Source organism: Metarhizium acridum (assembly GCF_019434415.1).
Source record: "Metarhizium acridum strain ARSEF 324 chromosome Unknown scaffold_13, whole genome shotgun sequence".
Lineage (NCBI taxonomy): Eukaryota > Fungi > Ascomycota > Sordariomycetes > Hypocreales > Clavicipitaceae > Metarhizium > Metarhizium acridum.
In genome coordinates, this window is record NW_027094016.1 from 3,659,046 (window position 1) to 3,790,463 (window position 131,418).

Sequence of the window (131,418 nt, forward strand, 5' to 3'; positions counted from 1 at the left end):
ACTTATAAATTAAGCTAAAGTTAAAGAAGTAAATAAGTAATATTATATTATAGTTTATTAGAGCTTTAATTATTATTAAACCTTTAAAGAAAAATAAGAAGATAATAAATTACGTTATATAATTCGCCGCTTAAAATAAGCAGGTAAATAATATATATATATAACTCTTTATAAAGATATATAATAGAGATTATCTTTAAGTTTTTTCTTTTTATATTAAAATTAATTATACCTTTATATTTAAACTACTTAAATCTCTCTTATATAAGTAGCTTAATAAGAAAGTATTTTACGCTTACTAGAAGATAATTAAATATATTTTATTAGCCTAAACGTAACACACACACACACCTGTAACTCTATACGCGATATTACGATTTAGTTACTTTCTAATTCCTATAACTTACTTCTTAAGAATAGTAAGGTTCTTAAATAAGTAATAAATTAATTTAAATAAAGTAATTAAATACTTTTAAAATACTAGTAATTTTAATTACACGTATTTTAAGTTATAGCCTATTATAAGTGTAATTAAGTACTTAAATAACTTAAATAATTTAATTATATAATATAAGCTTATATAAGGTTAATTAAAAGACTTAATAAAATATTAATAAAAGACCTTATAAAACTAATTATAAAGGTAAAACTTATTAAATTAAAGACTTATACGTGTACTTATTCTCTTATACTAATAACGTAATTATAATTAAATATACTATTTAACTTTCTTTAACTTATAAGTATAAATACTATTATATAAATTCTCTTTAAACGAGTAAAGCCTATTACTTTTATAAGTTAATAATAAGCGGTAATAATTAAGTAAATTTATTATATAATTCTTTAATTTATAAATTAATTATTTAATTATAATTTTAGCTCTTTTATCTCTTTACTTAACTTTAAAGTCTTTAATATTATTAGCTTAATCTTCTCTTCTTTTTTCTTTATAATATTAAAATATTCTAGTCTTTTAAAGGCTCTTATAAAGTAATATTTTATAAATTTAATAATTATCTCTTAGAATAATTAATAGCGTTTAATAATATTATATTAAAACTCTTTTTATATTAGTTCTTTTAAAACTAAGTTTATAAAGCTTATACTTATAAGTAATCTATTATATATTAGTTATTTTTATATATACTCTTATAAAAGGTTTATTATATTACACGTAATCTTTTAAGCTAAAGGGAGATAATAGTACCTTACTTAATCTATAAAAGCCTTACTTTAATTAAAGGTTATTATATTTAAAATTACTCTTTAAATATTTTCCCTATAATTAAAGTATTTATTTTTTATAATTAATAATATAATATTAATTTTTACTTTTTTCTTAGCCTTCTTGGTTTTTTTAAGGTCTTTTAAGTAATTAAAGAGTTATTTAATAGTTAAAAGCTAATTTCATATTATTATTTTCTCTTTTTTAATTAAACTTTTATAGAATAATAGTAAAGAAAAAGATAATTTAATATTAAATAATAAAAGTTAATTTATTAGTTTTCTTAATATTAATCTTAAAGGCTTTAAAGTTATAAGGCCTTAAATATTATTCTCTTTATTATTACTCTTTTAATTAAAGTTATTAAAACTCTACTATTAAAGCGTCTTTTTTAGGTTTAACGTAATAATATTTTTCTTAACCTTTTTTAAGACTTTTATAAGGTTAATAACTTTCTTATTTATTTAATCTCTTATAACCTTAAAGTATTTAATAATTATATTAATCTTATATTGTATTGTATTGTATTGAGTACGCTAGAGCTCTTTCAAAGCTATTCTAGTACATCAACCCGTATTTCAAGTAGGAAAACCCTCAGGGGAAGAAAAACCCACTTGCATTCGTAAAGCCTTCCCCGCCTTATACCCGGCATAATATAAGGCGTATTCCTTCTCGTGTAGGTTATAAGTACCAATCATCCGCTTTCGCCTATCCTTAACCTATTATCCTGATTTTTCTGCGGTGTATTATATTACGGCTATAATACGTGCCGGCTCAATTTTCCCCTACCCTAGAGCTCTGGGCCTGCTAGCTAATTTTTTAGGTGGGCTTAGCTTAATTCCACCCCTAAGATCACGTGATTAGGATCACGGGTTAACTGAATTTCCGGGTGACCAAGCCGAAAATTCAGGTGCCTCCGGCCGGGTTCGAACCGGCTCCCTGCTGCACCAAGGCAGGGCTCCATAGCGTTTAACCACTACGCCACGAAGGCTAATCTTATATTTAATAATTAATTATTATAGGTTATTATAAGTAATTAAGTATTCTCTTAAAACCTTAAGCTACGTTCTTTTTATATAATATTATATCTTAAATATAATTATATTTTTATTAGTTATAGTTTATTTAATTAATCTTAAATAATTATATTTTTATTAGTTAATATAAGTGTTTTTTAGAATAAAGCTTTTAATTAATATAATAATATTCTTTTTTATTATAAGTATATATAATTTACCTTTACTTTTATAAAGACTTTAACCTAAGAATTTAAGGTTATTATCTTTCTCTCTTATTACTTTAAGGTATACTTTAAGCTTATTTATAGCTATATCTCGTAAAATCTATAAGACCTTATTTACTCTTTTATTATTTATAATATAGCTTTTCTTTAATAAGTATAATTAATCTTTTAAGTATAATTTATAATTACTTTTAATTAAAGTTTTCTCTTTAAGTATTATTATTTCTTAAATATAAATATTCTTTAATTTAACTTATTTTTCTATTATTTTATTTAAGTAATAGCTTATAAGTTCTTTAAAGTAATTAATTAAGAATACTAAATACACGTAATTATATTTCTAGTTTTTAATTTATAATATATATAATACTAGAATATAATTAAACTTATAAGAGTAATTTAATAATTAAAGTACTTATTATTATCTCTTAATAAATTACTTAAAACGTTAGTTTTTACCTCTTATAAAAGAGTTAAATACGTATAATATTTTACGCTTATAATTAAATATAAAGTATACTTAATAGCTTAAAAAGTATATAAACCCTATAAAGAATCGTGTTTTCTTTTAATATATATAAATATCTTATAGATTATATTAAACGTTATATATAATATTTATTAAGGTATTATTAAGTCTTTTAACCTTATTATTAATTAATTTATATAGTTCTTACTTAATAAGTTACTTAACTTATATAGTAAATAAATATAACGTAATATTAAGAATCTTTTTAATTTCTCTTTTTATAATATAACCTATTATTATTAGTTTAAATTAATTTAATTAATAATTTAACTCTTTTTTAATATAACTTTTAGCTATAAACCTATAAATTTCTATTAAGTAATTATTCTATAACTCTTTAAACGTTATTATAAACTTAAGTAATAGTTCTTTATAATACTTATTAGAGATTTTTAAGTTCTTATAAAATTTACGTTTATAATTCTATTATTTTTAAGGTTAATATAATAGTAGTTAAAAGAGGTAAAAGTTAATAAGGTTTTATTTAATAAGTAGTTTCTCTCTTTTTATATAAAACTTATTAGTATATATAAATTATATTCTTTTATATATACTAATAATTACGTTCTTAATCTTTAAAAATAAGTATACTTAATTCTTTTTTAGTTTAATAACGTTAGCTTATACTTATATTTAAGTAATTATAATTAAATACTTTATAAGTTTAATTTCTTTAAAGGTATCTTTCTTAATTAAAAACGCTTAAAGAGCTTAAATACTTAATTTAATTAATACTTAAATGTTTTCTTATAAGGTTTTTTATACCTTATAAGTAAATCTTAAAGAGTAAGTAAACTAAAAGATTTAATCTTTAATAGCTTAAACCTAGTATTACATAAAATAATAGGTAAAAAAGCTTTATAATACTCTTAATAATAATAATATTAAGGGTTATAAAGCTTTAAAAAGAAAAGATATAAAGACTATATTATATTAAAGAGAAGAAAAGATATTAATATATATAAAAGGTAAGAAGATTAAATACTTAAGAGATATAAAGAGTACTTTTTTATACTTATAGTATATAAGGTTATAGCTTTAAGTGCTTTATTTAAACTTTATAATAAATTATTATATAATTTCTTACTTAATATTACTTAATTATTAGTTTTTCTCTTTTATAACTCTTTTCTTTTAATATCTCTCTTTTTTATCTTTTAATTATTTAATTATAAGTAATTAAGTTTATTATATTTATAAGAACCTTTTAAATATTATTTTAATTATTTTAAAGATAATTCTTAAAGATAAATTTATATTTTTTATTACTATTAAAATCTAATAAAATTATAATAATAAGCTTTAAGTTAATTCTTTTATTATTTATTAAATACTTTACTTTTCTTTATTTAATTAAAGTTTCTTTTAAGTATATATTAATCTTCTTTAACTTAAATATACCTTTTACTTTTAGGTTTATAATAGGTATAACCTTAAATAAAATAATGCTTTTATATATATTAAAATAGCTATTTATATAAAGCCTTTAAAGAGCGCTCTCTTAAATAAAGCTAATTATTAGGGTAAGATAAGGCTCTTTAATTATTTTTACTAGTTTATTCTTAATAAACTTAAAGATAATAATCTCTTATACTAAAAAATACTTTACTATTAGCCTTATAATATAATTTTTATTTCTACTAAAATAGCTTATTTTAATAATTAAATTCTCTTAATTATAATTAATTACTTTAAGCGCGTTTATACTTTACTTATTTTATTATATAAGAGATTAAATTATATTTTATACTTTAATTACTTTAACTTCTTTAAGAAAAATATTATTATATTTAAAGAATACGTTATAACTTCTTTTTATAATTATATATCTTTTAAAATATATTTATATAAGTCTTATAATAATTACGTTTAAAATAACTCTTATATAGCTTTTTATAAATAACGTTTATACTTAGCTTATAAGCCTTATAATTTTAACTATAATTTCTTATTTAAGCCTTTTCTTAAAAAGAATTACTTATCTTTAACTATTAAGGTATATATTAATTTAAATATCTCTTCTTATATTACTTTAAAGAACGCTTTACGTATTATAATTAATTACTTTTATTCTTATAATAATAAGAGACTTATTAAAGCTATTACTTATAAGGTAATTAAAAAACTTAATAAGAAAATAAAGAAAAACGTTAAATTTAAGGTATAAGTAAAATAAGCTATATTTTACTAATACTTTAACTTTACTTTATATAATTAATTAATTTATATCTTATTTTACTAACTTTTATCTCTCTTTTAAGTACTTATATTATCTTTTCTTAATATTAATATCTTTTACTTCTTTTAGCTTACTTAATTTACTTTATAATATCTTTTATTAGTTATAATTTATAAAAGATTTAAGTAATATTAGGCTTTTTAATAAGAAGTTTTATCTTAAAGTAATAGAGCTTATTTACTTCTCTTTTTATAGTTAATATAATAGATTAATTTAATAATTACCTCTTTAACCTATAATTATTCTTATAATATACTAGATTATTTAATTACTTTATACTCTTAATTATCTTAGCTTTAAGTACTTATAATTAGAGTTAATTATTAGACGATTAAGTCTATTAATAGTTAATATTATTAATTATAAATAATAATAAAATAGCTTTTATCTTTAAGTTAAAATCTAATACTTTTAGGTCTTATTTAATTATAAAGAATTAAAACTACTTATATTAAAGTTATACTTATATAAGTCTTATATAATAATTATATAATTTTTAAAGTAAAATTATATATTTCTTATTAAACTTTTATAATTTTTAATATTAATTTATATAAGTTAAAATAAAGGTAAGTTCTTAGGTTTTTAAGCTATTTTAATAATTCTTTTATTAGCTTACTTATATTTAATATAAGTATTATCTTTTATCTCTTATTTTAAGCGTTTATTTCTCCTTTAATTAACGTTTTTTTTACTTTTTAAGAATACTTAAGTGTTATTAATATATTTATTAATTTTTCTTCTTTTAACTCTTATCTTTTACTTTAATTATAGCCTTTTTCTTAAGATAAAATAATTAAGAATAATAGTTTTATTTTTAAAATAAGTATTCTTAGCTTTAATTAATTAATATATTTATTAAGATAAACTTATCTCTTTTCTTAGCTAAAATAAAAGGTAATTTAATTTTAAGGTATTATTATAAATATTATTTAAGCGAAAGTATAACCTTTACCTTTTTATCTTTAAGCTTCTTTACTTAATTCTTATTTAAGTTAACCTTATCTTTAATTTTAATTATTTAATTACTTATATTATAAGTAAATTAGCTTAAGTAAAGCCTTTTAATCTTCTTATTACTCTTTATAACACTTAAATTTATCTTTTTTTATTTTCTTAATAGCTAATCGTTTATTATAAAGAACTATTAACTATTCTTATTAGGTGTAAACTTCTTTAAATAATTACTTAAGATTATTTTACTTAATATAACCTTATTTAGCGTTTTAATTTAATAAGCTCTTAAAATAATAGTATTACTAATAATTTTAAACGAGTTATTTTATCTTATAATAAGTTTTTTAATTATAAATATATTAATACTTCTTTAAACGTTATAAATAAGAATAAGATTATTTAAATTTAATTAATTTTTATTTCTTTTAATTAATTTAGCTTATAAGCGGTTAATTTATTTAATTAATTTTCTCTTAAACTTATATACCTTTATTACGAACGTCACTACACGAGACGCGGGAAGCTAGGCCGCACTAGTAAGGGTAGGCATAGCCGCTAACTAATAAGGATATTAGGTTACGTAATAGCTTATTAGATTATATAGATAATCTAATAAGACGAGATTATTAGGATTATTAGGCAATCCAAATAATCTAGGACTATAATAGAGAGATAAACGAGTACTTAAAAAGAAGGTATTCCTATAGTTAAATAGTTTAGTTCTTTATTAATTAATTTCAGTAATAGTTTTACTATTAAGAGTTATACTCTTAATAGCCTTATTATAATACTACTTAAAAGCTACTTTATAGCATTTAACTTAACTTACTTTTTAAGAAATAAACCTATTATACCTTAAAACCTAAGCTACTATTACATTTTAATTAATTCTATTTAATAAGTTACCTTAAAACTTTAAGTAGTAATAACTTCTAAGATATTTACTTTAAACGAAAAGACTATTAACCTTAAGGAGATAATAAAGTACCTTTATAATAAGATTATTAAGCTTAAGAAGTAGAATTAATAGCTTCTTAACTAATAGAATAATCTCTACGAAAAACTTAAGGTATAAGAAGAGAAACTTATAGTAGTTAAAATCTCACGCTTATATTCTCTATTAATAATAATAATATACTAAAATTCCTTAAGCTTAAATTATATAATAGTTATAAGAGTAATATAAGAAACTTTCTTATATAAGCTTAAGCTTACCTATAAGTTAATAAAAAAATCTACACGATACTTAAGTTATAGATTCTTTATATTAGTAACCTTTTAATTAGAAAAGTAATAGAATAATAAGAGCTAACCCTTTACGTATATTTTAAGCACGGCGTTAAAGCTAAAGTAAAAGTTATTTATATCTTCTTTAATTATAAAACCTTTAAAGAATAACTTCTTATTACATTTAAAAACCTTAATAAGTATAAAGAAGCTATATAATAGCTTACTTAACTTAAGTAAATTGAATCTATAGCTTATTACGCTAGAGAGTTTAAACGTATTATAGTAAAACTTAACTAAAATACTAAACCTAAAATAAAAGTCTTTTATTAAGGACTTAAAGAAAAAGTAAAGGATAACATTTATTAAGAAGATTATTTTAAGTTATTTAATAACTTTATTAAAATAATTATTAAGGTAAATAATCGTTTATATAAGTAATATTACGAAAAAAGTCACAGGAAATTCGAATTATATATTAGGTTTAATAAACCTAATAATAATAAACCACGCTAAATATTAATAGTATGTAGGTACCACGCTAGATTTATAGAACTTAATACCGTAAATAAGAAAAGGGGAAAGACTTATTATAATTATAGTAAGACTAGATACTTTACGAATAAATATAAAGCCCTAAAAAAGCTATAAAAGCTAATCCCTAAAGGTAAGAAGCTTTATACCGTAAATAAAGAAGACTTACCCACGTGAAATCTTAATATAGTAAGTAATAAAGGAAATTATACGTTAATAAATAATATTAATTTAAATAAAGATTAGAAGTTTAAAACCTAACTAGTACCTAATAACTTTTAGGAATACTAAACGCTCTTACTAAAAAGCGAACCTTTACTAGAATAAATCTAAGAAAAAGAGAATTATTTAATTAAGAAAAATAAACCTAAAATTAAATATAAACTCCTTAATTAAACCTTCTATTATAATAATAATTATTACATGCACCTTAATAGTAAGTAAGGTAGTAAATAGTTTTTACGAGAATAAAAGGGAAGGAGAATAACCCTTATAATATAACTAAAATTATAACGAACTAATTTAAAAATATTAAACGAGAAGTTATATTATACTAAGAATAACGTATATACTATTTAAGTTATAACTTTATAATATAAGGAGAAAGAGAATTATATAACTATAAGTAACTCGCTTAGCCTAAGTTTAATTAATATAAATAATAGATTAAGCGATTACTAAGAAAGCTTTAATAATACGTTAAAAGATAACCGTTAATAATAGCGCTTAAAATAACGCGCTAGAGAATAATATAAGAATAGAATTAATAAATTAGAAAATAATAGCTGTTATTATAATTAAAACCGATGCCTTAATAAAGATCTAATAGGTCTTTATATATTATAAATATTAGTAGTATAATATACCTTATAATTAATATAACTATAATAGAATAAAGGATTTAAGTAATAATTAATAGCGAAGTATAAGGAAATTTTATCTTACTAAATCTTATTAATAAATTATAATTACCTTAAACACTTAAAGATAAGTCTTATTAACTTATAATTATAAAAGGAATTACAGTGAAGTATAGCTAAGAAGTAATTAATATAAAAGTTACGTAGCTTCTCGTTAATATATAAGGTATAAAACACTAAGTTATATTAAATATTATAGTAATCTTAAAACACGATATTATATTAGGGATACCCTAGTTATAAGCGAGTAATTTATGAGTTAATTAAAGAACCAGCTAACTTTAATAGAATTTACTAGAATATAATTATAAAGCTAAAAGTAGCCTATAAAGAGCACCTTATTTAAACTATAATAGGCCTTTAAGAATATATATAATTACTAGAGAGCTAAAAGCTAAGATAACGAAGATTCCTAAGAAATACTTATAGTATAATAAGCTATTTAGTAGAGAGCTAAAAATAGAACTACTAAAGTATTTACGCTAGAACTATAAGATTAGACTTTAGCCTAGTATTAAATTAACGTTTAATAAAATTTATTCTTAGAACCTTAAGTAAAATAAGACGCTTAAGGAGTATTTAAAGAATATACTATAAAAGGGATATATATAACTATTAAAGTCCCTAATAGAATACCTAATCCTATAGGTATTAAAGAAGAATAAGAAACTATAACTATATATTAATTACTAATACTTAAATAAGATTATAATTAAGAATTAATACCTATTATTACTTATAATAGAAATTAGAGATAAAGTTAAAAAAGCTAAATGGTTTATTACACTTAACTTAAAAGAAGCTTATAACCTTATATAAATAAAAGAAGGCTATAAGTAAATAATAGTATTTTAAACTAGTAGAGAACACTATAAATATCTAGTAATACCTTTTAGGTTTACTAACGCACTAGTAACCTTTTAAAGAATAATTAATATAATCTTATAAAAATAACTAAAAGTATTTATAGTTATATACTTTAATAATATTCTTATTTACTTAAATACCCTTAAGAAATATAAATAATATATATATAAGGTACTATAAACTCTATAGAATAATAAACTCTTAGTTAAAGCCTTAAAATACTAGTTCTACTAGAATATTATATACTTTTTAGGGTATATACTTACATATAAAGAAATATAAATAAGCCTAAATAAGATTAAAACTATTAAGGAATAGCTTATATTAAAGAATCTAAAAGAAGTTAAAGGATTTATAATATTCGTAAACTTTTACTATAAGTTCTTAAGCGAATATAAAGACATTTTATAACCTCTTATAAACCTAATAAAAAAAGAAGTTAGCTTTTAATAGAATAAATTAAAAGTTATAGTATTTTAGAAGATAAAAGATTTAGTTACGTTAAAACCTATATTAAAAGCACTTAATTAAAATAAACCTTATAAGCTTAAAATAAACGCTTTAAACTTTATACTAGGCGAATAGCTTAAATAATAAGATAATTAGGGAAGATTACACCTAATTATATTCTTTTTAAAGAAACTCTACGAACCTAAACTTAATTATAGAATCCACGATAAAGAACTTATAGCTATTATTAAGTGCTTTAAAGAATAAAGATACTATCTTATAAGAGTAAAGCATTAAATTAAGGTTTATATTAATTATAAGAATCTTACATTATTTTTAACTATAAAGGACTTAAATAAACGATAGATTAAATAGTATAAAACCCTTATAAATTATAACTTTAAGATTATATACTATAAAGAATCTAAAAACGAAAGAGTAAACGCACTTAGTTAAAGAGAGAATTTAAAATTAAATAAGCAAGTAAGTAATACACCCTTATTACGTACTATTAAGAATAAAAACCTTATATTAGGCACTTAAGAAATTAATATAATCTAGTAAGTTAAGCTAAATAAAATATAAATGTAATAAATTATATTATATATTAAGAATAATAGTTACTTAAATAATTAAGAAACGAAAACGCATTTATTTAAGAAAGGTAAGACCTTCTTATATAATAAATAATAGTATATTCCTAGTACACTTTAAGAATAGCTTATTAAAGAAATATATAAGCACCTATTACACGAATATTAGGGTATAGGGAAAACAATTAATAGACTAAGAAGATTATATAACTTTTTAGAAAGCAGAAAAATAGTATAAGAAGTTATTAAGAAATATAACACGTGTAATAAAGTAAAATTAGTGTAACACGTATTATACGAAGAATTATAACTAATATTACTACCTAAAAGAGTATAATAAACTATTATAATAGACTTTATTATTAAACTATTAAAGTTAAAAGAACCTATAATAGGAGTAGCTTATAATAGTATTCTAATTATTATAAATAAACTTATAAAATACGCCTACTATATTTTATATAAGGAATTAAGTAATACTAAGAACTTAGCGTATATATTCTTTAAAATAATTATTATATAATATAGATTACTAATAAAGCTTATATTAGATTATAATAAATTATTTACCTTAAACTTTTAGAAATACCTTATAAAAACTATAAAGATTAAATAAAGCTTATTAATAGCATTTTACCTATAATTAAATAGATAAATAGAAATCTTAAATTAAATACTCGAATAATATTTGCGAAGCTATATTAATTACTAATAGAATAATTAGGTAGAATAGCTACTATTAGTATAATAGGCTTATAATAGCTCTAAGATTAATGATATAAAGATATTACTATTTAGGGTAAATTACGGATTTAACCCTATTATTAAGACATATATAATATAAAATGTAAACGCGCTAATAGCTATAACGTATATAGTAACTATAATAAAAATATAAAAATACTTATAATAAAAATAGATATTTTTATAGAACTAAATAAAACACTACACGAATAAAAAGAGATTACTAGCGCTAATCCTAAAGAAGAGATATAAAGTATACCTTATTCGTAAAAACATTAAAATTAAGCGACCTAGTAATAAGCTTAACTAAAAGAAGATTAAACTATTTCTTATTAAATAGAAAATCTTAAATACTAACTACGAACTATTATTACTAAATAAAATAAGAATTTATCCTATATTTTATATATTATTATTAAAGAAAGCATTAGATAAATTTATAATTACTATAAATATTATAATAAAAGATACTAACAAATATAAAGTTAAACGAATACTTAAAGTATAAGGAGATATAAAGAATTATTATTATCTTATTAAATAAAAGGGATATTTAAACTCTAAAAACACCTAGAAACCAGCTAAAAATCCTACGAATTACTTAACGTTACTTGAATAGTTTTATTCCTAAGAAACGTATCTTAATTAATCTTTTAAGTATCGCCTAATAACTTAATATTAAACTTAGTATTTAAGAAATAAATTAAAGTAGAATCTAGATTCTTAGAAGGAGTAAAAAGGACCCCTATAGTCTTTTAAAGCTATTCTACTTCTTTACGTTTTACACGTTTTAACTCTTTAACGTTATTAATACTACGCGTAATTACACGTATTATTTTCTCAAGCTATAATTTCTTTTATTTTTACAAGTAACGCACCTTAGCGCTTACCTTTTTAAGTTTTTTCTTAGTAGCTTCTAGTTTAAACTTAACTTTCTAGTATTAGGTATTAATATAACGTAACTACTATAAGGTAAAAGGATTTATATTATAATAAGACCTATTTAAACGAATACACTTATAATAACGGGACGAGTCCACGTTAAACGCCTTATAATTCTAAAGGCCTTAATCTCGGTAAAAGGAATAAGTAAATATATTAACTAGGTTCCTAATTATTAACTTAAGAAGAGCGTTTCGCTCGTTTATTTTACAAGAAAGTTTATAGGATTAAATAAGAGGTCTTAAGATATAATTAATTAATATAATAATATATAAGGAGAATAAAGAAGGGAAAATTACCTAAAAACCCCTAGCTAGCCTACTTTAATAGCCTTAAGAATAAGACTAATAAAGGAGGGGTATTATATTACGAACGTTACTATACGAGACGCGAGAAGCTAAGCCGTACTAGTAAGGGTAGGTATAGCCGCTAACTAATAAGAATATTAGGTTACGTAATAGCTTATTAGATTATATAAATAATCTAATGAGACGAGATTATTAGGATTATTAGGCGATCTAAATAATCTAGGATTATAATAAAGAGATAAACGAGTACTTAAGGAGAAGGTATTCCTATAATTAGGTAGTTTAGTTCTCTATTAATTAATTTAAGTAATAGTTTTACTATTAAGAGTTATACTCTTAATAGCCTTATTATAATACTACTTAAAAGCTACTTTATAGCATTTAACCTAACTTACTTCCTAAGAAACAGACCTACTATGCCTTAGAACCTAAGCCACCGTTATAACCTTTTTCTTAGCTTTTATAATATCTTTTACTTTTTATTATAATAAGTATACTTTTACTTTAAAGAGATCTTATTTTAATTTTATTTTATTTTATTTAATTAGCCTTTAAGTAAAAAACTTAACATTTAAAGGTAATATAAGCTTTTATTTATATATAAAATAAAACGTAGATTTCCTATAAAAAGCTTAAATAATTATTTTATTTACTAGTAATACTCTTATTAAATATTAATACTATTTTTTAGCTAATTCTCTTATCTTAAATATAGCTAAGACTAAAGATTAGTACCTAGCTTTAATAATTACGTTAGCTTTTAAATTATATTTAAATATTTAAATTCTATAAGCCTTAATATTCTTAAGAGCTTCCCTTAAATTATCTTATATTTTTAAGCTATTATTATAAATAATATACTTATAAACTTTAAATCTAATAAGTATTTTATTTAAAAACTTTCTTATTATTAATACGTTTACTTTATAAATTAATTTTACTTTAACCTAGCTAATAAGATTATACTTAGCTTTAAGTAGGTAATTAAAGCTATAATTAAATAAAAGGTATTAAGTGTTAATATATATTTTACTTATAGGGTTTTTAAAAGCTACTAGTATTAATATCTCTTATAATTATTATAGTATAAATTACTAGTAAGTCTTATAATATACTATTATTTCTTTAATTATATTCTATATTATTTACTATTAATACTATTACCTAGCTACTTAATAAACTATTTTAATACTCTTATAGCTTATAGTTTTATAGATCTTTTTAATTATTAATTATTAATAGTTTAATTTATTAATTATTAATACTAGTTCTTTTATTATTTTAATTAGTCTCTTTTAAAGTTAATTATTTTCTATAAAAAATTACTTAGCTCTTATTCTTAGCTTTTTATATTTATTATTCTTAAGATTAATTAATCTTTTTAAAGTTAAAAGAAATTTTATAATTTAAAGGTACTTTAATAAGTAATTTTTATACTTCTTTAACTTAAACGTTAATACGTTTAAATAAAGGTTAATAAAATTCTTTATATTTCCTTTAACTTTTTAATTTATTTAATTTAATAAGCTAGGCCCTTTTCTTAAGAGTTTATTCGCGATTTTATTAGTAGCTTTAAGAATATATTTAGCTATAAAATTAAATAATAAAATATAACTAATTTATTTAATAATTAATAAGCTTAATACGTTATTAATTACTCTATTAATTTAATAAATTAAGACTTAAAAGTTAATCTTTAAAATAAAGTAAATACTATATAAATATATTTTAAGCCTTCTTAAAGTATAAATAATAGCTTTATACTTTTATTTTATAGTATTATACTTCTTTTTAGGTTTTATTTACGTTTTACTTTTATATTTTATTAAATAATATTTCCCTTTAATAATTTATAATAAAGCGTATCTTTATTTTATATTATTAGTATTAACTATTAATATAATCTCTTTATAATTCTTTAAGAGATTAAGTATTATAAGAATAAAAGCTTTTATTATTATATTTTTAAGGTTTCTATTACTATTTATTAAGCTTTACCTTATTTTTATTTTATATTCTTTCTTAATAGTTTAATAATTAAGCTTATTATTTAAGTATATCTTTTAATTTATATCTTATAATAGTTTATTAACCCTTAAAAGAACCTTATATTCTTTTAATTTTTACACGTTTTTTATTTTAAAATCTTAAGTATTCTTACTTTAATAGGCTTTTATTTATATATTTTATAAATAAATTCTATTATAATAGCTATTTAATAATAGAACTTTAATTTTAACGTTAATATAATATAACCTATTAGCTTAAAGTTTATAAGTACTTTATTAATATTAATTAAATATTCTAGTATAAATTTTCTTACTTTTAATAGTATCTCTTTATTATTATAAGTAATTATAGGTTCTCTTATTATTATATTATTTATAAAGGGAGCGTATATATCTAATATAAGATTATATAAAATTCTTCTTATAATTCTTAAAAATTAAGCTATTAAGTTTATAGCTTCTTATAATAATATATATAATTATAATAAACCTATTAACGTAAAGATTATAATTATATCTTTACTTACTTTTATAAGAGTTATCTAGTTATAGCTTAAAAGTAAGTTTATAATTAAGAGAATCTTATATATATTAAATCTTTTATTAAATTTATTTACTTTTAATAAAATATAAGTATCTTATATTATAATCTTATTATAATTAATTATTAAGAGAATAAGGTATATTTTTTATTCTTTTTTCTTATTAAAAAGTAAGAGTTTTAATATAACTTATAGCTTTCTTTTAAATACTTATACTTTATCTTTTTCTTTAATAATTTAATTAATTTAACTTAAAGTTTTAATAGTATAAAAATTAATTTTACTCTTTATACTTTATACTTAATTACCTTAATAACTTAAGAGAGTATAATAATAAAATTTACTTTATTATAATAAAATAAGTTTTACGTAAAAGCTAATTTATAGTTTTTAAGAATAATCTTAAAAATATAAGCTTTCTTTAATTATAAGAAATTTTTAATCTCTTTAAGCACTTAATTAAATATCTTTTAACTTACTTTAAATCCCTTTAATTATTTAAAGAACCTTCTTATAATATATTTTAAGTACTTATTATCTTTTTTAACTTAATCTTTAACTTATTTTTATTTCTTAGTTTTTTAATTATAATTACCTTTTAAAGTTAATTTATTTAATAGAATATTATCTTTTAATTATACTTTATTAGCTTTTCTTTTATATATAATATTTACTTAAAGATTAATTACTTATACCTTTTAAAGCTTTTTTATTATTACCTTTATTTACTTACTTTATTTTTAATATACTTTCTTAATTATTAAGGCTAGTATTTTCTTTTCTTTTTTAATAAATAAAGAAATAAACTTTTCTTTAAATTCTTCTTTTAATAGCTTATAAAACTTATTATAAGTATTAAATTCTTTATTAAAGATTAAAGACGTGTAAATAGCTCTCTCTCTTCTCTCTTTTAATATCTTCTCTAGTATTATTATACTATTTCTTTTACTATAAATTTTTACCTCTTTAATTTTTTTAATTAAATTATTAATTAAGATTTTAATAATATTAGGTTTATAATTATAATAATTAACTTATATATTTACGTGTATAAAATTATAAAATATATTTAATAGTTTAACCTTACTTTTATAAAGTCTTAAACTTAAGAATAAGTTTATCTTATTATTTATAGTTTATATAATAATATTAATTACTTATAAATTAATTAATATAAACTCCTTTTCGTGTATCTTAGATTTATTCTAGCTATTAAAGGCCTTATAAGTTAGCCTATTTTTAGTGTATTTAGCTACTATTAGGTTTATTTTAGCTTATATTATAGCTATTTAATTACTATTTAATACTTATTTTAACGTGTTTAACTTACTTAAATTAAATAAAGCTAATATTTTATTATATATTTCCTATATTTAGTATAATATAGGTAATATTTAGCTACGTTTAATCTTATTTAACACTTTAATATTAAGTAAATAATAGTTTTTTACTTACGTGTTCTCTTATCTTTTTAACGTCTTTTAGTTACTAGAATTAAATAATTTAAAAAATTTTAGTATTTTTATTATAAGCGAGTAAGTTTTTAGCTATATTTTATTAGTTATATTTAATACTTCTTATATAATTAATCTTATTACTTAAAATATAATACGTATAATATTAAATTTATATTAAATAAGTAACTCTTTACTCTCTTTATTATAATTAAATAATATTTAAGCGAGTCTTATAAATAATATACCTAAAATTAATAGAATATAAATAATATTTAACGTAATATATAAATAAATTAAAGTTAATATATTTTTAAGGTAAAGGTAAGTTTTTACCTTCTTATATATATATATATAATCTTATTAAAAAATAAGGTTATAAATATATTCTTTATAGGCGTATATATCTTTAAACTTACTTAAAGAGTAAACTTTATATTAATAATATTTTCCTATAAGTTATTATTTATTAAGATACGTATAAGAGAAGCTCTCTTATAATTAAGTTATACTTATAAGTATAGTAACTTTTACGTATATTTAGGAATTTCTTTAAGCTATAAAATTAAGTTTACCTAAAAGTTAATTTAATAATTAATTAATTTAAATATACCTTAAAGCCTTTTTATAAGTAACACTTAAAGTTTTATATTTACGCTTATTAAAGATATATTATTTTCTTTATTTAAGATTCTTATTATATTTTAATTATTTTTAATGTAATTCTTTATAATTAATACTATATTAAATATTAGAATTACTTAATTTAATTTTAAAGTATCTTTATTTATAAATTTAATAGGTTTCTTTAAAAGAGTTATTAATTTTTTATAATATTACCTAATATTATTAATACTATTAACGTAATTATTAATTTTATTTCTTATTAAAGTTATAAAGCTTAAAAGTAGCTAATATAAGTCTTTTAATAAAACGCTAATTTTCTTAAAGAGCGTTTCTTTATATAATTATATTATAATTCTCTTAATTAAATAATTTCCCTTTAATTATATTATTTATACTTACTTATTAGCTTTATCTTTAATAAGTTTAATTATTTTTAGCTAAACTTTATTATTTTAAGCTATAATCTTACTCTTTTTATTTCTATTTTTAATATTATTTTAATTATCTTTAAGCTTTACTTACATATACACGTTTATATTTATTAAGAGGTTAACTTTAAATTTAAAATTATAAGTTTAAGCGCTTTTTATTACATGTATTTTAAATATTATAATTATTATAATTAATAAGAGTTTAATTAAAGGTAAATTATAAGAATTACTCTTTTTTAGTACTTACTTAAATATATTAATTTACTTTAACTTCTTTTATAGTATTTTAATCTCTTTTTATAGCGTATTTTATTTCTTTAATAAGGTATTTTTAAAGCGTTTTACTTAATTTAAGTATATATAAACGTATACATTTAAAAATAGTTTAACTTAAAGTATAATAAGCTTTTTTACGTAGCTTTTAATAATAAGAAATTAAAATAAAAGTTATAATAGTATAATATATTTCTATACTTTAATACTAATTATAAGAATATACGCGTTTACGTTATATTAGGTAAAGCTAAGCATTTAATTATACTTTAAGTAAAGGTATTTCTTAAAGAAATATCTTATATTATTATAATAATAGTATTAAATCTCTTAACGTTCTTTTATATAAATATAATTAATTTTAAAGTAATTATTAATATTATTATTATTTAATTCTTTATTCTTAAATTAAATATAATTAAATTAAATTAGTTTTTAATTACTTTAATTAAGCTTATTACTTTCTTAAGATAAGTTCTTTTAACGTTACTTAAGTTATTCTTTTAGGTTAATTTATCTCTTAGCTTACTTAATTAACGTGATTTTTATCTCTTTAAGTTATTTTATAATTTTATTTATTTAATTAAAAGAAGAACTAATAATAAAGCTAGGTTCTTTATTCTCTTTTTAGTTTTTATTTATACCTTTAATTATAAATTTATTTTAATATAAGCTTTACTTTTTATAATTATTTAAGTTACTTTTAAGAATATCCCTTATTAGTTTATAAATAGCCTTTAAGATATACTCTTAGTCTTAAAGTAAGTACCTTAATTCTAATATAATTAAGTTATAATTTATAAGCTTAAGCTTAGCTTATATATACTTATTTAACTTACTTTAAAGTATAATATACTTCTTTAAGATAGTTTTACTTTATAAATACTCTTTCTTATTTATAAAGCTTATAATTAAATAATTAAGTAAGACTTTATATAAAGTATTTAATTAAGAGATAGATTTTATTTACGTAAAAGATTTAGCTTTACTTTATAAGCTTTAATAAAGGTATAGCTAATAAAGTGTCTTAAAAATCTCTTTTAAATATTAAGTATTAAAACTTTTTAGCTTATTTATTATAGTTTTTATTTAATTTTAGTTAATTATATTATACCAGAAGAGAAGTTTCTTTTTAGCTTTATTTTAATTACTAGTAATTATAAGGGTTTTAATACATGTTCTTTTAAAAAAAGTAATATTATATTTTAATATCTTTATTTACTTTTTCTTTAAAATAATTAAGGTAATTATCTTCTTCTTAAATTCCTTTAAGAAGTTAAAGATATTTTCTTTATTAAAGGGTTTAACTTTAAAGGCTTTTTAAAATATAATTAAAATTTCTTATTTACCTAAGACTTCTTTAAGAATTTTAATAAATCCCTTAAAGTTAAAGCTTATATTAGTAAATAAAATAAGGTTTTATTAGCTTATAGCTTTAAATAAGTTCTTATTATAAGTTATAATAAAATTAATTAATCTTAAAACGTTTAGCTTTTTAATTATAAGCTCTTTTTTCTTTAAGTTAAATTCTTAAAGAGAGTATTATTAATAAGAATATAAGTTTTTCTTAATAACTTCTTATTAACTAATAATAAATAAATTAATAAAATCTTTTCTTTTAAATTCTTTTTAATTATTTAATTAATTATATTTAAGAAATATTTATATTAGTTTACTTAACTTAAAAATAATCTTTTATATCTCTTTTAAAGATAATTTTATTATAAAGATAATTTTATAAGCTAAAATAGTAAATATTATAGCGTTATTTCTTATAATTAGCTATAAAATTATAGTTATTAGAGATACTATAAGAAATATTATATTCTTTTAATTAATTAATTAATTCTTTCTCTTTTTAGTTCTTTTTTAACTAATTTAAGCTATTTTAATAAAAGTCTTCTTTTTAATTATAAGTCTATTAATATTTAAAGGGTAAGTACGTTCTTATTTTAATTAAAGACCTTTAAAATAACTCTTTAATTTTAGCTTAATTATAGTAATTTTTATTTTATTATAATTTCTCTTTACTTAATTAAATAGTTTAAATTATCTTTATAATTTACTTATAATTTCTTTCTTAGTTTTAGTTTATTTTATTATAATTATAATTCTTTTATATTCTCTTAAACGTAAATATTATTAGGCCTTTATACCTATTTAAATTTATTCTTATAGTAGCTAGAAAGTACCTTTTATAAGAGATTAAATAATTCTTTTTTAATAAAAATATTACTTAAGCGAAACTATTATTTTTATTAGCTTAAACGTAATATATATATACACTTATAACTTTATACGTAGTATTATAATTTAATTACTTTTTAATTTCTATAACTTACTTCTTAAGAATAATAAGATTCTTAAATAAGTAGTAAATTAATTTAAATAAAGCAATTAAATACTTTTAAAATACTAGTAATTTTAATTCCATGTATTTTAAGCTATAGCTTATTATAAGTGTAATTAAGTACTTAAATAACTTAAATAATTTAGCTACGTAATATAAGCTTATATAAGGCTAATTAAAAGACTTAATAAAATATTAATAAAAGACCTTATAAAACTAATTATAAAGGCGAAACTTATTAAATTAAAGACTTATACGTGTGCCTATTCTCTTATATTAATAACGTAGCTACAATTAAATACACTATTTAACTTCCTTTAACTTGTAAGTATAAATACCGCTACATAATATTAATAAAGATTTAATACGTGTATATAATAAGTGAAACCTTAGTTTTTACCTATTATCTCTTACATTATAAAGTTATAAAGCTCTTCTTAAATACTTTAATTATTAGCTAAAAATTAAAGTAATAATTAAGGTTAAATATATAAATCCTATTAGATAATATATTAAGTACTTAAAGGTAATAGTTAAAGTTAAAGAACTTTACGCCTTTATCTTTAATTACTATTAAACTATTATTATTATTATTATAATTATAGCTAAAATTATTAATTATTACTAAGAATAGTCTTTAATTCTAGTAATTATTAATAAGGCTAGCTAATTAATAAAAGTATTAAATCTTATTTCTCTTATAAAATAGCCTATAATTTTACGTGTTATTTACGAAGATATTAAGTAATTTATACTAGTTAATTTAACTTATAGCTACGTTATTTCCTTTAAAGTAATAATTAATAATAAGTTAAAGAACTTTAAGTATAATTAAATCTTTAATTAAGCCTTTATAAGTCTACTAAAAAGAGCTACTTATTTAGCTACTATTAACGTAAATCTTAATAAGAACTTTTACCCTTAAAGTATTATTTAAGATTTTATAGTCTTTTAACTTAATACTAGTAACGTTACTATTATAAATTAAAGGGGAAATAATATTATAAAATAACTTAAAATATAATAGAACTAATTATTACCTAGTATATTATTAAATTAAATTCTTATTAATATTAACTCTTTGAAAGAGATTAAAGGGATATTATTTATTAATAAGACTTAAGCTTATTTTTACGTGAAATATACTATTTAAATTTTATAAGAGTTTAAGTTACCTTAACTTAAAGATTACTTAATAAATAAATAACTAATATATTATAATTAAGTTCTTATTTTATATATATATAAGTAATAAGTAATTTTATATTAAGCGCTTATTAATAAGATTACTTTATAAGAACTTTCTTTTAGCTTAATTAAAGTTTATACTATTAATAACTCTATTAATTTTTAATTTAAGTATATTATTATAACTTTAATACGTAATAATAAATTAAATCTTATTAAAGATTTTAAGAGACTTAATGTAACTTTATCTTACGTTATATTAGGTTAAATAATTATAATAAATAATAAATTTCTTATTAAGTAAAATAATATTCTTAAGAAACTTTAATAATACTATAAAGAGACTTATATATATATAAACTTATTACTTAATAATAAGTTTTACTATAATTATTTATAATTTAATTATTATAAGGCTTAATACCCTATAAATATAGTTTACTATAAATATAAGAATAAATAAAAGAATAAACGTTATATTAAATATTCTATTAAAAATTATTAAAACCTATATACGTATAAATACCTTATTAATAACGTTAATATTAACTTTACTTTTAATAATATTACTTATAATCTCTTTTTTTTAATAAAAGGTATTAATATAATAAAGCCTTTACCTAGTAAAAAATAAAAAGCTTAAAGAAAGTATACGCTTTTATTAATAAGTAAATAAGCTTATTAAGTTAAATAATTACTTTAAGTAATTAGCTTTATTATTAATAAACTAAAAAAGGTATCTCGCTTAAATAACGCTAAACTAATAATCTTTACTATTATTAATATTATAATAACTAGCTATAAGAATAAAGCTACTAATAGAGATACTTAAGATAATATTAATACTACTAGTATAAATAATATAATAGCTATTAATAAAGATACTTAAGGTAATACTAATATTATTAGTATAAATAGTATAATAGCTATTAATAAAGATACTTAAGGTAATACTATTAATACTAATAGTAATATTTAAGGTAATAATATTAACTTAATACCGCTAATAGTAATACTTAAGGTAAGGTAATTAATAATAATAATAATATAATTAACTCTAATAATAATAATAATATAATTACGTTAAAAAATAACGCTTAGGCTAGAAATACTATTAATATAAGTGTATTTATTAAGTGTATATAATAAGAAAGAGAATTAAAGAATAAAAATAAAGGGAAATAAATAAAAATAAAGGAATTATATAAAAGAGAGAAACTTATTATACTCTTTATTATTAAAGTAAATTTCTTTTTTTTTCCTTTATTATTATAATAATAAGGGTATTATCTTTTTTTAAATAAAGGGATATTAAGGCCTATATAATCACGTGTAAGATACTATTAATATAAGGCTTATATAATTACGTGTAAGGTATTATATTACTATTATTATACTAGTACTTTTAAGCTAGCTCTTTTCCTTTAATACATGATTAACTTCTTGACTTCTTTTAGCTCTCTTACAATATAACTTGTCAGTTGCATTACGAGCTCTTGTGACCTCGCTATAGCTCCCTTCCGTGAGCCCTCACACCGTAGCTGCCTTGCCATGACTATACGATATAGTGGTGCTTCGGCTACAACACATTTAATTTCTGCGTGTTTCAAGACTCTTAGCGTTAAAGCAAAACCAACTCTTCATTATGCATCTTGCATTGACGACTAATGCTCGTGCCAACCCCTATTTCTAGACTCAGCTACTCATTCCGAGCTCAAAAAAAGCGAGACGCGGCACGAGTATTAAAGGGACTCTCCATCCTCTGTAAACATCGACATGCTGACCATCACTGGCTTTTCACTGCTGCATATTGGTCTCTACCGCTCAACATTCGCTCACGTCCCAGCTATCACTACCTAGATCGGCAAGATGAAGTTTCTCAGCATTGTGCTCGCTGTTTCCGGCGCCTTGGCGATTCCGCGAGACCAGCAGAGTGCCGAGATTGCTCACAGCGCAGAAGATGTTTGCGGGAGAGCCGAAAACATCAACATGGACAAATGCAAGACAGACACCGAGGAATGCATTAGAAAGAGTCTAGCCGAGCAGGAGCTCGCAGCTCTCCCACCAGCTACCTGGATCTTCTTCTGGGCCAATATCAAAACATGTGGTCTCTTGAAACAAATTCAACAAGAGAACATGGTAGGCAAGGATCCATCTTGATTCAAAGATTTGCGTCACTAACCCTGCTGTAGACGGTGAAAAATTTTGTTGCCTTGCATGGCTCTGATGCCTCCAAAATCGAGTGCCAAGTAGAGGTACCTGCGCCCTTTTCCTCTTCAAGCACCTTTTCTACTACTAACACTTGGTCCCACAGGAAGGCAGCGTTTTGCACTGCGACGAATGGTCTCCGGCCAATCCTGGACCTTGCCTCGGCGAACCAAACGATTGCCACCCGTTTAGCGAGCTTCCCGAGCTTTGTGCCAAGGCAGGGGGGGTAAGTGATTCAACTCGTGTCAATACGAAGAAGTTGCATGCTAATGCAGCGGACTGCTCTAGTGCAAGACGTGTGAATCCGAACTTGTCAGCAGGTTCGGCGGCACTCCTGTATGTGACCAAGCAACTAAGCCCTATCTCATACAAACATACTAACCCCCATTTTAGGGCAGTATCAAATGCGAGCTGGAAAAGTAGCCGCCTGGATGGAAGCTATTGAAGCCACAATACACGAGCATTGTGTATCGGGCTTGTCTAAGATTGTACCTTTCGAAACTTGAAACGATCTCTGTAAGAAGCCTCGGCGCGCTACTTGCCTAATAGGGATTCGTATTATTATACATGGTTCTTTGTCTCGAGCGGTTGAATGCTATTAAAGGAGATAGCATTATAGTAGTATTAGCTACAAACAGAAAGCTTTCTCTTTATATCAAGAACTGTTTGAGACTTATGCCTAAGAGTATTGTGATACATGAGCTTTTATTAACAAATACGCTATAAAGAAGATTGCTCAGGTCGGAGCAGAGACTGTTAACAATACAATCCCCTTAAACGTCGTAGTGCACTTACGTGAGAGAACTTTATATTGCCTGTGCCATGGTAACTGAAAAGTTTCCTACGCTCCCTGTTGAATGCTACAGTACACTTTTTTATGTTACACAACTTGTAATAGCCGTGTATAAAACGTCTTACACGGCGATCCCTTCGCAGCACACGTATGTTATAAGATCGAGGAATCTCTTGACGGGCAGGGTCCGAAATCTTCTCATACGCCGCTGATATAATAGTCTTATCGTACAAATCTTTCTGCCGTTCAAGGGAGAGGGCATTTCTTGAGGCTTTCGTCTTTGAAAGTGGGCTTCGGGCTCTCCTAGATAAATACTTTGAACGAAGCACTTTAAGAATTAAAACGCCCAGAAGTATGTGCCGGCTGCCGGCCAAGTTGAGCCCATGTGGTAATGACCTGATCCGTTGAAATATTGCGTCGAAACGGAGGCAAAAAACATGGACGAAAGCCTTTTAAAGGCCGTATCGCTTGTAATCTCTTAGCACTAAACCAGACACTGGCCATATTCCATATTCTTTCAATAATCATCACAGATTCTGGCAAAGACTTGCGTCTTACTAGAGGAAAGCGGCTCAGCAGGTTAGTCGGAGAGGAAGCTTTGCCATTAAGGGATAGAAGCGGTCGGGTCATATGAGCCAGAAGGACCGAACATGGTCGAGATTAGAGAGAGATATCGTTGTAGGTAGTAGGCTCTCTCCCGCAGCGTATGGGGGCTTCCTGGTTCATCATACTGAGTCTCGGAGGAGCCTAGAGAGCAGAGTCTTGGAATTAAATTAGCTACATAATATACGGCGACGTAAGACATACAGCGATAGCTTATATCAAAGAAGGATCGCAAAACCCCATCGTCCACTTCTGTTGTGCGTCAAGAAAAGCGACTACCGTCAGTTTTTTGTGCCAAACTAGCCTGCAAGAGAGCTCCAATTATAGCATCATGATGGTTCGGACGGAGTGACTGGGAGAGCATTACTGAGACGGGAGGTTCCGAAATAGATGAAGCTGCGATGGCTGGCGAGCCTGTCAGAAACAAGCGGGATGGTGAGGGGTTATGGCGACACGACTTCAGCACGGAATGTCGCAGGGGAACCGGTTGGAGAAGGGTGGGATTATTCAGCACTCAGGGCTCTTTCGATATCGCATGAGAGCAATGTCTTTATCGCCTAATATAAGCATCCGCTGCGGCAGGAAACCTTGTGTTTCCCTTCCGTCCTCAGCACGTTGGCTATTTAACTACTGCTCTCAGCCTCGCCATTCAGCGCGGCTTTCGACTTGTAAGCCAAGTCGTTGACGCTGTGCCGTGATGATTCAGACGCTACATGACGTGTAGCTGCATAGAACGTTTCATTGGGCATGAATGCAGCTGGTTTGGGCTCTTCAGCCTTGTGCGGAAACCCTTCATAAGTGGCACAACCCCGCGAGACCTTTCTGGCTGCGATATCAAAAGTGTATGGCATCATTGATTCTAGTCGGTCTGCACAAACAACATGCATCCCTCTACCATCAGCGCATCTATCCCTTCAGAGTTTGATGACGAGGTGGACGACGATCTCCCACCCTCTAGGGAAATTTGGGCTTACCCATGCAAACTTGCGTCGTGTCCTGACTACGGAAAATCTTGGCTTTTGCGCAGCAACTTCCTCCTTCACTTGAAAGAACAAGAGGTGCATCTGGCAAGCGCGGCAAGCGCAGCCGCGCGCCGTGCCATCGAATTGCAGTGGCGCTATAGCACTAATCCCCATTTGCCGCCCCGTGCGGCCCCCATGTTTCGGTCTCGATCGGATCCGGAGGAGCATGTCTGGGAATATGGATTTCGGGATCACACCGGCAAGATAGTAAACCGCAGGGGAACACAACGGCAGATGGAACAGGATCTGGCCCAGGCTCAGCGACGCCAGGGCTAGGAAGCATGTGGCAAAAAGGGCACACTGGATTACATATTGGTGTTTAATAAAACAGTTATATGCTGGGAGTGCAGACTTGAGCTGTAGATTGAGGTTGGACATTCTTTGCCGTCGTCTCTGACCAGTGCAAGTGATGATAAAAACAGGGGCCACTTTCAGGTTATAACCTCCTGGGACTAGCCCTCGACGTCCGTCTTGGCAAGAGGAGAAGAGAGAATCCAATTCTTCCGCGTATCTTCACCTTTTGAGTAAAGCTGGCTGATAAGAGTCCGCGTCACGCTGTCAAGTATCCGATTGCCCGTATTATGGAAGTCTAGGTAGAAGTAAAGGAGACCCTGCGTATCAAGTCTCATGCATTACATTGGGTTAGTTGTGCCTTGAACACCACCTCGGACTTTGTTCACAGCTTCCCCGACTTTGATATTATTAGTAATACCTAACATGTAGTTTACTAGACGGTAGACTAACCTGCAGAAAGAACATCTTCTATCTTGCTTTCAGCTTCCACCTTTTTTGGAACTATTCGACAAAGAAGCTCTTTGGCATACACAGTAGTCACCCTGCCGCGTAGCTCTGCTGTTCGTTGTTCTTGTGTGAACCTGAGTAGTAGTGCGGCAAGGTACTCGATGCTTAGGGCGCATATCCATCCTTAGTACAACTGGCATTCGACGGGAAGCAGGTGGGCGGATCAAAAGAGTCTATCGACATGTCCGGCTACCAAGTCGTTGTCGCTTTCTATTGAGCGTGACAGGAGCACTTAACTCTAATTGTCTCAAGTCGGCCTTTGTGTAGCAAGCACACCGCAAAGAGCAGCTGAACGAATTGATCTGCGACTTAATTGTAATTGCCAAATTGAACTGTCGTATCCTTCTCCTCAAACTAGCCCTAAATCACAGGTTTTCATATCAAATTGAACTGTTCTAAAATGACACCTTGCTCCTTCAGCGCAGCCGGAAGAAGCCGGGGATCTGAGTTCATGGTCCGACATCCACTTTCGTCTCTAAACCATTGGAGGAAATAGGGATCATCTTGAGTCCTCTCTTTAGTGATCCCAGACCAATTAGGGCTGAGAGGTTGCAGCCGCGGATCTTGCAACTGACTGTGATGAGTCGACGTATTCTTATAAACCGGCACGTATACACCATTCCTGAAATCCATTTGGATTTTCCAGTCATCCGGAAGAGAACCCAAGAGACTCTCGCCATCCAACAAGCCAGGTACAAAGCAGATACCTACCAAGTGAAACATGTCTTGCGATTCATGAGGGCGGCGAATAAGCATAGGCGTGTTGCAGCCCAGCAAAGTGCACACAACATCGTCTAAGGAAAGGTCAGCTAATGTCTCCAAGGGAAACAGACGATGGCACGAAGCATCTACCTTTGTTGACATGCTGCCCCGCTACACCGACATATCCTTCCTTTGTTGTGAAAAATGTGGCCCCGTTGGCGACGCCGTTTCGGAGATGTTGTGTTATGCTAAAATACTACGCCACCCCTTGCACGTTAGAGCTGTGGGTGCAAGGGGTACGATCATCCGAAGGCTGGGAGTCCTTGGGCCAAGCAACTATTAAGCCATTACATTTAGCTAGCTATCTAGTTATGCAGAGCCGTGGTCTGACCTATATGGATTCCGTGTAAGGACCTGTCGTCTTCTATGCCGCTCATCCCTCATCTTCATCTTCATACCCTCTGGTGGAGACTCGTAAAACAGGTGACCACGATCAAAGGGCGCATCCAGCATCAAGCCCTGGAGCGTTTTTACGCGAGAGACAGCTACGTAGCTTAAACCAGTCTGAAAGTCCCGACAGGAGAGATCTGTCACGATGACATCTTCAGTGATGCTCTGCGACTTGTGAACCGTAATGGCGTAGCATACGATCAGGGGAAACTGCGTGCGAGTGCAGAGAGTGCTTCCGATGAGGAAGTCCCTGTCTACTGGGAGAATCGGGACAATCTTTCTGCCATCAGCGGTGGTCAGGAACACAGGTCCACTGTACTTGTCAAACTCCATCATGATAACACAGGGAGGGTCTTGGACTGGGTCAGCCCCCGGTGCCCAGCCGATATCGTAAACGGTACCGCGAGCGCCGTTGCAGAGACCAACTGGCTGCCAAAGGTTAGATGTCAGCATCAGACGGGCGCCAATGCATATAGGGATCTGCTTCGCAAGGTTGCCCGCCTTGTCATCAGGCGCCGCAGCCGCGCCAAGGCCGACATTCTTAGCCTTGACCTGAATGACTGGCCGGCCGAGGCGGTCGAGGTGGTAGTGGTTATATTCGTTCACCCTATCTTTCGTGGCGTATACTCGCAAGGCGTTGGCGAACCTGGCGACCTCCAGATCATCTAGCTTCGCCTGTACTCGACCGGAAAGGAGTTTCCAGGACTCGACTGACAGTTGGAGGAGCCGCAATTCCTCGAGAGCTGTGCGAAACGCCTTCTGATCGTCGCCCCGTTGCCGTTGGACAACCTTCAAGAAGACTGATTTATCGAAGCGTCTATATGCGTTCCTGCCTTTGATCTCCACTCCCTGCACCTCTTTATCGTAATAGAGCGGCTTCTGTAGCACGGGTGGAAGCTGGAAGAAGTCGCCAACCAGAAGGATGTTAAGACTACCAAAGAACTCCTCATTCCTACTCGGGAACGCCTCGCGCAGGCGGTCATCGATCCAAGAAAGCTGTCGCAGTCCCAGCATGCTCTTCTCATCGATGATCAGGTAGTTGATGTCCTTCAGCTTCTTCTGGAGCTGGGCCATGTCAGTGGGCGAGAGGGGCTTGAAGTCCTTGTTGATTGGAAGGTGTAACAGGGAGTGCAAAGTAGTGCCCGATATCTGATTTCCCGCGACGCCAGTGGGCGCGGCACGCCAAACAGGTGTCCCTCTCCCGGCAGCAGCGGCTTGGAGGTGCGCGGAGAGCAAATTAATGAGGTATGACTTCCCGGTACCACCTCCACCATCCACATGGAGCAGCAACTGAGAGGGTTCCTGATTCAGGAAGTGGTCCATCACGGTATCGTATACTAAGCGCTGATCCCGGTTTAGGGAATCTCGAGCTTCCAAGGGCTGATGATCCACATCAAGGTCAAGGCGGTTTGCCGCCTTGCGTTGCTTCCAGTAGTCGCCCTTGAGAATACCGTCATCAGTATACCGTCCAACGTGAGGGGTCCAATCATAATTGATGTCGATGTCTCGGCGGCCGAGCATGTCGATATCCTCTTCCTCCAGCGGGCGGTCGGGAAGCATGCGGGCGAGTTCATGCCAGTCTTCATCCACAATGGGCTCTTCATGGACCTCAAGCTCAAATTCGTCGTCCTCAGCCCTCAATTCATTTGTATCTGGCTCCCCATAATGATCGTCCGCATGGGTGTCACGGTGCTGCTCTCTGCAAAACCTGTACGCAGCCGCGAAGGAATCGAACCGCTGCCCGCCCACGGTGAGCAACTCCTCTGGAGAGCGATGCGGATGAGCCATCATCAATTTAACACGGCAGAAGTCACCAAACTGGGGAGATGCCTCCACGGACCTGTATCGAGGAAAGTAAGACAGGACTCTCTTCTTCGCGTTGGCAGCGAGTCTCCTCCACGTCTTGAGATTATACGATTGCAGGTACTCGAGGTAAGTTGCATCCTCGTGCTGGTCATTTCTCTCGAGATACCTCCTGTAGCTGCCGACGGTCTCGTTGACATCTTCATCCACGCGATACGAACGTGCATGTTGCTCCAAAGGACGGCAGTCGACAGAGACCACCATCCGCGTGCCTTCCTGCAGAGGAATGTTAAGGAGAAGATGGGAAATCTCCTGCGCCGAGTAATCTCTCTCGGCAATCAGCTTATTCATCAGGCGAGAGGAGAAGGATAATAGCGGCTGAAGGTGTGCCGTGTGCGGCAAAACCTGGTCTGCAAGCTTACAGTAAGGCTCAGTCTTCTTCTCAGATTTGCTGCAATACTTGGCAGCGTACGTAATAACCGCCTGTAGGCTGGTGCAAGGAGATATGTCGATATTGGCTAGCCAGCCTAGTATAATGGCGGGATTGAAGTGATTCATGAGGTTGTCATTCCGCGCCGCCTCGAAGACATAGTACGACTTGCCTTCCTTCCTGATCACTGCGGCCAGCTCCCGCAAGGCACGAGGAAAGTCAAAACGACACTCCCGCTCTGGATTGGCCGCATTGGCCGCCTCGATATCTGCAGCAGCGCCTTCCATATCCCTCGCCAGATCAACGGTTCTCTTCCTTACGCGTAAGCAGTATGTGGTATTGCATCTGTGGCGCTGGCAGCGGTTGACGATTTGTGAGAGACGCAGGAATGTCAGTTCTGTACTCAGTGGATCTACGCTCAGGGGGTTACCCTCACCCTGGGGCATAGTCCTAGTCGGCTCAGGATTAATGGCAGTGATGTGGAATCCCCACGTGCGTGCAAAAACATCACGAGCGGCTTCATCCACCATGTCGACTCTTGGGCAATTCTCCATCCAGTACAGGCCATGGTTGTGCGGACTGCCACGCCCTTGCCATTCATACCGATCCCAGTAATCCGTAATGTTGAACTTCTTGCTTAACACGATATCTCGAAAGAAACAGTATCGGCGGTAGAAATGGAAAGCAGCAATGTGAGGATTCTGACGCAAAAGTTGGCGCGAGAGACCCATCCTCTCGGACTCGGACGCAGCCAGCCATTCATCATATCGGGGCATGTGCTGGTAGAGACTCCGCCAGTGTAAATCTGCCGGGCTGAATGTGATGAATGCACCAGGACATCCAAGGTTGTAGGCATAGGCCTCGAGGTCCTGCCTCTTCCTGTTCCAGAAGGGGCGCGTGCCGCGAATAGGTACCGCATGTCTTGTGATTGAGTTGATTAGCACCTGCGCCTCAGGGTCCTCGCTGTGCTCCAGTGCCTGAACAAGCTGCTCCCGTGTGAGCGGTTCATGACTACCATCGTGTTGCTTCACGAAGAATTTGGACCGTGCACGGGCCTGTGACCGCATCAGAGTATTGAAGGCGACGAAGCGGAAGGTCGGGTGGCGTGCAAAACGCCCGTCATGCCAGCGCATCGCGTGCTCGATGTAGTCCTTGTAGTCGATTGACCGTAGCCGAGGCTCAACAAAGTCGGCTCTCCCGTCAGGAAAGAGGCAGGGAAAAGCTAAGGAGAGTAGGGCATGAGAGCGATTGAACTCATTAATGGGTGTGCGCCGTATATTCGGAAGCTGCAGCTCGTGCTGCACCTGCTCCTGGAAGCTTGTGGAAAGCCTTGGTTCAGCTTCTGGTTCTCCGGCAAGAATAGACCGCAGAGCATCGAGCTCCGTGTCCTTGGCCAAAAGGTCCGGCACCGCAGCCTCGTCCTCCAGGTCCGGTTCTGCCTCCTCATCTTCCTCGGGTCCAACTTCGGCAGCCTCCACCTGGCTCTGGGGGATGTCGTCCAGGACATTGCCATCTTGAGGCAATTGACTCAGCCGCTCTTCGTCGATGACGATGCATCGATAGCCAGGATGATGGCGCCGGAGGTAGTTAAGCCATATGGCAACTGGCTGGCGGCGTACACGGAACTGGCGGGTGAATTGCCGGCTAAGGTTTGCATGGGACGACGTATTGGAAGGACGGAGTAATACAGTGTTCAACTCCCGCGGCAAAAGCGGGAGTTGGTTGTACACCAAGCCAACCTCGCGGAGAAAGTGAACAACATGTCCCCGATATTTGTACTGCTGGCCCCGCACAAGCATAATATTCACGTGGACGTGAACACGGCCTATTAAAGACTCTTCAGTAGGTGTAAGCTGAGGCAATTGAGTCGGTACGGAGCCAAAATCCAACTGGTTGTCCACAGAGAAGAAGTACGGCTCTTCAGGGCCGCGTTTATCATCCTTTCGACAGCAACGCGCACAAATGCCATCAGAATCGATCTTCATCTGGAACCAACGCTCTTGACATCGACCACAAAATTGCATTTGGTCATTGTCCAGCTTTGTCCAGAACTCACGGAGGATTGCTTTATCACGACAGGTCAAGGCGCAAGCGTCCAGGTCCCCATTCCACACCGGATCTTGTGCGTGAAATACGGCCGATTCTTCAGGTGGAATCATCACTGGACTCCGGTACCGTCGTGGCGGCCCCGACGATCGAGTTTGCCTTTGAGATTTTTTTGGCCGCCCTCCTGTACCAGGGGCAGGACCACGGCGAGCACGGCGACGAGGCCCTGACTTTCTGGAAGGCTGCCGCGAGCAATAGCGAAGAGGGCTTTCGTCCAAGGCATTGCTATTATCGTTCCCGTCTTCGTCCCCTAGATCGGAATCAGACTCTACCCCTAGGTGTTCGAGGTACTTCCGTGGTCGAGCAGGTGAAAGCAGCAAGTTGAAATAGTCCTCGACGTCAACATCAGATTCAGAGAACTGTCCCCTGTCATCCGCTTCCTTGGTCATTCCATCCCCATCTGGGAGCTCATTTGCCTGTAGTCGATCTTGACTCCCAGCTACGTTCCGTGGTTAGCTTGAACAAACTGCCGGGACCACAGCACAAGGATACCTTCTCCAGGACCATCAGAACCTTCAAAGACGCCGAGTTGAGAGATTGTGGGAGTTAGTGACACAGCCTCCCCTGCACGGCGTCGTGAACGATGGTCGCGCCGAATAGTGGCCTGCTTGGCCCTGGCGCCGGCCTTGGAGGCATCATCTTGCGAGTCCTTCCCGCCCTTGTGGAACCTAACAGCCAGGTAAGAGTAGTCCACACCAGTCGTGCTGCTTCGGACAGTAGATGGATCAGAATGTGAGGCGACAGGATCGGTCGAGGGCGGCACAGGCGGTGAGGGAGCTAGAGCCCGGAAGAGCCGCGAGCTCGCTTGGGTTGGTGGGATCGGCGTCCCCAGCACTATCTGCGGCTGGCTGCCTGGCTCTCCGAACAAACTCCTAGCTGTATGTTGTTGCCGTAGCTTCTCTGGCGATGTAGGTTGGGTTCCAGATCTCTGGTTAGGAGGCGATAGGCCAGCGTCTCTGTCGGTTCTTTTCGGGGCAGATCTCTCAGCTGAGGTAGGACGGACAGCCAGCTTTCTCAATGCAAGGACGGCACCTTTGGACCTGGCACGCTTGATCAGGTTAGGGAGGCATATATAGTATATCAATGGTGTCAGTTACCTCGGAATTGCGGTGGTCCCGGCATTCCAGACAGGTTGTAGTTGGATTGGCAGATTTCCTCCTGCTAACGAAATTACTTGGTGATTTTGTTCGGTCGCAAGACGGGCAATGGACTGCCAATTCAGATCTAGGACTAATATTACCCCTAGAATCATAATCCATACCCAACCATGCGGTACATCTGTTTCAATAATGGAAGAAAGGCTGCTGGCCAAGCAAACGAACAGATCGCTGGGCAAATTTAGCGATTGTAAACGATTGTAAACGATTGTAAACGATTGTAAACAGAGAAGTAAACAAAGAAGCACCGACAGACGGTGGCTGTCCTTTACCCACTTTTCTAGAGCCACCAACCAATCCAGCCTTCTTTCGCGATTTCCCATACAAAATTTGGACCAATAGAAACTTATTTGTCAAGCCTGCACCAAACCCTCATTATTCGGAAAACTTATGGATTAATGTAGAGTCAGCCTTCGGCTGAATAATAATAAATACATAAAATAGCTAATATTATAGCCAATCAGCTTATTTAAAAAAGTGGGTCCCTTTAGCTTTTTGTAAGCTTAAAAACTAGGTTATATAGTTTTCTAAAAACTTACTACACTACACTACACTACAAAAACTACAAAATGTAGTTTTTGAAGTTTTAGGCTTATAATAGTATATAAGGACCCACTTTTTTTTATTATAAGCTTATAATTTTAGACTTATGCTAGTTATTCGTAAAACTTATAATTCTATAAGTATTTTATTAGATTTAATATAATTTTTTATATTCGAAACTACAAAAACTATAAAACTATAAAACTACACTACTTCCAATGCTCTGTATACATCCAACGGACCTTAACACATTCAAAGGGATCCCTTTGAATGTGTTAGGGTCTATTTTTCGTACCAAGCTAGGGTTCTAGCCAACAGAAAAAAATCATATTAAGAGGTATAAAGCCTTATTAAGGAGTATTATAATAATAAAATTATTAATAATTTGTAACTTTATAAAGAGTTATATTACACTTATTATAACTTTATATTATAGACTAGTCTTACCTGCTCTTACACGCAAGCGTCTTAAAAGATAATAATAAGGTTAAGAAAGAATAAAAGTGAGAATCCCTCCCCCCTTTCTTACTCCTAAATTAAGGCCATAACGAACCTGTACTAAAGTGGGGCGTGGCACGAGTAGATTCTCGAGTGATACGGAGTACTCCTTATTAGAGCATTGACTGTAGTGTAGTGTAACGGTGGCTTAGGTTCTAAGGCATAGTAGGTCTGTTTCTTAGGAAGTAAGTTAGGTTAAATGCTATAAAGTAGCTTTTTAAGTAGTATTATAATAAGGCTATTAAGAGTATAACTCTTAATAGTAAAACTATTACTTAAATTAATTAATAAAGATCTAGACTATTTACCTATAGAAATACCTTCTCCTTAAGTACTCGTTTATCTCTTTATTATAGTCTTAAATTATTTAGATCGCCTAATAATCCTAATAATCCCGTCTCGTTAGATTATTTATATAATTTAATAAGCTATTACGTAACCTAATGTCCTTATTAATTAGCGGCTATACTTACTCTTACTAATACGGCCTAGCTTCCCGCGTCTCGTATAGTAACGTTTATAACATAATACCCCTTCTCTATTAGTCTTATTCTTAAGGCTATTAAAGTAGGCTAGCTAGGGGTTTTTAGGTAATTTTCTCTTCTTTATTCTCCTTATATATTATTATATTAGCTAATCGTGTCTTAAAACCTTTCGTTTAATCCTATAAACCTTCTTATAAAATAAACGAGTAAAACGCCCTTCTTAAGTTAATAATCGGGAATCTAGTTAATATACTCACTTATTTCTTCTACTAAGATTAAGGCCTCTAGAATTATAAGGCGTTTAACGTAGACTTATCCCGTTATTATAAGTGTATTCGTTTAAATAGGTCTTACTATAATATAAATCCTCTTACCTTATAATAATTACGTTATATTAGTATCTAATACTAGAAAGCTAAGTTTAAGTTAAAGGCTACTAAGAAAGAACTTAAAAAGGCGAGCGCTAAGGTGCGTTACTTACGAAAATAAAAGAAATTATAGTTTAAGAAAATAATACGTGCAATTACGCGCGGTATTAATAACGTTAAGGAGTTAAAACGTGTGAAACGTAAGGAAGCGGAATAGCTTTAAAAGACTATAAGGGTTCTTTCTACTTCTTCTAAGAATTTAAATCTTATTTTAGTTTATTTCTTAAATACTAAATTTAATATTAAGTTATTAAACGATGCTTAAAAGATTAATTAAAATACGTTTCTTAGAAATAAAACTATTTAAGTAACGTTAAGTAATTCGTAAGATTTTTAGCTGGTTTTTAGGTGTTTTTAGAGTTTAAATATCCCTTTTATTTAATAAGATAATAATAATTCTTTATATCTTCCTATACTTTAAGTATTTATTTAACTTTATATTTATTAGTATCTTTTATTATAATATTTATAGTAATTATAGATTTATCTAGTGCTTTCTCTAGTAGTAATATATAAAATATAGAATAGATTTTTATTTTATTTAATAATAATAGTTTATAGTTAATATTTAAGATTTTTCGTTTAATAAGGAATAATTTAATCTTCTTCTAGTTAAGTTTATTACTAGGTTACTTAGTTTTAATGTTTTTACGAATAAGGTATACTTTATATTTCTTCTCTAGGATTAGCGCTAATAATCTCTTTTTATTCGCATAGTATTTTATTTAGTTCTATAAAAATATTTATTTCTATTATAAGTGTTTTTATATTTCTATTATAGTTACTATATACGTTATAACTACTAGCGCGTTTACATTTTATATTATATGTATCTTAATAATAGGGTTAAATCCATAATTTACCCTAAATAGTAACATCTTTATATTATTAATTTTAAAGCTATTATAAGCCTATTATACTAGTAGTAGCTATTTTACCTAATTATTCTATTAGTAATTAATATAGCTTCGCAGATATTATTTAAGTATTTAGTTTAAGATTTCTATTTACCTATTTAATTATAGGTAGAATGCCGTTAATAAGCTTTATTTAATCTTTATAGTTTCTATAAGCAATTTCTAAAAGTTTAAGGTGAATAATTTATTACGATTTAATATAAGCTTTATTAGTAATCTATATTATATAATAACTATTTTAAAGAATATATACGCTAAGTTCTTAGTATTACTTAATTTCTTATATAGAATATAATAGGCGTATTTTATAAGTTTATTTATAATAATTAAAATACTATTATAAGCTACTCCTATTATAGGTTCTTTTAACTTTAATAGTTTAATAATAAAGTCTATTATAATAGTTTATTATACTCTTTTAAGTGGTAATATTAATTGTAATTCTTCGTATAGTACGTGTTACGCTAATTTTACTTTATTATACGTGTTATATTTTTTAATAACTTCTTATATTATTTTTCTGCTTTCTAGGAAGTTATACGATCTTTTTAGTCTACTAATCGTTTTCCCTATACCTTAATATTCGTGTAATAGGTGCTTATATATTTCCTTAATAAGCTATTCTTAAAGTGTATTAGAAATATACTACCGTTTATTATATAAGAAGGTCTTACCTTTCTTAAATAAATGCGTTTTCGTTTCCTAATTATTTAAGTAGCTATTATTCTTAATATATAATGTAATCTATTATATTTATATTTTATTTAGCTTAACTTACTAGGTTATATTAATTTCTTAGGTACCTAATATAAGGTTCTTATTCTTAATAGCGCGTAATAAGGGTGTATTACTTACTTACTTATTTAATTTTAAGTTCTCTTTTTAGCTAAGCGCGTTTACTCTTTTATTTTTAAATTCTTTATAGTATATAATCTTAAAGTTATAATTTATAAGAGTTTTATACTATTTAATCTATCGTTTATTTAAATTCTTTATAATTAAGAATAATATAAGATTCTTATAGTTAATATAAACCTTAATTTAATGCTTTACTCTTATAAAATAGTGTTTTTATTCTTTAAAGCACTTAATAATAGCTATAAGTTCTTTATTATAAATCTTATAATTAAGTTTAGGTTTATAGAGTTTCTTTAAGAAGAATATAACTAGGTGTAATCTTCCTTAATTATCTTATTATTTAAGCTATTCGCCTAGTATAAAGTTTAAGGTATTTATTTTAAGCTTATAAGGTTTATTTTAATTAAGTGCTTTTAATATAGGTTTTAATGTAATTAAATCTTTTATCTTTTAGAATACTATAGCTTTTAGTTCATTTTATTAAAAGCTAACTTCTTTCTTTATTAGGTTTATAAGAGGTTATAAGATATCTTTATATTCGCTTAAGAATTTATAGTAAAAGTTTACGAATGCTATAAATCCTTTAACTTCTTTTAGATTCTTTAGTATAGGCTATTTTTTAATGGTTTTAATCTTATTTAGGCTTATTTATATTTCTTTATATATAAGCACGTACCCTAGAAAGTGTATAGTGTTCTAGTAGAACTAGTATTTTAAGGCTTTAATTAAGAGTTTATTATTCTATAAAGTTTATAGTACTTTATATACGTGTTATTTATATTTCTTAAGGGTATTTAAATAAATAAGAATATTATTAAGGTATATAATTATAAATACTTTTAGTTATTTTCGTAAGATTATATTAATTATTCTTTAAAAGGTTACTAGTGCGTTAGTAAGCTTAAAAGGCATTATTAAATATTCGTAGTGTTCTTTATTAGTTTAGAAATTAGAATACTATTATTCACTTATAGCTTTCTTTTATTCGTATAAGGTTATAAGCTCCTTTTAAGTTAAGTATAATAAACTATTTAGCTTTTTTAACTTTATCTTTAATTTCTATTATAAGCGATAACAGGTATTAATTCTTAATTATAATCTTATTTAAGTGTTAGTAATTAATATATAGTTATAGTTTCCCGTTCTTCTTTAATACCTATAGAATTAGGTATTCTATTAGAGACTCTAATAATTATATATATCCCTTTTATAGTATATTCTCTAGATACTTCTTAAGCGCCTTATCTTACTTAAGGTTTTAAGAATAAATTTTATTAAACGTTAGTTTAATACTAGGCTAGAGTTTAATCTTATAGTTCTAGCGTAAATACTCTAATAGTTTTATTTTTAGCTTTTTATTAAATAGCTTACTATACTTTAAGTATTCCTTAGGAATCTTTATTATCTTAGCTTTTAGCTCTTTAGTAATTATATATATTTTTAAAGGCCTATTATAGTTTAATTAAGGTGCTCTTTATAGGCTACTCTTAGCTTTATAACTATATTCTAGTAAATCCTATTAAAGTTAGCCGATTCTTTAATTAACTCGTAGATTACTTACTTATAATTAGGGTATCCCTAATATAATATCGTGTTTTAAGATTACTATAATATTTAATATAACCTAGTGTTTCGTGCCTTATATATTAATAAGAAGTTACGCTACTTTTATATTAACTACTTCTTAGCTATACTTTACTATAGTTTCTTTTATAGTTATAAGTTAGTGTTAAGGACTAGCCATACTATACTACTATAAGTATGCGTCTTTAGAAAGTAAGAATAAACTTAAGAAGAAAGAGAAAGAGAAAGAAAGGTTTTCCCCTTCTTACCCCTCTTTATATTCCTACCTAGCCCGTAGATTATTTAGGTTAGGTTTAAGCTACCTCTATAATAGGTCTAGCTTAGGCCTAAGCTACTAGCTTAAGCCTATAATATACCCCCTTACTTACCTAGGCCCTCTTAATGCCTAGCTAATAGCCGTGCGAGGCGCGTTATGCTCTCTCTTTACCCCTTATATTTATTTGTTTTTATTTCTTTATAAGGGTAAGGTAAGCTAAGTATAAAATAAATCTCCTATAATATCTTCTTCTTATTCTTTATAACCCTTTATTTTTACCCCTTTCTTAGAACGATTTTAAACCTTATTACACGCGTTTTCTTATGGAATCTATTCGTTAAGCTTTTAAACCGGTCCCTTTATTCTCGTATTAGTCCAAAAAAAAAAAAGAAAAACGATAATATAGCTAGTACTACTAGCGCTCCCTTACCCCCTTCTACCTTATGGTTTAGGCGCTATTTAGGCGACTTTATCGTGGAAGGCAACTCTAGCAAGAACAATATTTCTAATAGTAAGAAGCAGACCTCTAAATGTATTGTATTTTTTGTATTTTTTACTATACTGTATTGTATTGTATTGTAATGTAATATATTACAATACATTACAAGATTAGAATACCTATAAATGTATTATAAGGCTATAGAATATTTAATATTATAAATAAATGCTTATATAAGCATATTATATATTAAAATAAAGCTAAAAATCACGTGATTTTAAATCTTTCAAAATTAACCTTAAAATGTGGATATTAAGCGAGATATTAAGCTTTAAAGTTATGTCTTAAAATAAAAAGTAAGTAAAGCGGGGCGAATTTTTAATTGCTTATAACTTCTTAATGTGGTAGCTTATAATAGTAAAAAGTGGGGCATTTTAAAGAGCTGATTTAGCTCTTTTAAATGATATAAAATTTTTCCTTATAACCCTTATAATTAGCCTTATAATTTTAAATTAAAAAAACAAGGGTCTTTTTTCCTTAAAATACATTTATAGGTATTTTACTAATGTAATGTAATGTATTTAAATACAATACACGAAAATACAATACAATACAAAATACAATACACAATACACTTGTATTTACTATATTCGTAAGAGCTCTGGTAAGAAGCTTATTAACCCCTATATATAATATTAAAACTAACTTTTAAATACTAGTTGTTACAAATACGCCCCTAGTCCTAGTATAACCTGCTAACCCTACCGTAATACTCGCTAATAGTACGACTAAAAGTCGTATATTTACGTAGTAAATTTTAAGCTTTACTATTAATGGAAGAAGGTTAAGCGTATTACTACCTGTAATAACTATATTACTACTAAGGCTATTAAGAAGAGCGCTAACGTTAAGGCTTCTTAGGCTAAGTTCTCGCGTAAGTTCTTCTTTATAGCGAAAAAATTCCAGTCTATACTTACCTATACCCGCGTTAATTTTAATTTAGTTTAAACGATTAACTCCCCTATTAAGTCTAACTAAGACTCGCTATTCGTGGCCTAATAGGCTATTATTCTTAGCACGTCTCTTACGCTTATTATCTATTATAAGGGCGCTACTATTTACTAGAATCCTAGCTATTAAGCGATAATCGCGGATTTTTACTGTAATTAAGCTAGTATTACTTAGGCCCTTAACTAGCTTATTAATAGTTAGCGTATTAACCGTAAAGAACGTGCCGCGTAAATAGCTTATCTTAAAAGGGTAATTAAATTCGTTAGCTTATCCCTTATTAGCTGTAATTAGCGTTTTATTTACGCCTCTAATACTACCCTATTAGAATTTCCTTTCGTTCTCCTTAACCTTATTACTTACTATTAGCTCCCTAAATAGTCTCTTAATAATTTTAACGAGCTTATTTTAGTTAAGAATCTTTCTTCTATTAGTTCTACTATACTATTAGCTGCCTTTATTTCCCGCCTAATTGCGCTCCTACCTCCTATAACTTAATAGCTAGCTATCTTTGCCTCTCGCTTAAATATACCCTTACTTTCTATAATTAGGCAGCTAATCGCGCTTATTTTAGAGCTATAACGTCCCTTTAAGGGGGAAGGGTCTAATACTAATTAAAACTAGTATTCTAATAATTCCCTATTAATAGATAAAAGTAAGAATAAGCGTAAGAGAAAGGCCCCTAGTTATTTTTAAAATACTTTTAATTTAGCTTTATCTTATAGCCTTTTCTCTCGTAAAACTAGCCTCTATACTTGTAGTATATAGTCTTATTAGGGTTTCTCGTCGCGTATTAATAGTACTAATACTAGCGGTTTTACTTTTACTAATACTACTTTAAGCCCCTAACCTAGTTTTAGTTTACGCGCTTCTCGTTAAAGGTTTACTTACCTATTAAGTGTATTAATCCCGTTAACTTATTTAATTTAAGCCTCTCCTTATTCGCTTAATTTAAGGCTAGGGACTTTAATAGCTCCCTCTTAGCGCTACTTCTTTTTACTCTAATAAGAGTTTCTATTACTTCTTACTAGCAGTTTATTTTATCTTATATCTTAGCTAATAAGAATTATTTCCCTTTATTACCATTAATTTTTAGTAATTTAAACGTTACTTTACGCGAACGTCTTATATTTAAGCTAGCTACGCGTTAGCTCTTTTAATCGCGCTAGCTACCTATTAAATAAGGTGTTTTTTTTTTTTTTTTTATTTTATATTCTCTAATTATAATATTTATAGTTAGTTAATCTAAAAAAATTTACTAGCCCCTTATAGTCCCTTTACTTATACGATTTAGGGCTTTTAAACTATATTACCGTTTCTATTACCTTTATTTTAACCTATTATAGGCCCTTTCTCTTTTTTTTTTTTTTTTTTTTTATAGGTACTACCACGGTTATAGTAGTTTAAGCGTAGCGTAAAGGTAATATAAAGCTATTATTTTACCTCGCGTTTCCCTATTAGTTTTTAAAACGCTTTAATACTACTATCTCTCGTACGTTTTCTAGTAGCTCCTAAGTTAGCTATATATAACCTACCTATTTTACGTAAGCTTTTTATTTCTTACCTCTCCTTAATACGTTCTTTACTATAAGAATTTCCTTTACCTTAAATTCTTTTACTAGCTAGCTACTTACCTTATTATTTATTTACGTTAACTTAAAGCCTAGCTTAAAGTCCTATAGCTCTTAAAATAGGAGCGGGTTATAGGTTACACGTTCTAGAAGATTAACGTGAAATACTAGGTGAATACCACCCGGGATATTTAGCCTTATTATAAGTGGTATTACTACGTTTATAACCTTATATTTCGTAAAAACCTAATCTAGCTTCTTACTTAGCTAATTTATTTTAATATTTTATAGGTTTAGCTAAATACTATCTTTAATCTTAAACTTCTTTATTAGGTACTATTATTTACTTATTAAGTCCTAGGCACGTTATTAGGCGAACGCAATTATAGCCTAGGCTAGGTTTATTTCTTCTTATAAGTAATTAATAAATACTATTACTCTCCCCTTTATTAAGGTCTTTAATTTCTATATATAAAGTAGCTCCTAAATTATAGCTATATTAAATTTATATAAGGCTTTATTTAAGCTTATTTTAATTACGATTAAGTCCCAGTTATTTAAGGCTAACTAGTAAGCTATAAGATAGTCTATTTAGTTAAATTACTTAAACGAGATTATAACTTAAAGAACTACCTATACCTTTTAGTTCACGCGTTTTATACTACTATTTATTTATAGGTAGTACGCTATAAAGAGAAGCTAGGTTATCTTTATAAGTTTATAAAGCGTTATTTAGAATTTACTAAGCTAATTTAACTTATAGTTTATAATAATTTATTTTAGAAATCTATAAAACTATTACTAGTATTACTTAAAACGTTTCGCGTATACCTTAGCCCCTATTAATATTATAGCCTCTAGCTATATATACTTAAATAGTTAATTTATAATAACTATTAGGTATCTAGTATCCCCCTTCTTACAAGTAGGGAGGTCTATTATAAAGTTAATTAAGATTTATAATTAATATTTATCTGTAATTAGAATCAGCTATAGAAGTCCCTATTAAAGCTACCTACTCTTATATCCCTTATAATAGTAATAATTACGCACGAACTGCGCGACGTCTTAAGATATCCCTTTCTAGTAATAGTTCCGTTAAAGTAACTTAAAGGTACTGTTTTTTCTAGGGTAACCTACTATTAAGAAGTTATACACGCGTTATATAAGTGTTATTATAAGTAGCTTTTACTTTAAGGCCTAAATACGGCCCTAAAATAGTAGCGTTTCATGTATAAAGAGAGTGTAATTCGCGATCTATTCCCGTGTATTTACCTCCTTAAGGAACCTTTAAGTATTCTCCTAAATAGCTTTAATTTAATATACTATTACTCTATTCTTACGCTAACCTTAGTCCTATAAGCTTTAAAGGTAGTAATTACTAAATATCTTCGTTCTTAGTAAGGGATTAGTGGTCTTACTAGCCTTTTCTTTATTATTAGCGGTTAAGGCTAGATTACCTAGCAATATAAGTGATATATTTATTAGTTAAATAATACTATTAAAGCGTAATAAGAAGGTATTCTAGTCCTAGTCCCTTTAGGAGAGTGCGTTAAGGCGTTACGCTTATATCCTAGGTCTATAATAGAGGTAAAAGTTAAATAGGGAAAGTGTCTTTACTTAACGCGCCTATCTCTTTAATATTTCCTTTAATAAGGTAAAGTATTTTAGGTTTTTATAGTTTATAAGAATAGTAAATAATTACGTAACGCTTTAAAGTTCCATTAACTAGGCTTTTAAGTAAAAGATAATAGCTAAGAGTTTCTTATTATAAATAGTGTAATTTCTTTTTAAGGCTATAAGCCTTATAAAGTAGTATACTACTAGGTAAAGAACTCTATTATTAAATTATAATAGGTATCCTCTAAGAGTATTAATTAAGTAATTTACCTTTATAATTATTTTCTTTATAGGATTCTATTACTTTAAAACTAGGTATAATATAAACGCTTTTTTTAAAGACTTAAAGGTAATATTACACTCCTTAAACCACTTAAACTAAACGCCTTTTTTAAGTAACCCTAAGAGCGAGCTTATAAGGGATAAGAAATTTAATATAAAGTTCTAATAAAAGTTTATAAACCCTAAAAATCCTTAGACTCCCCTTTAACGCGTAAAGAGTTTTTAATTACGTATTACCTTTATCTTCTTTAGGTTAGGACGAATCTCTTTACCCGTATAAATAATAAACCTAAGATATTTTATCTCTTACACGTAAAAAGCATATTTCTTAATATCTAGGTATAGCCCTATTACGCGAAGTCTCGTTAATACCTCGCGTACTTTTTATATATAATCTTTTTGTAAGCTACTTAAGTAAATTAGGATATTATTTAAATAAGCTATTATAAAATCCCCTAGTATTTTTCTTAAGGCGCTATTAATATAACGTTAAAATATTACGGGGGCGCCTACTAGCCTAAACGGGTATATTAGCTACTTAAATAGCTTAAACCTAGTTTAAAACGCTATTAAATACTTCTCCCTTAAGGTAACCTAAAGCCTATAAAATACTAAACGTACGTTTAGCTTTATAAACTATCTAGCCTTAAAAAGGGATTATAATATTTCCTTAACTAATAAGAGTAAGTAATAGTCTTACTTTATAACTTTATTTAAGGTATAATAATTAACATAGAATTACTAGCCTTTATTAGGCTTCTTTATAAGTAAAATTAAGGCTACTACTAGTAAGAAACTCACGTAAATCTAGCTCTTATTTATTAGGTTTATAACTTATTTTCTAATCTCTAGTAGGTGTTTACGCGGTATATTATAAAGTAACGCTTATAGTAACTTAGGGTTAAATTTATTTAAACGCTTCTTTAATTATATGTAATAGTTTAGCTACCCCTAATATAGGGGAAGTTCATTTACTTTTTCTTAGTTAAATAAGTCTTAAAAATCCTATAGCTTATTAGAAAGCTATAGCGCCTATCCCCACTCTTAATTTACCTTAGCTCCTTACACATGTAAGACTATTATTATTTCACGTAAGCTTATAGCTATAAAGCGGTACTTCTCCTTCTTTCTTTAAGCCTATTAAATAAGTCCCGCGAATATTAACCCTAATACCGTTATTATAGGGTTTTATATCGCTTAATTATTAGATCTCTTAATTACTAGGTCGCTTATAGCGCCTATTATAAGCTCTCTTCTAGCTAGTTACACGTATATATTATAGCGTATTATTTAAGGTATCCCTAGTATCACGTTTTAGGTAAGGCCTAGTATTACGTAAGCTACTACTAGGAATTTCTAGCTGTTTATATTTATTATAAATTACACTAGGTAGAAGATTATAAAGTGTAACTTTTACTATATTACTTCGCGTTACTTAGTCTTTACTACTATACGTATTTATTACTACTACTCTAATAGAACCTACTTAAGGCCTATATATTATGTAAACTTTTCGCTTACTACTACGTAATAGTTATAGCTTATATTTACTTAGGCGTTTATAAACTTTAAGGAGTTAATTAACGCGAGAATTAAAAGAGGTAATATATTTATTCTTAATTTAATTTCCTTTAACTCTTATTTTCTAGATAAAATACTTCTTATTTTATAACTATTATTATACTATAGCGCCCCTATTAAGAGACTTATTATAGGAGCGTATCGTTTTTTAACTACTTACTATTCTTATTTAAGCTATTAATTATATCTCCTATTATAGCGCCCCTTATACTAGACGTTTATAGCTGTTACGTGGGTAAGAGGGTATATTTAGCTATATAATACCCTACTAATTCGTAATAAATACACTTTCTTTCCTTCTTTTATTAGTTAATTACCTTCTTTAAAACCTAATAGGCCCTTTTCTTTTAATTACCCTTAAGGCAATTTTAACCCACGCTCTTCCTAGGTTTAGCCTAAGACCTTATCTTTACTACGTTTATTATTAGCGTATCTTTATTTATTAATTATTTTATTTTAAAGGTAACCCCTTTATTTTACTTATTTTAAAACTTCTTCTTTAATTATAGGGATTTAATATTAATAGCTATACTATAAAGCTAAGCTACCATTACATTATACTTAAAGCGTAATATTTCCTTACCTATAATTCCTTTTTATATACGCTTATTTAAAGCTTATTATAGTTTTACGAGCTTTATAAAACTAACCTATAGTATTTCTCTAATAAGCGCAAGCTTATTCTTAAACTAAACGAAGAAGTTTATAAATAACTTATTCTAGTATTATTACATTTAGTTTAGCTTAGTAAGTATAATTTCCTTCTAGTAAGGGTTTAAATATATAAATAATAGGTATTCTAGGAACTAGAATAGGTTATAGCCCTTTACCTTACCTAGTTTAAAAAACAGGGCTACGCGGCTCTTAACTTTATTAAAGAGGTTTTAGTAAATAAAGACCTATTAGTTATAAGAGCCGCTAATAAATTATACGTCTTTAACTAGCTTATATACTATAAGCTTTTTCTAGGCCTTAAATATATTCTTATTACTATTAAAAGGGGTTCCTATTAAAATTAGTTTTCGTTTTATTAGAGTATTATTATTAATAGGTGTTCCCGTAGCAGGTACGGCTTATATTATCTGGTTTTATAGGTCGCGGTATTATTCGGAGAGTTAGTAGAGTCTTTTAACCTAGGTATTTACGATCTCCTATAGCGCTATAAAGTTAAATAGGGTGCTTCTACCTAGTATAAAGATACTAGGTATAAGTAGGTTCTATCCTATACTAGACATTACTTTATTAAGGTTATTTATAGTAAAGTTTATTCTTTATTAAGGACTAGTTATATTATACTATTATAAGTATACGTTTTTAGAAAGTAAGAATAAACTTAAGAAGAAAGAGAAAGAGAAAGAAAGGTTTCCCCCTTCTTACCCCCCTTTATATCCCTATCTAGCCCGTAGATTATCCGGGTTAGGTCCGAGCTGCCTCCGTAATGGGTCTAGCCTAAGCCCAAGCTGCTAGCTCAAGCCTATAACAGTTAGTAGAGCTTATCTTTAGGTATTTAAGGCAATTGTAATTTATTAATAAGATTTAGCGAGATAAAATTTTCTTATATTCCGCTATTAATTATTACCTAGATCTTTTATTCTATTATAGTTATATTAATTATAAGGTATACTATACTACTAATATTTATAGTATATAGAGACCTATTAGATCTCCGTTAAGGAATTGGTTTTAATTGCGATAATAGCTATTGTTTTCTAATTTATTAATTCTATTCTTATATTATTCTTTAACGCGTTATTTTAGGTATTATTATTAGCGGTTATCTTTTAACGTATTATTAAAGCTTTCTTAGTAATTGCTTAACCTACTATTTATATTAATTAAACTTAAGCTAAGCGAGTTACTTATAGTTATATAGTTTCCTTTCTTCTTATATTATAAGATTATAGCTTAGGTAGTGTATACGTTATTCTTAGTATAGTATAACTTCTCGTTTAATATCTTTAAATTAGTTTATTATAATTTTAATTGTATTATAAGGGTTATTCTTCTTCCCTTTTATTCTTATAGAAACTATTTATTACCTTACTTACTATTAAGGTGCGTATAGTAATTATTATTATAATAAAAGGTTTAATTAAGGAGTTTATATTTAATTTTAGGTTTATTTTTCTTAGTTAAATAATTCTCTTCTTCTTAGATTTATTCCCGTAAAGGTTCGCTTCTTAGTAAGAGCGTTTAGTATTTCTAAAAGTTATTAGGTATTAGTTAAGTTTTAAATTCTTAATCTTTATTTAAATTAATATTATTTATTAACGTAAGGCTTTCTTTATTACTTATTATACTAAGATTTCGCGTGGGTAAGTCTTCTTAGTTTATAGTATAAAGCTTTTTACCTTTAGGAATTAGCTTTTATAGCTTTTTTAAGGCTTTACATTTATTCGTAAAGTGTCTAGTCTTACTATAATTATAATAAGTCTTTCTCTTTTTCTTATTTATAGCATTAAGTTCTATAGGTTTAGCGTAATACCCGTATACTATTAATATTTAACGTAGCTTACTATTATTAGGTTTATTAAACCTAGCATATAATTTAAATTTCCTATAACTTTTTTCGTAATATTACTTATATAAACGGTTATTTACCTTAATAACTATTTTAATAAAGTTATTAAATAACTTAAAATAATCTTCTTAATAAATATTATTCTTTACTTCTTCTTTAAGTCCTTAATAGAAGACTTTTATTTTAGGTTTAGTATTTTAGTTAAGTTTTACTATAATACGCTTGAACTCCTTAGCGTAATAAGCTATAGATTCGGTCTACTTAAGTTAAGTAAGCTGTTATATAGCTTCTTTATACTTATTAGGGTTTTTAAATGTAATAAGAAGTTATTCTTTAAAGGTTTCGTAATTAAAGAAGATATAAATAACTTTTACTTTAGCTTTAATATTATACTTTAAATATACGCGAAGGGTTAGCTCTTATTATTCTATTACTTTCTTAATTAAAAGGTTATTAATATAAAGAATCTATAACTTAAGTGTCGTGTAGATTTTTTCGTTAACTTATAGGTAAGCTTAGGCTTATATAAGAAAGTTCCTTATATTACCCTTATAACTATTATATAATTTAAGCTTAGGGAATTTTAGTATATTATTATTATTAATAGAGAATATAAGTGTAAGATTTTAAACTATTATAAGTTTCTCTTCTTATACCTTAAGTTTTTCGTAGAGATTATTCTATTAGTTAAGAAGCTATTAATTCTACTTCTTAAGCTTAATAATCTTATTAGAAAGATACTTTATTATCTTCTTAGGGTTAATAGTCTTTTCGCTTAAAGTAAATATCTTAAAAGTCATTACTACTTAAAGTTTTAAGGTAACTTATTAAATATATTAATTAAAATGTAACGATAGCTTAGGTTCTAAGGTATAGTAGGTTTATTTCTTAGAAAGTAAGTTAAGTTAAATGCTATAAAGTAGCTTTTTAAGTAGTATTATAATAAGGCCGTTAAGAGTATAACTTTTAATAGTAAAACTATTACTTAAATTAATTAATAGAGATCTAGATTATTTAACTATAGGAATACCTTCTCCTTAAGTACTCGTTTATCTCTCTATTATAGTCTTAAATTATTTGAATCGCCTAATAATCCTAATAATCCCGTCTTATTAGATTATCTATATAATCTAATAAGCTATCACGTGACCTAATATCCTTATTGGTTAGCGGCTATGCCTACCCTTGCTAGTGCGGCCTAGCTTCCCGCGTCTCGTGCAGTAACGTTCGTAACATGTAGTTTTATAGTTTTATAGTTTTTATAGTTTCGAATATTAAAAAATTATATTAAATCTAATAAAATACTTATAGAATTATAAGTTTTACGGATAACTACTATAAATTCTATATTATAAGCTTATATTAAAAAAGTGGGTCCTTATATAGTATTATAAGCTTAAAACTTCAAAAACTATAAAATGTAGTTTTTATAGTATAGTATAGTGTAGTGTGTTTTTAGAAAATTATATAATCTAGTTTTTAAGCTTATAATAAGCTAATAGGACCCACTTTTTTATGTGAGCTAGTTAGTTATAATATTAGTTAATTTATATATTTATTATTATAATTTAAGTATTTTATTAGATTTATTATTAATTATTTAAGCTTTTTTGAAAATTAAAAATGTAGTTTTCTTGTTAATGCTCTGCTCCTTATGCTATTTGCTGTCTGTTATCCTAATTTCTACGACTATTTCCGCAGTCAATTTGTTGCTAAACTTGCCATCCAACCCTTTACATGCCAAGATATTTAGGGTCTGCAGATGTGGGGTGTGAGTCCCGTGTGACGCAGTTGTGCATTTAACGTTGACCAGCATTCCTAGCATACCCTGTATGAAACGGAAGTGCTCAACGATACTTATTTACGTCTTATCTGCACAAATGCTGTACCCATTTTTCTGTGCGTCTTGAAACTTGTGTCTACTGTAAAGTAATGCGATTAAGAGGCTCTCGTTGTTACCGCATAGATACTAATAGCCAGAGCCAGAGCATTAATAAGAAAACTACATTTTTAATTTTTAAAAAAGCTTAAATAATTAATAATAAATCTAATAAAATACTTAAATTATAATAATAAATACATAAATTAACTAATATTATAACTAATTAGCTCACATTAAAAAGTAGGTTTTATTAGCTTATTATAAGCTTAAAAACTAGATTATGTAATTTTCTAAAAATACACTATACTTAGAGCATTAACAAAAAAACTACACTACATGTAGTTTTTTAGTGTAGTTTATAGTGTAGTGTAGTTTTTGTAGTTTTAGTGTAGTTTAACTATACTATAACTACATTTATAGTGTAATATATAGTTATAGAGGGAAATTTTAATTATATATATAACGTTAATTATAAGACTTATAAGGTTATAATTAATATCTTTAAATAGAGCTAATTGTTATGGGCTTAAGCTAGCAGCTCGGGCCTAGGCCGGACCTGTTACCAGACCTCTAAATGTATTGTATTTTTTGTATTTTTTACTATGCTGTATTGTATTGTATTGTATTGTATTGTAATATAATACAATACAATACATAAATGAAATACCTATAAATGTATTATTAGGATATATAATAATAAATTTCAAAAAGTATATAATAATAATAAATTTTTTTCTCGTTATAATAATATAAAAATTATACTTAAAAGTCTACGTATTAATGAAATATTTTACTTTAAAAATAGAATAAATATAAAATATTATATAACTTTTTATATAAAATAAATTAAAGAATAAGGTTTTTTTTAAGCTTTATAAAGACGTTATATTATATAAATTAAGTAAATATTTTTTAAATAATTTTTTTTACTTATATTATATATAAAAAACTAAAAAAATATATAATATATATTAATTATTTTAAAAATAATATTAAATAATAAATAAAAATATATATATAATATAAGATAATTATATAATAATATATTCTTAATAATATATATTTTTTTTTATTTTTCTCTTATTTATTACTAATTTAAATTATTTATTATACTTTATATTTTAAATATTTTTATTAATATAATATAAATTATATATAAATTATATATTATAAGATTCTTTAGCTTTTTTTATATTTATTCATATATTTTATAATTATAAAATATTTACATATACTTATATATATTATAATATATATATATATATACATTAAAAATAAATTCTATGACTTTTATTATACTATATATTTCATCTATTATAACTCTACGAAAAAAACGAATTTTATTATAAAATTAGTATCATTTAAAAGCTTATAATCTTAGCTATTTAAAAATATTATTTTTATTTACTTTTAGTTAATAATTATAGAGATATTATATGCGGTATCTAGTGGTATTAAGAAAGTGGAGTATTTAAGTTACCCCGCTTTAGGAAAAACGCCACATTCTATAAACTAGAATATCTCTACTAATAAGAGACCAAAATAGATAAAAATAGAACTAATTGATAGCTCTTAAAAAGCTCTATCTTTACATACTAGGTGCATCTTTATACGTCTAATATTCCTAAAGTTATATTAACTTAAAGTTTAAAAATGTAAATACTTCTTATAGTATACATATGTATGTTTCAGGTGAAAAAACGCCTTAACGTAACACAATAGAAAGCCCTCTATACATTGTAATCACACTGGTATATTCTACTGTTCCACAATAGTTGTATTTTATCTTGTAAATTTTTCACCGATTTCTGTACGAATATGCACGTTTTAGGGGTAAGTTAGGCATTAAAAAAATGCCTGAAATTTAAGGTTTTTATGATATCTTTCATTGTATTTAAACTCTATATATTAACTATGTTATCCCTCTTTAAAGTTTAAAATTCTCTTTTTTTACACTAACACTTAAACACCTATAACTCAACTAATATCTTACTTTTAATAAAACTTTTTTTTTCACTAAATAACCTTACTTTTAGGGTATATAGTAATTACTTTTTTTACCTTAAAACCCTATCTTATTTATCATTAAAAATGGCTGAAAATCCCTTTGATTCTAAACCCGATTTATCTACGAATAATAACTCTACTACGAGTCTTCTAACGCTAAATCGATATTAAAATGACCCTGAAAATGATAAGGACTATTAATTTAGTTTAAAATCATATATCTTTTAATATAATCTCTTTAATTTTCGATTATTAGAGATTAATTTTAATAAAGAAAGACTAATTCATTATTTTTACACTTAACCAGACTGTTTATTTACTTTTTATAGTAAAGCAAAGCGTTTTTAGTCTTTTAATAGTGTTACACACTATAAAAAAAAACATCCTTCTATTATAACCTTAAAAAACGAAGAAAATTCTAAATTAACGTGTAAGTTATTATCTTTAAACTATTCTTTTAATATATTAATATAATATTATAATATTTTAAAGATATTAATTACTAATTTATTAATATATAGTGCCTATTATTACGGAATCACCTTTATTATCCGAAATATCAGCTTAATCTAGTATATCTAGCAGTAAAAGAGGCAATAAAAGACCTAGAAATAATACTATTATTAGTGAATTTTCTAAGGATACTGCTCTTATGCTAGCTATTGAGTTTATGCTTCAAAATAACCTATCTTTTACTACTATTACTAGTAAAAGCTTTAAAAAGCTAATAAGCTATTATAATAAGTAAGTTTATAATATTATATTATATATTTAATAATATAATATATATTTAATAATATAATATATATTTAATAATATAATATATATTTAATAATATAATATATATTTAATAATATAATATATATTTAATAATATAATATATATTTAATAATATAATATATATTTAATAATATTAACTTATTTTAGTCAAGATACGAGCTTTTTTCACTATCAAAATATACTTTCTCATATAAATATTTTATATCTAAAAATAAAGAAGAATATAATTAATATAATTCAAAATTAAGTTAATAAATTAGGTTATATATTTATTTAACTTAATATTTGGACTTCTATTAATTCTAAATCTTATTTAGGAGTTATAGCTAATTAGCTAAACTCTAAATTTAATTTAGAATACTATTTAATTAGTTAGTTTATTATTTTTATTATATATTATATTATTATTTAACTTTTTAAATTAATTATATTTAGGATTTAAATATTTACCTAATACTTACACTAGAAGTTCTATTAATCTTTGTTTTAATCAATTATTATTAGAATATAATATAAAACCAGAAAAAATATTAAGGTAAGTTAATTATAAGGTTATTTTATGATATTTTATGACATTTTATGATATTTTATTAACTTATTTTAAATTATAGTTTTACTAGAGATAACAGCTCTAATAATAACACTTTTCTTACCTCTTTTTTAAACTTTTATACGGAAAAAAACCTAAAACCTTTCGATATTCGTTGTACAGCTCATATTTTAAATATTATTACTAAAGATATTATATCTACGTTTATTACCGAATTAATAACATTCGAAAATATCAAAAAATACAAAAATAGCGAGCTTTTATACTTTTTAATAGAAGAATTTAACTAATTATCTTCTGAAAAACAAAACAATTTTCTAATTTACTTCCAGGTATTTTAAGTTTTTTTTCATTATATTTATATATATTTTAAGCTAATTATTATATAGGAATTATTGGAAAAGTTAAAAAAGTAGTAATTCTTCTTAAAAATAACTAACAACTTTATTCTTAATGGATTAAAGCTTTAAAAGAAGCTAAATTTAAGGGCTTTATAGCTAAAAATAATAATATTATAAAAATACTATTAGGTAAGTTATATAATATATTTAATAGCTTTTATTTCTATTAAAACCTTAAAAATCTATTTAAAACTATTAATAATTATTACTAACTATTTTTACTTAACTTAGCAAATGCAATAAGATGGAATTCAACTTTTAGAATGATAAATACGACTATTATGCTTAAAAAAGCTATTATATTATTACAAAACGTTACAAATATAGCAGCTTTTAAAGATACTAATTTAATAACGCAAGAATAGCTTAATTTAGAGACTTTATTAAGCATTTTAAAGGTTTTTAATGAGCCTATAAAGAAATTACAAAGCTAGGCTTATAATACTATAAGCTTAGTATCTTTTTATATCTTTAAAATATACTTTCTTCTTAAAAATATATTAAAAGATTAAGAAAGTTAGCTTAAAAACGTAAGTTTTTTATATTTTTAAACTTTTTATATTAAAATAATAACTATTCTAACTTATTTATAGAAAACCGCTTATAATCCGTTAGCTAGAGCTTTTATTTTAGCTTTAAATATAGGTTTAAAGAAACTAAATTACTATTTTCTAAAAGATATTAATAGTAATTATAGTTTTTAGAAGCCTTATTTATTTGCTGCTATATTAGACCCTAAATTTAATATTAAAACGGTTAAAACTCGATTTAATATAAATTCAATTACTTTACATTTATTATTAAATAATTTAAAAACAGAATATTAAGAGTAAGTATAAATAATTATTAAAAATAAACTTTTTTTTAATATTTTATAACTAATTATATCTTAGAACATATGAATTATATATAAAAGACCCTAAAAATAAGCTTATTCCAAATATAAAAATAGAAGAAGATTCTTCTTCTAGTTTTAATTTAAATAATCGAGTAATAATTGATTTATAATAACCAGCTAAGAAATTAACATCTTATAAAGATCCTAGGCCTAAATTAAAGCCTAGTTTATTTAATAACTTATTTCCTAAGCAAAAAAATAAAGCTATTAAAGAAACTAGAAAAAACGAGATTTCTAGTTATTATAAGCTTAATTTAGAAGATAATGAGGTATTTTTAATATTTATAAGCTTAATTATATAAAAATAAACACTAACTTTTAATAGGAAGATATATTTATTTAATAGGCTAATTCTATTAAAGCTTTTTCGATTCTTTTAATAATAGCACGAAAATATTTAGCTATTCCAGCTACTTTAGGAGCTATAGAAGGGAATTTTAACTAAGGAGGTAACGTGATTAGTAAGCGAAGAACCTCTTTAATGCATTCTAATATTCGAAAAATTTTATTATTAAAAAACTAGGCTAAAAATAAGGAAAAACGAGTTAAAACAAAGAAATATTATAATTTATTCTCTTATTCTAGCTTAAATTCAGAAAAATCTGAATTAGATGAAAATTCAGCTTTTTCTGGTAGTAATAAAGCTATTTCTAAAGTTAAATTTGTAAATAGTACTAAAAATAGGGAAGAAGAGGAAGATAGTAATATTTATAATGCATAATAGCTTTATATTAGTATAAAATAAAGCTTTTAATATTTTTTTTTAATCTTATAATAATAAGAAGAACTTTAGCTTTATAAAGATATTTATATTAATATTATAAGTTATATATTTAAAAAGTTACTTGCATTTATATTTTTTTAAATTTAATATTTACTCTTAAGTCTTTTTATAGTATATTTTTAGATATATTATTGAGAATCAATTATATAAAAAATAGTATTATATTAATATAATTTTAAGGCTTATAATAATATATTATTTACTATTATATTTTTAAAAACTATTAAGATATTAAATAATAAAGCTTAAAAATTTAAGTTTAATACTATATAAATTAAGAAAAAAGGACTTAAAAATAATAATAATTAAGTAATATAATTAATTAACGCGTTAATAGCTTTAAAGTATTTAATTTTATAAAATTTATATATTTAAAGTTTAAACTTTATATTTTAAAATTTTAATAATATATTTTAAATAATAAAAATATAAATAACTCTCTTATTATATAACTTATAATAATATAAATTAATGCATTTTAAAGGACTAAAATAGCTCTATTTAACAATATAAAAATATTTCTTATAAGCCTTATAATTAGCCTTATATATACAAGTAAAAAATTTACTAGCGTTTTTCCCTAATAATACATTTATAGGTATTTTAAGAATGTAATGTATTGTATTTAAATACAATACACGAAAATACAATACAATACAAAATACAATACACAATACACTTGTATTTACTATATTCGTAAGAGCTCTGCCTGTTACAGAGGCAGCTCGGACCTAACCTAGATAATCTATAAGCTAGGTAAGAATATAAAGGGGGGTAAGAAGAGGGAAACCTTTCTTTCTCTTTCTCTTTCTTCTTAAGTTTATTTTTACTTTTTAAAGACGTATACTTATAATAATATAATATAGCTAGTCCTTAATAAAGAATAAACTTTACTATAAATAACCTTAATAAAGTAATATCTAGTATAAAATAGAACCTACTTATACCTAGCGCCTTTATATTAGGTAAAAGCACTTTATTTAACTTTATAGCGTTATAAGAGATTATAAATACCTAGGCTAAAAGACTCTATTAACTCTTTAAATAATACTATAACCTATAAAACTAGGTAGTATAAGCTATACCTATTATAAGAACACCTACTAATAATAATACTTTAATAAAACGAAAACTAATTCTAATAGAAACCCCTTTTAATAGTAATAAGAACGTATTTAAGGCCTAAAAGAAGCTTATAGTATATAAGCTAGTTAAAAACGTATAATTTATTAGTAGCCCTTATAATTAATAGGTCTTTATTTACTAGAATCTCTTTAATAAAGTTAAAAGCCGCGTAGCCTCGTTTTTAAACTAAGTAAAGTAAAGGGCTATAATTTATTTTAGTTCTTAAAATACTTATCGTTTATATATTTAAACTCTTACTAGAAGAAAATTACACTTATTAAGCTAAACTAAATGTAATAGCGTTAAAACGAGTTATTTATAGACTTTTTCGTCTAGTTTAAGAATAAGCTTACACTTATTAAAGAAATACTATAAGCTAGTTTTATAAAGCTTATAAAACTATAATAAGCCTTAAATAAGCGTATATAAAAAGAAATTATAGGTAAAGAAATATTACGCTTTAAGTATAACGCGATAATAGCTTAGCTTTATAGCGTAGCTATTAATATTAAATCTTTATAGCTAAAGAAGAAGTTTTAAAATAAGTAAAATAAAGGGGTTACCTTTAAAACGAAATAATTAATAGATAAAGACACGCTAATAATAAACGTAGTAAAGATAAAGTTCTAAGCTAAACCTAGAAAAAGTATAGGTTAAAACCACCTTAAGAGTAACTAAAAGAAGAGAGCTTATTAGGTTTTAAAAAAGATAATTAATTAATAAAAGAAGAAAAGAAAGTGTATTTATTACGAATTAACAGGGTATTATATAACTAAATATACCCTTTTACCCGCGTAATAGCTGTAAACGTTTAATATAAGGGGCGTTATAATAGGAGATATAACTAATAGCTTAAATAAGAATAATAAGTAATTAGAAAATAATACGCTCCTATAATAAGTCTCTTAATAAAGGCGCTATAGCGTAATAATAGTTATAGAATAAGAAGTATTTTATCTAGGAAATAAGAGTTAAAGAAAATTAAGTTAAGAATAAATATATTACCTCTTTTAGTTCTTACGTTAATTAACTCCTTAAAGTTTATAAATACTTAAGTAAATATAAGCTATAACTATTACGTAGTAATAAGCGAAAAGTTTATATAATATATAAGCCTTAAGTAGGTTCTATTAGGGTAATAGTAATAAATACGTATATGTAACGGTGGCTTAGGTTCTAAGGCACAGTAGGTCTGTTTCTTAGGAAGTAAGTCAGGTTGAATGCTACAGAGTAGCTTTTTGAGCAGTATCCCAATAAGGCCGTTAAGAGTATAACTCTCAATAGTAAGACTATTGCTTAGATTGATCAATAGAGATCTAGACTATCTGACTATGGGAATACCTCCTCCTTAAGTACTCGTCTATCTCTCTATTGTAGTCCTGGATCGATTTGCTCGACCATCGATCTCTTCGAACCTTGATCGACTGGCTCGAGGTTCGGTCGGTTCGATCCTCCCTGGTCGATGTGTTCGAACATCGACCTCTTCGATCGCCTCTTGGGTCACGTGGCTGGTCACGTGCCCCTGCCTTCTTCTTGTGCCCACGGGTCGTGCCTGTCCTAGCCGGTGCGGTCCCGTCCCGTGTCTTGTGCAGTGTCGTTCGTAACATTATGCCCCTCCTCTGTTGGTCTTGTCCTCAAGGCCATCGAAACAGGCCGGCTTGAGTGTCGTGCGTTTTCTTCCTTCCATCATCATGTGCCATCATGTCGACTAACCGTGTCTCAAAACAGCGGTCTAAAGCTTCGTCTGCTTCTTCCCTTCGCCGGGATAACCTTCTTTCTGCGATAATCAACAATCCGTCTTTGTCCTTTATGAAGGCTTGCGCTCGCTGCGCCCGTATGGGACTTCCCCAATGTGAAGCCTCCGTTTCCGATTCGAGTCGTTGTGTGAAGTGTGTGGTGGACAAGCAAGGGAATTGTGATATTGCGGGGGTGACCCCTCAACAGCTTCGCAGCATCGCGGATCAACATTACAAGCTCGAGAGGGAGCTTGAAGAAGCTGAGGAGCGTGCCTTAGCCGAGAATCAAAAGGTCTTGCGTTTGCGGAAACAAAAGAAATTGTGGTTTGAGAAAATGATGCGTGCGGTTGCGCGTGGTATCGACAACGTCGAAGAGTTGGAACGTGTGGAACGTGAGGAAGCGGAACAGCTTCAAAAGACCACAGGGGTCCTTCCTACTCCTTCCGAGGATCTGGATCCTGTTTTGGTTCGTTCCTTGGATGCCGAATTCAGTATCGAGTCGTTGGACGGTGCTCAGGAGATTGATTGGGATGCGTTCCTTGGGAATGAAACTGTTCAAGCAACGTCGAGCAGTTCGTGAGGTTTCCGGCTGGTTCCCAGGTGTTTTCGGAGTTTGGATATCCCTTCCATTTAACGAGATAATGACGATTCTTTATGTTCCCTCGTGCTTTGAGTATTCGTTCGACTTCGTATTCGTTGGTATCTTCCGTTGTGATGTTGGTAGCGATTGTAGATTCATCTGGTGCTTTCTCTAGTAGCGATATATGAAATATGGGATGGATTCTCATTCCATCTGGTAATGATAGTTCGTAGTTGGTATTCGAGATTTTCCGTTTGATAAGGAATGGTCCGATCTTCTTCCAGTCGAGTTTGTCGCTGGGTCGCTTAGTTTTGATGTTTTTGCGAATGAGGTATACTTTATGTCCCTCCTCTAGGATTGGCGCTGGCAATCTCTTTCTGTCCGCGTAGTGTTTCATTCGGTTCTGCAAAAATATCCATTCCTGTTGCAAGTGTTTCTGTATTTCTGTCATGGTTGCTGCATGCGTTGTAGCTGCTGGCGCGTTCACATTCTGTGTCGCATGTGTCTCGATGATAGGGTCAAATCCGTAATTTGCCCTGAATGGTGACATCTTCATGTTGTCAATCTCAGAGCTATTGTAAGCCCATTGTGCTAGTGGTAGCCATTCTACCCAATCATTCTGTTGGTAGTTGACATAGCTTCGCAGATATTGTTCGAGTATTTGGTTCAAGATTTCTGTTTGCCCATCTGATTGTGGGTGGAATGCCGTTGATAAGCTTTGTTTGATCTTCATGGTCTCCATGAGGCATTTCCAAAAGTTTGAGGTGAACAATTTGTCGCGATCCGATATAAGTTTTGTCGGTAATCCGTGCTGTGCGATAACTGTTTTGAAGAACATATACGCCAAGTCCTTGGTGTTGCTCGATTCCTTGTATGGAATGTAGTAGGCGTATTTTGTGAGTTTGTCCACAATAACTAGGATGCTGTCGTAAGCTACTCCTGTCATGGGTTCTTTTGACTTCGGTAGTTTGACGATGAAGTCCATTGTAACAGTTTGCCATGCTCTTTCAGGTGGTGATATCGGTTGTAATTCTCCGTATGGTGCGTGTCGCGCTGATTTTGCTTTGTTGCACGTGTCGCATTTCTTGATGACTTCTTGTACCATTTTTCTGCTTTCTGGGAAGTCGTACGATCTTCTTAGCCTGCTGATCGTTTTCCCTACACCCTGATGTCCGTGTAGTGGGTGCTCGTGTATTTCCTTGACAAGCTGTTCTTGAAGTGTACTGGGAACATACTGCCGTTCATTGTACAAGAAGGTCTTGCCTTCCTTGGACAGATGCGTTTTCGTTTCCCAATTGTCCAGATAGCTGTCATTATTAATGCATGATGCGATCCGATGCATCCATGTTTCATCTGGCTTGACTTGCCAGGTCATGTTGATTTCTCGGGTGCCTAGCACAAGGTTCCCATCCTTGGTGGCGCGTAGCAAGGGTGCATTACTCACTTGCTCATCCGATTTCAAATCCTCTCTTCGGCTGAGCGCGTCGGCCCTTCCGTTTTCGGATCCTTTACGGTATATGATCTCGAAGTCATAATCCGTGAGGGTTTCATACCATCTGATCTGTCGTTTGTTCAGATCCTTTGTGGTCAAGAACGATGTGAGATTCTTGTGGTCAGTATAGACCTTGATTTGATGCTTTGCTCCTATGAGATAGTGTCTCCATTCTTTGAAGCACTCAATGATAGCCATGAGTTCTTTGTCGTGGATCCCATAATTGAGTTCGGGTCCGTGGAGTTTCTTCGAGAAGAATGCAACTGGGTGCAATCTTCCTTGATCATCTCGTTGTCCAAGCTGTCCGCCTAGTGCAAAGTCTGAGGCGTCCGTTTCAAGCTCATAAGTTTTGTCCTGATCAGGTGCTTTCAACACAGGTTCTGACGTAACTAAATCTTTCATCTTCTGGAATGCCGTGGCTTCTGGTTCGTTCCACTGGAAGCCGACTTCTTTCTTTGTTAGGTTTGTGAGAGGTCGTGAAATGTCTCCATATCCGCTCAAGAACTTGCGGTAGAAGTTCACGAATGCTGTGAATCCTCTGACTTCTTTTAGATTCTTTGGTGTAGGCCATTCCTTGATGGTTTTGATCTTATCCGGGCTCATTCGTATTTCTCCGTGTGTGAGCACGTACCCTAGAAAGTGCACAGTGTTCTGGTGGAACTGGCATTTCGAGGCTTCGACTAAGAGTTTGTTGTCCTGTAGAGTTTGTAGTACCTCATGTACATGTCGTTTGTGTTCCTCAAGGGTATCTGAATAGATGAGGATATCGTCGAGGTATACAACCACAAACACTCCTAGTTGTTTCCGTAAGATCGTATCGATCATTCTTTGAAAGGTTGCTGGTGCGTTGGTAAGCCCGAAAGGCATCACTAGATATTCGTAGTGTCCTCTGCTGGTTCGGAATGCTGTCATCCACTCGTGGCCTTCTTTCATCCGTATGAGGTTATATGCTCCTTTTAAGTCGAGTGTGGTGAACCATTTGGCTTTTCCAACTTTGTCTCTGATTTCCGTCATAAGCGGTAACGGGTATCGATTCTTGATTGTGATCTTATTCAAGTGTCGGTAATCGATGCATGGTCGTAGTTTCCCGTTCTTCTTTGGTACCCACAGGATTGGGTATCCTGCTGGGGACTCTGATGGTCGTATGTATCCCTTTTGTAGCATGTCCTCCAGATACTCCTTGAGCGCCTTGTCTTGCTCAGGGTTCTGAGGATAAATTTTGTTGAACGTTGGTTCAGTACCGGGCTGGAGTCTGATCTCGTGGTCCCAGCGTGAATGCTCCGGTAGTCCTGTTTCTAGCTCTCCGCTGAACAGCTTGCTGTACTGTGAGTATTCCTCGGGAATCTCCGTTGTCTCAGCTTTTGGCTCTCTGGCGATCACATATATTCCTAGAGGCCTGTCGTAGTCCGAATGAGGTGCCCTTCGTAGGCCGCTCTCTGCTTCGTAACCGCATCCTGGTAAATCCCATTGAAGTTGGCCGGTTCTCCAATTGACTCGTGGATTGCTCGCTCGCAACCAGGGTATCCCTAATATAACATCGTGTTTTGAGATCACTGTGATATCCAATGTAACCCGGTGTTTCGTGCCTTGTATGTCGACGAGAAGTTGCGCTACTTCCATGTCGACTACTCCTTGGCTATACTTCACCGCAGTTCCTTCCACAGTCGTGAGTCGGTAGGGCTCGTCTTTGGGTGTCCAAGGCAATCGTAATCTGTTGACGAGATTCGGCGAGATAAAATTTCCTTGTGCTCCGCTATCAATCATTGCCTGGATCCTTTGTCCCATTATAGTCATGTCGATCATGAGGTGTGCTGTGCTGCCGATGTTTGCAGTACATAGAGACCTGTCAGATCTCCGTCGAGGAATCGGTCTTAATTGCGACGACGGCTGTCGTTTCCCGATTTGTTGGTCCTGTCCTCATGTCGTTCTCTAGCGCGTTGTTCTAGGCGCTGTCGTCGGCGGTTGTCTTCCGACGCATTGTTGGAGCTTCCTTGGTGATCGCTTGATCTACCATCTGTGTTAATCGAACTCGGGCTAAGCGAGTTGCTCACAGTCACACAGTTCCCTTCCTCCTTGCATTGTGGGGTTATGGCTTGGGTAGTGTGTGCGTTATCCTTAGCACAGTATAACTTTCCGTTCAATATCTTTGAATCGGTTCGTCGTAATTTCGGTTGTATCGTAAGGGTTGTTCTCCTTCCCTTTCGTTCTCGTGGAAACCATCCGCTACCTTGCTTGCTGCTAAGGTGCGTGTAGCAATTGTCATCGTAACAGAAGGTCCAATTAAGGAGTCTGTGTTCGATTTCAGGTTCGTCTTTCTCAGTTGGATGATTCTCTTCTTCTTGGATCTGTTCCAGTGAAGGTTCACTTTTTGGTGAGGGTGTCCAGTGTTCCCAAAAGTCGTCGGGTACTGGTTGGGTTCCGAATTCCCAATCTTCATCCGAACTGATGTTGTTTGCTAACGTGGGGCTTCCTTCATTGCTTGCCACACTGAGATTTCGCGTGGGTAAGTCTTCTCGGTTTGCGGCATGGAGCTTCCTGCCTTCAGGAATTGGCTTCCATGGCTTTTTCGGGGCTCTGCATTTATTCGCAAAGTGTCCAGTCTTGCCACAATTGTAACAAGTCTTCCCCCTTTCCTTATTTGCGGCGTCAAGTTCCATAGGTCCGGCGTGGTACCCGTATGCTGTCGATGTTCGGCGTGGCTTGCTACTATTAGGTTTATTGAACCTAGCATATGTTCCGAATTTCCTGTGACTTTTTTCGTGACGTCGCTCGTATAGACGGTTGTCTGCCTTGATGACCATTTCGACGAAGTCGTCAAATAACTCAGGACGATCTTCTCGATAAATGTCATCCTTCACTTCTTCTTTGAGTCCTTGATAGAAGACTTCCATTTTGGGTTCGGTATTCCAGTTGAGTTTTGCTGCGATGCGTTTGAATTCCCTAGCGTAATGAGCTGCAGATCCGGTCTGCTTGAGTCGAGTAAGTTGTCGTGTAGCTTCCTTATGCTCATCGGGATTTCCAAATGCAGCGAGAAGTCGTTCTTCGAAGGTTTCGTAATCAGAGAAGATGTGGACAACTTCCGCTCCGGCTTCGGCACCGTGCTTAAGATGTGCGCGGAGGGTTGGCTCCCACCATTCCATTGCTTTCCCAGTCAAGAGGTTGCCAATGCAAAGAATCTGTGACTCAGGTGTCGTGTAGATTTTTTCGTTGACTCGTAGGTAAGCTTGGGCTTGTGTGAGAAAGTTCCTCACATCACCTTTGTAACCATCGTATGATTCAGGCTTGGGGAATTTTGGCATGTTGTTATTGTTGATAGAGGATGCAGGTGTGAGATTTTGAACTGCTGCAAGTTCCTCTTCTCGTGCCTCAAGTTTTTCGTAGAGATCATTCTGTCGGTCGAGAAGCTGTCGATTCTGCTTCTCGAGCTCGGTGATCTTGTCATGAAGGTACTTCATCATCTCCCCGGGGTTGGTGGTCTTTCCGCTTGAAGTAGACATCTTGGAAGTTGTTACTGCTCAAAGTTTCAAGGTAACTTACTGAACAGGATTGATCAAAATGTAACGGTGGCTTAGGTTCTAAGGCACAGTAGGTCTGTTTCTTAGGAAGTAAGTCAGGTTGAATGCTACAGAGTAGCTTTTTGAGCAGTATCCCAATAAGGCCGTTAAGAGTATAACTCTCAATAGTAAGACTATTGCTTAGATTGATCAATAGAGATCTAGACTATCTGACTATGGGAATACCTCCTCCTTAAGTACTCGTCTATCTCTCTATTGTAGTCCTGGATCGATTTGCTCGACCATCGATCTCTTCGAACCTTGATCGACTGGCTCGAGGTTCGGTCGGTTCGATCCTCCCTGGTCGATGTGTTCGAACATCGACCTCTTCGATCGCCTCTTGGGTCACGTGGCTGGTCACGTGCCCCTGCCTTCTTCTTGTGCCCACGGGTCGTGCCTGTCCTAGCCGGTGCGGTCCCGTCCCGTGTCTTGTGCAGTGTCGTTCGTAACAGTATAATAGTAAAAACTAAGTAATACGAAGTAGTATAGTAAAAGTTATACTTTATAATCTTTTACCTAGTATAATTTATAATAGATATAAACGGCTAGAAATCTCTAATAGTAGCTTACGTAATACTAAGCCTTACCTAAAACGTAATATTAGGGACGCCTTAAATAATACGCTATAATATATACGTGTAATTAGCTAAAAGAGAGCTTATAATAGGCGCTATAAGCGATCTAGTAATTAAAGGATTTAGTAATTAGGTAATATAAAACCCTATAATAATAGTATTAGGGTTAGTATTTATAAGACTTATTTAATAGGCTTAAAGAAAGAAGAAGAAGTATTACCTTATAGCTATAAGCTTACGTGAAATAATAATAGTTTTACGTGTGTAAAAAGCTAAGGTAAATTAAAAGTAAGAATAAGCGCTATAGCTCCTTAATAAGTTATAAGATTTCTAAAACCTATTTAACTAAGAAAAAGCGAATAAACTTCTCTTATATTAAGAGTAATTAAACTACTATATATAGCTAAAGAAGCGTTTAAATAAATTTAACTTTAAGTTACTATAAGCACTACTCTATAATATACCACGTAAATACCTATTAAAGATTAAAAAATAAGTTATAAACCTAATAAATAAGAGCTAGATTTACGCGAGTTTTTTACTAGTAGTAACCTTAATTCTACTTATAAAGAAGCTTAATAGAGGCTAATAATTTTATGTTAATTATTATACCTTAAATAAAGTTATAAAGTAAAACTATTACCTACTTTTATTAATTAAGAAAATACTATAATCTCTTTTTAAGGCTAGGTAGTTTATAAAGCTAAACGTACGTTTAAAATTTTATAAGCTTTAAGTTACCCTAAGAGAGAAGTATTTAATAGCGTTTTAAACTAGGTTTAAGCTATTTAAGTAACTAATATACCCGTTTAAGCTAATAAACGCCTTTATAATATTCTAACGTTATATTAATAGCACCTTAAAAAAAATACTAGGGGATTTTATAATAGCCTATTTAAATAATATTTTAATTTACTTAAGTAGCTTATAAAAAGATTATATACGAAAAGTACGCGAGGTATTAATAAGACTCTACGTGGTAGGGCTATACCTAAATATTAAGAAATACGCTTTTTACGTGTAAAAGGTAAAATATCTTAAGTTTATTATTCGCGTAGGTAAAGAGATTTATTTTAACCTAAAGAAGATAAAGGTAATACGTAGCTAAAAACCCCTTACGTATTAAAGAGAGATTTAGGGATTTTTAGGGTTTATAAACTTTTATTAGAACTTTATATTAAATTTCTTATTCCTTATAGGCCTACTCTTAGGGTTACTTAAAAAAGGCGTTTAATTTAAGTAGTTTAAGAAGTATAATACTACCTTTAAGTCTTTAAAAAAAGCATTTATATTATACCTAATCTTAAAGTAATAGAATTCTATAAAGAAAACAATTATAAAGGTAAACTACTTAATTAATACTCTTAAAAAATACCTATTATAATTTAATAATAAGGTTCTTTACCTAATAGCATACCACTTTATAAGGCTTATAGCTTTAAAAAGAAATTATATTATTTATAATAAGAAACTCTTAGCCAGAGCATTAGAAGTAGTGTAGTTTTGTAGTTTTGTAGTTTTTATAGTTTCGAATATAATAAATAATATTAAATCTAATAAAATACTTATAAGATTATAAGTTTTACGGATAAATAGTATGAACTTCATACTATAAGCTAACATAAAAAAGTGGGTCCTTATAAGCTCTTATAAGCCTAGAACTTCAAAAACTACAAAATGTAGTTTTTGTAGTGTAGTGTAGTGTAGTATGTTTTTAGAAAATTACATAATCGAGTTTTTAAGCTTATAATAAGCTAGAGGGACCCACTTTTTTATGTGAGCTAATTGGTTATAATATTAGCTAATTTATGTATTTATTATTATAATTCAAGTATTTTATTAGATTTATTATTAATTATTTAAGCTTTTTTGAAAATTAAAAATGTAGTTTTCTTGTTAATGCTTTGCTCTTAGCTATTATCTCTTACTTAAAAGCCTAATTAATAGAACTTTAAAGTGTTACGTAATTATTTATTATTCTTATAAACTATAAAAACCTAAAATACTTTACCTTATTAAAGGAAATATTAAAGAGATAAGCGCGTTAAGTAAAGACACTTTCCCTATTTAACTTTTACCTTTATTATAAACCTAAGATATAAGCGTAATACCTTAATATACTCTTTTAAAGAGACTAGAACTAAAATACCTTTCTACTACGCTTTAATAGTATTATTTAGCTAATAAATATATTACCTATATTACTAGGTAACCTAACCCTAACCGCTAATAATAAAGAAAAGGCTAGTAAAACCACTAATCTCTTACTAAAAATAAAGATATTTAATAACTATTACCTTTAAAGCTTATAGAACTAAGGTTAGCGTAAGAATAAGGTAATAGTACATTAAATTAAAGCTATTTAAGAGAATACTTAAAGGTTCCCTAAGAAAGCGAATATACGGGAATAGATTACGAATTACACCCTCTTCGTATATAAAACGCTACTATTTTAGGGCTATACCTAGGCCCTAAAGTAAGAGCTACTTATAATAACACTTATATAACGCGTGCACGACTTCTTAATAGTAGGTTACCCTAGAAAAAATAGTACCTTTAAGTTACTTTAATAGGACTATTATTAGAAAGAGATATTTTAAGACGTTACGTAATTCGTGCGTAACTACTACTATTATAGGGGATATAAGAGTAAGTAGCTCTAGTAAGAACTTTTATAGCTAATTTTAATTGTAAATAAATATTAGTTATAAATCTTAATTAACTTTATAATAGACCTTCCCGCTTATAAGAAGAGGGACGCTAAATACCTAATAGTTATTATAAATTAATTATTTAAGTACGTGTAGCTAAAGGCTATAATATTAATAGAGGTTAAGGCGTACGCGAAACGTTTTAAGTAATACTAGTAGTAGTTTTATAAATTCTTAAAATAAATTATTATAAATCGTAGGTTAAATTAACTTAATAAATTCTAAATAACACTTTATAAACTTATAAGAATAACCTAGCTTCTCTTTATAGCGTATTATCTATAAATAAATAATAGTATAAAACGCGTAAACTAAAAGGTATAGGTAATTCTTTAAGTTATAATCTTATTTAAGTAATTTAACTAAATAAAATATCTTATAGCTTACTAGTTAGCCTTAAATAACTAGAACTTAACTGTAATTAAAATAAGCTTAAATAAAGCCTTATATAGATTTAATATAGCTACGATTTAAAAGCTACCTTATATATAGAAATTAAAGACCTTAATAAAGGGAAGAGTAATAGTATTTATTAACTACTTATAAGAAGAAATAAACCTAGCTTAAGCTGTAATTACGTTTACCTAGTAACGTGCCTAAAACTTAATAAGTAAATAATAGCGCCTAGTAAAGAAGTTTAAGATTAAAGATAATATTTAGTTAAACCTATAAAATATTAAAATAAATTAGCTAAGTAAAAAGCTAGATTAGGTTATAGTAAAATATAAGGTTATAAATATATTAACGCTACTTATAATAAGGCTAAACGTTTTAAGTAGTATTTACCTAGTATTCTACGTTAATCTCCTAGAATATATAGCTTATAACTTACTTTTATCTTAAAAGCTATAAGACTTTAAGCTAGGCTTTAAGTTAACGTAAATAAATAATAAGGTAAGTAGCTAGTTAGTAAAAGAATTTAAGGTAAAGAAAATTCTTATAGTAAAGAACGTATTAAAAAGAGATAAGAAATAAAAAGCTTACGTAAAATAAGTAGGTTATATATAGTTAACCTAAAAGCTATTAGAAAATATATAAAAGATAGTAATATTAAAGCGTTTTAAAAACTAATAAGAGAACGTAAGGTAGAATAATAGCCTTATATTACCTTTACACCGCGCTTAAACTACTATAATTATAGTAGTACTTATATAAAAAAAAAAAAAAAAAAAGAAAGAGCTTATAATAGGTTAAAATAAAGGTAATAGAAATAATAATACAATTTAAAAGCCCTAAATCGCATAAGTAAAGAGACTATAAGAAGCTAGTAAATTTTTTTAAACTAATTAATTATAAATATTATAATTAAAGGACATAAAAAAAAAAAAACACCTTATTTAACGAGTAACTAGCGCGATTAAAAGAGCTAACACGTAACTAGCTTAAATATAAGATGTTCGCGTAAAGTAGCGTTTAAATCACTAAAAACTAACGATAATAAAGGGAAACGATTCTTATTAACTAAAATACAAGATAAAATAAACTATTAGTAAGGAGTAATAGGGACTCCTATTAGAGTAAAAAGAAGTAGCGTTAAGGGGAAGCTATTAGAGTCCCTAGCCTTAAATTAAGCGAATAAAAAGAGGCTTAAATTAAATAGATTAATAGAATTAGTACACTTAATAGATAAGTAAACCTTTAATAAGAGACGTGTAAACTAGAACTAAGCTAGGAGCTTAAAGTAATATTAATAGAAGTAAAACTATTAGTATTAATACTACTAGCACGCGATAAGAAACCCTAATAAAATTACGTATTATAGGTATAAGAGCTAATTTTACGAGAGAAAAGGCTATAAGATAAAGTTAGGTTAAAGGTATTTTAGAAATAATTAGGGGCCTTTCTCTTACGCTTATTCTTACTTTTATTTATTAATAGGAAATTATTAGAATATTAGTTTTAATTAATATTAAACCCTTTCCCTTTAAAGGGACGTTATAGCTTTAAAATAGGCGCGGTTAATTACTTAATTATAGGAGGTAAAGGTATATTTAAGCGAGAGGTAAAGGTAGCTAGCTATTAAGTTATAGAAGGCGAGAGCATAATTAAGCGGGAAATAAGAGTAGCTAATAGTATAGTAAAACTAATAAGAGAAAGATTCTTAATTAAAATAAGCTTATTAGAATTATTAAGAGACTATTTAAGAAGCTAATAATAAGTAATAAGGTTAAGGAGAATAAAAGAAAATTCTAATAGAGTAGTATTAAAAGCGCAAATAAAATACTAGTTATAGCTAGTAAGAGATAAGCTAATAAATTTAATTACCCTTTTAAGATAAGCTATTTACACGACACGTTCTTTACGATTAATACGCTAATTATTAATAAGCTAATTAAGGGCTTAAGTAATACTAGCCTAATTATAATAAAAATCCGCGACTATTACTTAATAGCTAAGATTCTAGTAAATAATAGCGCCCTTATAATAAATAATAAGTGTAAGAGATATACTAAGAATAATAGCCTATTAGGCTATAAATAGTAAGTTTTAGTTAAACTTAATAAGGGAGTTAATTATTTAAACTAGATTAGAATTAATATAGGTATAGGCAGACCTCTAAATGTATTGTATTTTTTGTATTTTTTACTATACTGTATTGTATTGTATTGTAATGTAATATATTACAATACATTACAAGATTAGAATACCTTTAAATGTATTATAAGGCTATAAAATATTTAATATTATAAATGAATGCTTATATAAGCATATTATATATTAAAATAAAGCTAAAAATCACGTGATTTTAAATCTTTCAAAATTAACCTTAAAATGTGGATATTAAGCGAGATATTAAGCTTTAAAGTTATGTCTTAAAATAAAAAGTAAGTAAAGCGGGGCGAATTTTCAATTGCTTATAACTTTTTAATGTAGTAACTTATAATAGTAAAAAGTGGGGCATTTTAAAGAGCTGATTTAGCTCTTTTAAATGATATAAAATTTTCCCTTATAACCCTTATAATTAGCCTTATAATTTTAAGTTAAAAAAACAAGGGTCTTTTTTCCTTAAAATACATTTATAGGTATTTTACTAATGTAATGTAATGTATTTAAATACAATACACGAAAATACAATACAATACAAAATACAATACACAATACACTTGTATTTACTATATTCGTAAGAGCTCTAGGTATAGGTAAGTATAAACTAGAATTTTTTTATTATAAAGAAGAACTCGCGTGAGAACTTAGCTTAAGAAGCCTTAATATTAGCGCTCTTCTTAATAGCCTTAATAGTAATATAATTATTATAGGTAATAATACGCTTAACTTTCTTTTATTAACGGTAAAGCTTAGAATTTACTACGTAAACGTATAACTCCTAGTTATACTATTAGTAAGTATTACAGTAAGGTTAATAAACTATACTAAGACTAGAGGCGTATTTATAATAATTAGTATTTAAAAGTTAGTTTTAATACTACGTATAAGGGTTAATAAGCTTCTTACTATTAGAAATATTATTCTTACTAGAGTTACCTTCTACGATAAAGTCGCTTAAATAACGCTTAAAGCGTAAGGTAAAAGGGGGTAAAAAAGCGCTAATAGTATTAGCTATATTATTATCTTTCTTTTTTTTAAACTAACATAAAAATAAAGGGACTAGTTTAAGAGCTTAATAAATAAATTCTAGAAGAAAACGCGTGTAATAAGGTTTAAAATCGTTCTAAGAAAGGGGTAAAAATAGGGGGTTATAAAGAATAAGAAGGAGATACTATAAGAGATTTATTTTATACCTAGCTTACTTTACCCCTATAAAGAAATAAAAATAAATAAATACGGGAAGTAAAAAGAGAGTATAACACACCCTATATAGCTATTAGCTAGGTATTAAAAGGGCCTAGGTAAGTAAGGGGGTATATTATAAGCTTAAGCTAGTAGCTTAGGCCTAGGCTAAACCTATTATAAAGGTAGCTTAAACCTAACCTAGATAATTTATAAGCTAGGTAGGGATATAAAGGGGGGTAAAAAGGGGGAAATCTTTCTTTCTCTTTCTCTTTCTTCTTAAGTTTATTCTTACTTTCTAAAGACGCATACTTATAGTAGTATAGTATAGCTAGTCCTTAACACTAATTTAGCTCTTTATAATGCACTAGTTTTTATATATATAGCTTATAAATTAAGTGAGTTTTAATAGGTTAAATCTTAGCTAAAAATTAAGATTTACTTTTTTAAAATAAGAGATTTAAAGCTGAATAACTTACTTATTAATAACGCTATGAAGATTCAAAATCACGTGATTTTTAGCTTTATTTTAATATATAATATACTTATATAAGCTTTTTTTTAGTAAAACTTTTTTTATAATAAAATTTAAAAATAAAAAAGTTAAGTAAGAAATATAAAATCTATTATAATATAAGAAATAATATATATAAAAAGAAAGTATAAAATATTATTTTATATGAAAATTTTTAAGGTATTTAAATATATTATTTATCACTTGAATATATTTCTTATAACTTAAATATTTAATATTTTATACTTAAGTTATAGGGTAATACTATAAATATTATTATTTTATAAGATTTTATATATAAATAATAGAATTTTTTAATTTTATTATATTTAATATATTTTACTTATAATAATAATATAAAAATAATACTAATTTACTTAATATAATTCCCTTATAATTCCCTTTTATTTTATTTTTATTAGTTTTTTAATCCCTGTTTTTAGCTTATCTAAGCTAGCTAATCCCTGCTTACTAATACTAATATTAGTAAGCAAATTTAGCTTTATTTTAGCTTACTAATTATATTAGCTAATAATAGCTTATAAATTAATTAATACTACATATTACACTAATTTTTAAAATGTAATATAGTGTAGTAAAACTATACTACACTATACTATATTAAAATTCACTAAAAACTATAAAACTACACTACTTCTAATGCTCTAACTATACTATACTATACTATAAAAACTATAAAATATAGTTTTTAAAGTTTTAAGCTTATAAGAGTATATAAGAACCAGAGCATTAACTGTAGTGTAGTTTTGTAGTTTTGTAGTTTTTGTAGTTTCGAATATAAAAAATTATATTAAATCTAATAAAATACTTATAAGATTATAAGTTTTACGAATAACTAGTATAAACTCTATATTATAAGCTTATATTAAAAAAAGTGGGTCCTTATATAGCTTTATAAGCTTAAAACTTTAAAAACTATAAAATATAGTTTTTATAGTATAGTGTAGTATAGTGTTGTTACGAACGACACTGCACGAGAGACGGGACGAGACCGCACCGGCTAGGATAGGTATAACCTGTAGGTATAAGAAGAAGATAAGGGCACGTAACTAGCTACGTAACTTAAAAGGTAATTAAAGAGGTTAATATTTAAACTTATTAATTAAAAAGAATTAAATTAATTAAACCTTAAGCTAATTAATTAAGGTTTAAAGGGATTAATAATTAAGCTAATTAATTTAAAATTATAATAGAGAAATAAACGAGTACTTAAGAAGAAGATATTTTATTATAATTAGGTAATTTAATTCTTTATTAATTAATTTAAGTAATAGTTTTACTATTAAGAGTTATACTCTTAATAGCCTTATTATAATACTACTTAAAAGCTACTTTATAGCATTTAACTTAACTTACTTTTTAAGAAATAAACTTATTATACCTTAAAACTTAAGCTATTATTATATTTTAATTAATTTTATTTAATAAGTTACCTTAAAACTTTAAGTAATAATAACTTTTAAGATATTTACTTTAAATAAAAAGACTATTAACTTTAAGAAGATAATAAAGTATCTTTATAATAAGATTATTAAAATAAAGAACTAAAATTAATAGCTTTTTAAACGATAAAATAATCTTTATAAAAAGATTAATAAGTAAGAAAAGAAACTTATAATAGTTTATAAAATTATACTTATAACTCTTATAAATACTTATAGTATACTAAAATTTCCTAAATTAAAATTATATAATAGTTATAAGAGAAATATAAGAAACTTTCTTATATAAGCTTAAGCTTACCTTTAAGTTAATAAGAAAATCTATAAGACGCTTAAGTTATAAATTCTTTATATTAATAACCTTTTAACTAGAAAGGTAATAGAATAATAGAAGTTAACCCTTTACGTATATTTTAAGTATAGCGTTAAAGTTAAAGTAAAAGTTATTTATATCTTCTTTCATTATAAAACCTTTAAAGAATAACTTCTTATTATATTTAAAAATTCTAATAAGTATAAGAAAGCTATATAATAACTTACTTAACTTAAGTAAATTAAATTTATAGCTTATTATACTCAGAGCTCTTACAAATATAGTAAATACAAGTGTATTGTGTATTGTATTTTGTATTGTATTGTATTTTCGTGTATTATATTTAAATACATTACATTACATAACTAAAATACCTATAAATGTATTATAAGTAAAAAAAACCCCTGTTTTCTTAAACTAAAGATTATAAGGCTAATTATAAGGGTTATAAGGGAAAATTTTATATCATTAAAAAGAGCTAAATTAGCTCTTTAAAATGCTCTACTTTTTATTACTATAAGTCATTATCTTAAGAAGTTATAAGCAATTGAAAATTCGCCCCGCTTTACTTACTTTTTATTTTAAGACATAACTTTAAAGCTTAATATCTCGCTTAATATCCACATTTTAAGGTTAATTTTTAAAGATCTAAAATCACGTGATTTTTAGCTTTATTTTAATATATAATATGCTTATATAAGCATTTATTTATAATATTAGATATTTTATAGCCTTATAATACATTTATAGGTATTCGTATCCTATAATGTATTGTAATATATTACAATATAATACAATACAAGTATAGTAAAAACTACAAAAAATATAATACATTTAGAGGTCTAATTATACTAGAGAGTTTAAACGTATCATAATAAAATTTAACTAGAATATTAAACTTAAAATAGAAGTTTTCTATTAAAAACTTAAAGAAGAAGTAAAGGATAATATTTATTAAAAAGATTATTTTAAGCTATTTAATAACTTTATTAAAATAATTATTAAGGTAAATAATTATTTATATAAATAACGTTAAGAAAAAGGTAATAAGAATTATTAATTTTATACTAAGTATAATAAAGCTAATAGTAGTAAACTATAATAAACCTTTATTATATATAAATATTACGTTAAACTTATAGAACTTAATATTATAAATAAGAAAAAGAGGAAAACTTATTATAATTATAATAAGACGAAACACTTTATAAATAAATGTAAAGCTTTAAAAAAGCTATAAAAGCTAATCCCTAAAGGTAAAAAGCTTTATACTATAAATTAAAAAGACTTACTTACGCGAAATCTTAGTATAATAAGTAATAAAGAAAACTATACGTTAATAAATAATATTAGTTTAAATAAAAATTAAGAATTTAAAACCTAACTAATACCTAATAACTTTTAAAAATACTAAACGCTTTTACTAAAAAGTAAACCTTTACTAGAATTAATTTAAAAAGAAGAAAATTATTTAATTAAGAAAAATAAACTTAAAGTAAATATAAACTTCTTAATTAAACCTTTTATTATAATAATAATTACTACACGTATCTTAATAGTAAGTAAGGTAATAAATAGTTTTTATAAGAATAAAAGGAAAGAAGAATAACCCTTATAATATAATTAAAATTATAATAAACTAATTCTAAGATATTAAACGAAAAATTATATTATATTAAGAATAACGTATATATTACTTAAACTATAACCTTATAATATAAAGATAAAGGGAATTATATAACTATAAGTAACTTACTTAGCTTAAGTTTAATTAATATAAATAATAAGTTAAGTAATTACTAAGAAAACTTTAATAATACGTTAAAAGATAACTACTAATAATAGCGCCTAAAATAACATGCTAAAGAATAATATAAGAATAGAATTAATAAATTAAAAAATAATAACTATTATTATAATTAAAACCGATTTCTTAATAGAGATCTAATAGGTCTTTATATACTATAAATATTAGTAGTATAGTATACCTTATAATTAATATAATTATAATAGAATAAAAGATTTAAGTAATAATTAATAGCGGAGTATAAGAAAATTTTATCTCGCTAAATCTTATTAATAGATTATAATTACCTTAAACACCTAAAAATAAGCCCTATTAACTTATAATTATAGAAGAAATTACGGTAAAGTATAATTAAAAAGTAATTAATATAAAAGTAACGTAACTTCTTATTAATATATAAGATATAAAATACTAGGTTACATTAAATATTATAGTAATCTTAAAATATAATATTATATTAAAGATACTCTAGTTATAAGTAAGTAATTTATAAGTTAATTAAAGAACTAATTAACTTTAATAGAATTTATTAGAATACGATTATAAAGCTAAGAGTAGCTTATAAAAAGCACTTTATTTAAACTATAATAAGCCTCTAAAAATATATGTAATTACTAGAGAGCTAAAAGCTAAGATAACAAAGATTTCTAAGAAATACTTAAAGTATAATAAGCTATTTAATAAAGAGCTAAAAATAGAATTATTAAAGTATTTATATTAAAACTATAAAATTAAACTTTAGCTTAATATTAAACTAACGTTTAATAAGATTTATTCTTAAAACTTTAAGTAAGATAAAGCGCTTAAGAAGTATTTAAAGAATATATTATAAAAAGAATATATAAGACTATTAAAGTTCTTAATAGAATACTTAATTTTATAGGTATTAAAGAAGAATAAAAAACTATAATTATATATTAATTACTAACACTTAAATAAGATTATAATTAAGAATTAATACCTATTATTACTTATAATAGAAATTAAAGATAAAGTTAAAAAAGCTAAATAGTTTACTATACTTAACTTAAAAGAAGCTTATAACCTTATATAAATAAAAGAAAGCTATAAGTAAATAATAGTATTTTAAACTAGTAAAGAATACTATAAATATTTAGTAATACCTTTTAGGCTTATTAACGCATTAATAACCTTTAAAAGAATAATTAATATAATCTTATAAAAATAACTAAAAGTATTTATAATTATATACCTTAATAATATTCTTATTTATTTAAATACCCTTAAGAAATATAAATAATATATATATAAGGTATTATAAACTTTATAGAATAATAAACTCTTAGTTAAAGCCTTAAAATACTAGTTCTACTAGAATATTATATACTTTTTAAGGTACGTGCTTATATATAAAGAAATATAAATAAGCTTAAATAAGATTAAAACTATTAAGAAATAGCTTACACTAAAAAATCTAAAAGAAGTTAAAGAATTTATAGTATTTATAAACTTTTACTATAAGTTCTTAAGTAAATATAAAGATATTTTATAATCTCTTATAAACTTAATAAAGAAAGAAGTTAACTTTTAATAGAATAAACTAAAAGCTATAGTATTTTAAAAGATAAAAGATTTAATTACGTTAAAACCTATATTAAAAGTATTTAATTAAAATAAACCTTATAAGCTTAAAATAAACGCCTTAAACTTTATACTAGGCGAATAGCTTAAATAATAAGATAATTAAGAAAAATTATACTTAGTTATATTCTTCTTAAAGAAACTTTATAAACCTAAACTTAATTATAGAATCTATAATAAAGAACTTATAGCTATTATTAAGTGCTTTAAAGAATAAAGATATACCTTATAAAAGTAAAGTATTAAATTAAGGTTTATACTAATTATAAGAATCTTATATTATTTTTAATTATAAAGAATTTAAATAAACGATAGATTAAATAATATAAAACCCTTATAAATTATAACTTTAAAATTATATACTATAAAGAATCTAAAAACGAAAGAGTAAACGCGCTTAATTAAAAAGAGAACTTAAAATTAAATAAGTAAGTAAGTAATACACCCCTATTACGTGCTATTAAGAATAAGAACCTTATATTAGGTATTTAAGAAATTAATATAATATAGTAAGTTAAGCTAAATAAAATATAAATATATTAAATTATATTATATATTAATAATAATAGTTATTTAAATAATTAAAAAATAAAAACGCATTTATTTAAGAAAGATAAAACCTTCTTATATAATAAATAATAGTATATTTCTAGTATACTTTAAGAATAGCTTATTAAGAAAATATATAAGTACTTATTATATAAATATTAGGGTGTAAGGAAAACGATTAATAGGCTAAGAAAATTATATAACTTTCTAAAAAGTAAAAAAATAGTATAAGAAGTTATTAAGAAATGTAATACGTATAATAAAGTAAAATTAACGCGACACGTATTATACGAAAAATTATAATTAATATTATTACTTAAAAGAGTATAGTAAACTATTATAATAAACTTTATTATTAAACTATTAAAGTTAAAAGAACCTATAATAAAAGTAGCTTATAATAGTATTTTAATTATTATAAATAAACTTATAAAATACACCTATTATATTTTATATAAGAAATTAAGTAATACTAAGAACTTAGCGTATATATTCTTTAAAATAGTTATTATATAATATAAATTACTAATAAAGCTTATATTAGATTATAATAAATTATTTACCTTAAACTTTTAAAAATACCTTATAAAAACTATAAAGATTAAATAAAGCTTATTAATAGTATTTTACTTATAATTAAATAGGTAAATAGAAATCTTAAACTAAATACTTAAATAATATTTATAAAGCTATATTAACTATTAATAGAATAATTAGGTAAAATAGCTACTATTAGTATAATAGGCTTATAATAGCTCTAAGATTAATAATATAAAGATATTATTATTTAAGGTAAATTATAAATTTAACTCTATTATTAAAATACATGTAATATAAAATGTAAACGCATTAATAGCTATAACGTATATAGTAATTATAATAAAAATATAGAAATACTTATAATAAAAATAAATATTTTTATAGAATTAAATAAAATACTACGCGAATAAAAAGAGATTACTAGTATTAATTTAAAAGAAGAGATATAAAGTATACCTTATTTATAAAAATATTAAAATTAAGCGACCTAATAATAAACTTAATTAAAAGAAGATTAAATTATTTCTTCTTAAATGAAAAATCTTAAATACTAGTTATAAACTATTATTACCTAATAAAATAAGAATTTATTCTATATTTTATATATTATTATTAAAGAAAGTATTAAATAAATTTATAATTACTATAAATATTATAATAAAAGATACTAATAAATATAAAGTTAAACGAATACTTAAAGTATAAGAGAATATAAAGAATTATTATTATCTCGTTAAATAAAAGGGATATTTAAACTTTAAAAACACCTAAAAATTAGCTAGAAATCTTATAAATTACTTAACGTTACTTAAATAGTTTTATTTCTAAGAAACGTATTTTAATTAATCTTTTAAGTATCGCTTAATAACTTAATATTAAACTTAGTATTTAAGAAATAAATTAAAGTAGAATTTAAATTCTTAAAAGAAGTAAAAAGAACCCTTATAGTCTTTTAAAGCTATTTCACTTCTTTACGTTTTATATACTTTAACTCTTTAATATTATTAATATTACGTGTAATTACACGTATTATTTTCTTAAACTATAATTTCTTTTATTTTTATAAACGTAAGACCTTTTAATTCTTAGTTAAAATACACTTCTTAGCTTCTTTAAGCTCTCTTTTAAGCTTATAATATTAATTTATAATACTATAAAGCTATTAAGGGGTTACTCTTATAATATTATAATTCTCTTACTTATTTATTATATACTTTATATAATAACTTAAATTAAAAATAAAGGCTTTATATTAAGGAAATTCTATATAAGTATAATAAGTATAAGCCTTTATAAGGGATAAAGATAAATTATTAATTATTATAAAAAGAAGATTATTTTAGTGAAGAGAAGAAGTAAATAAAGCTTTAAACTGCTATTTTAAGACACGGTTAATTAATATAATAGTATATAATAATAAAAGAAGAAAAACGTATAATACTTAATTAGCCTATTTTAATAGCCTTAAGAATAAGACTAATAAAAAAGGGGTATAATATTATAAACGATATTATATAAGAGATAAGACGAAACTATATTAGCTAAAATAAGTATAACTTATAGGTATAAAAAGAAGGTAAGGGTATATAATTAATTACGTAACCTAAAAGGTAATTAAAGAGGTTAATATTTAAACGTATTAATTAAAAAGAATTAAATTAATTAAATCTTAAGCTAATTAATTAAGGTTTAAAGGGATTAATAGTTAAGCTAATTAATCTAGAATTATAATAGAGAAATAAACGGGTACTTAAAGAGAAGATATTTTATTATAATTAGGTAATTTAATTCTTTATTAATTAATTTAAGTAATAGTTTTATTATTAAGAGTTATACTCTTAATAGCCTTATTATAATACTACTTAAAAGCTACTTTATAGCATTTAACTTAACTTACTTTCTAAGAAATAAACCTATTATACCTTAGAACCTAAGCTACCGTTACAAGTGTATTTTTAGAAAATTACATAATCTAGTTTTTAAGCTTATAATAAGCTTTAAGAACCCACCTTTTTATGTGTGCTAATTGGTTATAATATTAGCTAATTTATGTATTTATTATTATAATTCAAGTATTTTATTAGATTTATTATTAATTATTTAAGCTTTTTTGAAAATTAAAAATGTAGTTTTCTTGTTAATGCTCTGATAAGAACCCACTTTTTTTATTATAAGCTTATAGTTTTAGATTTATATTACTTATTCGTAAAGCTTATAATTCTATAAGTATTTTATTAGATTTAATATAATTTTTTATATTTAAAACTATAAAAACTATAAAACTATAAAACTATACTACAGTTAATGCTCTAGCTAGAAGCTATAGAAGTAGTGTAGTTTAGTAGTTTAGTAGTTTACTAGTTTTTAGAGTTTCTAATATAATAAATAATATTAAATCTAATAAAATACTTATAAAATTATAAGTTTTACGAATAACTAAAATTAATCTTATATTATACGCTAATATTAAAAAAGTGGGTTCTTATATACTCTTATAAGCTTAAAACTTAAAAAACTATAAAATATAGCCTTTATAGTATAGTATAATATAAATTAATAGCGGCATAACATGACACCTAGAGGAAACTACGTGATGGCCTTGAACACCTGGATACTAGAACAGCCACCTGACCAGCGCACCGGGGCCAACCCGGACTCAGCCCGGACCTCTACCACACACGCTCTAACGAACCGCTACTAGGACAGCTAGCCTAATAGGCACCTTTAACCTACACGATCTGGAACACGCTTTATATAATTATAGGTTATAGCGGGGCGGGGATAACCTGGAATAGAAGCGAGGGGGTTTTTCTTCCTATATAAAGGGTTTTCCCACTCGAACTACATGTAGAAGTACTAGAATAGCTATAACAGCTCTAGGGTACTCAAATAAATAAATAAATAAATATAAATTAATAAGTTTTTAAAAAATTATATAATCTAGTTTTTAAGCTTATAATAAGCTAAAGGACCCACTTTTCCATATAAGCTAATTAGTTATAATATTAGCTAATTCATGTATTTATTATTATAATTCAAGTATTTTATTAGATTTATTATTAAATATTTAAGCTTTTTTAAAAATTAAAAATGTAGTTTTCTTGTTATAGCTCTATCCACTGTCCACTTGGGCCACCCCAGGATTCCTTCATCCTCCACCAGACACCATCCCACCCAAATTCTGGTAGCTGACTGTCCTCAATTCCCCGCTTTACGTCACAAACGAGGAGCTACCAAAGCCTTTTCAGACCGACGTCTTAACACCCCATGACGACGAATACCCAACCATTCTACTCAAGCCGAGTATTTGCAACATGTCTGAGCCTGCGGCAGTAGAGCAGCAATCCCAGCGGGTCGATGAGACTCCAATTTCACCTATCAGACCAGATGCAGCCAGGAAGCACTCGCTTGAGAATCATCTGATGCACCGACCTAATCGTGCGGAGCTCGTGGAAAGTGGGTTATGTCTCTCCGTACACCTGAGCAATATCTAAGCTGAGTTTCGCCATCGTATTCAATTCTGCAGGTGGACAGAGCGTACTGACAATTATCCTTGGGCAGAGAACATCCTACCGGCATCATCTGCCGCACCAGGCCTTCTCGCACACCAGAAAGAGGTATATGCTCATTCAAAAGTCGCATGGCTGTCCCGGCACAACGGCAACTAACGTGACTCTTAGCTGGAAAGAAGTATGCTCGAGGACAAACTTAATGACAAGATTTCTCACCGCCCGAGTCCAGAAGCCCTGGTTAAGGGCGGTGTCTTGCATGAAGATCCACGAACTGCGGACCAACAATATGAGGAAGCAATTGAAGACGAGTATGCGAAGTGTGAGGGTGGCGCTTAATTATATGGCGCTTAACTGGAACCAGCACTCTCTGTAATCTCATACTCTTTGGAATACTGAATCTGCGATCCGAAGGGCGGAGGGGCGGTGGGAAAATTGAGACAAAAAGCTAATCTCACATTGACTCTGACTGCAGTGCAGGGAGGCACACTTTGGCCTCTTTCCTGGTCGATGTGGCGCGCGCGCGTTGCCCGGGCTTTGCCTTCGTTTAGATCGGCTAGTGCCCGATAATGTTTCAAGGACATTACACTGAACTGTTATGCGGCCTGGACAAGAAGAGAGCGCAAGTCAACGGTGTGCAAGACATGGCGACTTCTTAACCATATTTGTTTTTCATTGGCTGCCGAATTCTAGTGAATATTCAGATGTGGCATCTCATTCCAGTCCTTCATGAAGTAACGGGCATGTTTGTTGCAGCTAACTGGCGTGCAATGCATATTTTCAACTGCCGAGTTAGTACTGAGAAGCGAGTGCTGCTTTTCAACGTGCAGTGTCGAGGGATATTTGGCGTCTACCTCTAAAAAACAATGGGGAAAACTTGAGGAGTGTGTTCTGGCTAATTGTACTACTTGGGTGGAGGGGAGTAACTCCATTGCCGCTTTAATTTTAAGACCACGTGGTCTCTATCCTTTATTTCACACTCGATACATGATTTAGTATTCTTCCATGTGCTTCTTATTAAATCAAGTCTAAGACAAATACTCCATGTCTCCCGAGCCCAAAGCAATAATTCTAGCATAAACTTCCATCCGCGCGTCGTTTCATCAGAATAAAAAAAAACAGAAAGGAGACGAAAGGAGACGAAAGGAGATGAAAGAAGATGAAAGGAGACGAAAGGAGATAAAAGGAGACGAAAGGAGACGAAAGGAGAAAAGCAATAATGAACGAAAATTCGCAATGTACGACCACTCCAACACGAGGCAACTATCACGATCGGCGACGAGGGTTTACATAGCCGGGGCTATAGCTGGGGCTAGGTGCTCCGTGTTCGTGTGCCGATCTGTTGTAATTGATAACCTTGGTTCCATTGGACGATGTCTTTACTTCAATCGCATGCTTATCTGTTTTACACCTGTTAGATGTTTGAGCTTGAGTATTGGGCCAAGAGTAAGACGAGGACTTACCACCTCCATACTGTCGGTATGTGCCAGAAGGCAACGAGCGACGGTTAGAATTTTCCATGGAACTCGCGTATGATTCGCTGGAACAAGAGTAGGAGCTTCCGACCGAGGCAGCCCGGCTTGGGGCAGGCGAAGAATTAGGGCTATTTTTGGTGCGTGCAAATAGAGGAGAGAGGTGATGATCGGCCACTTGAACCCCTTGCGGTGGCTCTATGTGTACGAGGCTTCAGAATGTATGAGATGGTATGAAAGTAGAGTAGGGAACAAGAGAGATATGACGGGAACATTGAAGGGGAAGACGCTGATATATATGTATACCAGACATGAGCTGGCCAGCAAAGGAGAAGCCGGTGGCCTGCGGGCTCGACCGTGGCCTGTCTAGTTGAGAATGAGGCAAGCATCTTGTCTGATACGAGCTTTGCCAGGGCATGTTCTTGATAGGGCTTCAAGAGCGGGAATGAGTCAAAGGGGTGCACACCTAGTAAAACCCAAGTGTGATGACGAAGACATAATCGTCAAAATTCACAGCGAAAGGATTGTAGGGCAAGAGTCAGAGTAAGGCGTAACATGGGCTTGGTTGGCTAGGAACACTAGGATCATGCTGGCCTCGTCTCGATTTGCAATAGCAAATAGCAACAAAAAGCATAGCCCATACGAAGCACAGCGACAAGTATTGTTCTCTGTTACTACATCATAAGCGAAGGCGAGGCGGAAGTGGCAAAACTTGGCCGCGTGCCCAACCAAGAGCTTGAGCAGGGAACACGACGAGTAGCAACAAGGCGGAAGCGGGAATGTCGCCAAGCCAAGCCAGAAAAATATTGTCAACATCAAAAGCAGTCCTGGGACGTGAGCATGGATATGGCCGGCAAGGCGAGCGTGTGATGGCCTGGCCCAGACCTGGCTCATATGTCTGGTGGAGTCAATGGTGTCTGGTGGCACAGCACCTGAGTTCTTCTATTTTGTTCCACTCCCTGGCACAACGGTCTGGTGGTGAGCGCAGAGGTGACCACGAGCGGGAATAGAAATGCAAAATGGGCACAATGGCTGAGTCTGAGCCACAGAAGGGCGCCATGAGCTGTTAACTGTCTGGTGCCTTGCTGCTGCCTTCGCATCCCACCAAGTTTGGAATTCGGCACTGTCGAGCTGTCTGGAGGACTGACATGTAACGCGGTGCACACCGAGGCTAACGTTTCGCGAGCGCTGAAACATCCGCCAACAGCCCACACGAGGTAAGACAACAGGTTGATAACTTGATAGGTTTGGAGGTGAATCTTGACTGATTCGCCCACAGCCCTTCTTCCAGGCATCACCGAAGGCTGGTAAGTCGGTACACACCCCTGTCAGAGGATGCTAATTAAGGCCTTGCCCCAATAACACTTTGTGCCCCACCCCCCCCCCCCCCCCCCCCCCCCCCCCTCTTGGTGAGATGCATGGCCGCGGCTGAACTCTGATGTGCCTTTGTTGTCAGGCGGGCTGCCTCTGCTCCGAGCCTCAATTCAAAGGGCGGGCTTGGCTCTGCGTTGGGAGGCAGTGGACGGAAAACAAGAGTGAGGAAAAAAGTAAAAGCCCAGGGCGGGCCTTTGTCAAAGTTCTCCGTTCGTTCTGGGTATCCTGCCCTCTATGGCTTTATTTCTTCCCAGACTTCTGTTGCCATCCGTGTACAATGTCCGACTGACACTAACACTGAGACTAGCATCGATCGATTATGCATATGCAGGCGGCGACCAACCCACAGCATCTTGAGCGTTGTACGGACCTGCAGTGGTTCCTGTAGAGCTACGAGATGGAGCCAACGAAGGGGAGCAACATACGATCCCCTCAGAGCAGTTAAGGCTCCAACGAGGTCACGGGACAAGGATTATAGCCAATTAAAGGCCCTCATTTTAAGGGTACATGGATTTCTTAGTAATTTACACTATGGTAAAAGTACTAACATTCGTTTAAGTACAAAGAGCTACATCACAGCCCCAACGCGATTGAGGGCATCGCGATATGAAGGTTAAAAAGGTTAAAATCTCTGCCTACGAGCCTCATTAGGTGGGTTATTAGGCTGGCAGGTGTTATCAGCTGCCTGCTCACGTGTGCTGCCATCTATTAAAAATTCGCCGTTAAAGACCTTTAATACAGCTTCTTGTGAGGCTGCTGGAATGTTAAGACTCATCAGTAGCTTTGTAAAACGCGTTATAAGGGGTTTTAGTGTGGCCGGATTTAGTCTGTCACCCAAGTCACTCGAGGTCACCAGGTATTGTGGGACCCGTGACCTCGTCGGAGCCTTAACTGCATGTGCTGTGCCTTGAATCCGTGATTTGCCTGATGGGCTGCCATTTGCCGCGTACATCTTCGGGTCTAACGCACACCTGGTTCCTCAAGCTGCGCCCTTGTTGTCAAAACACAATACTTACCAAGCACTCTGTACTTATTTTAGGTACCCGTTTAAGACGTCAATGGTTGCTTCGTATCTCCTCGAGTGCCTTCTCTGACGAGTATCTTTCCTCGTACGGAACATGCCTATTACGGCAGCAGGAAAGTAGAAGCAGCTGCCAAGGGGCGAGCCAACTTGAGTAGAGACGAATCAAGACAGAATATACGATACCTCGATACCTACCTAGCTAGGTATGTTACCAATAGGGACGCATCCGTGATTGCATATTCCTACATTGGGTGGTCATGGTTTTGTGTCTTGGGGAATCCATGCTCTCGTAGGAATTCGGTAGGTCCAAGTGCCAACATCTCATGCGCTTTGCAGTCATCTAAACATTGTTATCAGGCGATTCTCTATTGCAGTATTGCCTGGTACAGTGTGCCTGAGCCTCTAGCGACAGGCTTTGTTCTTGGTCACTTCTGAAATTACAAAGTCATGCGCGCTTGAAAGTCTGGTATTAATATGGAGGAATTACTAGGCATCTTAAGTCCAGGTACATATACTTCACTAGGCACTTTAGATACTCCCCGGGTGCAATTTTGGTGTCTTAAACGCCAAGGTGCAACGCAACAATAGCTCTGTGGTGCTTTATGTCGTGCCTCCGACTCCTGAGCCCGGCCTGGTGGCACATGCATAAATGCTACTTGACCAGGCAACCAGGTTGCCAGTCTTTACCGGCCAATTTGTATTACCTGTGAACCGTGTACTGCCCCGTAACAGGCCAGGCTTGGGTGCCAGACCTGTGACTGGTTCGCAAGCCCCTCCCGCCCGCCTGCCTGCCCGACCACGTCGTCAAGTCCACTTGAGCACCACATAACGCGCGCACACACCTGGCAACAATCTCCGACTCAAGTACGGGGCAGTCGACCGTCTCCTTACTTCCGTGCAAACCGGTGTGGCCATTACTGAAGCCTTTTACTACCCACTCACTTGCCCAATTGAATTTTGCAGCGTTTGAAGATGAAGTCTAGTACATTCTTGTCCATTCTCGCCGCCTCCGTGGTTGGCTTTGTTGCTGCGGATGACCTCAAGATTGACGTGACACACTCAGTCCAGTGTGACCGCAAAACCCAAAAAGGCGACAAGGTCGCCATGCATTACAAGGGCACACTGGGTGACTCGGGGAAAAAATTTGACGCTAGTACGTACCATCTTTTGTAACTTGTGCATTTACAGCGTGAAATAGTGCTAATTATATTTGCTCGAAAAGGTTATGACAGAGGCCAACCGCTCCAATTTACGTTAGGGACTGGACAAGTCATTGCAGGGTTCGAAATGCCCTTATGCCTCATGTCTTGTATAATAGAACTAACAAAGGGATGAATTAGGTGGGAGAAAGGTCTTCTCGACATGTGTATTGGAGAAAAGAGGTCCGTCTCAACATCCGTAACTCTGCGCACTGCTTCTGGCTAATTTCTGCAAGAACATTGACCATCCCCCCCGAGCTTGCCTACGGCGAACGTGGTATCGGCCCCATCCCCCCAGGCGCCACTCTGAGTAAGTTGACCCTGCTCTGCTCGAAGTTTTGGCGCTGCTCATGTTGACATGTGTCGTGTAGTCTTTGAAACTGAATTAGTTGGAGTCGAGGGTGTCGCCCCCCCCGAGGAAGAGACAGGGAAAGGAAAGGCAAAAGAGACCAAACAAGCTGATAAAGCTGGTAAAAAGGTAATCACACTCGTGCTTAAAGCTACTGAGGCCTCTAAAATGTTCATGGCTGACAACAGATGATGTACAGGATCACGAGGAATTGTAGTGGCAAGTGGGAACATGTAGTACTAGAACCAAGGAATGTGTCACGAATGAGTATCATTACACATGCGTGCCATGTATATTCATGCAAACGAAAGCCTTTTCTGCTTTGGATCTCCCGGGAGAACCTTTCCCTTTTTTTTGTTCAAAGACAGCCGCTTCGATTCAGACTGAACAGCCACTGCCTTCCTTGGTATCTGACACTGAACTGTGTCTCGTATCGTCTGCCGCGATAAGCAAAGGTCAATGTGGTTGTTAAATGTTTTTTCATTAGCCTCTTGTGGCCGGAAGCAAATAGGACAGTCCCACCACTCTTCTCTTCTATCCAGCCCATGTTTGTTGGGATTAGGCACAACCTCCTTACCATGTCTGCCAAGTTTGGAGCCCCCAAAGTTTTGATTGTCGCACAATTGACCAAACGCCACGTTTGGGATGTAATCTTCAGCGGGTAGGCTTTCCAATACCTCGGTCTTGTCGTACTTGATTTGGCTCTCTATATTCTGGTTGGGACACTGGTCTTCCGTACGAATCATTTCCCTTCTTCCGAGGCCAAAAAAAGCCATTGTGTCTACCTTTTTGGTGCTCACAAGATGCGTGCATCGTAATCCCATTAGTCTAAGTTTCATACCTGGCATCTCTTGTTCGAGCTTTGTGAGAATCGGTAAAGAAAAGTTGTACAGCTCATCGGCGGAGCATATGGCCCGCGGCATTACAGCCTGTCGGGTAAGGACTTCGAACGTATGTAGCTTTATCTTCAAACAGAGAGTTCGGCCTTTACAATGAACCCTTTCCATGTCTTTCTCAAGTTCTTCGGCTGTCCATCGCAACTTCTCCCTTAAATTCCCAGGATCCGACAATTCTCGAAACGTGCTCTCCGTTCCAATGCTTTTTCGCTCGTATTCCTCGGCAGGTTGTATCCTAGTACGACCAAGTCCAAGGTAGCAGCTGATCAGAAACTCGAAAGTTTTGTCCCCAAACAACAAGTTGAGATATTTCCTATGTTCGTATATATCACCACAGGTTCTCACACCGAGTTCCAAAAGCTCACGTTCAAGGACGCGACCAATACCATTTACTTTCCTGGTTGGCAAGTCTCTCATGAATGTCATGATGGATGTACGATCGGACGGTAGCACGTACTGGCCATTCGGTTTGTTGATGTTTGAGCAGATCTTCGCAAGCTTTGTGTTTGCGGCAATGCCGGCTGACACTGTTATGTCTGTCTTTTGGTAGATTTCTCGTCTCATCTGCTCAATGACCTCAGCCGGAGTCGCATGTTTGTCGTGGCAGTACTCGGTTATGTTGAGGTAGGCTTCATCTATACTTGCACTTTCAAACCGCGGGTCGTAATCTGCAAGAATCTCTCGAATCTCCTGGGCTTTAGCAGTGTATTTCTGGAAGTTTGGCTTAATCAGAATCAAAGAAGGGCACAGTTTTTTCGCCACAAAGCCAGCCATGCCGGATCGACACCCGAATTGTCTTGCAACATAGTTGCAGGTCGTTAACACACCTCCGCCAACAGCAAACGGTACTTCTTTGAGCTCAGGACGTTCTAATTGTTCTACGGCTGCATAGAAGGCATCGCAGTCAATGTGAACAATGTGTTGGGTAAGGTCTCTCGACAGCTCGAACTGGTGAATAACGCGATCCGCACTTCGGAGTTCCTGGGTGAGGTCCGCCTGTTCAAGCTGACGTTTTCTTGCGAGAATTTGTTCGATCTTCTTTGTTAAAATTTTGTCTCTAACCTCCTCCCGGTTAAAGAATTTTGAGCCTCTGGAGGCATTGTAAATAATTTCTGATACCTGCGTCACCGGTTGGTACAAGAGTATGGAGGTGAGAGAGAGGAAGGGGACGAAGTCGGAATCTTACTTTACTTTGGTCTACCTTCTCTTGGCCAGCTTTGGTCAATGATGGGCCAAGTAGATGATATTTGAGGGTCTTTGATATCCCATCTGATTCTTCGGGGCAGGCCGCAGCTTCTGCGCAAAGCTGGGGACTATTGCTCTCGGCCATCCTGGCAGTGACACTCTTTGGGAAAGCACGAGGCGCGGATGAAGGGATTTGGCTGATACAGTGTCATCTCTACCCATCACAAGGGAAAACCCCTAGAGGACACAGTTTCCAGCCCAGAATGATCGAAAAGACTGCGATGATCCGAAACCAATCTGTCAATGTGAGCGTGAAAGCTGTCGTGACGCGAAACACGAAGGCACGTGAATTGCTAATGTTTGTTAGCCTCCTCTAGTACGGTGGCCCCAGCCACTTATCACACTACTCTGCACGGCATTTTTAGTGGGGCATGAATCACCTAAATGTCGTCCATTTATTGGCTGCTAGAGGCTCAAAATAGGGACAATTAAGCGCCGAGAAACAGCCATTCCAGGGTCACTGCATATCCGTGTGTACGTACGCTCATGCGATATGAAGAAGACGTTGGCCGCCATGGCCCCATCAGCGTGTGCGAAGGGCCGGGAGTGGCACCTGGGGCCTGGCATTAACTACAAAAGGCTGACTTACTGCAGGATGGTTTGACCTTCCCCGCAATCCTCCGCCTTCAATACCAGCTCGACACCATTCTGAGAGCTTCTGGGGCTCGTGGCCTTCTAACCAGAACTCTTTTGGTCAAAATTCTCACATGAAAAATGGCAGCGCGAGCCGGCGAGGAGAACGTAGCTACACTGTGAGTCGATCTATCTGGTTACCTATGGTCCATGAGTAAGTTTCTGATCAGCGAATTTGGGACTTGTTAGATTCGGAGACATACATTACTTCTATGAACCGGAAAATGCCAGACCGAGGCATCATCGTTTCGACAAAGGTTCATATGTGTACCTTTTTGAGAATGCGCACGACAGAAGGTGCCGCATAGAGATAGCGAATCAGCCAGGGACTGATGAGCAGGATGCTTTTGACGGGTGTGAGGACCTTACCAGCCCTAAAAGATTTGAAGAGATCAAGCTAATGTTGACATTGTGCAGTTCTCGACCAAACCCATGTGAGATACTCTTACAAGCAACACTGTGCTGTGTCTCTTATTGCGGCCGATTCTGTGGATCACAGTGAATGGCATCTCCCAACCTACGATCCGAGGAATGATAGAAAGTACCATTATAAGTTACACTCACTCGATATTTACTTTTGGACCCAAAATGATGCCCTACAATTTGTCAATGGTGTGAGAAGAGTCTTGCCGTCCGCCCAAGTGGAGATTTTGGACGAACCCGGCCACCCACAAACTATAGGAGTGAGTTCAGTGGTCCGGAAGCTTGAGAAAGTAGCTGTTTCAGACCCGCAGTACGGAAATACTACTTCATCATCATCGACGACTGTGTCTCAAGAACCCACAGTTGATCCGGCTTCGGCAGCTTCCCTTGATGTGTTGGCGAGTCCTCCTCCTCCGCCAGCCGGTTTCGCCCCAATGGCGTACAACCCTGCCGCACCGGCTGCACCAGAGACGATAAAACATCGTGAAAAAACACCACCACCTGATGAAGATCCATTAAACCCGTTGGCAGTGGCCGTTGCCCACGATTATCAAAAACAACCGTTCACGCCAGGGTTTCCTCCGCAGTCACAATTTTCACTCGGAATGGCCAGTCCTGGGCTGCCGCCAAATATTAGCAACACTTCTAGTTTGCCACTTCAATTTGCCGGACCTCCTACTCAGCCAAGTATACAGAGAGCCGCAACAATGCCTGCAAATTCAGGATCGGCCTTTTCAGGACTCCCAGGGTCTCCGGGCTTTGTACCACCGCCACCTCCTCCCCAACCGGCAACCCAAATCCCAGGGCACGGCACTTTCGCTCCTCCCGGGGGCTTCTCTAACTATACATACAGCCATCAAAGTACCTTGCGGCAAGATGGTCAGGATTATTCGATACATCAGCAACTATATCGGCCAACCGAGGTCGAATTTGGCGTGAACAAGCCACATCAGTATCAACCTAAAACAGAAACACGAGGAAGGCTGGAAGAGAATGCGGGGCGCCTGGAGAGAGGTGTTTCTGGCATGCTGAAGAAGTTTGAGAAGAAGTTTGGCTAGACTGTGGAGGAGCTCTACGTCCGACGCTGCCGAGGTCCCCAGCACTCTGCATGGGCAGGTGAGGTGCATGGGGATTTCAATACCTGCTGCCTTCCAACATGTTGAGAAATTCATAGGCGATTAGGAGCGTAGAGCCTATATTTTTGGGTCGAAGGTTATGCTCGTCGGGGTGTCATACCCGAGGGGGGGGGGGGGGGTTTGACGAGTCGTTCCCACGTACAACTCGGCTCTCTCTCTTTGGCATTGGCCTTTCTTGTCTTGTGACCGGATGGCGTTGGCGGCGTATAATACATAAGCTTGCGTCCGGCTGATGACTGGGAAGTCTGATGCGCCTAATAGTTATAGTATGTGCCTTTCCGTTGATCCATTATCACTATCCTATTCGAGGGCGTGCGTCTGCATCTCAGTTCCTGCAGATGCAAGAGCCTCCAGAGTCCAAAGGTGGACAGCCCAGCCACACCACATGTCCTTTAACTGGAAAAAAATAACCCTTGTAAGCTTGGACACTCTGCGGCACTGTGCCGAGATTCATTTGTACTAATCACCTGCAGATGGCTGTTTTTCTCCGGATAAACTTCTCTCTGGTTTGCTTGACTATTCTCCTGGCCGCGAAGCCTGGCAATTTGGAGCTGAGGTCCCCCACGCTCACCTGTACTCGTGCCAAGGTGGAAACTGAACGTGTTCCAACCTTGACCTTCGGCCCGCCATTCCCATGCCTCTATTGGCTGGACAGCTAACATGGTGGTGGCTCAGGTCGCCACGGCGGCTGACTACAATCCCCTAAATGCAGCGAAGGCGGCAGCGAGGTCACGACAGGGATTTTAAGCTAATTAAAAGCTAATATTTAAAAGGTACTTAATTTTATACTTAATTTATATGATAAGAAAAGTCCCTATAAACTTCCATATTATAAGAAATTACATTACATATATTATAATTACACTATTATTAGGCCTAATATAAATATTATTAATGTCACTTAAGGTTTACGGCCGGTGGCAGGGGCGTTATGGAGCCCGTGACCTCACTGCCGCCTTCGCTGCATTTAGGGGATGGTGGATGGCATAGCCTGAGGAGCTTTTTGCGATACGAACCAACAGTTTTACTAGATCTACAACTTTCTCCTGTCCTCACCGTTTCAAGCAATAACCAGTCACCGAGCGCCGCCCTTAACAGTTTGCGGTGTGCCTCAAGCTCCGAAGCTGTACCTACGTGTTGTGCTGTGCGTCTGTCTCGAGTTTGCTCACCAGATACAACTCTTTAGCCAACGTCTAGCCTAAGCTCCGTGATCTAGCCTGGCCAAGCCATTAAAGAACGTACCGATCAGCCGCCAAGGAAACCACACTTGAAATAGTCTACTCTGGAATTATTCCTCGTTTTAGCCTTGTTATATGCCAAGTCATGTAGTCATTTCTCTATACGGTAACAATCGGGAAAACATGCGTCTCCCACATCCACCTGTTCCGCGGACGTCCACTACCCACATCCTGATCGAACCCACCTGGCAGCTACGTCGCCGAGACCTTAACAACAAAAACTTGACACTTATTGTATGTTATTTCGTTCATCTTAGGAATTCAAGTCCTGCTGTCTAACAATGGACACCCCACAGATTATTCTAGCCGTCATTGTGTTATTTGCACTCGTATCGGTCCTTTTTGTCGCTTTCTTTAGAGCACGTCGTCCCCGGCCAGACGATCAAGATGCGGGATCAGGCGGGCGATGGCCAGTCCTCCACGTGTTAGGGCGCAAGCGATTTGGTCATAGAAGATATGAACAAACTTCTGGTGAGAATCTCGATGGCGAAGCACAGATTCATCAGCTCGAACCAACGGCAGTGTCTGCCAATCACGTCAATACCCTCCGAGATTCACGACAATCAGGGAGCAGAGCGACACGAACGAATCGAACCGGGGCTTCTGTTGACCGCAACACCTCTGTTCGTTCTGTGATGACATTGCCTGCATACCGTGCTACTGCTGGGAATAATGAGCAGGTTCTCGGGAGGGAAGGCGATAGAGATGGCGTTGACGTCATTGTCGATCTCCCTACTGCTGAGGAGGAGGAATCTTTACGGGAAGAGGAAATGGAAGCAATATATCAAATACGAATTGCTAGACGAGAACAGATTGCGCAGCGTGATGAGCTGAGGCGACAACGCCGCGACGCTCGACAGCGAGGTGACAGTAATAGCTTGGCCGATGCCAGAGCACGATCTCGCGCTGCTAGCAACAACAGCAACCTTGACGAACTCCACCAAGAAGTTAGTCGTATACAAGACCAGAGACAGAGATCTGTTTCCAGCGTTTCATACGCAGATTTGGGCGTTGCGCGACACGACGGGACTCGGATCAGGGCGAGTAGCAACGAAAGTGAGCGTATCGGTCTGCTTTCTGATGCTGCCAGCATCGCAATTTCAGCCCGATCTGAGCTTGGTTCATCATTGGGACTGCATCGCCGAGAACGAAGCGTCAGCTCTCTGGTTAGTGTTGATAGTGAATTTAACCCGGAGCCATCCAGGACGCGGGCGAATTCAGGACCTACTGCACCAGGGTTACTGAGCGGAGAGCCCGCGGCTGCGTCCAGCCCAGAGCTTGTGGAAGTTGACTTGGGATTGGAACCAAACCCCCCTCCAGGGTATGAGGTTGTGTCTCTTGAAGATGATGCCGGGGAAGTGGCAGGACCCATGACCCCGTCGAATGAGCCGCCACCGGATTATTCTGGACCAAACGAGCATATCCCGCAGACTGAACAGACATCAACAGGGCCTGCTCATCCAATTCCCGGAGAAAGGAGAACACCGTCTCCGCTACATACATCTAGGGGGGTTGGCGGCGCACCTCAGTTACCCAGCTTGCGGATATCTAGGCTTCCGGCGATTGTAATCCAGCCACTGAACGAAGAATCTCGAGATGATAATGTATTATGATCAGAGGGGAAGTGATGTTGGGCCTTAACGAATAATGACGGTTGCGTGGCGTTTTGGATAGTTTTTGCCGTCCTGTTATTTATTGCTCTGGGATTTCCCAGTTCGGCACTTTTCAACCGTGGCAAGCAATTATGCTTCGCAAGGAAATATATTAATGGATATCTCGGTTTGCTGCTCATGTGGACGGCATCCCTGAAAACATCACTTCTGTTCGCCGTACGTTGCACGGCTTTTGCCCCTGGTCTTTCATTGTAAACGGCATTGGGAATTATAGAGTACATACTTATACACATGGCAGTCAGTTCAATGAGAATATGGTGTTTTATAGTCACCATGACTCCTTTTTGTACTCTTTCATACTAACCCCAGCGTACATTTTAGATTCCGGTCAGAAGCAGGACAAAATCAATCAGCCAAATGACCTGGTATTGTTGAGAGGAATTTGAGAGAGAGTGGAAGAGAAGAGGCAGGATGACGCTCGAGGTCTGATCTACTACTTGCCTCTTGCACCGCTGTACACCGTGTCCGTCCCGGCTACCCCCAGTTGAACATTGGTAATGGCTGTTGGGGGAAGGCTTCTCCCTCCAGTTCACTACAACAGACCATGAAACAGCGGAGTGTAACTAGAGATTTCTTTGTTTTCGAAGCGCCGAGGAGCTGCCGTTACAGAATCCTGACTCATCACAATTTGCTGGATGTCTACTGAAGGTATGGGAGCGGTTGAGTACATAGAAATCCACCTATAAGCATGCGGCTCCTGTTTTTGAGGCACAGTTCTCACAAGACAGGCCATAAATTTCCACGGGTCGTTAAGCAGTCTGCACTAAATAGGAACTCAGATAAACTGTCTCGTCATTGCCTACGGAGTAGGTATGGTCACCAAAACACCTCTTGGGCCCCCTGGGTACCCACGTGCCTAGATGGATTTCTTTGATGTCCTAGCCTCTCAGAAGCTCTAGTTGGGTGTGGACAAGGGCATCCCCTAAATGCAGTGAAGGCGGCAGCGAGGTCACGACAGGGATTTTAAGCCAATTAAAAGCTAATATTTAAAAGGTACTTAATTTTATACTTAATTTATATAATAAGAAAAGTCCCTATAAACTTTTATATTATAAGAAACTATATTACATATATTATAACTATACTATTATTAGGCCTAATATAAATATTATTAATGTTACTTAAGGTTTACGACTGGTGGCAGGGGCGTTATAGAGCCCGTGACCTCACTGCCGCCTTCGCTGCATTTAGGGGATGCAAGATGTGGCGGCCATGCACCAACATTAACAATCATTGGGGTTGAGCTTATCCAAGCGTTACCTAAGCCAGTTGTCGGCTCGATGGCAACATGGCTTGGGCTGCGGGGTCTTGGTAAGAATTAGTAATACTATGTTAGAATGGGTCACTTGTTACGGGTACAAATTACGTACGCTTAATTAGATAAGGGTAACCCCTTAACCACGAGTAGATAACCCTAATAATAAGCGCACTTATAAAAAAGGGCGTATATAATTCTCTCTTTTATAGCTAAATATAAACTTATATATATATATTATCGTTATAATTAATACCCTTTAAAGTGTAATAGTTATAAGCCTAGAAGAACTTTAAATTTCTTATAACTTTTACTTAAGAAAAGCAAGTATTTAAGGTATTATCCTAATACTTATTTCGTTATATCCACGCATTTAATAGATATTAATATTACTCCTATAAATACCTAATTATCTATTAAGCTTAAGCTAAAGCTTTTAAGCTAATAGTATAATTAGTATAAAGTATTAAAGGGTTAAGCCTAAGCTAATAAGCTTTAGAATATTATAGACCTTAATTAACCGAATTACTTAGCTAATACGTTACTTACTTCCCTTTAGCCTACTTTAATAAAGGCTTACGTAAGCCTATTATTAGATTAATAACCCTTACTTAAGGTAGAGAATAACTTTATTATATCGTATACTCTTTAAGCTATATAGCTATAATATAATAGTAAGCTTAAAGCTTATATAAGTAAAGAGACTAAAGTATATAATATTTATAAGTGGATCGCGTATACTATTAAACTAAGCATTTACGAATCTATTACACTTTACCTTATTAATTAATATTTAGAAGGTTACACTTTAAGGCAATCAATTAAAGAGGTTAAGGGTTAACTTACCCCACGTAACTCTAGTATATAAGAGGAGACTTATAAGCTATACGTAGTATACCTTAATAAAGCTTATCACGTAAATACTAAATAAGACTAATAGTATATAAAATAAAATAAGATTTACGTGCGCGCTTAAAATAATAGGATTAATAAGATTAAAGGAACTAATGCTATTCGCGATTTTCTTAGTATAGTGTTACGAACTAAGGGTACCTAAAGCAGTTAGCCAGCGTTATAAGCCGCTAGCATGCAGACAAGAATAGGGCCCAACGGGATCGTAGGTTACGTGAGAGGATTAAATGGGATTAGTTTAATTTAACTTAATAGATTAAAGGGGATTAACCTAATCTAGTATAGGGGATTAAATGGGATCTATTTAATCTAAGACTATAATAAAGAGATAAATAAGTACTTAAGAAGAAGGTATTCCTATAATTAAATAGTTTCAATCTCTATTATTAATTTAAGTAATAGTTTTACTATTAAGAGTTATACTCTTAATAGCCTTATTATAATACTACTTAAAAGCTACTCTATAGTATTTAACTTAACTTACTTTCTAAGAAATAAACCTATTATACCTTAAAACTTAAGCTACTATTACATTTTAATTAATCTTATTTAATAAGTTACCTTAAAACTTTAAGTAGTAATAACTTCTAAGATATTTACTTTAAGCGGAAAGACTATTAACCTTAAGGAGATAATAAAGTACCTTTATAATAAGATTATTAAGCTTAAGAAGTAGAATTAATAGCTTTTTAATTAATAGAATAATCTTTATAAGAAACTTAAGGTATAAGAAGAGAAACTTATAGTAGTTTAAAATCTTATACCTATATTCTCTATTAATAATAATAATATACTAAAATTTCTTAAGCTTAAATTATACGATAATTATAAGAGTAATATAAGAAACTTTCTTATATAAGCCTAAGCTTACCTATAAGTTAACGAAAAAATCTATATAATACTTAAGTTATAGATTCTTTATATTAGTAATCTTTTAACTAAAAAAGTAATAAAATAGTAGGAGCTAACCCTTCGCGTATATCTTAAGTATAGCGCTAAAGTTAAAGTAAAAGTTATCTATATCTTCTTTAATTATAAAACCTTTAAAGAATAACTTCTTATTATATTTAAAAACCCTAATAAGTATAAAGAAGCTATATAATAGCTTACTTAACTTAAGTAGACTAAATCTATAGCTTATTACGCTAGGGAGTTTAAACGTATCGTAATAAAACTTAACTAGAATACTAAACCTAAAATAAAAGTCTTTTATTAAGAACTTAAAGAAGAAGTAAAGGATAATATTTATTAAGAAGATTATTTTAAGTTATTTAATAACTTTATTAAAATAATTATTAAGGCAAATAATCGTTTATACAAGTAACGTTACAAAAAAAGTCACAGGAAATTTAAATTATATACTAGGTTTAATAAACCTAATAGTAGTAAGTTACGCTAAATATTAATAGTATACGGGTATTACGCTAAACTTATAAAACTTAACGCTATAAATAAGAAAAAGGGGAAGACTTATTATAATTATAGTAAGACTAGACACTTTATAAATAAATGTAAAGCCTTAAAGAAGCTATAAAAGCTAATTTTTAAAGGTAAAAAGCTTTATACCATAAACTAAGAAGACTTACCTACGCGAAATCTTAGTATAATAAGTAATAAAGAAAGCCTTACATTAATAAATAATATTAATTTAAATAAAGATTAGGAATTTAAAACCTAACTAATACCTAATAACTTTTAGAAATATTAAATACCCTTACTAAAAAGTAAACCTTTACTAGAACGAATCTAAGAAGAAGAGAATTATTTAATTAAGAAAAACGAACCTAAAATTAAATATAAACTCCTTAATTAAACCTTTTATTATAATAATAATTATTATACGCATCTTAATAATAAGTAAGGTAACGAATAGTTTCTACGAGAATAAAAGGGAAGAAGAATAACCCTTATAATACAATTAAAATTATAATAAACTAATTTAAAGATATTAAACGGGGAGTTATATTATATTAAGAATAACGCATACATTACCTAAGCTATAACCTTATAATATAAGGAGAAAGGGAACTGTGTAATTATAAGTAACTCGCTTAGCTTAAGTTTAATTAATATAAATAGTAAATTAAGCGATTACTAAGAAAGCTTTAATAATACGTTAGAAGATAACTACTAATAATAACGCCTAAAATAACGCGCTAGAGAATAATATAAGAATAGGATTAATAAATTAGGAAATAATAGCTATTATTATAATTAAAACTAATTTCTTAATAGAGATCTAATAGGTCTTTATATACTATAAATATTAATAGTATAATATACCTTATAATTAATATAACTATAATAGAATAAAAGATCTAGGTAATAATTAATAGTAAAGTATAAGAAAATTTTATCTCGCTAAATCTCGTTAATAAATTATAATTACCTTAAACACCTAAAGATAAGCTCTATTAACTTACAATTATAAAAGAAACTATAGTAAAGTATAGCTAAGAAGTAATTAATATAAAAGTTACGTAGCTTTTAGTTAATATATAAGGCACGAAACACTAAGTTATATTAAATATTATAGTAATTTTAAAATACGATATTATATTAAGGATACCCTAGTTATAAGCGAGTAATTTATAAGTTAATTAGAGAACCAGTTAACTTTAATAGAATTTATTAGAATATAGTTATAAAGCAAAGAGCGGCCTATAAAGGGCACCTTATTTAAACTATAATAGGCCTCTAAGAATATATATAATTACTAGAGAGCTAAAAGCTAAGATAATAGAGATTCCTAAGAAATACTTATAGTATAGTAAGCTATTTAACGGAGAGCTAAAAATAAGACTACTAGAGTATTTACGCTAAAACTATAAGATTAAACTCTAGCCTAGTATTAAACTAACGTTTAATAAAATTTATTCTTAAAACCTTAAGTAAAATAAGGCGCTTAAGGAGTATTTAAAAAACATACTATAAAAGGGATATATACGACTATTAAAGTCCCTAATAGAATACCTAATCCTATAGGTATTAAAGAAGAACAGGAAACTATAACTATATATTAATTACTAACACTTAAATAAGATTATAATTAAGAATTAATACCTATTACCACTTATAACGAAAATTAGAGATAAAGTTAAAAAAGCTAAATAGTTTACTATACTTAACTTAAAAGAAGCTTATAACCTTATATAAATAAAAGAAGGCTATAAGTAAATAATAGCATTTTAAACTAATAGAGAATACTACGAATATCTAGTAATACCTTTTAGGCTTACTAACGTACTAATAACCTTTTAAAGAATAATTAATATAATCTTACGAAAATAACTAGAAGTGTTTATAGTTATATACCTTAATAATATTCTTATTTACTTGAATACCCTTAAGAAATATAAGTAATATATATATAAGGTACTATAAACTCTATAGAATAATAAACTCTTAGTTAAAGCCTTAAAATACTAGTTCTACTAGAATACTATACACTTTTTAAGGTACGTGCTTATATATAAAGAAATACGAATAAGCTTAAATAAAATTAAAACTATTAAGAAATAGCTTATATTAAAGAATCTAAAGAAAGTTAAAGAATTTATAGCATTTATAAACTTTTACCGTAAATTCTTAAGCGAATATAAAGATATCTTATAACCTCTTATAAACCTAATAAAGAAAGAAGTTAGCTTTTAATAGAACGAATTAAAAGCTATAATATTCTAGAAGATAAAAAATTTAATTACGTTAAAACCTATATTAAAAGCACCTAATTAAAATAAACCTTATAAGCTTAAAATAAACGCCTTAAACTTTATACTAGGCGAATAGCTTAAATAATAAGATAATTAAGAAAGATTATACCTAGTTATATTCTTCTTAAAGAAACTCTATAAACCTAAACTTAATTATAGAATCTATAATAAAGAACTTATAGCTATTATTAAGTGCTTTAAAGAATAGAGATACTATCTTATAAAAGTAAAGCATTAAATTAAGGTTTTTATTAATTATAAGAATCTTATATTATTCTTAACTATAAAGGATCTAAATAAACGATAGATTAAATGGTATAAAACCCTTATAAATTATAACTTTAAAATTATATATTATAAAGAATTTAAAAATAAAAGAGTAAACGCGCTTAGCTAAAGAGAGAACTTAAAATCGAATAAGTAAGTAAGTAATATACCCTTACTACGCGCTATTAAGAATAGAAATCTTATACTAGGTACCTAAGAAATTAATATAATATAATAAGTTAAGCTAGATAAAATATAAATACATTAAATTATATTATATATTAAGAATAACAGCTATTTAAATAATTAGAAAACGAAAACGCATTTATTTAAGAAAGGTAAGACCTTCTTATATAATAAATAGTAGTATATTCCTAGTATACTTTAAGAATAGCTTATTAAGAAAATATATAAGCACTTATTACACGAATATTAGGGTGTAAGGAAAACGATTAGTAGGCTAAAAAGATTATATAACTTTGTAAAAAGCAGAAAAATAGTATAAGAAGTTATTAAGAAATATAACACGTGTAATAAAGTAAAATTAGCGTAACACGCACTATACGAAGAATTATAACTAATATTACTACCTAAAAGAGTATAGTAAACTATTATAATAGACTTTATTATTAAACTATTAAAGTTAAAAGAACCTATAATAAAAGTAGCTTATAATAGTATTCTAATTATTATAAATAAACTTATAAAATACGCCTATTACATTTTATATAAGAAATTAAGTAATACTAAGAACTTAGCGTATATATTCTTTCAAATAGTTATTATATAATATAAATTACTAATAAAGCTTATATTAGATCGCAATAAATTATTCACCTTAAACTTTTAGAAATACTTTATAAAAACTATAAAGATTAAATAAAGCTTATTAATAGCATTTCACCTATAATTAAATAAATAAATAGAAATCTTAAACTAAATCCTTGAATAATATCTACGAAGCTATATTAACTACTAATAGAATAATTAGGTAAAATAGCTATTACTAGTATAATAGGCTTATAATAGCTCTAAGATTAATAATATAAAGATATTACTATTTAGGGTAAATTACGGATTTAACCCTATTATTAAGACACATATAATATAAAATATAAACGCGCTAGTAGTTATAGTATATATAGTAACTATAATAGAAATATAAAAACACTTATAATAGAAATAAATATTTTTATAAAACCAAATAAAATACTACGCGAATAGAAAGAGATTACTAGCGCTAATTCTAAAGGAGGGATATAAAGTATATCTTATTCGTAAAAAACATTAAAACTAAATAACCTAATAATAAACTTAACTAAAAGAAGATTGAACTATTCCTTATTAAACGGAAAATCTTAAATACTAACTATAAACTATTATTACTAAATAAAATAAGAATCTATCCTATATTTTATATATTACTACTAGAGAAAGCATTAAATAAATCTATAATTACTATAAATATTATAATAAAAGATACTAATAAATACGAAGTTAAATGAATACTTAAAGTATAAGGAGATATAAAGAATCGTTATTATCTCGTTAAATAAAAGAGATATTTAAACTCTAAAAACACCTAAGAACTAGCTAAGAATCTTATAAACTACTTAATATTACTTGAATAGTTCTACTAGAGAATAAAAACTTATTAAAAATAGGGAAACCTAAGTCTATTAGAAACTTAAGTGTTTAATTAAGTATATTAAACTCTAACTTTAAACGCTTTTAAGCCTTTAACTCGTTTAGACTCTCTACACTACAAGTAATTATCTTCGTAGCCTTTTATCATAAAAATTTCTCCTAATAATAAATCCTTTATAAACGAGCTATTACTCGCTTTAAATTCTTTTTAACTAAAGCACGTTCTCTATTAAGATAATTCTTTTTATGAAAAATATAATTATAAGTATTTAAAGACGTTTCGCTTAAATTATAACTAATATAACCACGTAAAGTATATTCGCTACACCTATCTTTCCCTTTAACCAGACCTCTAAATGTATTGTATTTTTTGTAGTTTTTACTATACTGTATTGTATTGTATTGTATTGTAATATATTACAATACATTACAGGATACGAATACCTATAAATGTATTATAAGGCTATAAAATATCTAATATTATAAATAAATGCTTATGTAAGCATATTATATATTAAAATAAAGCTAAAAATCACGTGATTTTAGATCTTTAAAAATTAACCTTAAAATGTGGATATTAAGCGAGATATTAAGCTTTAAAGTTATGTCTTAAAATAAAAAGTAAGTAAAGCGGGGCGAATTTTCAATTGCTTATAACTTTTTAAGATAATAACTTATAGTAGTAAAAAGTGGGGCATTTTAAAGAGCTAATTTAGCTCTTTTTAATGATATAAAATTTTCCCTTATAACCCTTATAATTAGCCTTATAATCTTTAGTTTAAGAAAACAGGGGTTTTTTTTACTTATAATACATTTATAGGTATTTTAGTTATGTAATGTAATGTATTTAAATACAATACACGAAAATACAATACAATACAAAATACAATACACAATACACTTGTATTTACTATATTTGTAAGAGCTCTGCCTTTAACGATAATACACTTTTAATTGTTTTTTTAACACGAATTATAGAAAGGTATAATAAAGTTAAAGGCAAATATAAACTTAAAAAGACGTTTACGATTAATCTTCTAGTTAAGGCGAGATTATTATTTTAAAATACGATTAATAGATATTATAAAAAGAATAATAAAGAAAGAAAAAAGGGAAAAGAGAGGAAGAAAGAGAATACTTACTAAACGAAACGAAATAGCCTTAAGAATAAGACTAATAGGGGAGAAGTATTATGTTATAAACTAAGGGTACTTAAAGTAGTTAGCTAGTATTATAAGCCGCTAGTATATAAATAAGAATAGGGCCTAATAGAATTATAGGTTATATAAGGGGATTAAATAGAATTAGTTTAATTTAACTTAATAGATTAAAGGGAATTAACCTAATCTAATACAGGGGATTAAATAGAATCTATTTAATCTAAGACTATAATAAAGAGATAAACGAGTACTTAAGGAGAAGGTATTCCTATAGTTAAATAATCTAGATCTTTATTAATTAATTTAAGTAATAGTTTTACTATTAAGAGTTATACTCTTAACGGCCTTATTATAATACTACTTAAAGCTACTTTATAGCATTTAACCTAACTTACTTTCTAAGAAACAGACCTACTGTGCCTTAGAACCTAAGCTACCATTACATATAGTTAAAGCTTACTTTAAGCTTAAATAAGCTAAAGCTATACTTAATATAATTATTACTAATAAAGCTTAAGAAATTAAGGATAAGCGCACTCTTTATAATTTTAAATTAATGTTTTACGCACTTACTATTACGTATAAGTATAAGCATAGTAATACTAGGGGTATATATATAACACTTAAGAAACGCTTAAATTAAGAGAAATAGCCTTAGTAGGTATAAGAATAAGAAAATAAAGAGTAAATAAAGGATAATAAAGATAATAATAAAGGCTAGTTAAAGCTAAAATACCTTTACCTAATAGGTAATTAACTAGAGAGATATAAATAGCAAGTAAAGAACTATAAAATCTTATAATACGTAATTACTAAATATAAAGATTTAAAGCTTAACTAACTATTAAAGGAAAAGAACTATAAAAAGATAAAAGAACGCTATAAGAGTAAGTAATAGAATAAGCTACGCGCTTAAATAGTAAAGAAAGAATAGGGTAAAAGCTTAACTATTAAAGAGATAAAATACCTAGTAAGAGAAAGTATTAGCGCTACTATTATTAACCCCTTTACTCTTTAAGCGTACGAATAACACGTTAAAATCTATAATATTATAAGTATAGGTAAGTACCCGCTCTCTTTAAGTATACTTCTTAATAACTATAGCGTTATATATCTTATTAATAATATTAACCTTTTTAAGCCTAGTTTATATAAGAAAACTAAGGGTAAATTCGTAGAGGTAAGCGTAAGTATCTTTTTAATTTAAGAAAAAGAGACTCGTATATTTAAGAAGCTTTTAAATAGTATAAATAAACCTTAAACTAAGAACCTAATACTTAAAGATATTAGCGTAATTAAAAACTTTCACGTTAATATTATCTTAGTTAATTACTTACGGGAAAAGAGCACTTAAGTATATAGTTTTAATAATACGTTACGCTTTAAACCTATAAAATAAAGCGTAATTCTAGTACTATTAATTTAAAAGTATAACTTAACGTTTCTTAAATATAAGCTACTTTTTAACTACCCTCTTAAACCTAAAGTACCTGTTATAATAATAAGCTTTTCTCTTAATATATCTACGATTATTAAAGTAAGCGAAATAAGAATGTAAAACTTAAGGCGTTAAAAGCTAAGCTATAACCCTTTAAGGCTAAGAGAAGACTTTAAGGAGTTATAGTATTTTCGTTTAAGCTATTTAGGACTAATAGCTTTATTTAAGCTATTAATATATACTAGAAACGTGCGTATTAAAGGAATTAAGCGTATTAACTATAAGATATATACGTAAGTTTACGCACGTTAAGTTATATTAAGGTAACTTAAAGAGTATAAGTTACTAAGATTATTTTAGCGAGTATATTAGAACCTTTAAGACTATAAGTTAAGTTATAATAGTATAAAATAACTTCTAGTATTTAAGAATAAATATTCTAAGATAATATAATGTTATTTACTATTAAATAAGAAATAACTTATCGTATTTAACACTATTATATATTTTAAGAGATAGGTTATAAGATAATTTAAGCTATTAATATGTAAATTTATATAAGATAATAAGAGATTTATAATTATAGTAGCAGGTAATTTAGTCTTTAAACGCTAGGCAAAAGCGTAAGGTATTAAGCTTAAATGCTTACTACTATATACCTATAAGCTAAACGAGAGCGTTAAAAGGGCTAGCTAATAAATTATAACTAGCTTAAATTTAATACTTAATAGCATGAAGCTCCCTATAAACTTATAGTTAAAAAGCGTTTAAGCTACTACCTTTTTATATAATATAAGCTTAAATTAAGCTTATAACTAGAAAAGCCCTTTTAAATGCCTTAAATTATAGTTTAAAACTAACGCTTACTTACTTATAAGAGAGTATATAATTAACTTAAGGCTTAATTAAAGTATAATATATACTTATAGCTACCGCGTATATTCGCTTTAAAGAGATTATAAGGCTAGCTAAAATAAGCGTATATATAAAATAAGCTTTAAGGGATATATTAGTTACCTTATTAATTACTCTACTACTAATATCTACTAAATTTAGGTACCCTAACTTAGCTAGGTAATAATAACTTAAAATGTTACGTTTAATAAGTTTATATTCTATAATTTACGCGTTAAAAGCTTAAAAGAGCTTTTAATAGAAGAGTTAACCGCTTAAGTTAAGTTAATTTAAATTAATAATAAGCTAAATAAAGAGGTTAACTTAATATTAACTTTTAACGAAGAACCTATTAAGATAAGCCTTAATATGCTTATAAGCTTAGGGGTAAAAGCTTAACCTAGCACTTAAAATAAGAAGCTAGAGCTATAACTAAATTTAAGCCTTTACACGCTACGGCTAACTTTAGAGGAACTTATAGGTAATAAATTATTAGATATTACTAAGCTTAATAATATAATATTACTAGCGCTTTTAAGCGTATAATCTTCTTAAATAATAAAAACGGTTCATTTTAAGAATAAATAATAGCTAGAACTAAATAAGTAAAAAGCTTTAATTAAGTAAGCTTCTTAAGTAAATAATAGCTTAGCTAACCGCTTACTTATAAAGGGTTAAGCCTTAGTATTAAAGGAAACTATACCTTAACTAGTATAACTAAAAGCTAAACTAGTACTAGTAATTAATAAAGAATTAGGGAGTAAAGAAAGGTTACCTTTACCGCGTAAAAGCGCACGCCTTAAGGGTAATAAACGCGTGAACTAGAATATTTTATAAAAGAGAAAACTAAATTAATATATATTAGAGAGGTTAAGTAAGAAAAGAAGACCTAATACCCTTTTAATTAAAGTAATATGAAAAGCTTTTACCTAAATATATTTACCTAATTACTAAATAATAAGAGACTAGACTATAAAGAGCTTTATTATAGTATTTATAGTAATTAACGCGAACTATAATAAGAGAAATAAAGCTTAAATTAATAAACGACTTAAAATAAAGGAAATTTATATATTAGACTTATTAAAGGTATTAATAACGTGGAAAGAAATATTAAATTACCCTTTAAGAGAATAATAGTTTAAAGCTATAAGAGTAGAGATTAAGGTACTATAAAAAAGAGGCACTTAAAGGGAAATTAAGCGTTTAAAAGTAAGATTTAAACTATTACCTTTAAAGTAAGTGTACTCTTATAAATTTAATAAGAAAGGTTACCTTATTAAATGTAAGGCCCGTATAGTTATACGAGAAGATATATAAGAGCATATTACTATTAAATAAACCTACGTAATAACGCTTATAATACACGCCTTTTATATTATAATTACGCTAGTAGCTAGGTTTAACTTAGAGTTAAGGTAATTTAATGTGAAAAACGCTTTTCTTTACGTAAAACGCGGTAAGTACGTAATACTAGTAACCTATAAGCTTCCCTTAGGATTTAAAAAAGAGGGATTTTACGTAGAATTACTACGAGCTTTATATAAATTACGTGACTTATTAAGCCTTTAGTTTAAAGAATTAAGCATAATACTAAAGAAGTGTAGGCTTACTTCTAGTATAAAAGAGCCTTATATCTTTTACTTAAAAGCTTAAGACGTGTTTCTAATTTTCTTTATAAATAATATTATCTTTACTTACTATAAGAATAATAAGAAAGTAATAAATCGCGTGATTAATAGCTTAAAAGAAGCATATAATTTAAAGGATAAAGGTAAAGCGCGCTTCTTCCTTAAAATACAAATTATTAGAGACCATAAAAACAGGAAAATCTACCTAAGTTATAAGGCTTATATTAATAAGATTAGCGAAAAATTCAGCTAAGTATAAAAAGGCATGTTTCTAGCTATACTAATTCTAGCTATAAAGTTAACTACGCGTGTTAAAGAGGTAATTAAGTAGAAGATTAAAGGGTATTAGGAAAAGGTTAGATTAGTACTATATATAACGATTATAATAAGGCTAAATATAGTATTTACTATATTAAAGCTCTCTTAATTCCTTACGAACCTAAGCTTTAAGCATTAAAAGGCTATAGATTAAGCTATTTAATATTTAGCTACTATAAGTAAAGTTACTCTCTATTATAGTAGGACTAGAGATATTAAGGTATTAGAAATTGCGAGTAATACTTTCTACGTAAATAACCTAGTTACCCGTAGATTATTATAAGGCTACCTTATAATGTTATTTAAAGGACCTATTATATGGAAAGTAACGCGCTAATAAATAGTAATTACGTTTATAATTAAAGTAAAGCTACTTACTTTATAGTAAATAGCAAAGAAAATAATAGCTTTAAAGCGCCTTTTTCGCGATATTAAATTTAACCTATAATAAAACTATAATATCTACTATAATAATTAATAGACTATACGCTTAGTGCTTAATATAAGCGAACGAATTTATACTTATTTACGCTATATAAATATCCATTTAATATAGTTAAAGTAAGAATATAAAAAGGGAAGCTTTAAGTATTATACCTCCTTATAGTAGATATACTAGCGGATAGTTTTATAAAGGCACTTAATAGGTAGCAATTTAAACACTTTAAAAGCCTATTAAATTTAATAGATTTACAAATATAACCTAATATTTACGAGCTATATAAGTAAGAGAACTATTAAAAGGGGGTATAAGATATATTTACCCTATAAATATAAGATTACTTTCCTCTTTTAAGGCAAGATATAATAGAAGGTAAATATAACTTTTTAAGGCCTTCACGCTACGTAAAAGTAAGTATAGCTTACATTATAATAATGCTTAGTTAAGAAAAGAACTTATTTACTATAGTATTAATTACAGCTTTTACATGAGCCTTTTTACGATTTAACGCTACTAAGAAGCCCCTAGTAGTAACGTTAGCCCTAGTATTACGGGACTTAACGTCTTTATAGATAGAGTTTAGCTCTACTAGGAGATTAAGTTATAATTATAGTGCCTTATAATATTAGTTATATATTTATATGCTTAAATAAGCGTTTAAATTATAATATTAAAGTAAGAAAGACTAATCTTCTTATTAACGTCTAGTATTAATAATATTCGCTTAACTATAAGAATTAAAATAGGATTATTAATACGAGGTTAGCGTTTATTTAAGGCGTATTAAGTATAGGAATTAAAGAAGATAACGGAAAATAAGCTTACTAAGGCGTGTAAGTGTAATTGCTAGCCTTATATAAACGATAGCGCTTTAACTTACCTTTAGTTATCTTATAGTATTAACCTTTCCCTTTACTAGTAATAATTACCTAAATATAACCCTTATAAGGGATATTATAAAGTATATTAGGCTTAGGGGTAATAGCTTAAAAGCGCGTTAATGAATTTAACTAATATATTAATAGCTTATAAAATATAATACTAATAGTTTCTTAGCTCTCTTAATAGTTAGCTAACGTTTAATATATTAAGCTTTATTAACCTCTTACTATTAATTATTAAAGTAATTAAGTAACCTAAGGGTAGCTTTAGCTATTTTATTAAGAGAAGAAGAATTTATACTAAAAGCCTTTAAAAGTAGGCGATAAGAGCCTAATAGTTATTACTAAGGGGTGTTTAGCACGTCCTATATACTCTAATAACCCTAGGGTAACGCGCGCCTTTAAACTAATATAATATTAGTTAAAATATAGTTATAGTTAAAGAAGTAATATATAATAAAGAAAAAAGAAGCTAATAATACTAATAAGCTACGCGTATAAAAGTAAAATAGGTACGATTAATAAGAACGTATAGCTTATATTTAACTTACCTTAATAAATAAAAGGTTAATAAAATAGCCTTTAGCTAATAAAAGATTACGCTAATTAAAACGCTAAGAAAAGGTAAGGTATACGTAATTAAGCTTATAATTACACCCTTAACGCTTAAGTAAGTATTTAAATAAGGAAAATAATACTTATAATAGCTTTAATAATAGGCTTAATTAAGGGGTATATTAGAATAGGTTACTTATTACAGGTATAAATTACGTACGCTTAATTAAATAAGGGTAACCCCTTAACTACAAGTAAATAACCCTAATAATAAGCGCACTTATAAAAAAGGGCATATACGATTCTCTCTTTTATAGCTAGACATAAACTTGTATATATACATTATCGTTACAATTGGTGCCCTCTAAAGTGTGATATACTACCTACCTAGGTACCTACCTACCTACTTAAGAGGTACCCAGGTATTTGGTGGCGGACTTCCTGCCATCCAAGAACATCGTACCTATACCTGATACATTGGATGAGCGGATGGGTCCGGCTTTCTCAAGTCTCCATGTGGTACCGATACACCAGACTGATCTAGCGATTCGACATTTGAGAACAGTGTCGGGTCCTGCTCGTTAACAACTGCGTATACATGGGCTTGAAGTGGGGCAAGCGGCGGGTGCTAGGGGCGGGGTGCTGGTGTAATAATGTTGCCGTCCATAAAGCTCTGGGCCTTGGTCACTTTTAAATGTCTGGTTATTCAAGTGAGCCAAGCAATGAGTGGCTCGAAGTCTACCTACTAATTCTAGATAGATAGACACATATCCCAAGTCAAAGCTCTGCAGTATATTTATTGTTGGTTGAACCTGCTTGGTGCTCAGAGTCTCGGTCACAGAGGTGCCAGGCAATAATGACTGGGCAAGCTTGGTTGGCTTAATTTCTCGGCTCTTGAGAGGAATAGCGTCACATCGAGTGGTGACAGCAAGCACGACGCAGCTCGACTCATTGACATACCAACGCCCCCCGCAGCCAACGATGAAGGTACCGGTACATCAGTGACATAACGACCCTAAAGGTCAATGTCACAGCTACCTCCTGTCCAAGTGCGGGAGTTGGCGTCAGGCTAATGCTTGCCAGGTGGATTCGTTGGGCGAATGTCCCACTGAGATGTCTGGTCAGGATTACCTTTGAATTAGTCAAGCTGCTCGAAGCTTTCTGAGCTATAAGAGCTCCGCGTCTTCCGACTCTCTTTGTCCATCTTCTACAGGCTTAATTCATCCTTGATTAAACTATCGGCCTGAACGTGTCTCTTGACTACCCTTCTCTTCAAAATACACGAGGCTTCTGCAACAGAACAACCATGGCCCCGAAGATTGCCATTGTCTTTGTATGTCCTTCCAAACTACCTCACCTCATTTTGACTTTTGGTAAACCACCCAGAGCCGACGTTTGTTTGAAGCTTGTCATCTGGCCCTCCACTCCTTTGCTTATCATTACCATCTTCTGCTTCTTATATCCGTCCGGGTGTTTCATTCACTGACTTAAACCCTCTCATTTAACAGTACTCCATGTACGGCCATATTCGGCAGCTCGCCGAGGCCGAGAAGAAAGGCATTGAGAAGGCTGGTGGCACAGCCGACTTATTCCAGATACCTGAAACGCTCTCCGATGAAGTTCTGAGCAAGATGCACGCTCCTCCAAAGCCTACTGATATTCCGGCTCTCGAGGATCCAGCTATCTTGACGAAATATGATGCCTTTCTTCTCGGTATCCCTACTCGATACGGCAACTTCCCTGGGCAGTGGAAGGTTCGTGACCCCCCCTAAAGAAATGAGGTGTCAGCTATGGTGCTGTCTACGAGTACCATTACTTAGGCTGCTTAAAACTAACGTCTGAGCTAGGCCTTCTGGGACAAAACTGGTGGCATTTGGGCTTCTGGCGGCTACTTTGGCAAGTATGCTGGAATCTTCGTGTCTACTGGCACCCCTGGTGGTGGACAGGAATCAACGGCAATTGCAGCAATGTCCACCCTTACCCACCACGGCATTATTTATGTCCCTCTTGGGTACGCAAAGACTTTCCCCCAACTAACTAACCTCTCTGAGGTCCGGGGTGGTAGTCCCTGGGGTGCTGGTACATTTGCGGGGGCAGATGGATCACGCCAGCCGTCTGCTCTTGAGCTTGAGCTAGCCACTATCCAGGGTGAAAACTTCTATCAAATTGTCTCTAAAGCCTTCGGATGACTGCATGATAGGAATGGCGAGAAGAGGGGGGCCTTGCCTGGAAACGGAACACAGCAAAAAGCAGCAGGCTCTTCCCCGACAAATACCATACAACCAAAGAGAAAAGAAGTAAAGGGGGGACCATGCGGATTGCCTGTTAAGTGTACGGTACTATGAGATACACGTGCAAATATGGATGGGAAATGCTCTTATAATTAGTATGGGTATAGCTCAAATTTCTAGTCTATGTTGAGGACATTTATTTCCTCCGTTGGTGATAAATATTAGCCTGTGTTCTAACATGAAATCTCGAACCTGACGCGGCTCAGCCGTGTCGGTATTATACACGCACCAGCTAAGCCGCCCGCATGAATATATTCATTACTAAAGAACACTTGTGAGCATGGTGGACTATAGAGTTCTTGCAAAAGATACAACGGCCCTCTCAGTCAACGATATCCAGTGTTTAGAGTAGCCTTACTTATCTTGTCATTCCCGATCAGAGATGGGGAGACTGACTTGCCGAACGAATATTATTTATAATTTCCCGACTGATAAGGCACTGTAATGCGTCGGTCAATCAAGAAAATGGCGATCTCTGACTCCTCAATAACAAAATTCCTGATTCATGTGCTAGGAAAATGTTGAATGCACGCAGCCTGCCCCATCATCTTCCCAAAGTGAAGTACCATCAGCCTTCGCAAATATGCTTATTTGAGACTAGGAGGAAGGAAGGAATGGCCCGAGATGTGACGTGCCCAACGGATCAAATCTCAGTTCTGGCTGTACGATTTTCATGGCTATTTGTCACTCCGTATGCGACGTTCATCTCAACTCTATACGATGAATTTTGATCCCAGAAAGTAGAGGGAAACTAGGAGCCAGAACGGATGGAAGCTGCCTGGGGCTCCGTGTAATCTCTCCGTCATCATTTAATGGTCTTCATGGATGACAAAAGGCCTTGTGAGAGCAGAGATGTTCAAATTCCACACACCAGCCCCTACGACTACAGTCATGACTACGGAGCAGCAGAAAAGGAACAGAGTGGCTGATGGTATTTGCCACTGTTTGTTGACTCTTGCTGAGTTGTGAGATAAACCCTGCATTACCGAAGAAATGACACGTCCTGGAAACATTAGAATGTATTGAACCTCTGCGTCCAATATTTGTACACGGGTAGTGGCTAATTGAGAGCTACCCCTAACTATCAGGTACCTACCTTCGTCAATACCTACTGAGGTACCAAGTAGTAGGTAGAAATGGGAGTCCCTCTGTCGGATGGCGTCGCTAGTACCTGTGAAGGCTTGCGGTAATAAGTCTGGAAGTTTTCCATCAATCTCTGGGTGGGAAAATGTGCAAGGGCCTGTGACGGCAGAATAGTAGAATGATTATTGAGTACGGAGTACTCCGTACGAAGGACATATAAAGCAGTGAAACGGGACTCCGTCCTGGTTATTCACAGGACGAACCTGGGCCTGGAAAAGTGAGAATCGAAGTGTCTCAAGATCAGCCTTGGCCACATTTATTATCAAGCCCGTCGGCGTGCCGTCCAGGCTGCTCTCAACTTTCACCGGAGCCCAGAAGCAAAACCAGTTGAGGCGTCCAATAGCCGCCGCAGAATTTTGATGCACGTATGTATGCTGAATCATACAGTCAGTGACATGACGCAGTTGGTATCTGGCCACGGCTGGTAATATACTTTCAATACATTGTAGTATCTTATACCAGACGCTGTAGCTTGCAGGATGATAGCAAGGCGGATAGGACATTGATTTCTCATTGACTTCATCTCAACGGAGATGCACCCCGACAAAGTACCTCCAACTGTCTGCCAAAGTTCTCAAGTTAGGAAAGGCCCTTCTCCCCACAGGTTCATCCAATAATGCGCGAAAATAACATTGAAGGACCCAAGTCAATTCCATGTGAGATAAAACGAAACTACCAGACCTAACTACCCAGGCACCTACTTTAGGTAGGTAATCTTAGCTAGCACACAGCAGAGTCTGTGTGATGATTGATGATCAATGGTCTGGTGTCAGTGCCCCTCCCAGCTTTACCTGGTGCCGCGGCCCACACACGCCACATGAAGCACATATGCACCTACATCTAAGTAGGAGATACCTACCTACCTACCTAGGTAGGTACCTACTAGGTACTTAGGTAGGCAAGGTAGTGGCAGGTACTTATATTGGGTCGATGCCTTATTGATCGCAATATGTTGACTGGCGGCTCGTGATGGCTTGCATCCGATGAATCGGATCTGGTGGATAGCTACCTGAAGAGGCTGGCAAGCTGGCTTTCTCAGTTCCATGACTGCCTGGCTGACGCTGACATTATTGGCCAGCTACCTTGCTATCCTGCTTTGCACGGGTGTCAGGCTTCTCTCCCCGGACCCCTCGCGCACAGTCGTCGCATCGTGAACCGGGTTACCTTGGAACCTACTTCTCCGTGGAGGGCACAAGACATATGCATCATTTGCACGTTCAAGTATCTCTGTCATTCAGACGGCTTTATTATGCCCCCTTTCTCAATCCAGTTGAAAGAAAGATAGCTCGGTAGGCTAGATGGTACGGAGTAGGCCGGGCAAATCTCTTGGTCAAGTGGCGATCGCCATTTGCGAGGCCCAAATCATGCCTGAGCGTTGCCCTTTTTTTTAAGAAAAAAAAAATGGGAAAAAGAAAAAAAGAAAGGCAATGGGTCCTGCGCCGCGTAGTATTTACGTACCGAGGTACAGGTCGTTGTGGCTGGGCTTGATCGATACTTGCTTGGATGTGGATGGTGGTGAATGCTCGGCATAGCGACTGTCAAGACGTGGCTTGGGACTCAAGCCAACTACTACAATTACATGGGTCAAGTATAGTAGTACCCAAGATCACATAAATTGATCGAACCTTGCCCGCGTCTTTAGGCCCCTGACAGCCCAGGACAACCCTTGACCCTGGACAGTTGGAGAGCATCTACCCCGTAGCGGGCGCATCTTGGGTATGGCCCATGCCGGCGCTGATCGCGGCACTTCAGTGTTTGCTCTTTCCATCCCCTCTGGTGTGCGAAGGCTCCAGTTATGTATCTACGGGGAATAATACGCCAATTAAGAGCCGTAAATAAAAGGCACTTTATTACACACTTTAATTCCACTATAATAAAGGTCACAATAAGCATCCAAGTTACAAAAAGCTACATCATATATCACTAGATATAAGCCACTATCATGTCGCTTGAGGTCACTAATCATAGCCGGGATATTGTGGGTCCACGCGACCTGCTTGGAGCCTTCGCACACCAGAGGGAATAGTACTACTACTCAGTTCGGAGCACCCCGTACTCCGTACAATAACCATTGATTGCCTGTGCTCTGTGCGCAAGTACGGAGTACTCAAGTAACTTACTAGGTAAGTACGGAGTATTCCGCACCCAAAACGCATTTTGCATTAGATCAAATGGTGGTTGGTCTTCATTTCACTTGCTTAGCTGGCGCATGGCCCGTCGCCGCAGCTGATCCGATGTTGCTTTTAACCCAACACTCCGGCAGCCCAAGGCCCAAGGCTCCTAGCCCAGCTTTTCCGACCTCGCCCCCAACCAACTTGACCACATTGCTCAAGCACAGCCAGAGGGCGATGCAGCCACGAGTCAGCAACCCAAGGCACATGGCGAGGAGGTGTGCTTGAGCCAATGTTCTTCAGACTCGATCGTCCGGATTGTGCATGCCGCTCTTCGTGGCGGTCCCGCCGAGGTTGCATACCGGCTCGTTGGTTACGAGAGATTGCAATGCGGGCTGCTTCATTGGACACCCTGGGCACCAGGCGGAGTTTCTTGCTGGGTCAACTCTAGAATCCTGGCAAACAACGGGTGACACGAGCGACAACGACCGAGCCTCAACCGTAACTGTCATCGATATCCGGAGCACGTCTCCTCCGGGTTTCCGCGAAATTGCTGGGACGAAAGGCAATCCGCCACCGGCAGATGGGAGTATCCCCTCAACTCTCGGCCGTTGTCCAGCCCCTGGTTCATCCAATTCAACTAACGGAGTAAGGCTGGCTCTAATATTGTCATTCCTGGAACACACGGCACTCACCAAGCGCCCGAGGAGGACAAAATTCTCGCACAACAGAGCCGTGGTAACTGTGTCCTGTCTTCACGAGATGTCACCGCCCATGCGCGCCGCCAACACATGACCTGTCATTCCTGACCCATTGCTGGCTCCTCTGACTCTTTTGGTGGCATCCACATTCAGAGAACCTATTGTCCCAGCCTCCGCATCCTGTCTGGGGTTCATTATTGCCCAAAAATGCTCTTACCTTCAACTACCGGCATGTCACACAGAGGCCGAGCAGACGACTCCAGCAGCCAATGGTACCTTCGTACGTGTGCCCTTCATTGGTGGAGTATATGTATCAGCAGAGAAAGACTCCCAAAAGGGGTGGGAGGAAGCTCGAGATTACATGGTAATACTAGGACGGAGTAGTAGCGGTTATGCCACCGAACGAGCTTTGTTTCTGTTGCACTTCGTCGGCCAGAACCAAAAACTACGCCTTCGTTTGCGTTTGCGTTTGCGTTTAGTCAAGCCCAGGCATGTAAACTGAACCGAACTCGACTCAGAAAACCACAGCCAACAGAGAGAGCTACGAGGAATCTACCGACGTCTGGCAAATCACGGACTCCTTGCTCCCCGTGCCTCTTCTTTGATTCTGGATGCTCTACGTCGCCATTGGTGTTTGCCCTCGTCCGTCGTAGTAGAGCCCTTCTTCCACTTGGCCGCCTTATAAGCGAATACCAGCATTTGTCAAAGAACAAGTTCTGGCCAGAATCCTGTGAAGGCTTAACAGTCTGCCGAGAAAAATAACTCAAGTTGCTTTCACTTATTTCTCGGCGCAGTCAACGTTAGTAAATATTCGACATGCTGGTAGCAGGAGCAAGGACGGCAGAACGCTCCTTTGAGCGGAACTCGGCAAGCTCTTCCAACTTCGCAAGGCATCATTGGCGTACAACTGTCAATATGCCATCTATTATCGAACGGCTTCCTCACGAGCTTCAACATATCGTCTTTTCCAACTTGGACTACCAGTCACTCATCTACCTCTCCACAATGAACCGATATTTCCAGCGAACCGTCGACCCGCAGAAAATGTCGACAACAACAGACAAGGCTCAGTTTGTGATGCGAGCTGCCAAGGACTTTCCACAGCACCGGCCGAACGAAAAAGGCCATGACTTCAGGCCCGGAAACTTTGAATGCTACATATGCTTTCGGGTTCGGTCCCCAGACAAGTTTGACATGCTGCAGCCGCAGGCAGCTTTTGTTGATGTACGAGGCTGTATCGTCAGGGATCGAGACCCTGATTTCCGGATCGACAGACAGGTCATGTTGCGACGCTTCTGTATTGATTGTGGGGTGAATGAAGGTATTCATGCACCCTTTGATTGCTTAACAACACGGACGGGCAAAGACCTTTGGATATGCAAGTGTCCCAGCGTTTGGTCCAAGCCAGCTTGTCTGAGATGTCCGCAGTGCCGGTCTAGCTGCCCATTACGGCCGAAAGCCTCTAATTCAATCCGGTCGAGCTCATCAATAGCTGTTACAAACCCTCCGGATGCGGCTATAAATTCAATAGAAGGTCTCTACCATAGACCTCACAGCAATCTCGTAGCTACTAGGGACTTTCTCAGGTGTAGGAAGTTGCAAGATTGTCCCTACGGCCAGCAGGCCTTCATTCCGTCCGGCCAATTTCGTCAGTAGCTGCAAATACTTGAGTAGCTTCGATTCAACGGTTACTGCAGACCTCCTTCTGCAGTTGTTCTTCTTCCCTTGCCCTCTCTTCTCTTCCGTTCGCTTCTCTCCCTCCGCCGCAGCGAACCCGTCGGCGGCTGTCTTTTTCTTCATTTCTTCTAACGGCAACACTTAATCTGACACCGGGGCTCAATCTGAAGACCTCAATAGCCTTCCGGCAAAAGCATCCAATTTGGTTGTGGCATTCACGGCCCTGTTAGGATGAACCCCCCGGATAGGCTCTATCGCAAAGAGCAGCAAGGGCAAACCTTTGGCATCTCCGAGAAAAACTCTTGATCAAGTAATCAAGTCTTCCAGCCCCTCCAGGAGCTCTGCCTATCTGGCTCTCGATATCAGAAGATACTAAAAGCAGCTACAAGTGCAACTGGCTTGGCAACCGGGAACAATATCTGCAGCAGCAATTAGACTCGCAAGATACCGAGGCCTCATATCGGCATATATGCGTGGGGCTAAATGGAAATCGTGGCTGTCGGCAGTCCAAATACAGACGCCTTGGCAACGAGCCTGGCAGGACCCCTAACTAACTTAAGGGCTTCCAAGGCAGAAGACGCTTGAAAGCACACCAACTCTTCAGAAGCTTCCGAGTCACAAGCTTCCAAATTAGCCAGCCGCCCGACTGAGCCTGTCAAATTCAACAACTTCGGCCAAGCCTGGCTTCAAGCCTTAACTGCAGTTGGCTCTGCTGCGAGCTTCCAAATGAGCCAAAATTTCGTCAAAGTCGGCAGCCCGCTTTACATTTCTTTATATTAGTAGTAATGGTAGTGGTAGTAGCAGCGGCAACCACATCGGCAACGGGGGTAGTAGCGTTATCACATTAGCGGAAGTATCACCTCGAATTACAATAGAAGTCACCAAAACTCTGATGAGTCACTGTCCCCTGAGCCTCTGAATAATGAGTGGAATGAATTACCAACGTAAACACCGGAGACTGCCATGCCAGCTGGTGAGACAGCCCTCACAACTATTGATGTGGCCGCGGACTTACTAGCTAGATGGACCCAGACCAAGGACTTCTTTCATTATTTAATTGATCCATATCTTCCAACCGCGACAAGCAGCATCATGTCAACTGACCTTACACAGTATCAACGAAGGCAGACAGAGGTAGCTGTTGCGCCTCAATAGCCTCCGCTATACGTCTCATTTGATGTCACATTTTTAAGTCGTCAGTGTCCTACCACGCTTTCCAACAGACTGTTGAACAACCTTTCCCCCAGGCACATTAGTCCATGGTCATGTTTTCTCAGTACCCCGTAAGAGCACCCCGACAAGAACTGGCAAATTAAATATTGTGTGTGATCCAGCCTGTCATTCGGGAGATCAGGGTGCAAGTAGTATTTCCTCGCTTCATCTTGACCTGTTAGTTCTAAAAATAATATGCTCTGCCCACGTTTCGCCAAGCCTCTTCAGCATCGCCGTCGAGAGAGCAACTGCGTCACGAGGCAAAACTATAAAGTGGCTATATTCCTAGTCAATGAGAGCACTTGGTGGATGCACCAAACATGAAGGGATCAATCCATTGAATAGCCAGTTACAATCATGATACTTGACAGCAACACAAAGGCGAATGTGAGAAGCCAAGACCAGGCCCCTGGCCTTGAGTGAGGTCACTATGTATCTCTCACCCTTGGAAAGCGACCTTGCACGGAAATGCAACATTGGAATGCCCGTCCAACCCCACGGAAGAGCAAAAAAATGTGTATATAAAGGCATAGCCGACACAAATAAGCTAGCCAACGGAGCTCAAGAACGAGAGGTCATTATCATTTTGCTCCTCAGAACCAACACAGAGCACAGCTATGGGTTTTCCAGTGCGTTGAATATAAATATACTCTACCATCAGGAACGAATGCGGCCGAATCGAAGATTAGAATCCTTTAAGCTTCTAGGAGCGGCCTTCCCTTGCTCTGTTCACAGGGTAAGGTGTTTAAATTTGCCTTTGGAAGCCATCCGACATCCAAATGGCCAGGGGAAACACAATGACTCGCACGCGAATTTGAGTTCTATGAGACTTTCAATATCTTGTTATGGATGACTCCAAGGGACTTGTTAGCGCCTGTATTACGCTCTACGTGCGCCCTTTACCTTGACCAGGTATAGCCGGGTTCGTTTTCTTGATACTGGGAACATGATCTCGGGTGCTGGTTCAATCCACGACACTTAAACGACATTAGAAGATGAAGATTGGAGGCATTCCTTATTACTGGGAAGGTCAGTCATGGACCCACTGGATAGACTTGAAAGGAATTCCTGCAATGTTTCGTAAATAGTCGGTGTCAAGGGGGCGAGAATGCTATTCAACACCTTGATATCATGCCAAGAATGCATGAGGCAGAACTGTCGAAGCCAAGTAAGTCGTGAAATGTCGTTTCTACTGCCTCAATCGTTGCTATTATTAATCACTTAACTGCCGTATGGCAAGCCAATAGATAGTGACCTCACGATCTTGACTGAGTGTCATGCCAAAGTTCATTTATAATACCTGGGTTGTTGTTTAGGGATTCACTACCCCGCGAGATAGATGGAGGGGAAGTGTTCTACCAAGTTAATTATGCCTGCAGCGATATCTCCCTAGTACGATTTAGATACTCTCAGTAAAGTCCGTTTAGGGAGTGGTGAACTTTGAATATAGGCTGTCGTAATACTGATATCCCTATAGAACGCCTTGCCATGCTTGACCAAATACAAAACACCCACTACGCAATTACCCTTGTAAATGCGTTAATCCCAATATCGAATTTCACCGTCCATTCCCGCCGACACAACCTTACTAGTCTCCTGCGGATGCCACTTCACGCATGTCACGGCTTGATTGCCACTCTTAATTTTGTGATACATTTTGCATGTCTTCCAATCCCAGAAGCATACAAAGCCACCTGAGTCACCCGATGCCAGGAATTGTCCGTCCGGACTGCAGTCCAGGTCTATGGCCAGCCCAGCGTTATTATGGCCCCTATAGCTCTTCTTCCTATTTTGGCGAAACTTATCATTGGCCCCGTATACGAGGATCTGATTATCAGAGCTCTGGTATGCGACATATTTCCCGCTTGGGTGAGGAGCCGCGTTCGTCATAGGATACATGTCAGGCTCGGCAACGTATTTGATCGGTACAGGAATATTGTAGTCCCATGCACGGAGGGACTTGTCATCCGAGGTGGTCATAAAACGACGGTTCTGATCCACAAAAGTAATTGTATTGATTGCAGCAAGATGATGGTCGTACTCTTGGACGATTTCATTGGGTGTTCGCACGTCATATTGAACGATTTTCTTGTCCGACATGCCCGCCAAAAATTCGTTGGAGTGGTCTGGGTCGGGATTGAACTTGATAACGTGAGGGGTCTTGCCCGTGGTGAACTTGCTGATACACACGCCGGTTTCTGTGTCCCAGAGCTTCATCATTCGGTCGTAGGAGGCAGAAAGAAACTGTGTACCGGAATAATTGAAACAAACGTCTGAAATTGCCTTGGAGTGGCCTGAGTACGTTCGTAATAGCATTCTGTCATGATAAACGTCTCGAATTCTTACAGTTGCGTCGGCACTGGCGGAGAGTAATAGATGTCCTGAACTAGGAAAGAAGCGCAACGCAGTGACGGCTTTTGTGTGGTCTTTCCAAGAGAAAATCTGTTTCTTGGGTATGTAGTTGGTCGTGCTGCCATGTTCTTTGTGTAGATCGACATCTAAATCTCGGGGGACGTGCATGTATGATCTCCCTTGGTAGTCGTACTGTTCAGAGCCATGAAAGGTGGTCGTCTCGTCCCCTAGCTCTGCGACTTCCTTTCGTCGCGCAAGCGCTACCTCTGGTGCTTGAAGTACCGTCCCGCTCTCCACCACGTCGTTGTCATTGCCTTCATCGTCCACGATCTCATACTCCTCATCGCTGCGAAGTTCTTCATCGTCATCAATCCTGTCGCACTCGTTACGATTGTACTTGGCCCAGGGCCCAATGTAGGATCCAGCTCCTTCAACTACTGTAGCATCCCCTTTATTTTCTCGTGTGGCTCGTAATCGCACGGCTTCCGCCTTCAGTGTGGCACTATTTTGATACTCTCGTTCTGGTCCGCCATTTCTCTCTATAGCCCTATGTTTGCTTCGAAACGTGTGCTCACTCAAGAATGTCTCCTCCGCGTGGCCTGTAAGGAGATTTTTGCGCTTGATGGCAGTTGAATCACCCCTCAATGAATTTGCAGAACCAGCTGGGTAGAGTGCTAGGCTTTCATGCGAATAAGGGACTACTGCGTGGTCCTCTGCAGCCTGTTGTCGGGCGACAAGCGCATCTTGTGGGGCCATATTTGGCGGATATTCGCCAAAGTCGGTCATATTGGCTATTTAGGAAGTCGAATGCAGTTCTTTTGGGGTAAAAGGAAGGCTGTGGTTCAAGATTTCGCATTCAGGCACTGGACTGGAGTAGGAATTGAGTGAGCGTTCGGTCACGTGACGCGAGCATATGCTCTTGACTGTTGGCCTTTCGCCATTCACCGTGGAGGGTCTAAAGCACGAAAGATGTCATATCATAAAGTTACTCATGGATGCTATCCCCAAAAAATCGAGGTATACAAATTAAGCATTCGCAAAACCCCATGGGCAGTGAGGAAGCTAAAGCAAAGAGGCGTGAGACATCTACAGATATTACCATACGAGAAAGCCCCTCCCAAACAAACGCCATAGTGCCAACAGGTATCTGTAAACCAAAGAGAGGTGAGCATTCGTCTCTTACAACTCATATTTTTATTCCATCTTGCCATCCCTCGTCGTAGACCAAAGCCACCCTGCGCAACTTCAATTACTGCGCATACAATGTGAAAACTCCAAGGCGAGGAATTTCAACCAAGGATAGGAGAGCGTTATTTTATTCCACCAGCAATATGTAATGCCGACTTATTCCTTCACTCGATATCGATGACAAGGGTAAGGCTAGGATGATTCATCTCGGATAAGCGCCACAATCATGCTGTACAGGTAAAAGAAGAACATAACAAGGTGAAAAGCCAACTTGGCAAACGACTCCTGTTTGTGCCGACTATTAGTATCAAAGTCATAGGCATTCAAAATTAATCGTACGAACCTTCTTGTGAATATTCAGCTTCCGGAAGATTTCTGTAGCATCCAACAAATGGGTGTTATCAACAATCCTGCGTAATTTGTTAGCCGGTAAAACTGCACATATTACACTATCCAGAAGTCTCACTTTTTGGCATTCCAGGCAAGAAGGGGCAAGTTTAGGATAAGTGCCAGCCAATAGCCATTGATAAGGAACAAAAAAGTCAAAAACCCATGTACGGCAGCTTCGGGAATAATATAAGCGTTTAAGCGGTTGCAGAGCTCGATTGGGTTGATGTAATCACTTTGATGTTTATCAGTATACATTACGCCGAAATTGATAATAGCATTCGAACGATATCACCAGTGCTCTGGTTCTTCAACGTGGAAGTGGGAGATGCTCGCAACGTACCATTCCAGATCGCTATACATGATAGTAAAGAAGACCTGCAGGAAAAGGTTGACCGCGTTGATCAACACAGCTAGCAGGTACAGCCAAGCCTCCCCGGACATCATGACGGCACTTGGGGCTTAGGTCAAAGCTAAAATTTGTATACAGAGTAACGGCGTAAGCTGCGAGCGCAATTACCGGCGTCTATTTTTTGCTGTATGAATCGTGCCACGAAGGATTAGATCGGGGTGGGAAAGGGGACAGCGCAGGTGGAAATGCTGGATACTGAAGTAGCCTGGCGTGCGGACCGTTAGATGTCGAAAAGAAGAGTCTGAAGAACTTTCTGAGCTTCGGAGCCGAGAAAGAAGCAGTTTCGCCGGCACAGCGAATGGTTGAGGCAGCTGGAGTCGCGGGAAAGGAGTTTGCGTGGTGCGAGAATTTGTTGTGGAACGGGCGGGTTGAGGTTCATCCACTGTGAAGGCGTGGGTTGTTAGCGACGGTGGCGGGTGAGCGCCAATTTGGCAACTTGCAGCTTGTCCCCGAGGCTGTATTCGAGGGTGGCGGGAGCCGCGTGGTCTGTGCTCCAAAACATACGTGCCCAAGCATGCTGAAATCGGTGGCGGGCGTCAAACTGCCAACTACTACCTAACCTGGCACGTCAAGTTTGCTGCTCCAAGTGATCAATCATGAAGTGGACCTTTGGGATGAGTCAAGTGGGAGCTGTCGCCCGGCCCGTACTTTAGGCCGCTATGCCTCATGACACTGGAATGGCCCGACTACCGGTCACTTGTTAACGTCACGCTACTGCATTTGGTCCAGTGCAACCAAGGTCTGCATGGATATCAGGATATAGTTACTCAAGAAGCAGACAAGCGCTTGTCAATGCATCGTGGAAGGCCAAACTCTTCAGCACTTTGAGCGCCCAGGCATGTAAACCACCTGTGTACATCTCAACCGAGGCGCATCACTGCTCTCTGGCGCCAAGAACAACAATTGTTGCGTAGACATCCCATTCCCGGAGGAGGGACTGCAGTCATACCGGACCCTAGCCGCCATAATTGTATCATCGCTTGCCCCAGGCAGCACTGCCACGTGGATACGTTGGGGTACTGAGCAAACACGAGCAAGAACGAGGCTAGTAGGAAACCCATTGTTTAACACACGCCATCATGGTTCTCAAGCTGTAGCATAAAGTGCCTGAAGCTATTTCCCACCAGTTGGTCAATTGGGTGTCAAGTTCAAGTCTATACGAGCTTCTGTCTTTAGAGGATTCCACTACTTGATGCTAACCAGCATCTCGAGCAAGCACACAAGTCTCCAAAAGCTTTGTGATATCAAGAGACCGTGTTTTACTTTGTCAAGCATCTGCAGCCTTCCCATTTGACCCTTCTGGCTCTGGCATGGGCAACGCACCACCAGGTGAGTCATCCCTCCTCGCCGTCAATATCTCAACTCCATCTTCCGTAACCAAGAGAGTGTGCTCTAAGTAAGCAATTAGTCAGAATGAAGCAGTCAAGTCAAATACATGTACATACCGAATTGAGCAGTTCGTTTCCCATCGATGGTCGTGCTGGTCCAATTATCCGGCCAGGTTATATCACGATACTTGCCGAGCGCAATCATCGGCTCAATGGTAAAGGTCATGCCGGGTTTACATTCGCCAATGGCCTTGTTTTTAGCATAGTGAGGCACATTGGGGGCACAGTGGAAAAGCTTGTTGATGCCGTGTCCGCAGTAAGTCCTAATGACGCTACAATTTTTCTTTTTCGCATGCTTTTCGATAATGTTGCCAAACTCGCGGATGAGGACGCCAGGCTTGACAGCTTTGATGGCCTCCTCAAGGCATTCCCGAGCTGCTTCGACAACTCGCACATTATCAGGGTCTGCCTTGGCCCTGTCGCCGATGTAGTATGTCTCGTTCAGATCAGCATGGTAGCCTTCATGGAAGAGCGAAATATCGATATTGAGAATGTCTCCATCAATGAGGACTCGCTGGTCAGGAATTCCGTGGCAAATAACTTCGTTTACTGAGGTACAGCATGACTTGGGGAAGTGGTTATAGTTCAACGGGGATGGATAAGACTGTCCGTCGATCTGTCAGCTCTATCAAATACCAGATGCCGCACACATCAAGTTGGCAAGGGGGTGAGAGTCAGTGATTGGAATAATGGACTCCACAATAGAGCATATTGATACTTAAAAACTGCCGAGGCAGAATGCTTACTCACATTTCTCTCGACACACGCCTTGTGAACCACCTCGTCAATGTAGTCAGTTGTAACACCAGGTTTGGCGGCAGCCGCCGCGATATCAAGTACTTCCCGAGCTAAGCGACAACTTTTCCTCATAGCTTCTTGCCCCTTCGCATCGAGTATTTCAATCTTGTTTCGATTCGTCAAAGATCGGCTATATCTTGGATTTCCGTCTTGCCACCAGACGGGGTGAGGTATCGATTTGGGAACGGTACGATGTTCGGAGAGAGGATAGACGGGCCGAAGGGGTCCAGAAAAGGGGAAACTCGGGAATGGATTATAAAAACCTGTAGCTGGTTCCGGTGAGATTGCTTTCGGAGCGATCAGGCGGTGAGGAGTATTACTTTGGGCCTTGTGCACACTCTTGTGGTTGCTCTATAATTGAATCAACATCGAATGCAGAGACATGCGGCAAGTCCTGGTCGGACTTTCCATGAGCGTGTATAGCCGATAGAAATTTCACCAATTGAAGTGCAGTATAGTTTGGTTCATACCCAATTTTTCTTAAAGCAGTCTTGAGAACAGAAAAAGCTGTCCTTCATGCCAAGCTTGATGCAGGTCGGGCATTGCAAGGACCCAGCATTGTTCTCGCAGTCAACACCTAAACACTTCTTCTTCAGCGGTGGTTCAGATGCCATCATCGAATGAATGGCGATGCCCAAATGAGTGGATGGCAACTTGGTAACGAGTGAGTGCCTGTCAGAGGTGATGTTGCGATCAAATGCAAACGTCGGAGAGCAGCGTGACGCTATTTCTGTCTGAAGGCACGGAGTGGGGCTAGATGAACACTGCAGTGTGTGGTCGAAGACAAAAAAAAATATTCGGCTTCTAGAGAGAATCACACCCAGTTAGCGAGCGCCCCGCCTAGTCCAGGATCAATTGATGATTTATCACTGATTGAGATTATGTAACATTCAACGTTGGGTCAGGAAAACGGCGGAAGCAGAGATGGGAACGGGAGCGGGAGCCCAACATTACCTTTTCCCCGTCCCGAGACGAACATCAAGTCCAATAGCTCTGTGGAAAGCCTTGGGCAAAGCAAAACAGTATTCTGCGACTCACCCCATTTTGCCCGTGAGCAAACATTGATGCAACGGTCACCTGGGTTAAAGAGGGCCTGGTAGCAACTGCACACAAAAAGTGGCCTCTGGCTACGCCATTTTTTAGTGACAGCAAGCGATTTCTTGCAGCAACAGAATACAACAGGGCAAGCGCGCTGTATCGAGGGTGGCTATGTCGGGGACAATTGGAATGATATTCTGTCAACAGTTTTTTGTGCACCCTTTTCAAAGCTCTTCAACACCAGGACTCTACCCGGCTACCAAGGTACCTATTACCCATTGCAAATTGTCACCAGAGATGTCTGGTACAAGCGAGTGCGAGCTTGAGGACTGGAAAGTGGAATAGTGGGTCCTTGCTGGAAAAGCAGGGCAGTCAACCGCTAAAAATGATTGCAATCCAGTTGCCGGCGACAAGTCGACTTTTGAAGCCCTTTGGATGAACGTCTTATAGCACTGCGTGATAGGACGCGCTGCTTCAGTCCGGATAGCTGTATTGTCTTCAATAATCGGCAAATCTACATCAGGAAACAAGATTCCTTAACAATGTCTGTTCAACAGAAGACAGTGGTCGTTGGAGCTGGGCCTGTTGGCTCTCTGGCTGCTTTATTTGCCGCTCAGCGTGGTCATGAAGTTGAGGTCTATGAACTACGCCCAGGTAAGATTTCCTCGAATCTGAACAAATAGGACTATTTTTTTTTGGTTCTAAACATATTTATACTTTCATGTTTCTTGCCCTCTCTCTCATTTTGCGTCCAGCCTTAATTGACCCCTGAAGAAGCCCGCCCTCCAGTTCCGGTCTTTCAAGTTGTCCAGAGAAGAATAATGGACAGAGTACTCTCACTTCCGCCGTGCCTTCGTCTGCTCCTTCTTCTTTCCCTTATTGCTGCGGTTCCTGCTGCTGCTCTCTTCCCCACCGCTTCTATCCCAACCATTTCCGCCCTCGACGGAGTGACAACTACCTGTGCAGGGTTCTTCGATAGCGTTTTTTCAAGTACTCTAGACTCTAACAAAAATGTAGATTTGCGCAATCCCGGAACGATTCCCTTGAACTTTACAAAGTCAATCAACTTGGCGGTATCAGAACGTGGCATTAACGCAATGCGGAGTGCCGGCCATCCCAGTCTCCTAGAAACAGTAATGACCGGCACTATTCCAATGCGAGGTCGCATGATCCACGGCAAGAGTCCATTAGGCGATTTGTATGAACATGCTCAAGACTACGATGCCAAAGGGCGTGTATGTAAAAGACTCGGTTCCTGGCCTCTAATCCGTTGACGGTCTCGTATACTAACACTAGATAAAGGCCATATATGCCATTGATAGATCCGGACTAAACGAGAAGCTTCTCAACGTCCTAGACTCCATGCCGAACGTCAAATTGTTTTTCAACCACAAGCTGACTGGAGCTGATTTTCGCGCGCGGCGAGCTTGGTTCGAAGCCCGCGACGTAGATGTGTCCCCTAATGGTCGCCCAAGGGAAATTGAGATTTCGTTTGATCTCATGATTGGTGCTGACGGTGCCCATTCCGCAGTGAGATACCACATGATGAAGTTCACGAGAATGGATTATCAACAAGAATACATCGATACCCTTTGGTGCGAGTTCCGCATCGAGCCGCAGGAAGGGCAATCACATGGGGAGAATGGGTCAAAGTTTCGGATCTCACAAAACCATTTACATATTTGGCCTGGTCGGGACTTCATGTTTATTGCTATCCCAAGTGAGGTAAGTTTATTTGCGTTCCCACCCTTGATTTGGCATGTGCATGCTAAATTGAGCGCCACAGGATGGATCATTTACAAGCACCCTCTTCCTTCCTAGCAAGCAGTTTGCTGCATTGGAAAACAACCCAGCTCAGCTCCCATCTTTCTTCGACCAGTATTTTCCAGGAGTAACCGACCTCATTCCCGGAGAAAGCCTCATATCGTCGTTTCAGTCAAACCCCCATCTACCACTAATCAGCCTTAAATGCCGTCCGTATCACTACAGCTCCTCTGCGGTCATCGTTGGAGACGCAGCCCACGCAATGGTGCCTTTTTACGGACAAGGCATGAACGCCGGAATGGAAGATGTTCGTATCCTTTTCTCCATATTCGACAAGCATAACGAGATGCTTGAGAATAACAATTCCACTGTCGAGAGTCACATGTCATCTCCCATGTCTATGTCTTCGAGGGCTGAGGCATTGGCAGAGTATTCGGATGTTCGGGCACCAGACGCATATGCTATCAACGAACTGGCCTTGCAAAACTATGTTGAAATGAGGTCTTCGGTGCTATCCATGCGTTATAGACTGCGGAAATTCTTGGAGGAGTTTATGAGTGTGAACTTTCCAAACTTTGGTTGGCAAACGAAATACTCAAGAGTCAGCTTCAGTAACCAAGGTTACAGCGATATTGTGAGGCAGAGCGACCACCAGGGCCGAATACTTATGCGGGTATTTGTTGCATGCATCACAGGTCCTGTCGCCGCTGCATTCCTGATTTTTGGATATCGATATAGGAGGCCTCTTCTTTCCACGGCAGCCGGGATCTTGGGTTTCAACTAGACTTCTGTGAACACCATACTTAAATGTCCGGCATAATAAATGCTTATTTCTACGGATACGGGTTTACATCCCGCATCTCATAATGTGATGCGCAGCGTGTAGCATTTAAAGCGGCCCTTTCTCTTTTTTTTTCCCTACGGTATATCATCTGGCTCCTTTTATTATGATTGTTCAAATGTTATCTGTTCATTATTTAAACTCTGCTAGCGTATCGGGTCATGCCGCCTGTCATAGAGCAATACGCAGACTCTTTTTGGCAAAGCTGCTCAAAGAATCACAGTGGCTAGCTTCGTCCGACGTCTAGGTATCTACCGAAGTACATACACCTAGTACTACTAGGTACTAGGTACCTAGGTAGGTAGGTATCTGATTTATTCGGCAGCGTAGCGATGGAAAAATCCATGTAAATGGAGGTGGTAAAATGCCATGTCGATACCCAGGTCGGTACATGGGCAATTGAACAGGTACTAACTACCTACCTACCTAGTAGGTACCTAGGTAGGTAGGTAGTATGCAGATCAATCGGTAGAGTATCAACCTTCGGAAGACAAGTTAGTGCATTTATGGCGGAAAAGTAAAAGAAAGGCCGGGCTCTCCAGGACATGTGGCTTAGTCATCCATCAATTTTTGCCCCAGGATTTGACCTGACGATAACACGTTGATCCTCTAAATGATTGCAAGCGCTTTATTTCCAACCACGGCTGCATTGCATATTAACATACATCGTCGCTTTTATACCTATATGTAAATCAGTTGTTAACGACCAAGACGTATTTCCGGATTTGTTTGTGCCCCTCTCATATTGAAATTTGGACGTCATGCTAACATTAATCTTGAAAGGTCTACCAAGCATTCTTGTCGGGTTAATCCCAGAATCTGCGAAGCTTAAATTTCTGTCCAGGCAACAGTCGGCCACTTACATTTCGAATTATCGAGTAGTGCAACTAGTATCACCATGCCCTCGGTTCTAAACATCGCGCACATGTGCTCCCACCTCCAAAATGCATCCAAAGCCCGCCTAGGCCTCACGTCCGTCTCCAACAACAAATACAACCTACACCTCGCGCTCGCTCTTCACCGCTCAGGCTTCTTCTCGTCCGTTTACCGATCCGGTCCGCAGCCCCCTACCGCAGAGCAAATGATTTCACAACCACCGGAGAAGGTCACAACTGCCAACGTAGCCAAGATGAGGATATGGCTGGGTCTTAAGTACTGGGATGGGAAACCGGTGTTGTCCAAGGCAACTATGATCAGCAAGCCCTCGAGGTTGATGACTGCTGATATTAAGGAGTTGGGAAGACTGACAAGAGGATTTCCAGCAAAATTGAAGGGTGGTGTAGTCCCGGGTCTGAATTTAGGAGAGTGCATGTTCGTGGCAACATCAAGGGGAGTCCTGGAGGCGAGGGAAGCATTGTCAAGGAAGGTAGGCGGTTTGCTGATCTGTAGGATATCATGATGGGGTTAGACGAGATAGCATTTTTGGTTGAGCATATTGGGAGCTTGCTCGTTTGTTTCGCAGATCTCTCATACTTGTATGATTAGAACCAAAAACGGTCGCCCCTTTGTAGTTGGATGCAATTATAGCATGTACATATCACGTCGGACCACTCTTGGCTGCCACTTTCAAATCGAACGCTTAATTGTGCAGCTATGCAAGGTATCTGTTCTGCTAAATATAAATAATCCCAACTAAATTGCGTCGCCCAGGCAATGAATGAGGGAAGAAAAATCAAGAATTGACAATGGACAGGGTCGACGACCACGTATCAATCAACTAGTCCACGCACCCGCTACGTGACCGCCCACCTAGACATCCGTGTTTTCAAGATCGCTGCTCATAGAGGTTCAAACATGTTCTGTTTCTGGCCACCTCCGCCATGCCCTCATGGCCTTGAACCGCAGGTTGCTTCTGTTCATCCAAAACAGCTCACATTTTAGGGATACCGTCGGATTTGTCGGCGTCAAGACCGGTCTGTGTGATCTCCAGAGGTGAATGGCTGTTTTTTCCTGATACAAGGTGGTTTCGAGTACTTGGAATCACTTGTTGAATGCTCTGTTCACATGGCCTGGTGACACCAAACGGCGCAGTGCAGGCTTCAGGGGTATGTTGCTTGCTCAGCAAGATCCGTCTCGACTAGGTCACTATTCTGATAATCCTCAGCAGTCATCAGCCCCTCGTTGGCCAGATAGTCCCCAGCTGGCCCTTGAGGTATTTCTTCCGTCTCTGACACTAGGTCAGCCTTGCAGTTTTGCTGCTTGCTCGTGGCTTCTGGAGCTACATCAACCTCCTCAACTGCACCAGACTGTTTATCCTGGCTGGCTGTCTCGTCGCTGCCAACAGATCCAGAAGCTTTCGTCGGCTCAAGAATCAGTGGTGTGGGTCCTGCAGCAAGTGAAGCCTTGGAATCGTCAGCTTCCTCTCGTAACTGACTATTATGAGCAAGATCATTCATGGCCGAGTTCGTGTTGCAAGTCAAACTAGTGGTCAGGGTTTCAAATCTTTCCAGCCCTTCTGGAGCAGCTAACACGTCTTTCTCCTCGACTGTATACTTGGTGGCAGTATTTGAAGGAGAACTGGCGTCTTTGTCTGCATTTGCTATTAGCGATTGATTATTGGTGTCAATATGAAGTTCCTTGCATTCTTCCTCAGGTTTGCGGGGGTCAGGTTCATCGGTAGGACCAGCTAGTGGCGCCGAGGTTGACTGTAATGATGCAAGCACTGGAATCCTTCTACCATGAAGGCCCCTACTGCTCGCCGACCTTAGGAGTGCTTGATTCCTATGCTCACCACCTACTGGTCTCTGGGCAGCTCTTTTCGGTGGAGTGACAGGGGCTTTATCGGTAGTTTTGGAAGACGATGACTGTGTAGGGCGCATCATACGTGCTAGGAATCCTTCGTCGACATTGCTCTGCCTTTTGTGGCTGACCGTAACTTGCGACTGTTTGTTTGGAGGTGGTCCAAGACTTGGTCGGGA

At 33.0% G+C, this 131,418-nt stretch overlaps 15 protein-coding genes and 1 non-coding gene across 17 annotated transcripts in view; 10 read left to right on the forward strand and 6 right to left on the reverse strand.

The window, feature by feature from the left end:
- Positions 1-2,139: 2,139 nt before the first annotated feature.
- On the reverse strand, positions 2,140-2,219 carry J3458_003724. The gene has a single exon. It is a non-coding gene; the product is annotated as a tRNA-Thr (tRNA).
- A 21,192-nt stretch (positions 2,220-23,411) lies between these two features.
- On the forward strand, positions 23,412-24,467 carry J3458_003725 (uncharacterized protein). Its single transcript, XM_007810588.2, has 5 exons — positions 23,412-23,794; positions 23,848-23,910; positions 23,970-24,089; positions 24,152-24,199; positions 24,257-24,467. The coding sequence occupies exons 1-5, from the start codon at positions 23,525-23,527 to the stop codon at positions 24,284-24,286; spliced, it is 531 nt and encodes a 176-aa protein (XP_007808779.2). The 5' UTR covers positions 23,412-23,524; the 3' UTR covers positions 24,287-24,467.
- Positions 24,468-26,107: 1,640 nt separating this feature from the next.
- On the forward strand, positions 26,108-26,785 carry J3458_003726 (uncharacterized protein). Its single transcript, XM_066117924.1, has one exon. The coding sequence runs from the start codon at positions 26,141-26,143 to the stop codon at positions 26,555-26,557; it is 417 nt and encodes a 138-aa protein (XP_065977717.1). The 5' UTR covers positions 26,108-26,140; the 3' UTR covers positions 26,558-26,785.
- A 602-nt stretch (positions 26,786-27,387) lies between these two features.
- On the reverse strand, positions 27,388-28,119 carry J3458_003727 (uncharacterized protein). The gene is made up of 2 exons (XM_066117925.1): positions 27,935-28,119; positions 27,388-27,876 (listed from the first exon to the last, which is right to left on the reverse strand). The coding sequence occupies exon 2, from the start codon at positions 27,836-27,838 to the stop codon at positions 27,458-27,460; it is 381 nt and encodes a 126-aa protein (XP_065977718.1). The 5' UTR covers positions 27,839-27,876; positions 27,935-28,119; the 3' UTR covers positions 27,388-27,457.
- Positions 28,120-81,227: 53,108 nt separating this feature from the next.
- On the forward strand, positions 81,228-81,761 carry J3458_003728 (uncharacterized protein; the record flags this gene model as incomplete). The annotated part of the gene is made up of 3 exons (XM_007810012.2): positions 81,228-81,369; positions 81,475-81,530; positions 81,594-81,761. The coding sequence occupies 3 exons, from the start codon at positions 81,228-81,230 to the stop codon at positions 81,759-81,761; spliced, it is 366 nt and encodes a 121-aa protein (XP_007808203.1).
- A 4,503-nt stretch (positions 81,762-86,264) lies between these two features.
- On the forward strand, positions 86,265-87,032 carry FPR2_1 (Peptidyl-prolyl cis-trans isomerase fpr2; the record flags this gene model as incomplete). The annotated part of the gene is made up of 5 exons (XM_066117926.1): positions 86,265-86,445; positions 86,515-86,572; positions 86,633-86,674; positions 86,728-86,801; positions 86,863-87,032. The coding sequence occupies 5 exons, from the start codon at positions 86,265-86,267 to the stop codon at positions 87,030-87,032; spliced, it is 525 nt and encodes a 174-aa protein (XP_065977719.1).
- On the reverse strand, positions 86,726-89,270 carry J3458_003730 (uncharacterized protein). Its single transcript, XM_066117927.1, has 2 exons — positions 88,923-89,270; positions 86,726-88,855 (listed from the first exon to the last, which is right to left on the reverse strand). The coding sequence occupies exons 1-2, from the start codon at positions 89,064-89,066 to the stop codon at positions 87,137-87,139; spliced, it is 1,863 nt and encodes a 620-aa protein (XP_065977720.1). The 5' UTR covers positions 89,067-89,270; the 3' UTR covers positions 86,726-87,136.
- A 183-nt stretch (positions 89,271-89,453) lies between these two features.
- J3458_003731 (uncharacterized protein) lies at positions 89,454-92,046 on the forward strand. 2 transcript variants are annotated; one of them, XM_066117928.1, is made up of 3 exons: positions 89,454-89,968; positions 90,032-91,588; positions 91,647-92,046. In XM_066117928.1, the coding sequence occupies exons 1-2, from the start codon at positions 89,947-89,949 to the stop codon at positions 91,093-91,095; spliced, it is 1,086 nt and encodes a 361-aa protein (XP_065977721.1). In that variant the 5' UTR covers positions 89,454-89,946; the 3' UTR covers positions 91,096-91,588; positions 91,647-92,046. The 2 variants fall into 2 exon arrangements, with proteins under 2 accessions (XP_065977721.1, XP_007808206.1); XM_007810015.2 differs by having other exon boundaries at positions 89,454-89,733; positions 89,804-89,970; positions 90,032-91,980.
- A 166-nt stretch (positions 92,047-92,212) lies between these two features.
- J3458_003732 (uncharacterized protein) lies at positions 92,213-94,323 on the forward strand. The gene is made up of 2 exons (XM_007810016.2): positions 92,213-92,645; positions 92,708-94,323. Exons 1-2 carry the CDS (start codon positions 92,487-92,489, stop codon positions 94,022-94,024), a joined length of 1,476 nt encoding a protein of 491 aa, XP_007808207.2. The 5' UTR covers positions 92,213-92,486; the 3' UTR covers positions 94,025-94,323.
- Positions 94,324-109,959: 15,636 nt separating this feature from the next.
- On the forward strand, positions 109,960-111,500 carry ALTA7_1 (Minor allergen Alt a 7). The gene is made up of 4 exons (XM_007810017.2): positions 109,960-110,184; positions 110,281-110,530; positions 110,706-110,951; positions 111,045-111,500. The coding sequence occupies exons 2-4, from the start codon at positions 110,504-110,506 to the stop codon at positions 111,384-111,386; spliced, it is 615 nt and encodes a 204-aa protein (XP_007808208.1). The 5' UTR covers positions 109,960-110,184; positions 110,281-110,503; the 3' UTR covers positions 111,387-111,500.
- Positions 111,501-115,066: 3,566 nt separating this feature from the next.
- On the forward strand, positions 115,067-115,537 carry J3458_003734 (uncharacterized protein; the record flags this gene model as incomplete). Its single annotated transcript, XM_066117929.1, has 1 exon — positions 115,067-115,537. The coding sequence occupies one exon, from the start codon at positions 115,067-115,069 to the stop codon at positions 115,535-115,537; it is 471 nt and encodes a 156-aa protein (XP_065977722.1).
- Positions 115,538-119,606: 4,069 nt separating this feature from the next.
- Positions 119,607-121,518, reverse strand: J3458_003735 (uncharacterized protein). The gene has a single exon (XM_007810018.2). It carries the CDS (start codon positions 121,468-121,470, stop codon positions 119,872-119,874), a length of 1,599 nt encoding a protein of 532 aa, XP_007808209.1. The 5' UTR covers positions 121,471-121,518; the 3' UTR covers positions 119,607-119,871.
- Positions 121,519-123,289: 1,771 nt separating this feature from the next.
- On the reverse strand, positions 123,290-125,627 carry fma1_1 (Methionine aminopeptidase 1). The gene is made up of 5 exons (XM_066117930.1): positions 125,328-125,627; positions 125,178-125,208; positions 124,810-125,126; positions 124,117-124,663; positions 123,290-124,063 (listed from the first exon to the last, which is right to left on the reverse strand). Exons 1-5 carry the CDS (start codon positions 125,472-125,474, stop codon positions 123,939-123,941), a joined length of 1,167 nt encoding a protein of 388 aa, XP_065977723.1. The 5' UTR covers positions 125,475-125,627; the 3' UTR covers positions 123,290-123,938.
- A 691-nt stretch (positions 125,628-126,318) lies between these two features.
- On the forward strand, positions 126,319-128,946 carry BNA4_1 (kynurenine 3-monooxygenase, mitochondrial precursor). Its single transcript, XM_066117931.1, has 4 exons — positions 126,319-126,549; positions 126,913-127,130; positions 127,198-127,620; positions 127,682-128,946. The coding sequence occupies exons 1-4, from the start codon at positions 126,438-126,440 to the stop codon at positions 128,441-128,443; spliced, it is 1,515 nt and encodes a 504-aa protein (XP_065977724.1). The 5' UTR covers positions 126,319-126,437; the 3' UTR covers positions 128,444-128,946.
- A 179-nt stretch (positions 128,947-129,125) lies between these two features.
- J3458_003738 (uncharacterized protein) lies at positions 129,126-130,127 on the forward strand. The gene is made up of 2 exons (XM_066117932.1): positions 129,126-129,227; positions 129,284-130,127. The coding sequence occupies exon 2, from the start codon at positions 129,399-129,401 to the stop codon at positions 129,897-129,899; it is 501 nt and encodes a 166-aa protein (XP_065977725.1). The 5' UTR covers positions 129,126-129,227; positions 129,284-129,398; the 3' UTR covers positions 129,900-130,127.
- J3458_003739 (uncharacterized protein) overlaps positions 130,076-131,418 on the reverse strand; it is a 2,722-nt gene continuing 1,379 nt past the window's right edge. Inside the window, exon 2 of the mRNA XM_007810023.2 lies at positions 130,076-131,418. This exon is cut by the window's right edge and continues 920 nt beyond it. Within this exon, the coding sequence (XP_007808214.1) occupies positions 130,540-131,418 (879 nt within the window). The 3' untranslated portion in view covers positions 130,076-130,539.

Bases quoted from the DNA above. Each gene is read 5' to 3' on its own strand.
- J3458_003726 (XM_066117924.1), top strand. From the start codon at position 26,141: ATGCATCCCTCTACCATCAGCGCATCTATCCCTTCAGAGTTTGATGAC.
- fma1_1 (XM_066117930.1), bottom strand. From the start codon at position 125,474: ATGATGGCATCTGAACCACCGCTGAAGAAGAAGTGTTTAGGTGTTGAC. The intron at 125,127-125,177 runs GTAATACTCCTC...CACCGGAACCAG, and splicing joins GAGTGTGCACAAGGCCCAAA to CTACAGGTTTTTATAATCCA. The intron at 124,664-124,809 runs GTGAGTAAGCAT...ATCGACGGACAG, and splicing joins AGGCGTGTGTCGAGAGAAAT to TCTTATCCATCCCCGTTGAA.
- J3458_003730 (XM_066117927.1), bottom strand. From the start codon at position 89,066: ATGGCCGAGAGCAATAGTCCCCAGCTTTGCGCAGAAGCTGCGGCCTGC. The intron at 88,856-88,922 runs GTAAGATTCCGA...CCGGTGACGCAG, and splicing joins AGAAGGTAGACCAAAGTAAA to GTATCAGAAATTATTTACAA.
- J3458_003731 (XM_007810015.2), top strand. From the start codon at position 89,696: ATGGCAGCGCGAGCCGGCGAGGAGAACGTAGCTACACT. The intron at 89,734-89,803 runs GTGAGTCGATCT...GGGACTTGTTAG, and splicing joins GAGGAGAACGTAGCTACACT to ATTCGGAGACATACATTACT. The intron at 89,971-90,031 runs GTGAGGACCTTA...GACATTGTGCAG, and splicing joins GCAGGATGCTTTTGACGGGT to TTCTCGACCAAACCCATGTG.
- BNA4_1 (XM_066117931.1), top strand. From the start codon at position 126,438: ATGTCTGTTCAACAGAAGACAGTGGTCGTTGGAGCTGGGCCTGTTGGC. The intron at 127,131-127,197 runs GTATGTAAAAGA...CACTAGATAAAG, and splicing joins ACTACGATGCCAAAGGGCGT to GCCATATATGCCATTGATAG. The intron at 127,621-127,681 runs GTAAGTTTATTT...TGAGCGCCACAG, and splicing joins TTATTGCTATCCCAAGTGAG to GATGGATCATTTACAAGCAC.
- J3458_003735 (XM_007810018.2), bottom strand. From the start codon at position 121,470: ATGACCGACTTTGGCGAATATCCGCCAAATATGGCCCCACAAGATGCG.
- ALTA7_1 (XM_007810017.2), top strand. From the start codon at position 110,504: ATGGCCCCGAAGATTGCCATTGTCTTT. The intron at 110,531-110,705 runs GTATGTCCTTCC...CTCATTTAACAG, and splicing joins CGAAGATTGCCATTGTCTTT to TACTCCATGTACGGCCATAT. The intron at 110,952-111,044 runs GTTCGTGACCCC...CGTCTGAGCTAG, and splicing joins ACTTCCCTGGGCAGTGGAAG to GCCTTCTGGGACAAAACTGG.
- J3458_003727 (XM_066117925.1), bottom strand. From the start codon at position 27,838: ATGCTTATTCGCCGCCCTCATGAATCGCAAGACATGTTTCACTTGGTA.
- J3458_003738 (XM_066117932.1), top strand. From the start codon at position 129,399: ATGCCCTCGGTTCTAAACATCGCGCACATGTGCTCCCACCTCCAAAAT.
- J3458_003725 (XM_007810588.2), top strand. From the start codon at position 23,525: ATGAAGTTTCTCAGCATTGTGCTCGCTGTTTCCGGCGCCTTGGCGATT. The intron at 23,911-23,969 runs GTACCTGCGCCC...TTGGTCCCACAG, and splicing joins AAATCGAGTGCCAAGTAGAG to GAAGGCAGCGTTTTGCACTG. The intron at 24,200-24,256 runs GTATGTGACCAA...CCCCCATTTTAG, and splicing joins GCAGGTTCGGCGGCACTCCT to GGCAGTATCAAATGCGAGCT.
- J3458_003732 (XM_007810016.2), top strand. From the start codon at position 92,487: ATGCCAAGTCATGTAGTCATTTCTCTATACGGTAACAATCGGGAAAAC. The intron at 92,646-92,707 runs GTATGTTATTTC...GACACCCCACAG, and splicing joins ACAAAAACTTGACACTTATT to ATTATTCTAGCCGTCATTGT.